Source organism: Toxorhynchites rutilus, chromosome 2 (assembly GCF_029784135.1).
Source record: "Toxorhynchites rutilus septentrionalis strain SRP chromosome 2, ASM2978413v1, whole genome shotgun sequence".
Taxonomy (NCBI): Eukaryota; Metazoa; Arthropoda; class Insecta; order Diptera; family Culicidae; genus Toxorhynchites; species Toxorhynchites rutilus.
This window is the reverse complement of record NC_073745.1, coordinates 166,010,731-166,154,909: the sequence shown is the minus strand read 5'-3', so window position 1 is coordinate 166,154,909 and position 144,179 is coordinate 166,010,731. Positions and strand designations below refer to the sequence as shown.

The following is a 144,179-nucleotide window of genomic DNA, read 5'->3' as shown; positions in this document are numbered from 1 at the left end:
CGAGTTGTTTTTAAAGTATCTTTTGTTCGACCTGTTTTGTTCCCGAACATCTTATGAGCTAAATGGTCAAAATAGGAAATGGTGAATTCGATCTGGATCGGCATATCGCTTTCGAACGAAATGTAAACCAGTCGGAATACAGCATCGGTGTGAGCATATGAGTTCCTTGACCTGATCGAATTCCTTCGAGATCAGATGCTCCTGTAGCTTGTCGTCGTTCACGTTCCTAATAATGTAAGCGATGGCAGCTTCTTCTGACAAACGACCCTCGTTCGCAATCCTCTGCATCTCCGAAGACGAATGAATCGTTCGGTTTCAAGTCTCCGTAAACAAAGGAAAATAAGAAGAATCTGCATGTCATATAAGTAACGCTCCTCATCTTCACGAAACCGCTTCGCTAATTTGAAGTGCACATCCGTTTCGATCATTCTACTGTCGACGTCTCGACGTCTTGAAACATTCCTCATTCTACGTGGGCTGGGCTGTTACTGTCAATCTGGTGTGTGCGTAATGCAAGCGACAATCTCAGAAAAGAGAATTCTAGCCATCGAGTGTCCTTCCTTACCGTTGAATGACGAAATCAAGCGTTCGACCTCTACCGGTCGAAGAAAAGTTTCACGAGGTGGATAACGCAATGATGACGGCGTCGACTCGGCGAATTGATTTTTTTAAAACTTGTTTTAGCGAAAATCGACTGATTCGGATTGATTTCACCATATACTAGACGCTAGATATCAACGACTGGCAGAAGACCGGGTATTGACGTGCATTATAACCAAGGAAAGCAGCGATGACCTCAAATATATCTCTCACGCCAAATTATTGAAGAAGATTCTTCTGCGGCTGACGATCTCAGAAAAGAGAATTCCAAGCCGCTACTCTCTCCTGTATTGTATTGAACGAGGAAATATACAGTACGAATTGCATACCGGAAGTTGACGTCTTCATCAAGAATTATCACTCGGAGGAAGATGTGGTCTTTAGCAGGACCTGACCTCGCTCCATTAGACCAAGTTGAAGAACACGTCGAAATCCATCTTTTCATCGATCGTCGTTTTAGGTTCCGGCCAGTTGCCGTAAGGTCGCCCGACAGGGCGTCGAAATATTTTTATAGAAGGATCAATAAACGTAGGATTTAAAGAAAACTCGTTCTATTGAATTATCTTATATTGTTTTTTTTCATAGAAATCCATTAATCCATTTTTTTAAAGCATACATAGCATACATTACAGAAATCAATATATTGCTTAGCTGAAATGATAAGTGCTAAATTTAAATGGAAAGCCAACTCTAAAATTTTCTTACGTTACCCAAAAAGTTTATGACTATCAGGTAATTAACCAAATTACTTGAGAACAACGATTGTACTAGGACTTGTTACGAAAATAACAACAAAGAATAAAACAATTTAGATGTCAACTAATTTGCACATGTCGCACAACAGGCATTTAGGAAAAAAACAATTTTCAATAGATAATAAATATCATTACTAAAAATTCGATGCAATACTGATTACTTTTCCAACCTATTCAGAATGTTAACGAACGATTCCATGTTGAAAGAAACGCATATTTTGCTAAAGTTTCACCATGGGAAAAATCAATACTCTAAATCAAACGGTTATCAAAAAGTGAAAGAGCGAACAGCTTTAACGAATATCATAGAGGGTGTGGTGAGCGGGCCCATGTGCGAAGTGGGATCCTAGAATAAATGTGGCACAATAAATTCGAAGGTGCACCTGCGGCAGCTATGATTGCTAATGTTGCTTGTGTTTTTGTATGCGTTGGCATTTTCGATATTTTCTTTGATTTGAGAGTTGTTTCTTTTATGAACAAACTTTATTTGGATTATGAACAGCATAGTTGTACAGGACATAAATATTAAATAATTTATCACATAAAATGAAGTACTGACTTTTTTCAAGTCCTTAACACACTAGGCTTCCAGGACATGGTTTAAGTATGCTATATAACAGATGGCAAGTTTTAAAATTTCAATCTTCGACAGCTTTTTGTCTGGAGGTAGCGTAGGTAACAACTTTCGAAGTTCGGTAAAAGCAACGTTGAATGCCTCTACTCTGATGCGTTCCCCTAGAGATTAAAAAAACTCAATTAAAAAACTATACTCATTTGTCAATCTATAGCATTCTCACGTGTCGCATGTGCTGTTCTATACTTCAAAGTTGCCCTTCGTCTTCGTCGGCGTTCTTCTCGTGTCAATCCAGTTAATTCAGATTGTGAAGAATTGTCGTGTTTCCGCTTTCCGCTGTAAACGGAATTACCTGGTGTTATATTTGATTCGCTTGGTAAATTTGTTAGATCTCTAACAATGGCCACCGTCGGTGGGGACGGCAATAGCTGGTCTATGCCGTAAACCATCTGTAAATATTAGATAGAGAAATTATATGTTTAGATCTACATTCGAACCTCGAGATAATATATGTTGGCACCTCACATAGATTTAGTTTACAAATAAGTTAGTTTTAAGAAGTATTTGTAGATTAGGTTCGATCATTAGGGCTCATGTAAAGCCTGTTGACGTTTTGTGAATAAATGTAAATGTAAATACAGGGTGTTAAAAGATATCTTCCCCACATATGACCAATTTCAGCTATGTCAGTTTTTTATCCTATACGTTTATTTTATTAGGCTCATTTAGCAATTCAACTGTAACAGAGCCAAATTAATTCGCGGACATTTTTATCTCATGTTGTATATTATACAGTAGCCATTTTAGGCGTTAGAATATTCCTATCTTATCGATACACATTTTTATGTTTGTTTGTTTCTTTGTTTTTAAGAGGCTTTAAACTTTGCAGTTCATTCGCCTCCAACATTTTTATGTATTACACAGTAGCCATTTAAGCGTAAGTGTATTACTATTCTATCGATACGCAACACATGTCGTCTTGTTTGCGTAAGAATATTTTAGATTTAATTTTTATTCAAACAATAGTTTGAGCCGTTGACAAACATAGAAAGATTTGAGATCGAACATAAGCAAAAGCAGCTTTTCGCGAAAAAAAAGCATTCCAAGGGGTTTAAAATGGAAATCGTAGTGAAGCTAGGGATAGATCGACCGGAATACTTGTGAATTCATCTTCTCGATAGATAATTATAACAAAATTCTTCTGTGTTATGGCAGATCTCGTTGCAGATTCAGGTTGACATGTTATACCCTAATTTGAATGTAGGGCCTGAAGTATCGACTGGAATTAGGCTTAGGTTTGTTCAGCTGTCTGGTCTCGAAAACGATCGCAATAGTAGAACGTTGTCGGATATCTAGTAAAACGAGAATTCCTTTGTGAATTCAAGGCTAATGCTGACATACGTATTGGGTTCAATTCCTGATCGGTCAAAAATTTTTTCGGGTTGGAAACTATATTAACATGCCTTGGAATAAGTAATGGGCCTGAAGTATCGGCTTGAATTAGGCTTGGGTATGCTCAACTGCTCGAGCTCGGAAACGATAGTACCGTGGCTGGGGATCTGATAAAGCGGGAATTCCCTTGTAAATTCTTGGCTAATACTGACATAGGTATTGGGTTAATTACCGATCGGTCTAGAGTCTTCCCGGGTTGGAAATTCTCTCGACATGCAATGGAATAAATACGTTCAGATAATGACTTAAATTGTTCTTTCGTGGCTCTTATTCGAAATGTACGTTATTTTGATAATTATTTATTTATTTATCACCGTCTTCGCCCTAGCCGTACAGCCTGAAAAATATTTCTTTACTTAAACTACTTAAATTATATAATATGCCTAATCCTACTTTGAAACTAGCTTTTGGACAGTTTCATATCGAACTCGTCACTCACATTATTGAATGCACGATACACGAGCCGAACGGATTGTTGTAAACAGAATTGTTCCTGTGACGAGGAAGTGCCAAAAACGAAAAACTTCTGAAACGACGCGGTGGAACGTAGAATGGGATTTGTTCCAAAAGTTCAGAGCAGTCAATGTAGCTTCGTAGTATGTCAAAGACGAATAAGCGCTGCATGTAGACCTGTCGCCTGGATAGAGTACCCAGATCGATCAGCTGGCAGCGGTTGGAGTATGGAGGAAGGTTAACAGGGTCATTCCATGGAAGATGATGTGGTGCAAACCGTATGAACCTTCTCTGTATGCGTTCAATGATGATTATCTGCGATGTGTAATACGGGCACCAGACAGGAGCAGCATGCTCCAGAATACTGCGCACCAATGAACAGTATATCGTCTTTAATGCGTGTACATCGGTGAAATCGTAAGCGTGTCGACGAATAAATCCAAGAATAGAGAAAGCTTTGGCGGCCGTGATTCCTATGTGCTCGTTTAACCTGAGTTTAGCGTCGATGGTCACTCCCAGATTGCAGATGGATTTGACCCGATCAAGCGATTCTCCTTCCATGGAATACTCGTGGTAGGCAGGGTTATAACGTCGACTGAAGGTGATAATCTTGCATTTGTTATTGTTTACACGCATACCGTTATCGTCACATCATGTCAGCACAGTGTTTATGTCGTCTTGCAAGGCGGTATGTTCCAGAAGCGAGGTAATTCTCCGGTAGAATTTTGGATCGTCGGCAAAAGAAAGCTTAGACGAAGAGAGCAGTGTAGACAAATCATTTATGAATGGATTGATGATCAATTGTCTAAATGTCTAAATATCTATGATGTCTAAATTGTGAAGAATTAACCACCACATAAGCGGAACGATCCAATAAGTATGACCATAGCCACTCCATAAACCAATCGGGAAATCCCATGTGTTTCATCTAGCTGATTATAAGGATATGCGGAACAGTGTCGAATGCCTTCGCAAAATCGATGTATACCGAGACTACTTGCCGCCAGAGTTCTATTTCACGAGATACATCGGTGACGTAACACATCAGATTAGTTGTAGTAGATCGAAGCTTCATGAAGTCATGCTGGGTATCAGAGATGATTGGAGCTGACATGTTGTACAATACTTTGTGCACTAGCTTTTCGAAGACCTTGCTCAAACAGCTCAGTATTGATATGCCACGGTAGTTGCTGACATAAATGTAGTTTCCGGATTTATGGATAGGAACAATAGAGGTGCGTTTCCATGCAGCCGGAAACGTTCGGTCGCGCAGTCAACTGTTGAGTATAAATGCGATGGGCGTCGCCAAGGTGCAAGAAGCAAAGGAGGTATTCAATCGGCACTCGATATTTTCTTGGTGTCAGGTTCTTCAAAACATTTCTTCACATCTTCAATCTTCTAATATCGAGTTTGATTTACGAAAGCGCACTTCAAGCTCAAAAGAAACGTGTTCCTGCTACCACTTTCCGACGTCGTCCTCCATCACTTTGGTGGGATAAGGAGTGTTCAAAGGTCTACCTTGAAACATCATCCGCTTTCAAAAAATTCAGGAAAGCTGGATTAGTGGAATGGTTTCGAAAGTACCAAGCTCTAGAAGCCAAACTAAAAGGTCTGATTAAAGCAAAAAAGCGTGGATATTGGCGGAAGTTCGTCAATGGTTTGTCAAGGGAGACAGCTATGAGCACTCTTTGGAATACGGCTAGGAGAATGCGTGGCTGGAACCATACAAATGAAAGTGAGGAATACTCTGACCGTTGGATTTTCAAATTTGCAAGAAAGGTTTGTCCCGATTCCGTTCCTGCACAAAACGTCGTACGCGACATTCCGCTCCAAGGCGATTATGAGAATTTTTCGATGGTAGAATTCTCAATTGCACTTCTCTCATGTAACAATTCAGCTCCGGGGTCGGACAAGATTAAATTCAACTTATTGAAGAATATTCCCGACTTGGCAAAACAGCGTTTGCTGAACTTGTTCAACAAGTTTCTGGAGCTGAATATTGTCCCGCATGACTGGAGACAAGTGAGAGTGATAGCCATACGAAAACCCAACAAGCCGGCTTGCGATCACAATTCGTATAGGCCGATTGCAATGTTATCCTGTATTCGTAAATTGTTAGAGAAAATGATTCTATTTCGTTTGGACAAGTGGGTTGAAACGAACAATTTGCTGTCAAATACGCAGTTTGGCTTCCGCCCAGGTAAAGGGACGAACGATTGTCTCGCGCTGCTATCTTCTGAAATCCAAATTGTATTTGCTCGCAAAGAACAAATGGCTTCCGTTTTTCTCGATATCAAAGGGGCATTTGATTCAGTTTCCATGGAAATTCTCTCAGAGAAACTTCATAATCGTGGACTTTCGCCAATTCTGAATAATTTTCTGTACAATTTACTCTCAGAAAAGCACATGTTTTTCAATCATGGCAGCTTGAAATCTTCTCGATATAGTTTCATGGGCCTGCCACAAGGCTCCTGCCTAAGCCCCCTCTTGTACAGTTTTTACGTCAATGATATAGATGATTGTCTAACTAGAGATTGCACGTTGAGACAACTTGCAGACGATGGAGTTATTTCCATCACGGGTACTAATCCCGCCGTTCTGCAAAAATCCTTGCAAGATACCCTGAACAACCTGTTCACGTGGGCTATTTTATTTTTTCAGACAGTCTCAGCTCAATAGAGGCAATCCGCTCAATGAAAGTTGATAAACGCTCATCTTATTTCCTAACAAGAATAAGACATCTATTGAGTGTTTTGGTCGAAAAATTATTCAAGATTACCTTAGCATGGGTTCCCTCTCATTGCTCGATTCCGGGGAATGAGAAAGCGGACTCGCTAGCTAAGGTGGGCGCTTCAGAAGGCACACTTTTTGAAAGGCAAATTGCTTATAACGAATTTTTTCACATTCCTCGTCAGGACACACTCGTTAGTTGGCAGCACATGTGGAGTGAAGATGAGTTCGGTCGTTGGTTATACACGATTATCCCTAAGGTTTCGACGAAAGCTTGGTTTAAGGGATTGAATGTCAGTCGTGATTTCATTCGCGTGATATCTCGGCTTATGTCCAATCACTACAACCTAAACGCGCATCTCTATCGCATTGGGCTCGCAGCAAACAATCTTTGTGATTGTGGCGATGGCTACCACGACATCGAGCATATTGTCTGGTCGTGTATCCGGTTCCATGCTGCTCGCTCTCAGCTCTCTAGAGCACTGAGAGCAAAAGGCAGACAATCGGATATCCCCGTCCGGGATATCTTAGGTAGCCGTGATCCTGATCTTCTGCTTCATCTATACCTGTTCCTCAGAAACGCCGATGTCAACGTTTAATGATGTTTCCTTCGTTGTGTCCTTGTTTCGTATCCCTCCTATCCGATCTATAAACTTTACTTAGTCGCGGCAATACATACACACACTCTTTACAGATACACGGGCCAAAGGTTGTGCAGTCCACTGATGATTCAACAAAAGCCAAAGGTTGTACCGCTTATGACAACTCTACACGAGCTGATGATTGCGCCGGCTAGTGACCATTCTATCCTGGATTCCTCGAGAAGACGCACCACGCTAGATATGAGGTACAGACTAGGGGGGCGTTGCTGATTAATGGTCAGCTGCATCCCAATAGGAAGTATCCCGTGTCGGGCACAGGTACAGATCATTGAAGACAGCAACATCACAATTACGAAAACACTTGTAATACTAACCTCGAGCCAACCGCGAGTAATCGGTTACATATTACTAACATAGTTATAAGGCAAACATTGTCGAAATATTGAACTTCCGGCCCCGTCAGGTTGACGCCATATGAGCCTTAATAAAAATATATATTTTGGATAAAAAAAAAATCTTCAATGGTGAATTGCAGAACTGGGAATGCAATGTCATACGACGATGGAATGTGAGCAAAGCAATTGCGACGACTAACGGGCGACACTTTGCTGAACACACTCTCAAAAAACGCTGCTTCTGCGTTTGAGCTTACATGAGATTCTCCATATTTAAGATGATATGTGATACGAGTAAATGAACTTTTTTTTCACAAAAAGCGATGGATTTCTTTTCACATTCGACTGAACCCTACAAATATAATTTTCGTAGGAGGACAGAAGAAGTGCTCTGTAATTTGATTCCACTTTGCGAAGTTTGTTGCGTTCTCTCTCAATTCTCGTAGGGAAGAACCATTTGGGTACATTTCTAAGTTTATTGCGTAGATGGTTTGCCAATAACCGAGGCGAATGCGCGTTCCATTCGATGTTAGTGGGTATGTCCAAATGGTCAAAATCACGAGCTTGAAAATTGAATGACACATTTTCAATGCAGTCGTCAGGTGCGTGCTTCGCATACAGAGTCACCCTACAATGCACGCTTGCGATATGAATAACAAAATAAATCAAATATATACTTCCTCTCAAAACTACTGCACACATGTATAACGTTACAGTGTGATAAAGTCACAACGCAAATATCATATGTATGCGAAGCCATCTTGGCAATCACTCATAGTTACGGACTCTGTGAACCAATCTCACACATACACCCTTGATTAGTGTATTCACTGTATTTGATTGTGGAGCGAGAGCTAAAATTTTAATTTTAACCGCTGCTGCGTTCCTATCATTACACATGTGGCGAAGAAAATTTAACTTTGGGTGCATATGTGTTTGTGATATGCGAGATGAGTCACTATCATACACGTTATTACAAATCGCCGCGAAGCATAGCAGATTATTTCCTTGTTTTCGTACTTTACTTAGGGATATCCTTCGCATTCGCGATATAATCACATCACTTACTACAGTGAATCCTGATTCTACCTTCTTTCCACTAACACCTATCCCATCCATGGTAATCGCTAGGGAACCACGCTATAGAGGCGACCCTTCTGGCCTTCGGGCGGCGAATATCATACTAACATTCCTTCCCTTCCCATGGTGACTGTAAGGACGTTGCCGGCGTCGTTATTGGCCGTTAAAAGCTCGAATCACTGAAAATTGCACAACGAGAATGATTTGCTAGTCCCAAGCGTCATTCTGTGCGTTTTTTGTCCAATTTCGCTGATTCAGGTCAACTGCCTACTTCAGCAACTACGTATTATACAGTCTACCCAAGCTCAAGCTCAAGCTCAAGTCTATTATTCGTGTTCACGAGATTGCAGACATTTGAGACATTGAGACATGAGACAGATTGAGACATAATTTTTTTTTGAAATTAAACTAAATTTTTAGGTAAAATTTTTTAACAGTGTATTTAAAATGTTATGTTTCCAAAAAAGATAATTGATTTCCCAAAAATGTTGTCAATAACCTTTATTTGAGTTCAATTCTCACTCCCGACATTCTTCCCCCGGAATGGAAGAAAAACAGTGGTCCGAGTTACGAACTACCCAATAAAATATATATGCTATACAGGTCGGAATCGATTATATACAGACTCGATTAAATGTGATTCGATTATATATAATTTTGGACTCGATTACCTACAGTTTGGAAATGAAATATTTTTTTTTACAGTTCAAATATGACTTGTTCAAGCAAAAATGTAACCTTTGAACGTTAAGGACGAATTTAAGGGGTTATTATATGTACAGTGATTATGTAATCGTGATTTTTAAAGATTTTGCTTGAATTTTCACCAGAATTGTTTATATCGATATTGCAGCGAAACTAAGAAAGATAGAAGTTGGGTGACAAAGAACAAATTATACAGTGGTTTGAGAACATTAAATTGATTGATAGAAACAATTAAGTTCAATATGAATTTTTGGAATAAAATTGATAATCAGACATTGAAAATTACTAGCTTTCAAATTTTCACTTCCAAAACAGTTATTTAAATCCATTAATTTAGATGTTCCACTACATATATCCTATATGCTATATCCTGTACTAAATTTTCTCATCTTTCAAATGGAGGCAACAGATTTGGTTTACGCAGCGTTTGAGGCAACAGAGTCCGAAACAAAAAAAAGTTCAATAACTCTGTCATTGTTGAAATTCGAACATATGCGTAGAAAGATTTTTCTTCATCAAATATGATCATCTGTCATCTTCTGACAGATTCTTTAAAAAAAATTTTTTTTTTCATTCGAGAAATGTGTTTTCTGACTTTAAAGGAATGAATCAAAAATTAAATTCTTCTTTTATTTTCAATAAACGAAAAATATATGCATATATATAAAAACGAATAGTGAAAAGAAATCGAAAAATGTATATAATCGAGTCCGCGAAAAAAAAACGTCAAACACCATAGTTTAATCAGACATCTGGATTTCGAGTTACGATTTTTTGAAAGAAAGGTCAATGATCTTGAATATTCCCTTTTAAAAAATCAATCGTAATTCAAATTGATTGAAAATTGTCATCATTTACCAAATTTTAAAATATCGGGGAGAAATAAAAAATCTTTTTTTTTTTTTTTTTAATCTGTATTATAGTGATTTTCAACTCATTTGGCTGGTTCGTCACTTTTTACTTCCATTTTTGGAAGAATGTCGGGAGTGAGAATTGAACTCGTGACCTTCAGCGTGAGAGGCATGGATGTTACCACTACGCCAGATCGCCTCCACAAAAAATAAAAAATCGATTTCTTTCTGTTTCCGAATTTTTTGTTAATCAACTCAATTAATATTATCGAACAGCTTTCGTTTCTGTTTGAATGAAAAATTACAACTTCGTATTTGATGATGAATAATTAATAAATAAAAATCGCGCCGCGAATCGAAAGATAGCTTTGAAAATTCCAATAAATTCTGTACAAATCTAATTTGTTGCTTTTAATTTAATTTGAATTTCATTTGAAAATTTATTTGAATTTTTTGTATCGATTTTAAAAAAGTACCAAAAACACGTTTTTTGACTTCTGTAATTTTGCAAATATTGGGGTGAGTTCCAATGTTTGCAAGTGAATTATTAGCCTAGTGTATCTCCTAAATTCTTGTGAACGATTCACATTGATATATTCAGCCGATCGATCAATGTTTGGAGTAGATTAGAGGAACACTGCATCGCAAACTGTACCAAAACAACAAAATGCTATGCGTACCCTTAAAATAAATGGTTCGTTACTTTTGTTTTCATGTACACCTATACCTCGCTTTACAGCCTAGATACGTTCCACGAAATTCGGCCGCAAAGCGAAAAGCCGTATAAGGAATCAATTATTCTAATACAAATTTATACAAATTCAATCAGATCGGTTCCAAATTTGTTAAATATGTAACATGGTTAATAATTAAAAATGCATTTTATCTTTTTATTTTTGTTTCATTTGAATCAAAAATTAAATTCATTTAAATAAAAAATACATAAACATAAAACATACAACATACAATACATACAACATATATACATAAAAACCAACAATAATCTATAAAAAAAAATGAGACAACTTCATGTTACATGGAATATGTGTATGTATACATATACATAATTTTTTTGCCGTTATAACGAAACATTTTAGGCCGTAAATCGAAAACGTGCCTGAATTGAAGAGGGTCGTTATAGCGAAAAGCCGTATAAAGAGCGGCCTTATAGCGAGATATGGGTGTATTCCTTAATTTTTCATTCTTCAAAGCTACAAATTGGGGGTCTCCGTAGCCACATTGGTTGCGCGTTCGCTTAGTAAGCGATCGATCGTGAGTTCAAAACTCAGGGCCCTCATTGACCATCTTTGTGTTGTTACAGAATAGCTACGTCCACGCAACAATCATCAGCGATGGAGATCGATCCACGGTCGAAATAAGATCGATTCATCCATACAACTGCTCTGCTCTGCAAGACACATCGGGCTACTGTTCTATAAATAACTCAACAATGATCAATCAACTGTCTCCGCTGTCCGGTGGTCCAACTGGATAATGGAAGAACAGAAGGAATACTCTTACGCCTAAATGGCTACTGTGTGAATGTACCATATGTAATGGTATAGAAGGAATACTGGCGAATGGCAATTGTGTAATGTGCTAATTATAGATATGATAACCATGTGACATGTACACGATTAAAATTCGGCTATGTTACAGCTAAAATGCTAATGAGCCTTAAATAAATAAGTGGGATAAAAAAAAAGCTACAAATTAGCCTTATATAGAATTCATTAGAATTTTAAAAACTTTCTTTCGATTTGCGGTGCGATCATTATTTATTGAATTACTAGCTGACCCGGCAAACTTCGTCCCGCCCAAAATTTGTTTTTTTATCAATACCTTCAAACATTCACGTTTTCTTATTAAGCGCAAGTTCATGAGTCCAATCAAACTGGCTCTACATTAAAAAGTACGCTAGGGAAGACGACTCTGATGCTTTCATTTGAAAGATGAGAAAATTTGGAATAACTAAATTAGTGAATTTTAATAACATTTTGGAAGTGAAACACTTCAAAGTTAATAATTTTTAATGTGTTATTATTAATTTTATCCTAAAAAATTATATTAAACTAGATTGTTTCTATCAATTAAAATGAAGTTCTTTAACCGTTCCACAATTTGTTCTTTGACGCACAACTTCACAATCTTTCTTAATTTGGCTGCAATATCGATATAAACAATTCCTGGTGAAAATTCAAGCAAAATCTTCAAAAATCACGATTTTTTTGCCACTGTACATGTAATGTCCACTTAAACTTCACCTTAACGTTGAAAGGTAACATTTCTTCATGAAATGAGCCATATTTTAAATATGAAAAAATATTTTTTTTCCAAACTGAATATAATCGATTCCAAAATTGTATATAATCGAATCACATATAATCGAGTCCGACCTGTACTGTATTCTATTAGTCAAATCATTTCATTTGATACCAATATTGAAGGGATTGCAAAAAATACATAGTCGACCATTTTGTGACGGCGACCTTGTCGAACTTATGTTGTTCATAGTGTAGTGTATTCTCCAAATCAAGCCATTCAGCCATTTTTTTTTTGCGGCGGCCAAATTGAATTTTTCAAGATCATGTAATACGCAGTTTTATAATGACAGTAGAATTAAATGTATGTTCCAAATTTCAAATCAATCGTTCAACAGGAACGGGTCAATTTTCTATTAATGTGGGACAACCAAACAAACATTCAAACATACATAGAAACAGGTCAATAGTAATTAGTTGTTTGGGGACAGCGGCCATCTTGAAATTGATCATTATCATTATCTTGCTATGTTCTACTAGCCGAGAATTTTCTTTTGATACATTTTTGGGCATTTTTAATAAATAACTGTGTTCTACTAGTCAAGCCTTTTCATTTGATACCCATATTGATAAGGTATTGAGAGAATAGGTAATCCGCCATTTTGTAGTGGCCGCCATCTTAGATTTGCATTTTTCATAAATAACTGTATTGTACTAGTCAAGCCCTTTCATTTGATACCCATATTGATGGGTTGTGAAAAAATATATATTGCGACATTTTGTGTTGGTGGCCATTTTGGATTTGTTTTTTTCATAAATAACTGTATTCTACTAGTCAAGCCCTTTCACTAGATACCCATATTGATGGGGTTTTGAGAAAATATGAAATCCGCCATTTTGTAGTGGCCGCCATATTTGATTTGCATTTTTCATAAATAATTGCATTCTACTAATCAAGCCTTTTCATTAGATACCCATATTGATGGGGTTCTGAGAAAATATGTAATCCATCATTTTGTAGTGGCCGCCATCTTGGATTTGCATGTTTCATAAATAACTGTGTTCTACTAGTCAAGCGCTTTCGTTTGATACCCATATTGATGGGGTTCTAAGAAAATATGTAATCCGCCATTTTGTAGTGGCCGCCATCTTGGATTTGCATTTTTCATAAATAACTGCATTCTACTAGTCAATCCTTTTCTTTTGATACCCATATTAGCTATTCAATATAGAATTATTATACAATTATTATACTTCTACCAAAACTCATCATTATAATATCAGATTATTTTCTGACACAATTCTCGTTCAAGATTTATCAACCACTTGCAATAAACATGTTTCTCCGTTACATGGAATAAATGTTTGATACAGAAAATATGATAGAATGAAGACAGACCCCTCCTCTCTTCTTCCCTTGGAGAGGAGGAGAAGTGTCTATTCACCATAGAAACGTTTCGTGCCCCCTAAAATCTTCACATGCCAAATTTGGCTATATTTTCTCGATTAGTTTTCGAGTTATGCAGAAATTTGTCTTTTCTTTGCATGACAGCCCACCCTAAGAGAGGGGGGAGGAGTGTTGAACCTCCTTAGAAATGTTTCTTTCCCATAAAACCACCACATGCCAAATTTAGTTCCGTTTGCTCGGTTCTTGAATTATGCGGAAATGTATGCTCCATTTGTATGGCAGCTTGCGCCCTAAAACCTCCATATACCTAATTTGGTTTCCAGACAGAAATCCATTTATATATATATATATATATATATATATATATATATATATATATATATATATATATATATATATATATATATATATATATATATATATATATAAATGGATTTCTGTCTGTCTGTCTGTCTGTCTGATTCTTATGGACTCAGAAAGTACTGAACCGATCAACATGAAAATTGGTATGTAGAGGTTTTTGGGGCCGGGGAAGGTTTTCGTAATAGTTTGAGATCCATCTCCCTTCTCTAAGGGGGGGCTGCCATACGAATGGAACACAGATTTCTACATTACTCGGGAATTAATCAAGCAAATGCAACCAAATTAGGCATATTGAGGTTTTAGGCGGCAATAAATGTTTCTATGGTGGTTAAACACTCCACCCCTCTCTCTAAGGGGGGGTTGCCATACAAATGAAACATAAATTTCTGCATTACTCGAGAATGAATCAAGCAAACGAAACCAAATTTGGCATGTGAATGTTTTAGGGTACAATAAATGTTTTAACGGTGGTTAGTCACTCCTCCCCCCTCTCTTAGGGGGGGGGCAGCCATACAAATGAAACACAAATTTCTGCTTTACTCGAGAATTAATCAAGCAAACGAAACCAAGTTTGGCATGTGCAATAAATGAGTCTATGGTAGTTATATGCTCCTCCTCCCTCTCTTATTTCTGCCATACAAATGAAATACAAATTCCTGCATTAGTCGAGAATTAATCAAGCAAACGAAACCAAATTAGGTATATGGAGGTTTTAGGGCGCAAGCTGCCATATAAATGAAGGACAAATTTCGGTATGACTCGAAAACTAATCAACAAAATACCAAATTTGGCATGACACGAAGATTCTTGGGGATACATAACGTTTCTATGACGAATAGACACTCCACCCGTGCTTCTGAGGGGGGAGAGGGACTGCCATACAAATGGAGCATACATTTCCGCATAATTCAAGAACCGAGCAAACGGAACTAAATTTGGCATGTGGTGGTTTTATGGGAAAGAAACATTTCTAAGGAGGTTCAACACTCCTCCCCCCTCTCTTAGGGTGGGCTGTCATGCAAAGAAAAGACAAATTTCTGCATAACTCGAAAACTAATCGAGAAAATATAGCCAAATTTGGCATGTGAAGATTTTAGGGGGCACGAAACGTTTCTATGGTGAATAGACACTTCTCCTCCTCTCCAAGGGAAGAAGAGAGGAGGGGTCTGTCTTCATTCTATCATATTTTCTGTATCAAACATTTATTCCATGTAACGGAGAAACATGTTTATTGCAAGTGGTTGATAAATCTTGAACGAGAATTGTGTCAGAAAATAATCTGATATTATAATGATGAGTTTTGGTAGAAGTACAGGTCGGACTCGATTATCCGGAGACTCGATTATCTGGAGACTCGATTATCCGGGACTCGATTATCCGGGACTCGATTATCCGGAGTATTTAATTTTTGATTTTCGGAAATTTTGTATTTGTATAATAATTCTATATTGAATAGCTAATATGGGTATCAAAAGAAAAGGATTGACTAGTAGAATGCAGTTATTTATGAAAAATGCAAATCCAAGATGGCGGCCACTACAAAATGGCGGATTACATATTTTCTTAGAACCCCATCAATATGGGTATCAAACGAAAGCGCTTGACTAGTAGAACACAGTTATTTATGAAACATGCAAATCCAAGATGGCGGCCACTACAAAATGATGGATTACATATTTTCTCAGAACCCCATCAATATGGGTATCTAATGAAAAGGCTTGATTAGTAGAATGCAATTATTTATGAAAAATGCAAATCAAATATGGCGGCCACTACAAAATGGCGGATTTCATATTTTCTCAAAACCCCATCAATATGGGTATCTAGTGAAAGGGCTTGACTAGTAGAATACAGTTATTTATGAAAAAAACAAATCCAAAATGGCCACCAACACAAAATGTCGCAATATATATTTTTTCACAACCCATCAATATGGGTATCAAATGAAAGGGCTTGACTAGTACAATACAGTTATTTATGAAAAATGCAAATCTAAGATGGCGGCCACTACAAAATGGCGGATTACCTATTCTCTCAATACCTTATCAATATGGGTATCAAATGAAAAGGCTTGACTAGTAGAACACAGTTATTTATTAAAAATGCCCAAAAATGTATCAAAAGAAAATTCTCGGCTAGTAGAACATAGCAAGATAATGATAATGATCAATTTCAAGATGGCCGCTGTCCCCAAACAACTAATTACTATTGACCTGTTTCTATGTATGTTTGAATGTTTGTTTGGTTGTCCCACATTAATAGAAAATTGACCCGTTCCTGTTGAACGATTGATTTGAAATTTGGAACATACATTTAATTCTACTGTCATTATAAAACTGCGTATTACATGATCTTGAAAAATTCAATTTGGCCGCCGCAAAAAAAAAAATGGCTGAATGGCTTGATTTGGAGAATACACTACACTATGAACAACATAAGTTCGACAAGGTCGCCGTCACAAAATGGTCGACTATGTATTTTTTGCAATCCCCTCAATATTGGTATCAAATGAAATGATTTAACTAATAGAATACAGTACAGGTCGGACTCGATTATATGTGATTCGATTATATACAATTTTGGACTCGATTATATACAATTTTGGACTCGATTATATTCAGTTTGGAAAAAAATATTTTTTCATATTTAAAATATGGCTGATTTCATGAAGAAATGTTACCTTTCAACGTTAAGGTGAAGTTTAAGTGGACATTACATGTACAGTGGCAAAAAAATCGTGATTTTTGAAGATTTTGCTTGAATTTTCACCAGGAATTGTTTATATCGATATTGCAGCCAAATTAAGAAAGATAGAAGTTGTGCGTCAAAGAACAAATTGTGGAACGGTTAAAGAACTTCATTTTAATTGATAGAAACAATCTAGTTTAATATAATTTTTTAGGATAAAATTAATAATAACACATTAAAATTTATTAACTTTGAAGTGTTTCACTTCCAAAATGTTATTAAAATTCACTAATTTAGTTATTCCAAATTTTCTCATCTTTCAAATGAAAGCATCAGAGCCAGTTTGAAGCAACAGAGTCCGAAACAAAAAAAAAAGTTCTGTAACTCTGTCATTGTTGAAATTCGAACATATGCGTAGGAGGATTTTTTTTCATCAAATATGATCGTCTATCACCTCCTGAGAGAATCTGGATAATTTTTTTTTCATGTGAGAACGGTGTTTTCTGACTTTAAGGGTATGAATCAAAAATCAAATTCCTCTTTTATTTTCAAAAAACGAAAAATACATGCAAAAAAAACAAATAAAGAAAAAAAATGTTTTGACTCGATTATCCGGAGGATTCGATTATCCGGAGTGAAAAAAAAATCAATACTCCGGTTAATGAGTCCGATCTGTACTAGGAATTTTTTAAGTTTTTAGGTTTTTTAGGTAAATTCAACGGGGTCGATTAGAAGATCAATCAATGAATAGTTCTGCGATTGGACTCATGAACTTGCGCTTAATAAGAAAACGTGAATGTTTGAAGGTATTGATAAAAAAACAAATTTTGGGCGGGACGAAGTTTGCCGGGTCAGCTAGTAATTCAATAAATAATGATCGCACCGCAAATCGAAAGAAAGTTTTGAAAATTCTAATGAATTCTATATAAGGCTAATTTGTAGGTTTGAAGAATGAAAAATTATGGAATACACCCATATCTCGCTATAAGGCCGCTCTTTATACGGCTTTTCGCTATAACGACCCTCTTCAATTCAGGCACGTTTTCGATTTACGGCCTAAAATGTTTCGTTATAACGGCAAAAAAATTATGTATATGTATACATACACATATTCCATGTAACATGAAGTTGTCTCATTTTTTTTATAGATTATTGTTGGTTTTTATGTATGTATGTTGTATGTATTGTATGTTGTATGTTTTATGTTTATGTATTTTTTATTTAAATGAATTTAATTTTTGATTCAAATGAATCAAAAATAAAAAGATAAAATGCATTTTTAATTATTAACCATGTTACATATTTAACAAATTTGGAACCGATCTGATTGAATTTGTATAAATTTGTATTAGAATAATTGATTCCTTATACGGCTTTTCGCTTTGCGGCCGAATTTCGTGGAACGTATCTAGGCTGTAAAGCGAGGTATAGGTGTACATGAAAACAAAAGTAACGAACCATTTATTTTAAGGGTACGCATAGCATTTTGTTGTTTTGGTACAGTTTGCGATGCAGTGTTCCTCTAATCTACTCCAAACATTGATCGATCGGCTGAATATATCAATGTGAGTCGTTCACAAGAATTTAGGAGATACACTAGGCTAATAATTCACTTGCAAACATTGGAACTTACTCCAATATTTGCAAAATTACAGAAGTCAAAAAACGTGTTTTTGGTACTTTTTTAAAATCGATACAAAAAATTCAAATAAATTTTCAAATGAAATTCAAATTAAATTAAAAGCAACAAATTAGATTTGTACAGAATTTATTGGAATTTTCAAAGTTATCTTCCGATTCGCGGCGCGATTTTTATTTATTAATTATTCATCATCAAATACGAAGTTGTAATTTTTCATTCAAACAGAAACGAAAGCTGTTCGATAATATTAATTGAGTTGATTAACAAAAAATTCGGAAACAGAAAGAAATCGATTTTTTATTTCTCCCCGATATTTTAAAATTTGATAGATGATGACAATTTTCAATCAATTTGAATTACGATTGATTTTTTAAAAGGGAATATTCAAGATCATTGACCTTTCTTTCAAAAAATCGTAACTCGAAATCCAGATGTCTGATTAAACTATGGTGTTTGACGTTTTTTTTCTGTATTACAGCGCGGACTCGATTATATACAGTTTTCGATTTCTTTTCACTGTATATAATCGATTCCTGTATATAATCAAAAGCAAAAAAACATTTTTATTCGTTTTTTATGCATATATTTTTCGTTTATTGTATTTGTGTTTAGTTTGTATGGCAGCCCACCCTTAGAGAAGGGATCTCAAACTATTACGAAAACCTTCCCCGGCCCCAAAAACCTCTACATACCAATTTTCATGCGGTTCAGTACTTTCTGAGTCCATAAGAATCAGACAGACAGACAGACAGACAGACAGACAGACAGACAGAAATCCATTTATATATATATATATATATATATATATATATATATATATATATATATATATATATATATTTTAATTTTTTTTCAAACAGAAATATCAGAAAATATATGAAATGGTCCTACATAAACGTTCTAGGATTCAAATGAAAACTGTTTGACAATGTTAATTTCATTTGTTATTGAGTTGATTAGCAAAAACTTAGAAATATATTTCCTACTGTAAGAGACTTTTTTTTTTGTGTCGGTAAATTTAAAAGTGGTCGTATGAGTGCTTTGGATGGTGAACGCACTGGAAGACCAATGAAGATGACCACACGAGGGATGATGTATGAAATGTATGATGTATACTATACATAGCTAACTTCTGCTAAATTCAGGATTACGAAAGAGGAATGTATTCATTTATACAATTATTTGATGGTACATTTTATAAATTATTTATCATGCTCGAACGATACCGCAGATGCATCTCGCTCTGCAGGACCAAAAGAGGCTACGAATCCAGAAATCGTAAAACGAGTGCATCGAGTCGTTTTGAACGATCGTGAAGTGGAGTTACGCGAGTTAGCTGAGACCGAAGGCATATCAAAAGAACGAGTGGGATACATTTTGCACGACCTTTTGGTCATGAAAAATCTATCCGCGCGATGGGTGCCGCGTTTGCTGACCGTCGACCAAAAACAGCGGCGTGTTGATGATTCAATAGCAGGTTTAGCGTTGTTGAAGCGCAATCGAGTCAAACTTCTTTCGACGTTTTGTGACAATGGATGAATCATGGATCCATTACCAAACTCCTGAGTCCAATAGGCAGTCCGCAGAGTGACACTGAGGCATATTTCGAACATGGTTTTTTTCGATTTTTGATTTTCGATTAGACGTTTCGTACTACAGAAAGGGAATCGAAATGTTGGAAACTCGCTATACCAAGTGTATTGCCCTCGAAGGGAACTATGCCGAGGAATAAATACAGCTTTGCCCAAAAAACGATTGTTTTCATTAAAATTCCCGGGATTTTTCAGTCCATGTAGTTACTCGAGCGAAGGATTATTCTGCATAGAAGGCATCGAAGCGTTAGTTAAACCTTACGGTGAACGAAACATTTAAAAAACTTTAAATGACATAGAAATGGAAAATCCATGAAAAAATACGACCAAAAAGAATCGCCGTATTTTATTGGAAGAAGTCTACGAAGTGGCACGAAAAAACTATTATAATCCGAATCGTGGATAAAATGGTACAATTTTTTCCAGAAAAACCATTTTTTAGAGCCCAACGGCTTTTCAAAATATAAGCACAAGTTCACATAAGGTTTTCAATTCGAAGCAGTACTTTCAACAACTTCGGTGTTATAGTAGAGAGCGCTTCTTGTAGAATACGCTGAGATGTTAGTATAAAGTATTCTTCGTCATTGTCATGCGTTTATTCACGATCAGAGCCACTGTCGAATTACACTGCACACATTCTTAATTAATAGAAGAATTTTAAAAATCCATATCCGTTCCATAATTCATAATCCACAATCCATGTTCAATTTACCTTACACATGAAGAGAAATAAGTTCAATTAATTTTTCAATATTATTTATACTTAAAAAGTTTTTTTTTGTTATTTTTGCTCATGATTTCATATATTACACCACACAAATCTTGGTAAACACCATCTACATATCATAGTTTGTACAATAAAAAACTTACGGCTTCGTTCGTAATCCCGAGAACTACAGTTCAGTGCGTCAATTATATTGTGTGTATATTAAATCTGTTAACTATAATTAACTTATAAATGAAAAAAAAAAACTATTTTCACATGTATCCGTTTAGTTATTGGTTGAAAACCACTGAGTCAAATTCAACTTATCACCACAATGATATGCTGAGTGTTTATACATAACGATTCAAATGATTTGCAAATACACAGCTCTCTCGAACAGTTCACAGTTAACTGGAGAGCCACGAAACGAACACAATGTTTATTTCGTTCGCTTTGTGCTATCCTTATTCGTGTGATAACATTACGATTGGTGAAGGCACGCCCCTATTTCGCTTTTCACCAATCAGTGTTATTTCAGATTCTTCCTTCTCAAACCGTGTTGCATGCATGTTAGTTATCGGGAATAGCATAGGGTAAACTTTCAAAGTATGGACTGAAAACCACCGATACACGAAGAAATCATGATGCTTTATATTTCAAACATTGAAGATTCGGCCTTTCGGCTGCAGACCAAATTCAGACTGAATTAGACTTATGTTCCAATCTTTAGCGATATTGGGGCGAACTGAACTGACCTTTCAACAACTACGTTTAACAGGAATGTATGAGGTGTAAAAAGAAAATCTATAAATTGAAGATGGAACGGAAAAATGAATAATTTCGAATACACATAATTCGACCATATATAAATATTTATTTTTTACAGGAAATATTTTTTATTACATTGTTTTTTTTTATTTTTTGATAGAGATAGTGTGTGACACTGATTTTGTTGGTTTGTAGATTGAAGAACTTATTTTATGTGTGTGTCAGTAGCGAAAAAGACCGCCGTTCTAGCTGTTAAGAGTAAAACCCTTCATGTGACATCAGTCTAGAAGTTATCTGAAAGTTGTTTTTGACCTTTTTGGCTTTCATTACGAGTTTGAAATCTCTATGACACAGAGAGGAAGACAAATTTGGTAAATTGCTTAAAATATGTTGCAACTACTATTTTTTCTATATAATTTAGAAAAGGCTCTGGCGTAAAACTATTAAATGAAAAAAAAATACATTTTTCAAATAATGTAGTACAGGTCGGACTCGATTCTATATGATTCGATTATATACAATTTTGGACTCGATTATATGCATTATAAAAACATTATAAAAAATTATCATTGAAATATGACTTACCGCAAGAAAAATGTAACCTTTCAACGTTAAGGAGAAATTTAAGTGGCTATTATAAGCACAGGGAGTAAAAATCGCGATATTCGAAGATTTTGCTTGTATTTTCACCAGGAATTGTTTATATCGAAATTGCAGCAAAATTAAGAAAGATAGAAGTTGGGTGTCAAAGAACAAATTATAGAGTGATTTGAGAGATTTAATTTAATTGATATATGAGTTTTTGGGATAAAGTGAATAATTACACATTAAAAATTACAAACTTTTCAATTTTCACTTCCAAAATGTTATTTAATTCCACTAATTCAGATGTTCCACTACTATATCCTGTACTAAATTTTCTCATCCTTCGAATGAGAGCAACAGAATTGGCTCACGGAGTGTACTTTTTAGTGTAGAGCCAGTTTGAGGCAATAGAGTGTGAATCAAATAAAAAGTGATATAACTCAGTCATTGTTGAAATTCGAACATACACGTAGAAGGATTTTTTTTTCTACAAATATGATCATCTACCATCTCCTGAGAGATTCTGAAAAAAACAATTTTTTTCGTGTGTGAAATGTGTTTTCTGACTTAAAGGGGATGCATCAAAAATTAAATTCTTCTTTTAATCCCAATAAACGGAAAATATACGCATAAAAAACGAATGAAAAAAAATTTTTTTTACTAGATTATATACAGCGAAAAGAAATCGGAGACTGTATATAATCGAGTCCGCGCTGTATTTGGTAAAACAATAGAAATACTATTCATTCAAAAAACATTTCGTTGATACTAATTGAGAGTTTATCATCAATGTATGATTCCGAGTCAGTTTTATTCTTGAATTCCGTATTACTCCCACCGTTATTATACGAAAGAACAAAACATAAAAAGGTTAACCCTAATGCAAAATATTTACCGATCAGCTTACAAAATAGTGTATAGGCAATACCGTTCCGAATCATATTTCGGACAGCTTCATATCTCGGACACTCTTTAATAATAACTTGAAATTCTGAATGTAACTGAATTAACAGCACAATTGATTCTTTAGAACCTAAGCAATCAATTGTGATGTTAATTTTGTAGTTATATTAAGCATTTCAGGTTATGATTAAAGAGTGTCCGAAATATCAAGCTGTCCGAAATATGATTCAGAACGGTATTTAGTGCGAAATTTTACAGATTTCGAATGAAATAATATTAATATTTTTAATTTAATATTTTTCCAATAACTCAGTAAAAGTTAACATTTGATCATATGCGTAAAAGAATTTTTTTTCCATCACAATTAATTCTATATTAGCCTTGACAGATTATCCATAACTAACAGAACTACCTTCTGTATGCATTTCTAATGTATCAGATGTAATTAAAATTTTAAAATCTGAGTAGATGCTTCAATGCTATGTACGAAAGAAGATTTTACATTACATTAGTGCTCGGATTGAAATTTATTTGATATGTTATGAATTAAGACTTCTTAATTCGTAAATAGTGTAAATTGACAGAAATTGGATACGACCCTCAGATGACGAGGGTCTGAGTGAAAACGTTAACGAATTGTTAAGTATAATAGACATACTGAGTGAAAACAGAAGTACTAATTCAGAACACCACAGCAGAACATGCATTCGGAAAGGTGCTAGGAATGTGGTGTTATTTATTTATTTATCACCTTAGCCTTAGCCGTAAAGACTGAAAATATTACTTTATTTAAACTACTTAAATTATACAATATTCCTAATCCTTCTTTGAAACGAACTTTTGGATACATTCATATCGAAGTTGTCACTCACGTTATTGAATGCACGAAGACACGAGTCGAACGGATTGTTGTAAACAGAATTGGTCCTGTGACGGGGAAGTGCCAAAAACGAGGAACTTCGGAAACGACGCGGCAGAACGTAGAATGAGATTTGTTCTAAAAGTTCAGAGCAGTCAATGTAGCCTCATAGCATGTCAAAGATGAATAAGCGCTGCATGTAGACCCGTCGCCTAGATAGGGTCCCCAGGTTGTTCAGCTGGTAACGGTCAAAGTATGGAGGAAGGGTAATACGGCCATTCCATGGAAGATGACGTAGTACAAACCATATGAACTTCCTCTGTATGCGTTCAATGATAATTATCTGCGATGTGTAATACGGGCACCAGACAGGAGCAACATACTCCAGGATACAGCGCACCAAAGAACAGTATATCGTCTTTAATGCGTATACATCGGTGAAATCGGAAGCGTGTCGACGGATAAATCCAAGAACAGAAAAAGCTTTGGCGGCCGTGATTCCTATGTGCTCGTTGAATCTGAGTTTAGCGTCGATGGTCACTCCTAGATCGCAGAGGGATTTTACGCGATCAAGCGATTCTCCTTCCATATAATACTCGTGGTAGGCAGGGTTATAACGTCGACTGAAGGTGCATTTGTTATTATTTACACGCATACCGTTATCGTCACATCATGTCAGCACAGTGTTTATGTCGTATTGCAAGGCGGCATGATCTAGAAGCGAGGTAATACTCCGATAGAATTTGAGATCGTCGGCAAAAGAGAGCAGTGAAGACAAATCATTTATGAAGAGATTGGAGATCAGCGGGCCGAGAAGGCTACCCTGAGGTACGTCAGACGTAATATTGAATGGTCTAGATTGTGAAGAATTAACCACCACATAAGCGGAACGATCCGATAGGAATGACCATAGCCACTCCGTAAACCAATCGGGAAATCCCATGTGTTTCATCTTGTTGATTATAAGGATATGCCTTCGCAAAATCGATGTACACCGAGTCTACTTGCCGCCTGAGTTCTTTTTCACGAGATACATCGGTGACATAACACATCAGTTTAGTTTTAGTAGACCGAAGCTTCATGAAGTCATGCTGGGTATCAGAGATGATTGGAGCCTACACGTTGTACATTGCCTTGTGCACTAGCTTTTCGAAGACCTAGCACAGACAGCTCAGTATTGAGATGCCACGGTAGTTGCTGACATAAATGCAGTTTCCGGATTTATGGATCGGAACAATAGAGGCGCGATGGGCGTCGCCAAGGTGGAAGAGCAGTTCTTAAGAAGCAAGGGAGGTATTCCATCGGCACTCGATATTTTCTTGGTGTCAAGTTCTTCAAAACATTTCTTCACATCTTCAATGGTGAATTGTAGACCTGGGAATGCGATGTCACACGATGGAATGTAAGCAAAGCAATTGCAACGACTAACGGGCGACACTTTGCTGAATACACTTAAAAAAAAAACAGCAAAAAGTTTCACTGCTTCTGCATTTGAGCTTACATGAAATTCTCCATATTTAACATGGTATGGAATACGAGTGAATGATCTTCGTTTTTTCACAAAGTCTCAGAAAAGCGAAGGATCACTTTTTACATTCGACTGAACCCTAGATATATAATTTTCGTGAGTGGACAGAAGAAGTGCTCTGTAATTTGATTCCACTTCACGAAGTTTGTTGCGTTCTCTCTCAATTCTCGTTCGGAAGAACCTTTTACGTACTTTTCTAAGTTTATTGCGTAGGTGCCTCAGCCCAGAAGTCCACCATGGTTTGCCAATAACCTAGGTGAAAGTGCGTCTTTTTCGAGGAACATGTTCAATGAAAGTTTGATACAACTTATCGTAAAAAGACGAAAGAGATTCGTCCACGGTTCTGACACTCATTAAAGCGTTCCAGTCGATGTTGGTTAGTATGTTGTTCAAACGGTCAAAATCACAAGCTTGAAAATTGAATGACACATTTTCATTGCAGTCGTCAGGTGCGCTTGAATTGTCCACGTTTTCGTCAAGTATGAAAATAAAAGGAGGGTGACGATTGTCCACAGGTAAAATTGGAATAGACGGTGATATGAGGTCTAGTTCATTTGACCGATTAACAAATACTAAATCCAGAAGTCTATTATTCGTGTTCACGAAAATTGCAGTTTTAGTAGACCGAAGCTTCATGAAGTCATGCTGGGTATCACAGATGATTGGAGCCTACACGTTGTACATTGCCTTGTGCACTAGCTTTTCGAAGACCTAGCACAGGCAGCTCAGTATTGAGATGCCACGGTAGTTGCTGACATAAATGCAGTTTCCGGATTTATGGATCGGAACAATAGAGGCGCGATGGGCGTCGCCAAGGTGGAAGAGCAGTTCTTAAGAAGCAAGGGAGGTATTCCATCGGCACTCGATATTTTCTTGGTGTCAAGTAGTAAACATGCTTTCTATAAGAGACTGCTCGGTCTCGGATGAAACGTTCGATGGAATGTAACCACCATTATCGTCGAAAAGCCACCGGAGATGAGGCAGGTTAAAGTCGCCTACCGATATGATGATGTCGTTTCCAAAAGAACGATCCTCTATGTATTGCACTGCGTATGCGTGTGCGGAATATAAGTCCGGACTGGAGCACGGTGGGAGATAGATGACCACAATATACATCGAGCGATGTGCAGTTTTCACACGAACTGCGACTTGTTCAAGCTGATCACAATTCAGAAGTGGAACAAGAACAAGTTCAGGTGCTTTTTCACCGCTATCAGCACCCCTCCTCCCATAGAAAAATTACTGGTTAGACTACTACGGTCGCATCGGAAAAGCGTGTATGCAGATGTAATTTCGGCGTTATCAATATCGGATCGCAACCACGTTTCTGTGAGAACAAGCACGTTGTAATCGCAGTTGAGAAGCAGTAATCGTAATTGAACAATGTTAGTACGCAAATCTCCAACGTTCTTGTAATAAACCGAGAAACGATGATCGGTCGATTCGGGGATACTTCTCAGTATCCAAACTGATGATGAGGAAGGATCAATAGACGGTGTCGGTTCGCTGAAATCGTATAGAGTATCAGTATCATTCGCATATGAACATCGGACGTGTACTTGCCTGTGACGACAGTGTGAAAGTTCCCGTCTCCATACCCAAACACTTGTTTTTGAACGACGGATCAAGACCGATTTTAAAAGAGACGAAGGACAGCGTCTCTATTTCTTCGCCTCTGGGGACGAGTTTCGTCATCATAGGACCCACGTCGATTTCAAGATTAGCTTTAACTAAAGCAGTAACGGATTCAACTGTGACGTCTGGTCGAATCCTCGACAGATACAACCAGAACATCTGGTCCATATCGTTGTTGCAAGTGGGAACCATCACAGCATTATCTTGTGGTTTCTTGCAACCCACACGGCATTCAGGGACACGAGTAGCAGTGTCAAACTCACGCAGTTTTTTAGTAGGACTTCGGGGTTCGATAGCAGGCCACTGCACACTTGCTGCTTGTGAAGGCTGAACTACAGGCTTAGAGTGCAGCTCTTTAATTTCAGTTCTTAATTCGATGATAGCAGTTGTCAGAGAACGGAGTGGAGATTTATCATCAGCACGATATAGCACGGAAATGTGAGTTTTAAATAGCTCTGCGCATCCGTTGCACACCCAAAAAAGATTTTTCTTGTGGGATGTGAAGTAAGATTGCATCGCACGAGTTACCCCGGAGTAATTATTAATATTTATTTATTTAGATATAACATTCATCTGACAACATCGTCTTAATGAACGAAAACAAGTAAAATAGTCGACCAACACATGGAAACATAACATTAAACACATCGGGATTCTCAATTCGGTTTCTGAAGCGTAGTGATGATTCTCCAAAGTCATAAAACTGCTCTACGGATGAAAAGGGTGATTCCATCCAATAGAACAGCACTAGCTGCAGAGGTCAAAGACGGATTCAGATCAACAACAGAATTAGCATGTAATTCCCGTGCAATATGAGGCTGATTGTAATCGCCACATACCAATATGGTGTCATCAGAAGACGCACGGTCACACAGCTCACGCACAGAAGCCAAATGGGAATCATAAACCCCCACGTCACGACTGTGGTCGGGAGGAATGTATACTGCGCAAAATAATATCCTTTTCCCACGTATGGTATTGGAGACACAAATCTGTTCCAAAGAGTTTCCATTCCTCGTTTGAACCGATACAGCAGAGAAGTGACGAGCTACTGCGAAAAGGACACCACCAAATCTGGACTTGGAACTGTTGGAAGGACTACGGTCACAACGGAAAACGTTAAATTCAGCTTCAAATAGCTGTATGGAGTTGTTGCTGTCGTCAAGTCCGGTTTCAGTCAACATGATGACGTCGTAATTACAATCGCATAATATGATAATATAGCCACATAACATTGGAAGTCGTGTCGATGCCCCTAGAAATGAGAGGCAGATCAGGTTGCGAATGGTGCTCGATTGAATCGTACTCGCCTAGAGTGGCACGTTGGAAGACCCCTTCCCCAGACTCAACAACAGGACCGGGACGGCTAATCTGACGCTGACTACAAGGCTCGACTGAGTTGGACGGGTTAGGGGCTTCCATGATGCCGTTAATCGTTCGTCCTAGTAGTCGAAGCTCATCATCGAGCTGATCAGTCCATATAAATTGGCTGGAAATTTGAACGAAGTCAGACAGATACGAGCGATCATAAAATGCATACTTGCCTGAAGAGTCAGGTTGGGAGACTCTCCCCCAACATCCGACCACAGGACCGGGATGATTTGAACGACATGGGTCAATCCGAGGTGAATGAAGGCGACTGGGTCGGAGTAGTTGAGAGCTCCCATGGTACTTTGTTTATTGCATCCCGGTTGTACAAACGTTGATGATTGCTGCTGATGTGACTCGCTGAATACATATTCTCCTCGTTCTCCTCGTCCAATCTGCTTAAAGCGCCACAGTATCCACGACAACCTACGACGTCGATGCCGGTGATTGCTTCTGAGCACTTCACACAATTTTTAATCATAGTAATGTGCCTACGCTTAGATGATACAGATGATGCTAAATCGCCTGTGCTTAGATGATACACCCAAACTAGCGTTGGCAGAAAACATTTTAACTTTGGCAGAAATGATACCATTTAGTGTGCTGGAGTGTCAATTATTTGTCTTTCGTTTCGCTCGCTCGTATTAATCTTCTATTGCTGTACCATGTATTATACAAATGCTTACCAGTATTTTTAAGCTCATGAAATTTTCTGTTATGTTATGTCTCATTTAATGTCAGAAATCAGAATGACAAAACATGAGCTAAAAATCAATTTTGGGTCTACAGATGACAAAATTAAGCTCGAGCGGTGAAAATCAGTTTTGCTGTCGCAAGTCGCAAGGTTTATTCCAGCAGATGTCGCAATCGGTAAATGGCTGAATATCAATAATAAAACTACTGCTAATGCCCAAAGCAGTAATTTGAAATTTTATCTATAGAATATCAAAGAGCGATGGAATGATCTTACAGCTCGTAATTCACGAATAATTGTTGAGACAAATCACAGTCCATAGAACAATGATACAAACAAGAAGATGACATGGGATACATTCTCATATTTTCATGGATATGTTAACGTTCATGGTTCCCCTATAAACGACTCTTCTATCGAGCCAGATTGCCCTGACGAACAGACAGGTACTGAGTACTTGAAGATCCTGAAGATTATGTTCCAGGAAATCTGACATCTTGAATGATGAGCCAATAGCAACCAAGGAATGGAACAAATGGAAGCTTTGGTTGAAAGCCCTCCTCAGAATCGAATCTGTTCGTACCCCAAGATACTATTGGAATTATATCAGATCAAAAGATTTGAGCATTCAGCTTCACATTTCCGTTGACATGTCCGACAACGGCTATGCTGCCGTGGACTATTTGCGCTTTTAACAAGGAGGGGACGTCGAATGTGCGCTAGTCGGCTGGTTGACTTGAAGGCTCTAATAGTTCCATGTAGGTTTGTTTCGATTGATCATCTCGAACTATAATCTCCAGTGATAGGAATACGCCTTCTTATTAGTATAGTAAGCTAAAGTCAGGTTTATGTATCCAAATTGATACCAAATCGGGTAAATATTAGAGCTCCCCGAAGATTCAGAATGGAACTGAAAACCAACGAGTATCAACGTTGCGGATGATGCTACAATCTACAATTCTAGAGTTGCGATCTCACGCCACCTGATCTAGGATAGTGTCTTTCTCAAATGCAAAGGGTTTAATATCCTTTTAACTTTTGCCTTGATTTATAATGTGGTTGTATGATCGTAATGAGAGAAGATATTTCTCCGTGTAAGTTTTTGTTTCAATTTCTTCATTCAGATTGTCAGGGATTTTATTTCCACACATACAGTTGTTCGACCCATGACTTGTACAAAACCAAAAAAATATAACTAGGACTGTTCAAAAATATTTCCTTCGTAATATGCCATCATTTCTTATATAACAAAATGGAAATACTGAAAATAATTATGTTTCTGGCGTAAGGTTTCGAAAAGCACTAAAAAATAAATGTTTGAAAAAACTTCACCTTTGAAACTTCGAATTACGGAAATAATGGATCTCTGTTATTTTTGTTTAGAAAATTGAATAAGTAATGTGAAAAATTATATAAAGTATTACTATCAAGAAATACAGTCATGAATATAACAGCAGTGATGAATGGCACTTCAGACAATTTAAAAATTTATTGTTAATATCAAGCTTATATCAAGCAAACAGCATATTTAAACCTATGTTAGTGATAGCGCATACTTATTTTGATGTATTTTTAAAATATGCCCTGAAAGAGATTTATAGAAAATTTTACCCATGACATTTAACCCGAACGCAAATTCGAGATAAACCCAACTAACAATTGCCCATCAGTATGACGTTTTTATGATAGTTTTGTTCAGCCCTATGCTTGATTTGTCATCAGAAGCTCTATTCAACCCTTGCCCACGCGAATTAGTTGAAATTATTACGCAATAGCCAATATTGCTCGTTGAATGCTGTTTAAAGTCGATTAGAAAACGTTTATCCGACATCAAGGTGTGTTGGAAACGTTTATTCAACCAAACTTTGATTTGTTTAGCTTCACTCAGACTACACAATCAAGGAAGAAGTTTATTGCATTATTGCATTGGTTTCTTTTACAAATTCCTTATAAATAGAATCCGCTTGAGAAGCACCTTGACAGACGCTCCCTAGAGGCTTTTACAGCTACTAGGTAAAACTTACGTTTGTTTGGTTATTTGGACTGTAGGCTGTAAGCCCGTTCCCCTTCCTAAAATGAAAAATGAATACAGAGAACAGGAAAAGTACAAACTTAAAACTTATACATTCAGTTGGTCTCTTAAATAAAATCTTAATCTTCTTCGAATTTCTTCTGATGTCATATTTACAGAAACAACATTTTGCAGCACGTTGAACTCACGCATAATTCTGACTGTCAGTTCATGCTGGGTGTAGTTTCTGTTCCTCAGTGGTGGGTAAAACATTCTACGTCGACGAAGAGAAACGGGACTGGTGTTAAAACGAATCTTGTCGTAGAGACGCGGGCCTATGATCCGTCCCTTCAGTACGTTGCAAAAAATGTTATGTCTGCAATTTTGTGCCTGCTGCTGATGGTATCCAGATCAACCAAACAGCAGAGATCCTTATATGATGGCCGGTGTTCTTCTCTCCATCCCAGATTTCTCAGCGCAAATTTCAAAAACTTCATTTGAACATTTTCAAATCTTTGAATTTGTAAACCGTACTGCGGTCGCCACACCACACTCGCGAAGTCGAGTTTGGATCGTACAAGACAGGTGTAAATTTTTAGGATTGCGTGCGGATCGGCAAAGTCCTGCCCGAAGCGATGAGTGAGTGCAAATAGTTTGTTCGCTTCTTTGACGATTCACTCTATGTGGCAATTAACACTTTGAACGCCCAGTCACCCAGATCTGGGTGACGGGTATATTTCCTGGAAGGCCCCGTCACCCAGATGTGGGTAACACTTTTATCGTTCAAATTGAATAGGATTTTTAAACGGAATTTGATAGAATGGGCACTTAAATGTAAATATGGGTTATGTAGAATAATCAAAAAATCAAAAACATAATAATATAGTTTTTATACTATACTTTAAACGGTTTTATTTAAAGGGTGTTTCACATCAAATTGCATCACGGAAAAAACGCTGTAGAAATTTAATTTTTGGGAATTATATCTTCAGCTTTCGCTTATAATCAGATAAGAGTGTATAGATCACGTTGGCCATGCTTCACTGTCAATTTTTCGTAAATTTGGAAAAATGTCGTCGAACGAAAAAGAGCGTCGTGAATTAATCCTGTGTACTCATTTCGAGAATCCGGAGTTGTCACATCGGGACATCGGTAAAATGCTGGGAATCGTCCAATCCACGGTCAGCAGAGTACTAAAACGATACTTCGACAACCTAACCATCGACCGGAAGGTGAAGAACGGCAAAAATGGATGCTCCGTCAGTGAAAAAGATCACAAGCGCATAGTTAAGCAGTTTAGACGTGATCCGAGAAGTTCGGTCCGGGATGTCGCCAATAAGCTGAATTTGTCAAGTTCATTCGTCCAGCGGACCAAGCAGCGGGGGGGCCTGCGTACATACAAGGTTCAGAAGGCTCCTAACCGCAACGAAAGGCAAAACCTGGTGGGGAAGACGCGAGCCCGGAAGCTGTACACCGAAATGCTGACGAAGCCGCATTGCCTGGTAATGGACGACGAAACCTACGTCAAAGCGGACTTTTGTCAGCTGCCGGGCCTGTTGTTCTTCTCCGCAGAGGACAAATTCAGCGTTCCGGAGGAGATTCGCAAGCAGAAACTATCCAAGTTTGCCAAAAAGTACATGGTGTGGCAAGCGATCTGCTCTTGCGGAAAGCGGAGCGCCCCCTTCGTGATGACCGGCACGGTAAACGGGCAGGTTTACCTTAAGTAGTGCCTACAGAAGCGCTTACTACCACTATTGAAGCAGCACGAGGGCCCGACCATCTTCTGGCCGGATCTCGCTTCGTGCCACTATTCAAAGGACGTGTTGGAGTGGTACGAAGCAAACGGGGTCACCTTCGTGCCAAAGGAAATGAACTCGCCCAACGCGCCGGAGCTTCGCCCAATAGTGAAATATTGGGCGATTATGAAGCAGGCCCTCCGGAAGAACCCAAAAGTTGTCAAATCGAAGGCGGACTTCAAGAGAAAATGGATTTCTGTTCAAAAAAAAAAAAACTACAACCTGACGTTGTACAGAACCTTATGGACGGGGTAAAGAGGAAGGTGCGAGCATACGGGCTTGGGCTCGAAGTATGAATAAAAAGAAAATGCCAAAAGTTGTTTAATAGTTTTTATTTTACTGTCTAAAATTTTCAAAAGGATCGGTCTACTGGACGAATTTCTACAGCGTTTTTTCCGTGATGCAATTTGATGTGACACACCCTTTAGCATTACCTATTGTAAATATGTTTGTATGTTTATCTGCAGGGTTGTCCCACATAAACAGAAATTTAACCTCCTTCCTGTTGACCGATTGATCTCAATTTGAAGCACGCCTTTATCTCTGCTGTCGTTATAAAACTGCGTATTCTATAATCTTGTAAATCCACGATGGCGGCCGCAACAAAATGGCTGACTACATATTTTATCAAAACCCCATCAATATGAGTATCAAATGAAAGGGCTTGCCTAGTAGAACACGGTTATTTATAAAAAATGTAGATCCAAACGACCGCCATCACAAAATGGGACATTTTTTTCATTTCATCAATATGGCTATCAAACGAAATGGCTTGAATAGTAGAACATACGTATTTGTGAAAAATCACATTTTGAAATGTACTGTTGAAAAATCAATATCTTCATGTCGTCTATTGTAAGTTCTTCTAACATATCGTCCAGGTCTTCACTTGCGTATAGTTCCTCAATATCCAAATCGGAGCTCGATGAGATAATTCTCGAAACTTTTCTTCTAACGCTTCGCACTATTTCGTCGTTACTAATATCCTCGCTTTCAAATTTACTATTACGCCGTCCGGTGAACATTTTAAGAATGAAAAAACACGTGTGTCTAAAAAAACATAATAAACATATTGTTTCTTGGAATAAACAGAGGCTTCTCCACGTTGCGCAATTATTATTCTCATTCTCAGAAAAAAAACTAGCAACTTGCTTTAGATTTTTAACTACCAAGCGCAAAGAACGATGAAAACCAATTACGTGAAAAATCGGAGTTGCCATATGTGATATAGTTTATGACGATTATTTTCCCACAAATGTGACACATGTTCTCAGTATGATATATTCACAGGATCTTCGCAATCGATTGAACAGAATATTCAATATTCTCCAATAAAATTGTTATTATTCATCGCGATCGAATATAGTACATAAAGCAAGTACGTTCGGTTAAATTTCATTTTTATTATCATTTTCAACACTGTATAATTGACTGAAAACTTATTTTTATAAGTTTTCTAATCAGCAGCCGGTTGATTTCATTCGGATTCAATAGAAAAGTAGTCCTGAATCGAACCCGAATTCATTATTATCGTTGCCCGCTTATTTCTCTAGCGCACCGACAGTTGAATTTGGGCCCCGCAAGAAACTCGACCGAATCGCTATGGGCGACGAAGGTGTTAAACGAAAGAGATCGATCCATCGTCACGCCTAAGTCACGAGCATTCTCTACTTGTTGTGAGTTTGAACCTCTTAGCCTATAGTCGAAGCTTATCGGCTGAACTCTCTCGGCGTATTTGTTGGAATTTACACTCAGACCATTGTTCTCGACGAACCTCTCGAGATTGTCCAAATCCTGCTGAAGCATTACGAATCAATTTTACAATATAAAATAATATTCTAAAACTTGTAAAAAGAATTTTGTACTTTTTTCCTCTAATGTTTGACCAATCTGCCGTTCGACCCATAGTTGTCCCATGTTACTTTTTGACGATTTTCACTTTTCTTCATAAAACGTTGTTTTTATGCATAATCCTACGGAAAACACAAAAAACATATAGTGCGTTCCCAGATTTAAAAAAAATTGTAAGGGGTTGTATCTAGGACACGACCACATATTTTCGACGTAGAACTACGCAATTACATTATGCAATCCACTGGTTTACCCCTTCGAATATTATTTTAGAATGCATCGAAATTTTTGTAATGGATTATTTTCTTCGTTACAAATAAATTTGATGAACGTTCCTTTACGTTTGATAAGCTGCCTAGGACTACCAATATATGCGAACGGAGAAATTTTCAAACGATCATTGTGTTTCACATTTCCCTCTGAAATTACACCACCAACACCAAAAAATATACCCGACTTGCATGTATTTCCAAGCCCATTCCCCCAGGCACATTAATTTTGAAGTCCGTGTTAGGGAAACACGCTCGGTGGGAACAAAAATAACCCGGACTTGCATGTATATTTGCAGAGCGGATTTCCACAGGTACATCGATTTAGAAATCTGTGTTGGGGAAACCGTAAATCGGGCCCATCGAAACTTGGCAGTTAGGGCGTTTAGATAACGCTTGACATTTTACAGTTATTCAATTGTTCATTTCACACAAATCGGCAGAACAAATGCATGGGAAAAAAGGAAGTTCTTCCAGTTTTAATGAATTTAAACCGTTTAGAGATTAGCGAATTGTAATGTATAGCATATCAAACAAATCTTATGGCGGGTTTACATTAGGGAAATCTATAGCTATAGATGGATTTATTCACGTGAAAATAGGTGTAAACGGGTGAGAATAAATATGATACACTTATTCGAGGTATATATAACTTGAATAAATTCAGCATATGTAAACGCTTGTGAATTTCTCACTGGTGAGAAATCACTAAAGTTGGATGCAGTTCTGCTGCAGGTGAATAAATTCACCTAAGATATGAATATATTCATTATAGAAGTTCAAGTTAGTGTAAACGGTTGATGCGATTTCTATAAATCCCATCATATTTCTTCACATGAATACATCACTAGTCTAAACCCACCCTTAGAGAATTTCCGATTCGATTGGTATTCTAATCATGAGAATTCGTTCACAGTGAAAATAGTTATTAACGTTAACTTTATTTCATAAAAACGTGACCTGTTTTCTGATTTGGCACCCTTCCTGAAAGACGTAGTTCTACGTCAAAAAACAACATTAAGCTCAATTGTCCCATGTTGATATTCTATTTATAACTGTCCTAGCATGTATTTTTTGTAGATCCATATAAAAAAATCGGTTCAAGTACAAGAATTTCATGTCACACTTTCAGTAGGGCTAATGCACTCATTTCTGGTTTGGAAAAACGAACTAATTCTCAAACAAATAAGAAAAAGTTTACCAGAACACGTGTACACCTTCTTAGCGAATGGCTAATAACAATGAGATTTTTATTCTGCAAAGGTGTTGCAGATCACTCATTTCTTCATAAAACGATGTTTCTTTCGGAAAAAACACAAAATAATTATTGTATATCAAAAAACAACATCTGTGGCGTTGCCTGAACGGTCTTGGCTTTCTTTCATACAACTAAAACTCGACCAATCGTTTTAGCGTGCAACTCTCGACTCTTTTATTTTTCCGAAATTAATTCTACAAACTAATTCTTCTACCTTCGAATTTCTGGGGAGGCGCTTGGAGTTACCCCGCTATATCTGCCGATAAATAATTATGCGCCGAGTAATCAAAAAATGTCCCGTGTGTGTTGAACTGCCACGAACCGAATGGAAACTTGAGATTTGTTTCACTCGCACAAAAATAACAAAATTGATGTACGGAAAAAAAATGTAGACTCGGTAACAACATAATGTAATTAGAGAAGTGTTCGATTTTCGACAAGGGTGATGCACTTTTGGATCTTGACGACAAAGCGCAAGTGTGCTTCAATGAAATATGAAAAAATGGAGCGAAGCATTCTCCAAGCGTCTCTACATACATATATGGAGGAATTAGGGTCGCTTCACATCAAGTTCAATTGTCCCATGTTGATATTCTAGGTATAACTGTCCCACCATGAATTTTTAAAACCGTAATCAAGCATGATTGATTCAGTGAGAGGATCTCATCACATTTCATTAAACATTAGTATAGTGCTTATAAAAAACCCAGTGTATTGCTAAATTGAAATGCTTAAAGCTTTTGGTAGAAAAATATGCGAGAAAACTTTGATTGCGTTTTTCTCAGTTGCTGATTTTGAAACATGGGACAACTATGCGTAGAACGGCAGCAATGTAGATGAGACAGATTGGATCTTTCTTTCACTCATCCGAAAACTGTGAACTGTATTGAAAACCCTTGCCCAAATCCAAGATGCGTGTTAGAAACATGTAACCTCAACTCTTAAACTTATTCCACCAGTTATTTCATGATATGGCTAAAAGAGTTATTCATAATCGTATTCAAAAAAGCTTAAAAGTTTGAAACAACAATTCGTTCATTATAGATTTTCCAATGCAACACATTTCTAAAGAGATAACTCGACTTCCAATCGTCTTTCGGTCAATACACGTTGATAGACTATCGGTGACACTAGAATATACTATTTTCGAAACGCCCTGTTTACTTTGAAACGCACCACGTTCATATTTCATCTTACATTTATGGTATACATTTACGGTATTACAATAAAATGATTGTGTGAATCAGTCTTACTTCATCAATATCAAAAAATAATCTGATTTTTTATAATCTCTTTCATGAATGTAACTTGTTCCGTCTAGCCCTTTGATAATTTAACATACTGCGCGTGAATTCTATCCCATAACCATGGTAATCAAAGTTTGTTTATCGACTTTCAGTTTTAGTTGTAAAAGACATTATCAGTGTTCGGTTGCACTAATATATTTTGAAAAGTATCGTGCTGGAATTTTGACTTTTTTGTCAACAATCTTATTATTTGTATAAAGATTTTTCCTGTTCTAACGATAAAAAACGTATATGGCAAAGCCTTATGAATACATTTAACATATTTTATTGGATTGTTGGTTAGTATTAATTTAATATTGTTAACAATCACAAAAGCCTCATATTGTGTTATATAAGTGTAGTTTATTTAATTCATAATGGGATTGAAATCGAATGGAGAGTTACTTTAATGTCAAAACTTCGTTGATAATCAAATGATACTTTTGGAAAGTTACTTCCGTGACAAGATTATACTATCAACTAAATTTTGATTTCAAATCAATACTGTTGCAATTATAGCAGCATTTTGGTCAAAAATCAATGAAACGTGCGACGGGGTGACGTGTGTTTACTATTTTTCTTCACTGAAGCAGCCAAGGAAGTTATGATAAACCTCAGAAAAACATCATCACATCATAGTTGAGAAACCGTTGCCGTAGTTATACGTATACGTCATAAAATTTGTTTATCTGGCTACGTAGCACGAATCGATCCTGCTCACGGTACAATTTCATTCATGCAAAGGATCGTTAGCGGCCGTTTGAATAACTACAAACACTGATTTCAGGTTTTGGTGTTTTCATTTTGTAGGTATGAAGATGAAAGATAGAACGGAGCAGATAGTTTGTGCAGCCAGATTTTAACATTAAATGCTGAGCACCAATCAATTTATTCATTCGAGGTCAAAATATAATTGTTGAACTGGCTTGCAAAATAGTGTCTGGTTCCTTCGATAGATAAAACAAGAAGGGTTATGTTAGGTTAACGAATTTCTTCGATTCTTTTTTTATTTCGTTATGTATAATCTCTCGACTATACACTAGTTGGCTTACTTTACCCAAAAAGCAATGGTTTTAAGACTGTGGAGAGACGGACAGGTTGAGCACATCTTCGGAAACTTTTGTGTTTCGGAACTCATTACAGTCCTGTACACCGTTTTCGAAACAATCGGTCAAATTATTCACCAAAATGTTTTCCAATATTTTTTTGTCAATAAAACCAGACCGACGAGTTGAAAAATTTTCATGGTGCAGTGAAAAGAAAAGTTGCTGGGTGTAAGACGGACAGGTAATGTAACACGAGAGGCGTTGAAGTTTATCGCTTATCATTTGTCTGACCGACAACTGAAGTGTCCGACAGAAGAATGATCTCTCTACTCTTTGTACTTAAAAATACGTTATTTTGTTAATGCTATAAAACTTTGGTAGTTTAAATGTTTCACTCACATCTTTATTATAAAGCACGTGTTTTCCGTTTGTCACTTTATTCGTCAACAAAAACATTTTTCGTATAATGCTTTAGTTATACGCATTGAGATTGTTAACGTCTACAATCATATTCAATAATGCAAAGCAGATTAGTAAACAAATTAAATTGTGATAAATTGCTCCCATGACAATTCATGCAAACACTTGGGCTATTTAAACACATGTACCAAACTTACCAGTTGGATGGATGGATATTGTCCCCTTGGTAAATTGAGAATAAAAGGGCGTATCTGATGAAGAAGATACAGCAAGATTTGCGGGTGTTCGAAAGATATGTTTTGCAGCTGAGATAGGGAGTGAATAATAGCAATATGCTGCATTTTTGTTGCCAAAACACGTGTTGCCTTTGCTTAGTAGGGGAGACATGAAATTTTTCACACATTTAGAAGAACTCTGAAGTGTTGAGTGTGTTCAATTCTAATTAGCCCGGCACCGTTGTGGTTGATATCGCGTGGATGAGAAAATGTATCAATTCACTTCGTTCTGCCAAATTAAAATAAACTGATTGTTAGGAAACTAAATGGGAGTACATGATGGAATGCTGTATGGTGAATACTAAGTTTCGGAGATGTCTCTACATCAAATTGAGAAGAAACATTTCAACAAACTTTTTTATTTTGGTAATCTATTTTTTCAAATGGGTAAACATTTGAAATTATTTAACTATCGAAACACAAGCAAAATTTAAGTAGAAAGAAATTTATGTTTTGGGAATCTCAATGCATGAATAAAAACTTAGAAAGCGAATCTTGATTCTTGATTCGAAAATTTAGATCATAATATGACATTAAAGTGAAATTATCAGATTGAATTTACATTTTTTTCTCAAATGTGTGGGTTATTCGAGCCTTCTTTATCAATGGGATGGAGGCCTGAGGGAACAATGAAGGTTCATACAGATTCTCCCATAATCAAGTAATATGCCTTCGCAACTGGAATAGGGTAAGAGTAATAACATTTTGATACGAAACACGCTAGTGGGGGAGACATGTAACTTCTGTTATAGGTAAACACTTGCGAGTGTCGCTCAATCCTATTTAGCCTAACGCCGTTATGGAAAATTGAAAATGCAGATGAAATGTTTGTAGAGAGGTTCGATTCGCTTTCCTCATATTCTTTACAACTTTGTTGTCAAACAATCCCCTTTATTCCGCGCGGCGAATGAGGTAAGATGACTCAAGTCACTGCATTCCCGTAGGCGAATGGTGTGACTATAGTATGTCACTAGGTGAGATTTGAAATCGTGTCCTCATATGTTATCGATTCGGGTATCAAAAAGAAGTTGAAAAGTAAGGTAGCTTCCACAATGAAGCGAGAAACTTTCTATTTCACGTCACACACCGCGTGGAAAAAGCGGGAATGACTTTTCTCGCGAGCTTAGTTACAAACCCAACTGTGAATTCGACAGCAATCATACGCCGAGCAACATTTTTTTTGGGTGTTGTCTAATATCCGCTTTTGCACACATATTATCTTCCATTAGGAGATATCCGTTATGTTTCGCCTCCATCTGATGCTACAGCTCCAGTACCCGAATTTCAAACATTTTACTCTATTTGAACAATTTATTTGTTTACTTGCCCGATGGTATTGCAATTTTCTTGGAAACGAAGTCCATCGAATTACTGGTGTTTTATGCAAATTCAGAAATTTTACCAATTCTCGTCCAGAAGCTGAATGATTATTATTCGCTTTTAATCGTACTTAGTTGAGAATTCCACGCAGGCCTAACAGATCTTGAATGTATTCCGAGGGGCAGGATCTAGAAAGCGCGTAACTGTAGTGCATATCGGGCGAAACCGCCAGAACAGGAGTTCCATTTCTAAATAATGACAAATGATCTTAAATTTCTAATTATCATTATCATTAAGCCAATATTGAATAATAATTAGGGCACTCCCAGAGGGGAATAGGGGACAGTTATACCGACACTGATAGAGTCCCGAATGTACGAAAAATTAACTTTTGTTTTTAACGTTTAACGAAGCAATCATTCAATAATTGCACATACTGTTGACATCTGATCGCCTACTGACATCTCGATTGCTGGTTGGTTCTGTCGGTTGGTCAATGCGATGAGGTTCCAGAACCTACCAACCCCAAAAGGCCCACTGGCAAGCCCTAGGTCATAATATCGGCTGAATTCTCAACATTCGGGACGTAACGTACATCAATACACACTCGCTGAATCTTCGTACGCACATATCAATGCGTTGACGTGCCTTAAGGTGAAGGTGAAAGCTAGCCATTGTAGTAGTACAGGTCGGACTCGATTATATATAGTCGACCATTTTTTTTCAACAATTATTTCCAAATCCTATACATAATCGAATCTCAAGAAAACAATTTTTTCGATGAATGCCTTGACGTGCCTTAAGGTGAAGGTGAAAGCTAGCCATTGTAGTAGTACAGGTCGGACTCGATTATATATAGTCGACCATTTTTTTTCAACAATTATTTCCAAATCCTATACATAATCGAATCTCAAGAAAAAATTTTTCAATGAATGTCAAACATTCAAATGAATGTCAAACATTCAAATGAATGTCAAACATTAATAGAAAAATAGCTTTTTTGTGATTCGATTATGTATTGGATTCGAAAATTAACGTTGAAAGTGAAATTGCGATTATATATAATCGAGTCCGACCTGTATAGGTAAACCCACGTGTAAAAATAGGGTAATAATGTTTGTGAAAGAAGAACAAAGCACATGTAAATAAATCAATTCACTCATCAGACTGTGTGGCGCTTCATTGACACGACTCTTTGGATACATTTGAAAAAAAAATAACAATTCAATACTAAAGTAAAATGTATGAACGATATGTTCCGATGAACAATTGCAAATATAAATATATTTAGAAAGTGCATTTGCACATGAAGTAAAATTCTGATTATACGCGAGCGTAACATGAGCAAATGTATAGCACATGCGAATTGGGGCTCTTTTGGTATCAACAAGTTCTTCCGCATAGTAACTCGATGTTGATAATTCCCTAATATTTTCCTTCGTTGATCGTATTGTTTTCACATATTCACGTTGGAGAGCCTTAACACTTCTCTTCGTTGGCCGAGGCATTTTGATTGAATGTCAACAAAGAATAAAAAAAAAAACTTTTCCGTTTATTGTTTTTGAAAGCATAGGCAGCCGTGGCAGTGTTCCAACTCTGCAATACAATTTGCTTAACCATTGTTAAAGTTGCTAAAACTAACATTATAGACCCATTAAACGTAAAAATAATAATTGTATTGATATCAACACAATTTTATTCTATTCATTTTCAAGACATGAAACGCTATGATTCAGGAATAACATTTTATTGAGTGGTTTTTATAGCTGCAACAGTCTGCAACAGTGTGTGCAATTATTGATGTTGTCTGGCATCAGTGTCGAAGAAAATACGATGCGTCCCCCAATACAAACAAAACCATTGCCGAAAATGGAAAAGTGAAAATTTCAGAGCACTAACTCGAGTTTTCCGACGTTTCTCACTATACAGGGCGACAGCAGATGAAAATTTAATATCTTGTGAGTAATCGATTAGAGTTTGGTTGATATTACTTGATGTGAAGTGTGCGAAAACATTGATATTACTTGATGTGAAGTGTGCGAAAACGATCATTTGTTACTATGGGGAAGAACTTGTTAATACCAAAAGAGCCCGCATTCGCATGTATTATAAATTTGCTCATGTTAAGCTCGCGAATAATCAGAATTTTACTTCATATGCAAATGCACCTTCTATATATACAGCCATTCTATGCTGAACCGATATAGTAGTTGATTTTTCAGACAACCTTCAAACAGAAATGGTCACCCTATTGAGAAAAATAAAAAATACGGGTTTAATGTTTTGCGATAAGGAACAAAACTACCAATTTTCACGAAAATCTGAGAACTACTATATCGGTTCAGGAAAAAAGATAGGTTATTTGAAAAATCCTCAGCTTTCCAGGAATAATATAAAAAAATATAAAGCGCCTTTGGTCCCGAGACCATAAAAACTATAAAAAACAAATACAATCAATAATAACGAAAACATAATAAAAATTTTCTGCAACTGCAGTATTTTTCAAAAAAGACCAATTAATTGGTCTATTTTTAATAATTTGATATGTCGAACATCTGAATTGGTCTAGTGGTTCAAAAGTTATTAAATTTTGCAAAAAGTCATTTTTGGCAAAAATGTGAAACAATGGATTTTTCGGACCACCCCAAAATGGAAATGGTCACCCTAACAAAAAAATAAAAAAATACTGGTCTTATAATTTGCGATAAGGAACAAAACTACCACTTTTGACGAAAATCTAAGAACCACTATATCGGTTTGACATGGAATGGCTGTATATTTATATTTGCAACTAGCTGACCCGGCAAACTTCGTCCCGCCCTAAATTTGTTTTTTGTTATCAATACCTTCAAACATTCACGTTTTATTACTATGAGCAAGTTCAAGGGTCCAATCGCAGAACTGTTCATTGATTGATCTTCTAATTGACCCCGTTGAATTTACCTTTCACTAAAAAATTTCTAGTATTTCAAACAAAACACATCATTATAATATCAGATTATTTTCAGACACAATTCTCATTTAAGATTTTTCAACCACTTGCAAATAACATGTTTCTCCGTTACATGGAATAAATGTTTTATACAGAAAATATGATAGAATAAAGACAACCCTAAATCGGACAATTACTTCCTCACGTTCTGCTCTTATCAACACATTCAGCGATACTTTTTTATTGGTATAGATAAAAGAAGATATAGGAGTGCGTTTCATCACATTAAAATACATTTCCAGTTTCGAACAAAGATCAACTCTAAAACCTCCATATGCCAATTTTCGTTTCATTTGTTTGATTAATTCCCGAGTAATGTAGAAATTTGTGTTTCATTTGTATGACAGACACCCCCCCTCTTAGAGAGGGGAGTGGAGAGTCTAACCACCATAGAAACATTTATTGTATCCTAAAACCTTCATATGCCTAATTTGGTTTCATTTACTTGATTAATTCTCGAGTAACGCTGAAATTTGTGTTTCATTTGTATGGCAGCCCCCCCTTACAGAGAGAGGGGGAGAGTCTAACCACCGTAAAAACATTTATTGCACCCTAAAACCTCCATATGGCAATTTTTTTCCATTTGTTTGATTAATTCCCGAGTAATGTAGAAATTTGTGTTCCATTTGTATGACAACCAACCTCCCCGCCCCCCTCTTAGAGAGGGGGGTAGAGTCTAACCACCAAAGAAACATTTATTGCATCCTGAAACCTCCATATGTCTAATTTGGTTTCATTTGCTCGATTAATTCCCGAGTAATGTAGAAATTTGTGTTTCATTTGTATGACGGCCAACTGATATTCATCTAGAGCTCCGCTGACAACAATCTCATAAAATCCAATTGTGTCATACATCTGGCATTTAGACGATATCTTAATAGTAGTCCCAGTCAGGGATGCCAGGTGATTTTTTCAAATGTCTTCACATGGTATGAAAAAATGTCTTCAAACGTCATCACGATAATATCGAAGGAAATTAAAATTCAAAACTTGCTTTTGAACAAAGTTTGATAACTTTTTATTTGTTTATTCTAATTGGTATTGTTATACAGTGCATTTCTTAGCCCCCTTAAAGAGGGGGTGGAGAGTCTAACCACCATAAAAACATTTATTGCATCCTAAAACCTCCGTATGCCTAATTTGGTTTCATTTGCTTGATTAATTCTCGAGTAATGTTGAAATTTGTGTTTCATTTGTATGGTATTGTATGGTAATCTCAATATACCTAATTTGGTTTCATTTGCTTGATTAATTCTCGTGTAAAGCAGAAATTTGTGTTTCATTTGTATGACAGCGCCCCCTCCCTCCACTTAGAGAGGGGGATGGAGAGTCTAACCACCATAGAAACATTTATTGCATCCTAAAACCTCCATATACTAAATTTGGTTTCATTTTCTTGATTAATTCTCGAATAATGGAGAAATTTGTGTTTCATTTGTATGGCAGCCCCCCCTTAGGAGAGGGTGGGAGAGTCTGACCATCATAGAAACATTTATTGCACCCTATAACCTCAATATACCTAATTTGGTTTCATTTGCTTGATTAATTATGGTGTAAAGCAGAAATTTGTGTTTCATTTGTATGACAGCGCCCCCCTCTCCCCCTTAGAGAGGGGGATGGAGAGTCTAACCATCATAGAAACATTTATATCACCCTAAAACCTCAATATGACTAATTTGGTTTCATTTGCTAGATTAATTCTCGTGTAAAGTAGAAATTAGAGAGGCAGGTGGAGAGTACAACCAAAAAAACATTCATTGCACCCTATTGCACCCATTGTAAAAAACATTCATTGCACCCTAAAACCTGCACATGCCAAATTTGGTTTCATTTGCTTGATTAATTCTCGAGTAATGTAGAAATTCGTGTTTAATTTGTTTACGTGTGCTTTTCTCTTCTCTCACAAACACTATTACCCCATTTTTACACGTGGGTTTACCTATACTACTACAATGGCTAGCTTCCACCTTCACCCTAAGTGGTCAGGGTCTTGCTCGTCTCCCACCATACGAATCTTCGACAATTTATCTTCGAAGTACACTACTCTCTCCGGTTCTCTCAGCAGATCCCACAGCAGTCGAACAAACCAAACTCCGTGACACACAGCCGTGCAAAGTGCCACTAGCTCTCCCGATGATGATGAGGAAGCCGTCGATTATTTTCTAGTCAATCATCCATCATATTGAAGCTTAACTGCTCGCGCAAAGGCTATGTGCCACAAACCGATATGTGTCGAGATTTGGGGGGTAATCTTCTCACTAACGAGTGTGAGGTGGTTGAAAGGTGGAAGCAATACTACGACGAACATCTTAACGGCGATGCAGCAGTGAATGGAGGTGGTACAATGATAGATCTAGGAGCACGTGCAGTTGATGACCGTTCTCCGGTACCTGATCTCCAAGAAGTAGAGGAAGAGATTGGACGGTTGATAAACAATAAAGCCGCTGCTATCGACAGTTTACCGAGTGAGGTACTAAAATACGGTGGTGAAGCACTAACTGGAGCACTGCACTGGGAAATCGTCAAGATTTAGGAGGATTAACGCTTAACGAAGGAGTGGATGGAAGGGGTCGTGTGTCCAATCTACAAAAAGGGTTACAAGCTGGATTGCTTCAAATACCGTGCGCTCACGCTGCTAAGCGCCGCATACAAGGTACTCTCTCAGATAATCTACCGCCGCCTATTACCGTTTACAAAGGAGTTCGTGGGGCAATATCGAGCGGGATTTATGGGTACCCACCACGGATCAGATTTTCGCGATACAACAGGTTCTGCAGAAATGTCGCGAGTTGAACGTAGCGTAGAAATGTCGTTGAACATCATCTTTTCATCGACTTTAAATCAGCTTATGATACAATCGATCGGACAAGTTATGGCAAATTATGCACGAACACGGTTTTCCCGATTAACTGATACGATTGATGAAGGCGACGATGGACCGAGTAATGTGTGTGCGCCGAGTATCGGGGATCCTCTCGAGTCCCTTCGAATCTTGGAGAGGGCTGCGGTAAGGTGATGGACTTCCCTGCTTCCCTGTTCAATACCGCTTTAGAAGGTGTAATCAGAAGAGCGGGGATAGACACGAGTGGTACGATTTTTCGAAAGTCAGTCCAGCTTTACGTCTTCGCAGACGACATTGACATTGTTACATGAAACTTTGAAACGATGAAGGAGATCTACATCAGACTGAAGACTGAGGCCAGTAGCGTTGAATTTGCCATCAATACGTCGAAGACAAAATATATGCGAGGAAGAGGCTCCAAGGAGACAAATGTTAGCCTCCCACCAAGAATTCTGATTGGCGGTGACGAAATCGAAGTGGTAGACGAGTTCGTGTACTTGGGCTCACTGGTGACCACCGATAACGACACCAGCAGATAGATACAAAGACATCATGTCATGAAATCGTGCTTACTTTGAACTCTTGAAGATACTACGGTCGATTAAAATTCGTCACATCACAAAGTTAACCATATATAGAACACTACCATGTATAGCCCTCTACGGCCACGAGACGTGGGTTATGCTCGCGGAGGACCGGCGCACCCTTAGTGTGTTCAAACGGAAGGTATTACGCACCATCTACGGTGGAGTGCAGATGGATGACGAGATGTGGAGAAGGCGAACAAATCATGAGTTGCACCAGTTGCTGGGAGAACCACCAATTATACATACCGCGAAAATCGGCCGGCTTCGTTGGGCTGGGCACGTTGTAAGAATGTCGGACGACAGCCCAGTGAAAATGGTCCTCGACAACAATCCGATAGGAACGAGGAGAAGAGGAGCGCAGCGGGCAAGATGGTACGACTAAATGGAAGCCGACTTGCGGATCCTACGCAGACTGCATGGCTGGCGACAAACAATTATGGACAGAGGTGAATGGAGACGACTTCTGTGTACAGCACAGGCCACTGCGGCCTTTTGCCCCATTTCGAACTCGTTTGCAAGACAACGCTTCACCGTCTCTTCGTCCCTCAGGTTGAAACCGACCACAAACAGGTTGTCGACGTACAATACCAGAAACACCTGATCGTTACCGGAACCTCTCACATAAAGACACGGGTCGCTGGAACACATTGTTACCTCTCTCTCAATAGATTAGACAGAAGGGCTAATCCCAAATTCCCTCGATCCCTGGTCTAAGCCGCGGGGACCTTTGAGGGTGGGCTCTCAAGACCTCTTTTCGATGGCTAGCTCGAGCTTGAAACGCGGAGGCTCAAGATCGGCTTATTTCACATCCGTGCACAAATCAAGGGATCAGTTGGCAATTGAATACACACTAGATTTTCCTTTTTTTTCCAATTTTTATTAACTTACAGTGTTCGTGTGAAGTGTGAAGTGTGTGGAGGCCGGCCGGCAAGAGTCGAGCGAAGGACACTTGTGACGTTGTTGGCGACCGTCGTCGCAAGCTGGGTACCAGAGCTGTGTCGCGCGTAGAGTTTCCAACGAGTTGGCGACTCAACTCCAAGTCTCTCGTTGACCGCTGGCTTAGCGATGACACCAATTGTTGCCAATCGATTTGAATTGGTGCCGATATTATTGGGTCCTGTTTGGGATAGGAAAACACTATTTACCACTGGGTCTAATTCTTCTCTTATCAAATGCTCTTTACCTAATTTTTCGATCCACTCTGTATGAACTGCAGTTTCCAAGTGCTTTCAATTTAATTTGAATTATTAAAGTATGGACACTTTTCTATGACCATTGTGCCTTGGATAAAGAGCTTTTATTATAGACCCAGTAGTGCTTTCCTTTTCCCCAAGTTTTTATGTCGTATGTCTCTTCTCGAAACTTATACATGTGAATTTCAGCTATTGTGGTTTTATGGTATATCGCTCGACTCCAGGTTTGTGTATTTGGTGTGTATATGTGTGTGCGTGTGATTATAGCTAACTTATGTCCTAGAGTAATTCTAATGTTCTACATTCTTATTTCAACCTACATATATTTATTTATTTATATAAACTAATTTATTTATGTTCTTAAAACTATTATATTCCTAAACGGTAACACTACCACCCACTCCCCCTGAAAATTAATCTATAACATGGTTAGAGATTAATTTTATCTGTTTAAATTTACTCAGATAAGCCCAGGGTTGAGTCGCATCCTTCATGCTTTCCAGACAAAAATAAACATAACTACGTCGTAACACCAAATAGTTTGTTTTTCCTTCTTTATAGGAACTATTTTACAACGAATTGAACTTCACCTATTCTTACTGAACCTTATTTTCTCCTGCAAGTTCTCAAACAATACTCATTTGCTGAGATAGAAGATGGATTTTACTAAAAAGCGAATTTAACCTGATCTAAATAAAAATCCTGAAAGGATGATTTAATTTCCTCATAATTATGAAAACCAAAAAGCTACTATATTAGAAATGCCATTTCAAATTGGTAGTGTGGATAGAATCGATTCAAATATCCACAATCCGCGCTATGAATCTGTCATTTATCGTAATATTCTCATTGATCCGTCCTTGTTCATTTATCGCGAGCTACTAATTCAACCTGGGTTTCGGCATAATTAGCAGTGTAAAAATTTCGGTTCTTGAGGGTATTCTAAACTCGCTATAATTCAAAACTAAATTCCCTTCGTTTCGCATCAGATTCGCTACATATCCTAAGCTTTTTATGGCTCCGCTTACAGCCATTGTGAGAAGAAGCTTTTTGTCGACCATTGTGTATCTCCGCGACGAACACTTGATAAACACGAGTATCTTCTTGTATATTTCATTTTTTCCTTAAACTAACAGTACTTTCCTTCTAGCTATTTTCCATTTATTCAATTAGGGATCCCTGGTTTGAGATCCGCAGCGGAAAATACCCCAAGGGGTTTACCATGCTCGTCAGCTAGCTCATAACAGCTGTTTCCCCTCCTAGCAAGGATTATGCAGGGTGTGTAGAGAGCACCTAATTTGGCATTATATGCCTCGCCAGCAGATGAGAGCGAAAAATTTCTCTTGAAGACCTGTTGTCCTACCTTATAGACGGGAGCAGGTTTCCGGAATCGAAAATTGTAAGTCCTAGTTCCTTTTTCATAGGCCTTCTCTAAATTCTTGTGAACCGTTTCGTAAATGTTTCTGTCCACTCTACCCTTGAGGTTCATTCTATCTTTTACAGAGCCGCTGGTCATATCAACGTCCCTAACATGAGCCTCTCCTTCGGCTACCACCTCGTGTCCGAACAAAATTCTGTAAGGAGTGAAACCCGTGGATGCGTGGACCGTATTGTTTAGCGTATATTCAATTTCGGAAATTTTGGTATCCCAGAGACGCTGATCAGTTTTTACATATGTCCGCATACATGCGTTTATACTTCTGTTCAGGCGTTCCACCGGATTGGCTTGGCTATGGTACCTGGCATTGGCCCAGTGTTGAACCTGGTACTGATCAAGGTAATCTCTAAATTTGTGACTTACAAAGCACGTTGCATTATCACTAATAATAACTTCAGGAACAGAGTATCGATGGAACCACTGCTCTTGGAGTATTTTTATGATAATTTCTGTAGAGATTTTCTTGACTGGTACCAAAATGGTCCATTTGGAGAACAGGTCCAATAGAACAAGCAAATGTACATTTCCTGATTTTGTACGCGGAAGCGACTGGATGAAATCCATGGCCAATATTTGGAATGGCTTTGTGGCGATTCGAGGGTTCCCCATAATCGGATGCTGCGAGATGTATGCTGGTTTGCATTCTTTGCAAACTTGACATTTTTCTACATAATTTTTGACCGAAGCAGCAACTTTTGGCCAGAAATACTTTCCTCTTATTCGATGCAGCAATTTCTCGTAGCCTATATGAAAATTTTCGTCGTGCTCCTTTCGCAAAATGAGCATCCTTAATCTTTCTGGCACACAGATTTTCCATTCAAACCTATAATCCAGGACATCGGTTTGACAAGGGATAAATTTTAGTAATTTGTCATCCTCGATTTAATATCGATATAATCCTCAGGTGCAGTCTGAACTTTCTTGTATAACTCGGCGTACCACCTGTCCTCTCTTTGAGAAATTTCCCCAATTTCCAAAGATCGTGACAAAGCATCTGGAATAATATTGTCTTTGCCCCGTCTATGCCGGATTTCTAGATCGTATCCTTGCAATTCAATGCTCCATCTGCTTAATCTGGATGAGGTTCGCCACTTTCCTTTCATTATGTGAGTCAGTGCCGAGGCATCAGTGACTACCACAAAATGAGTACCCTCTATAAAGGGACGAAATTTTTCGATAGCTGACAATACTGCCAACCCTTCTTTCTCTGAAGCAGCATAAGACTGTTGTGCAGGGGAGAGCTTTTGGGAAAAATATGCCACAATTTTCTCCCCATCCTCATGTTGCTGAGTCAGAACAGCTGCAATAGCACTGTCACTTGCATCGGTCTGGAATTTGAACGGCTTATCAAAGTCAGGATTGACTTCAATCTTCTCGGCGACTGAATGAAACCTTGCATTTTAAGTTCTCAAGGCTTGTTTAAGGCTACGGCTTAGACCGCATGAGTCGGCGCACCAAATTCTTCACTTTTTTGAATTCCTCCGGTTGGGTCATGTACATCTCTTCCTCTAACTGACTGTTCAAAAATGCAGTCTTTACATCCACCTGCAATTTTCCGTCATTCCCGGCTCCACTCGCACGTAGGGATTGTTAACCGGTTTTACCGTTACCAGTTTTACCGGTAAAACCGGATCATTTTCCATTACCGAATTACCGGTAGTTTTACTATCAATAACCGGTAATTTCGGTAATTTTAATTTTTACACCATAAATAATATTCGCCTTTATGCTGCTTTGAAATATTACTCTAGAATCTTAATAAGATTGAAAAATCCAACTGGCAGTGTTGCACCGATTCTACGACCTCCGACCTACTGTTCAAAAATAGCTGCTCGATCCCGATACTCGATGCCCTCGAACCAGTTCTGGTTGCTGTTGAACTGCTATACCGTAAGAACTGCACACTTTATGAAACTGATGTCGGATTGCAATTTATGCTAGAACAGCTATCTGCATTCTGCTCATGGTCGTGGCACAATTAATGATGACTTCGGCGTCTTTTATCAAACTTCACGGACTGCATTGAACAAGCAGGCATTTTAAATCGTTCGTGATTCAATTAAATTTGACGATTATGGTATCGGTTCAGTAGCTGGATTACAGGAGGGAAAAATCCACTGGAAGATGTAGAATCTGTTGAGCATCAAGGAAAAACTTGACGATTGCAGCAATCAAAGGTACCAACGTCCAGCCCAAGCTCAACGTCTATAAACGGATTGATGAAAATCCTCAGACATGTTTTCGTACAGAAGGCATCAGAGGCAAATACATGGCAATGGTATTCGATGCTATTCGTACTGTACGCCCAACATCATTGGACTCTGAACGTCCGTTATCCTCTTCTGGAAATTTCGGTAGAGGTAAATCAGGGTAAACCAGACACCTCCTGATTTTTCCAATTAGAAGCAATTTTTCGCAAATTTTCCAATGTCCCTTTAACACACTTGTCATTTTTTACGTTCCGATTCACCCTACAGCTGCGGAAAAAGCTTCACTGTCAAAACAAACAACACAACATGACTGGTCAACAAACAGGGGTTAGTCCGTGTAAAATTTCGCTAGTGGAATTTAAGTGTTTTAGTCGGAAAATTTAGGGAAAATTCGATACTTCTGTGAGCCTAATTCATCTTAGATCATTGTTCAGTGTATTTTCTGAGACGGTAGGTGGTTTTGTTGATTATCGATTATGGAAAACGTTGTTTTGAAATTTCGAGCTCATTCGGGGTAACACCGACACCTTCAGTCAGGGTAAAACCGACACCTGGTATGTGTTCCACTGACAGGAAAAAATCGTCCTTGCATTTTGTAGATGTCTTATGTTTATATTTGGAAGACAAACCGACAGAACTGGATTGATAAAACAGTCACAACCAACGTTGAACAGGGCTTGCCAGCAAAAAAGCCTAGAAGAGCTTCAACGTCATCGGCACAACCCCCGTGGTTGCTCACCCGAGCTGGGTTCAAAACTCTCGTGTTTACTCTGGACCAGGAGTAGGAATTTGTCCATTACCTGCTGATTGTAACAAGTTTACATTCGTTTCTCTAAAGGTTTTAACCCGACAGGGTGTCGATTTCACTCGCACCCTCATTTATTTCACCTAAAAACATCAGTTTTTGTATTCTATCAAAACGCGAGTTCTACTCAAAAAATAATCAACAGATACTGTAGAACAGTTCATGAATGGTTGAAGAGAGGTCCTGTAACGATTTGAAGTCGAACAGTCGAAGGAACATGGGAGGTCTAGGAAATATGTGGGAATCCTTAGGGTGTATGTTTTACCCTGATTTCCCCTAATGAAATCCAATCTGGATTAGAAAACGACAGAATTAACATTATCTGTGTCTCTTAGTATTAATTTCAATAAAAGCCGTTCCTTCAAGAAAATGTTTTTTTTTTTTCAAAGTATTGTTTTACCAGTAATTTACCGGTTTTACCGGTAATGAAATGTTCATTACCGAATAACCGGTTATTGAATATTTGCCACGGTAATGCAATCCCTACTCGCACGGTGTCTAGTGGTGCAACCGGAAAATTTGTCTCGATGTGGTCGAATCCTACATTCTGACAGAAGCCGTGGGCTACGAGTCTCGATTTCTTCCGTCGGTATCGTTCTACTACCCTTTGCATGTTAATGGGCCAAGACCTTGGGGTAGTTTGACTAACGTCCACGTATTGTTCGACTTGAGGAAGTCAATTTTCTCGCAAACGGACATCTCCCATTTATCCCAATCTAACCTCTTCTTCATCTCAGCGAACGACGTCGGCAAATTCTCTACAAAGCTTATGGCATTCAGCGCGAATCTGGTGTAATGTATTCGCGATGCGACTCATGTGCCTTCCTCTTGCGTTCCGATTTCCGCTCCGCTGTTGCTGGTTTCGAAGACTTCGGTTCCAATGTTGAACGTTTTCGTTTCCATTTTCATTTTCGTTCCCGTTTCCATATCTATTTCCGTTCTCTAACTTAATTTCCGGTTCGCTTCCGCAGTTATATCCCTTCCACCCTATACCCATATCGTAGAGGGTTATCGCAATTGCTGGTCATTTAGAGCCATTATCAGCAAACATGTCAAAACAAGATTATATTCGTTTTCTGCTCGTCGGTTATTTTCACCTATCTATCTATATATATATAATAATTTGGCATTTGGAGGTTTTATGGTGCAAAAAATGATTCTATGGTGGCTAGATACTGCTCCCCCTGTCTTAGAGGGGGCTCGAAAGCACAAATTGTTCACGAACAGCACGAAAATGAGTGGCCCCAGCACGCTGCCCTGTGGCACACCAGATGTGATGGGGAATGTACGAGAATGCGACCCGCTGATGTTGACGTACGCCTGTCGCTCAGCCAGATAAGAACGCAGCCACTCGGTGATCCAGAGAGGGAAACCCAGGTGACGAAGTTTCGTAACGGCTAGGCCGTGAGGAACTTTGTCAAACGCTTTGGAAAAATGAAAAATGAGGTTTGTTGTGGTTGACCGCTTCTTCACAAATCCGTGTTGAAATTCTGAGATTTATTTGCAAGTGGACGAAAAATCTTGCACGAGAATTGGATTGAGGATGTAGATAATTTAGTTTAGTCCTGACTTCATTCAGGATTATGAACTTGTTGATTTGGATAAGAAATATTAAACCAACTGTTCGTATTCTGATTAAATTTACACTAATAAAATCACAAGGGAATAATATAACCATACAATTTATTTTGAACATAGCTTTTGTTACTTAAGTTTTCCTTATAGTATTCATAACATGCGTAAAAAGGATTTGCTTACGGCTCTTACATTTTGGTTATCTTTGTGCTAGGAACGGGAACCACATCGGTAATCATATAATGGATACGGCCTATTCAGCGGAAATAATCAACAAATTCACTAATATGAATTTGCGGAATAGATCCCAAGGATTCGAATCTAACACGCAGAATATTTTTAACTCTCATCGACAAGATCGACCGAAAACAGCCTTCGTTCCTGCAATTGGAAATTTCCAAACTGCACGGAAAATGGCCCAAGAAAATTTGGAACATCAACCACTACCTGATGCTGTCATGGACATAGCTTTTCGGAAAGCGCAAGTGGCCGGATCAGCAAACCCCGGTTTTGCATTGGAAGTAGGTCCCTATGCGACAGGTAATAAATGTTTATGGGATATATCAAAAGATATACTGAACCACAGATAAAAATGAAGTTTTGTTTGTCAATTTTGGAATTATGCATGAAATGATGACTTTTGTAAATTATTCTGAAATTGAAAGCTAAGCATATGCCGTAAATAAATAAAAGACATTAGCTATTATTCCAGCATTGACACGACTGTCGGAAATCACTGTTATTACATCTTGTATACAATAACACGCACTTTAATTTTGTTTTCAATTTACAAATAAACAAAAATACATTAGAATACCATGCCGTGTTACAATACGACATTATCAAGACACTTGTAACGAATGCGAAATTGAACCAACTGAACAACTGAAAATTTACGGTTTTTTTCTAATTTATTTTGATGACGATATTTACATTTGAGGTGTTGGATGCAAAAACTACAAAGCTGGCCCAACAAAGTGTACAAAATATAGAGTATACAGACCAAAAACATGCGGAGTAATACCGAAACCGTTGAGCGCTTCTGGTCTTAATCAAAAACCTCTTGATTTGAAAGAACGAGAGAAGAATGGCGCAATGGACTTAGCCATTGGTTGGGATTATCGACCAAAGCATGATCCACATCGAACAATATATATGGACGGATCGAAACCCTCAGTGGCACCTCCCATTTTTGAAGTTGTTGAGCCTCCCAAGGATCTTAATTTACCCAATGGTAATGTTTGAAATATTCATTTGTGTGCGGAACGTTTAATTTCAATATATTGTAGTTGTCCATACTGGAGGAGTGTTTTCTAATACCCTAGGCGAAGGCGATTTCTTCAACCGTGATATCATTCGTCAACATGATGAATATACCAAAACTTACAATCTAGCCAATCGTTGCAAATGTAATGGATCAGCAAAATCAGCTAAATCTGCGAAGAACATCAGACCTGCATCTTCTGACAATATGAAAGATCCGAAAAGTGGAAATTCTGGTGAAGAGATCGATGCTCCTTTTGCAGACGAGTTGCCTGATTTGAAGCAACAACAAAGTAAAAATATGTCAAATCTAAGACAATTCGTAGATCATGATACCTGTCTTCAAAGCTCTAGGCAACGAACTCCTTGTGATAAACAGAAACTCAACAAAATAAACCGTTTATGCCATCATCAACCGCCGGAAGAAATAAGCTACAAAGTACAACATGAGTTCAGGTGTGCATTCAAAGCAGGCGTTCCTCAAAGTAACTCTTCTGGAACAGTGGTCAGCTTCGACAGCGGAATTTCTAATTGCTCTCATAAAGCAGATCCAAAACAGTTGAACATTCCCAAACCTAGAGATCCGTACAGTAAAAAAAATTATATCATAAACACGCTTGCCCCGCCCTTTGCATTTTGGAGAAAAGGTACGGGATACCCTGATTATTGGCGCCTAGTAAGTGTCTATCAACATGCTTACAAACCTGCCGAAAAGAGGAAATATCCCCTACTGAAAACGGTATATCAGTAGAGTAACACCTATTTTCAATAGATAATAATGCACATAGTAGTGTACATTAAAACGATTTATGGAGCAATAAACAATTACAAAACAGGTCACTAAAGTTAGTAAAAATTGGATTCGAAACAAAACATAACCTAATTACAATCGAAAAAAGGGAAATTGTCTCGTCTTTGCTATCCAGGTAAGCAGAAAGAATTCCTTATCTAATCATTTTTGCCTGCATGGCAAAGTTTTGGGTGCTTCCTTATATCATGGACAGACATACAGCTGTACAGCACTCGTTCGCTAACTGGGCGTTGTTCAATTGGGCTGCTCTTTAACTGGGCAATAGCCCAGGTAAACGTCAAATATAATGTAAACAACAACATCAGTGTGGGGCGAGATGGAAAATGAGAGGTGGGAAGATTTTTTAAATCTGTGACGTCACAGATTTTGTTTATGTATGTTACTTTTCTTATAATAGCCTACTACATAGGAAAAGTGTTGTTATTAGAAGTAAAAATAAGCAAATGAAATGAACGATCTATTTTTCCCTACATCAATGCTAGCCTTCAAAATCATAATGTCCCGACATTCTAACAGAAACTGAAATTTCAATATTTTTGAAGTGTTCTAAATTTAATTTCAATTCAATTTTACTTCTCGTTACGTCGACTAAAAACGTTAACGAACAAAGTCAGACAACACACAATCTTTTGTTCCTTTGACGGATAAACATTTGACAGTGCATGGGAAAAAGGTTGTAAGTTAATTCATGTAAAATTAACTTGAAAAATAAATTTAATTGACTCCGTATAACTTAGGCTATAATAGCGACTTTTGCCATACTCATATACGATTTATTACAGACATAGGAAAAAAACAAATGGCGCAAAATATTTTCGTGAAATGTTTATTATAGCCTCACGAATCGCCATTTTTTATATGAGTATTTATGTTTGTAGAAATAATAATTGTTTGATTGACTTGTGTTGGGAATGGAATATGAATGTTTGAAATGGCACAGAAAATTATCGGTAATTCGGTAATGGAAAATGGCCCGGTATTACCGGTAAAACCGATAACGGAATAACCGGTTAACAATCCCTAGTGGCTATGGTCATAAAATTGCTCCGATGGGATATGAACTCCGGTTGTTTGGATTATCAAGCCGCAGTTATCTTGCACGGCTATCTGAAATATGATTCTAGGCAGTGAAAGCTCTGATACGAAATAGTTGTAATCGGATACGGCGTCCCTGGTTGTCGATTGTGTTTTAGTGAAAATATCGCAAAATTTATATAGAAATGGTTAAATAAAGTAGTACTGAACAGAACATGTCTCAAGTAATCAAATAACATGAAGTAAAAAATTTCATTCATATTTTAACAATTCGGGCCTGCCCAGCAAACATTAAACCGTAAAAAAATCTAAAATTGGAGGTGATGTATGTATACATCCAAGACACATTACTTGTATGATGTGCAGTGACGTCGAGTGAAGCTTCTGCACTCGGGGCGGGAGAGTTGATTTGCATCCCCACTCCCCATCAGAAATCATATTTATCCAATTTCTTCATATAAATTCGGTTCATTCTGCACCCCTGATACCTTGCACCCGGCGGTGAGCCGCCCCCTCCGCAACACCCAGTGTATAACTGGCATATGCATACGAAATTGGAGGCCATATACATGTATATAGGGTATATTGAAGCGCCCCTGATCATCAAACATTGTGTAAAGGTGCTTGGAAGTTACATTCCTTACATTTTTATATTTCCTGAAGCGCCAGCCAATTTCGAGCCCGCGAGTACATCCACCTCTTCGATTTATCCCATATTACAGTCTGGTTCGTCAGCCAGTGTCGCTGACCAGGTTTAACTTTTTTTCCAACACGAACTCCAGTATCGCGAGTATAAAAAAACAGGAAGTGGGTTATATCTATGGTATAACTGCAAGGGTTACGTAGGACTATCGTTGATTTAGAGATCATTTGTTTGAAGTTGAATCTAAATCCATCCTGAATGAATGAATAAATAAATATTTGGGTGACTTCAAAAACGAGAGTGTTACTTTGAAGACTCAAGGTTTTATGCATCCAATATTGGATACAAAAAACCTTGTTCTGAAGAATAATCTTCAGAAGCTTTCCTGTTAACTGCACTTGATTGACAAATCACAAAACCAAATGTATGTGGTCGCAGTATTATATGGATAGAAAACATTAAAATAAACTCGCTTGAATGTAATTTTCAATTCCAAGGGGAACTGGCAGATTATTTTTCAGCAACGATCATTTCTTTCCAGGTTTCCTCTCGATAACCAGCAAACGAAAAGAGTTGCGCGCGTGTATGTGTGTGTGTGTGTGGCGGCTGCTTCTATGTCTTCCCGAGGAACCGTATTTCGATGCTGATACTCTCTTGGTCACCTTCTCTTCTCCTTCTGATCGATAGGCTTTTCTGCGCTTCCTCACAGTTAAAACAAACTGATTGCATTTCAGGTCAGGTCAAGCCAGGTAATGAATACCTCGATCCCTCGCCGTTCAGCTCGTCCAGGAACGATGTTGTCTTGTCGATGTCCTCAGGCGTCGTGCACAAATTACGTAACGCAAAAATCTGGATTTTGAAGCTCCCCCCCCCTTTCGTAACGCAATTTCCTATCTCTAATAAACAGAAAGTAACGCAACATCTAACCCCTCCCCCCTTATCGCGTTACGTAATTTGTGCACGACGCCTCACAAAAAATGAATGGGTTTCACCACCAGAATATCATTTCAGTATGCTTTTCGTGCGTGATTGAATCGAGAGAAGGTGTGGTTTACGATGGCAATTTGGAAGGCAAACTAGAGGAGAATGAACTTTCTGAGTATGAAAATTTCAGCGACTGAGCAATAATCGATTGAAAATTATATAATTTTGGCGATACGAAACATTTTCCGTTTTTCATGTTATGCATCCATTATTGGATACGAAAATATCCTACTGATGGGAAAGAATAATCTTCAGAAGCCTTCCAGCTAATTACACTTGATTGAAAAATTACGAAATCAAATGTATTTGGTCGCTGTGTTCGCCATATAATTTAAAAACATTAAAATAAACTCTTTCGCATGGATGTATTCTTCAATTCCCAGGGAACTGACAGATTATTTTTCAGCAACGATTAGATCTTTCCGGAATTTTCTCGATGCTGTATGGCATCCCAACGAAAATTCTCGTTTCAGTTTGGCCTGTAAAAAACTTTTCTGAACTCTAATCCATCAAATTTGGAGCCCTGAAAAGGGCCGTTGATTATATGCTAAGCTAATATAGCACCCTCTCCTTGGATTCGACGGGCCAGCTGAATGTCCTTGGGCATGATGTGACGCGTTTTACGTGGATAGCACACAAATTTGTATCTTCGAATAAGCCTCCTGCAGCGTCATAACCGCGGAACTTTGGAAGCGCAAGTCGGTTTTGAAGTCCTGAGCAATTCCACGAACCAAATGCTGCAAAGGTAGCTTGCGGATCAGCAATTCGGTCGACTTCCGATAGCGATGAATTTCACGCAAAGTTCCCGGTCGATAGCGATGTGGCTTCTTCACCTATCCTGCGGCTGGTGCGCTTATCCGAGCTGCTTTCGTGTGCCTTACCACTGAAAGACTAACCTGCTATCTGCTTGGTCCCAAACAAACGAGTCGTCACGGTGCGAGAGTAGAGTAAGAAATGAACGAAAGCAAAGGAAGCGTCATTTTATAACCTGTTTTCGAAGCTATCATTAAGCTATTGAAACAATTTTCCGACTCAATAAATAGCAATCATATAACTCTTGGACATTTTATCTTTTGTATGAAATGATTATCACTGTTCCGTTGATCCGAAGCAGAATGAATCACGCTTAAAGAAGGAATGGATTTTTTCTTGGAATTTACTCAGCAAAAATAATGCCCTTTCCCAACACTTAAAAACGACAAACGGTAAACAGTTTCATTAAAGTGATTTCTTCGATATGGGGATATATTCACTACATCATGTCATGTATTTCATATTCTTCATTATGAAATCCATATCCATGGCACCTATCGGTATCGAATTATCATCGACACCACGATTTTCGCTAAATGCTCCTTTCAGTTCGGTCTGTAAAAAACTTTTCTGAACTCTAATCCATCAAATTTGGAGCCCTGAAAAGGGCCGTTGATTATATGCTAAGCTAATATAGCACGCTCTCCTCGGATACGATGGGCCAGCTGGATGTCCTTGGGCATGATGTGACGTGTTTTGCATGGACAGCACACAAATTGGTATCTTCGAATAAGCCTCCTGCAGCGTCATAACCGCGGAACTTTGGAAGCGCAAGTCGGTTTTGAAGTCCTGAGCAATTCCACGAACCAAATGCTGCAAAGGTAGCTTGCGGATCAGCAATTCGGTCGACTTCTGATAGCGACGAATTTCATGCGAAGTTCCCGGTCGATAGCGATGTGGCTTCTTCACGCTTCCTGCGGCTGGTGCGCTTATCCGAGCTGCTTTCGTGGTGCCTTACCACCGAAGGACTAACGAGCTGTCTGCTTAGTCCCGATGAAACGAGTCCTCACGGTGCGAGAGTAGAGTAAGAAATGAACGAAAGCAAGGGAAGTGTCATTTTATAAAACATAAAAGAATCGAATGTAAACCCCACCCTCTTTATTATATAAGCTTACTGTATACTCACGAATATAATAAGGGTGGGATTTAGATTCTATACTTTTATGGTTTATAAAATGACGCTTCCTTTGCTTTCGTTCATTTCTTACTCTACTCTCGCACCGTGAGGACTCGAGCTCGTTAGTCTTTCGCAGACAGCTCGTTAGTCATTCGGTGGTAAGGCACACGAAGTCAGCTCGGATAAGCGCACCAGTAGCAGGATAGGTGGAGAAGCCACATCGCTATCGACCGGGAACTTCGCATGAAATTCGTCGCTATCAGATATCGACCGAATTGCTGATCCGCAAGCTACCTTTGCAGCATTTGGTTCGTGGAATTGCTCAGGACTTCAAAACCGACTTGCGCTTCCAAAGTCCCGCGGTTATGACGCTGCAGGAGGCTTATTCGAAGATACCAATTTGTGTGCTATCCATGCAAAACGCGTCACATCATGCCCAAGGACATCCAGCTGGCCCATCGTATCCGAGGAGAGCGTGCTATATTAGCTTAGCATATAATCAACGACCCTTTTCAGGGCTCCAAATTTGATGGATTAGAGTTCAGAAAAGTTTTTTACAGGCCGAACTGAAAGGAGCATTTAGCGAAAATCGTGGTTTCGATAATAATTCGTTACCGATAGGTGCCATGGATATGGATTTCCTTATGAAGAATATGAAATACATGACATGATGTAGTGAATATATCCGAAGAAATCACTTTGGTGAAACTGCCTTATAAAATTATTTGTGTACGAATGCCGCAATCGATAGTCGACTCTAATTTGCGCTGAGTAATTTCCTCGGAGGACTCGATTCCTCCTTTGAACATTAATAATCTCTTTCTGGCAAAACGATGTGGTATGAATCACATTATTTGAATGATAGAATGAAGAAGTTTTCTGCCAATTTCCTTCAACCTCCAAACGTATCTTTCTCCCGTTTGTCGTTTTCGCGTTCGCTAATCCTTTCTCACAACACCCATTTCTCGTTTGAGAAATTGTTGAGTAAACATTGTTTGCCAGTGCGCGTAGAGCGGGAATTCCTAAAGATTCATTGCACCTCTAATAAATTGCCGAAAGACGTGGTCTTACGTTGATCGCACTTGATTGAAAAAATCCAAAACGAAATGTATTTGGTCGCAGCATTATATGAGTAGAAAGCAAATAATCGCTCGAAAATGACTTGATTTTCGCGATGTGAAACATTTTCCGTTTTTCATGATAACAAAACCAAATGTATTTGGTTGCAGTGTTATATGGATAGAAAACATTAAAATAAACTCTTTCGCATGAATGTATTTTTCAATTCCAAGGGGAACTGGCAGATTATTTTTCAGCAACGATGATAGCAACGAGAATTCCGCGCGTGTATGTGTGTGTGTGTGTGTGTGTGGCGGCTGCTCCGATGTTTCAAGCGGAACCGTGGCATCACTCTCCTCCTGATGGATTCCCTTTTGGCCTTAGGTGCACAAACAGGCTCTTGGTGACACCGTTCATCAGCGTTTTCATGATAAACGAAATTAGCTTCACAACAACAGCGACAACATGCTCCAATCGCTGTTCAATCATAACTGAGTGGGTTTACGAGCGGCGCTCGCTTATATACCGATTGGTGATTTCAATAGCCTGTTTTGAAAGCAATTTTAAGACTATTGAAACAAGTTTTTGGATGAAAAAGTAACAAGTATATGACGCGTAGACATTTTATCTTTCAAATGAAGTGTTTATCATACCATTTCGTTCAGTTGTTTAAGAGCTATTAACGCTCAAAATCTCGGTCTCCAGCGTAACGCTTTCGTTCTCGAAACTTTGGTTTTACACCCCGGTATAGAAATGAAAGACGTAGTCCTACGTCAAAAATAAGCTCGGGTTTCTATGTGGCTCGTGGCGACAGTTCATTATTCACCCGACGAAAATTCCGCGTAAACAAATTACTGTTTACGATTATATATAGCCAATTCGATTGCAATTGGTTAATTGTATTTTCTCTCTCGAAAAACGACTCCAAGTACCTCCCATAGGAATTTGTACGAATAATTAGTTGGTAAGATGAAAGTTGTTAACAGGAGAGTAATAAAATAGACACGGTCGAAGACAGTCACTTTTAAACATTGTTTTTCTTTTTGACTATATTTTTCCGACCGCCCGGATAGTTTCCAGAGAATTCGGTTCCAAGAATCGAGGAGTGTTCCCGTTTGTGTTAGCGGTTTCTAGAACAGTAAACTGAACCGGAAGCCGTGTTTGATCCGGCAAAAGTGAAGTTGGAGTGCGGTGAATGGGAGTGTGTGAAGTTCAGTAATCTGGACCTCCCGAAGAAAGGGACGACACTGGAAAAAGTGTCCCCTACATCTGGTGACAGTGGTGGGATAAGTGTCCCCTACATCTGGTGACAGCGGTGGGATAAGTGTCCCCTACAATATGATGTTATATAAACGATAATCATACGATTTAATCTTTGCTGGGATGTATGTATATCGCCTCCACGTTTGCATGTATGGGCTGGCTTGGCGTTTCCAGGGTTTACCATTTCGGACTTCCGAAAGTATACAGCCCTGCGCTGACAACCGTTTGACATAGTTGTCAACCAAAGCGTCATATCGTTAGTTGAATGTCTGCCATTTTATAATATGGATCGTTTTAGCATCGCACAACGTGTTGATTTTGTTACATTATACTATAAAAATGATGAAAAACCGGCAAATGTTTTTCGAGCATTACGGACGGATTTTGGTCGTCATGGACGGCCTACAGAGCACACAATCGCTAATGTAGTGCGTAAATTCGAACAAACTGCAACAACTTGCACCTACATCCATATAAAGTCCAACTGGAACAAAAATTAGAGCGTGGTGACCATGGAATGCGTCGGGCATACGTCGATTGGGTGAACGAACAACAGCAGCAAAATGCTGAATTTTCGCATCAAATTTTCTTCAGCGATGAGGCACATTTCGTGCTCGGTGGCTATGTGAACACCCAAAATTTCCATATATGGGGCTCAGAAAATCCACAAGTGATTGTTGAGAGACCATTGCATCCGCCAAAAGTCACTGTTTGGTCCGCATTATGGTCTGGTGGAGTCATCGGGCCGTATTTCTTTGAAAATGAGGACGGCGAGACGGTAACTGTGAATGGTGAGCGCTATGGCCGCATGTTAACCGATTTTTTTTACCACAAATTGAAGATATGGATACGGATGACATGTGGTTTCAGCAGGACGGCGCCACGTTCCACACAGCACGACCGAACATGGCCATATTGCGAACGAAATCTGAGGGACACATAATTTGGCGTTTTGGTGGTGCCAATTTGCCGTCCAGATCATGCGATTTGAACCCGCTAGACTTTTTTTTGTGGGGTTATGCGAAAGACCGTGTCTATGCCAACTCTCCGCAAACTCTTGAAGATTTCAAAGACAACATTCGTGAAGTTATGACCGAGATACCGCCCCATATGTGCCGAAAAGTCATCGAAAATTACCTGTTCCGGATCAAGGTGTGCGAGGAAGCCCTAGGTGGACATTTGAATGATGTTGTATTTCACACACAATGGCATAAACCAAACTTTAATTTGAAATAAAAGTTTCATCGAAATTCGAATTCTAAGTGTGTTTTATTTCAATTTACTTTCGGAATTTAAAGTTGGAAAACCCTTTACATGCAATTTCTATTAGTCATACTTGTATGTTTGTGAATATAAACCTAAAAATAAAATCACTACACTAAACCTTCGCTTCAAACAACTTATACAGTTTTCAAATCACGCAATAAACATCAAGAACTGCTGGAAATCTCTTATCAATATTTATTAAAATTTAAAGATGTGCTCAACTCCGGTTTTGTTGACAACTTTTATGCATTCAATTAAATCGCACGATAATTATATATAAACATAAACATTCCCACCTTTCCACCTTCATTAAACACCTCGTAGTAGAAATCTGTCAGTATGCATACAATCTCCTACGAAACAAGCGGTGAAAAAGGAGACACTTTTTGACGAGTGATTCGTATGGGATTTCACTGCCGTGCTCGTAGGCTAAACCAATTATTAGTGCGGTAGAAAATGACAAGATTGGTTGCATTTACTAATAAAATCGTTATATTTACAAATTATTTCTCTTAGTGTAGTTTCCATTTTGCGCTTCCATATTTTTCAATACATATTTTTTCTGAGTGTATCCATTGACGTTCCCCCAGCCGGGTGACGTCTTTAGAGAACCCCCATTGAACTGACAGGAGCCAACACATCGGGTATCCCACTGACATCTTCCCTTTGTTTTCATATGAATTGGGTATCCCACTGACAGTTCTGCTTGAGATTTTGCTAACGATCCTAGCATCAATCATAGCACCCGGCTGCGTTCCCCTCCAGGGCGAGATGAAAAATAGAAGGTGGGAAGATTCACGGGTTTTGGTTGTGTTGAACTTTAATTGTGTTAGTAGCCAGGAAGATAGGAGGTTCACATACCAGGCATACCAGTCAGTTACTCAAATGGTACAAAATTAAATGTGTCAACGAATAACGTTGAAAGAGGATATACAGAAGCTAATTACAGATTTCCAAATCATATTTTTCACATTATGAAAAAACAGAACATATCACGAACTAAAATGTCCATTTTTTTCTTTGATTTCAGAAATAGTATTCTAATGTCTACTATGTTTGGATTCTAGAGCAACTTCATGGAAGTTTGACTTTTGTCAGCAATTGTAATTATTTTTTTCACAATTAGGGTGCTGAAAACTTCAGTCGTCTAAAACTAAGACGCAAGCGGTAGCTTTGCGCAGTGGCGATATCGTAACCAATGAGGTACATCTGAGGTGCGATTATTGCTAGTTGAAAACTAAGACGCAAGCGGAAAACTTTTCGTCTCTATCTAAGTCATACGGAGTCAATTGAATTTATTTTTCAAGTTCATTTTACATGAAAAAAACTTGCAACCTTTTTTCCCATGCACTGTCAAATGTTTATCCGTCGAAGGAACAAAAGATTGTGTGACTCTGACTTTGTTTTTTTACGTTTTTGGTCGACGTAACGAGAAGTAAAATTGAATTGAAATTAAATTTAGGACACTTCAAAAATACTGAAATTTCAGTTTTTGTTAAAATGTCACGGGCCCTTATGATTTTGAATGCTAGCATTGATTTAGGAAAAAAAACAAGTTCGTTCATTTCATTTGCTTATTTTTACTTTTAATAACAACACTTTTCCTATGAAGTGAACTATTATAAGAAAAGTAACATACATAAACAAAATCTGTGACGTCACAGATTCAAAAAACTTCCCACCTTTCATTTTCCATCTCGCCTCCAGGGTACGTTTATGAGAAGGTATCCTGGACTCGAAGTGTGTCCGACACGATTCACTTATAGCGAATTCGTTTTTGTTCAGTTTCAACCTCAGTGTCGCACTAACTGCTGTCAAAACGTTTTTTTATTCAGTCAGTTTCGCACTCAGTGTCGCACTGGTTCGCCCCGAAAGCTGTTAGTTTCGCACTGAGATGTTTCACGGGTTGGCACTCGGGTTCACCAATACAACTATACCGAACTGTCAAGTTCCGAGTATATTTTGGAAAATCTAAAAATAAAAACTATGAAGATGAAAAACCTGCTGCTTTTGCTTTTGTATTATTGGTATCGTAATCCAATTCGGATTCTGATTTTGAAAGTATATTCGAGCAGACGGCATTAAGCTACGTGTGCTTTCATTGGGAGGCGAAAATAATGATGGATATTCAGGTGGAATAAACCTGCTTTCAAAATCAAAATTATGAATGAAAATTTACTTTAACGTATCGAATATTTATTTCATGTGATGAAATAAGAGGTTTTTTTTCGATATCACAGAAACATATTGAACGAAAACTGTGGCTAATGATGATTTTATATTATAATAGTAATTATTTGTGGTAAAACCAAGAAATGCATCGACAAATGGTTAAGTAAGTGTCAGAACTACATGTTTTAAGTAATAAAACAATATGAAGTGAAAACATTCATTCAAACTTTTATATTTTTACACTGCACTTGGCCCTGCTGATCTGATAGAGAATAATTTACCTCCCAAGCATTAATATCGCCATTAGACGTCGACACTGTACATTTATCGTCGCGAATATAAACAAATCAGACTATATAACGCACACCAACAAAACACCGCATTCGTGAAACTGAAAACGTTTTTTTATTACAGAGTCAGTTTGGCACTGACTCAGTTTTAAAAACGAATTCGCTATTATACACTCTCAACTATTAGCGAATTTAAAACTGAGTCAGTGCCAAACTGACTCTGTAATAAAAAAACGTTTTCAGTTTCACGAATGCGTTGGTTTGTTGGTGTACGTTATATACACCCTTATTCTCATTTACGGCCGTATCCGTATATTGATTCGTCGGATACGATACGTCGTCAAAGAAAAAGCTATCCTCATTTACGGCCGTATTTCTGTGTACTAGATTCATTTTGGTAAACTGTTTTATCGACATCGATGAAAGATGTTTTTTTATTTTTTCACTTCTGTTTTGTTTTCATTTGAGATTCCTACATTGGGTACAGTTTTTGTCTGGAAAAAACGGAAATTCCCGGTTTTCTGAGTGATCCGCAGACATTTTACTGTGCGAATATCGATGGCCAAATTATTCAGGTTACTCCATAACAGCACGATTGATCCAATGTAACAACGAATCGATGATATGTGAATGGAATCCGCCGGAAGATAAGTGCATTAGTGTAGTCGCGTGAAATTCATGTCAGCTTGCGTGTGTAACTGCATGCGACATTCATTATATCGAAATTGAAGCAGGCAAGTCGGAGCACAAGAGGTATGAAACGGCCAATTGTACATGTTCACAATAATAACATTCTTTTCCCTCAGCACTGTCACATTCAGTCTTGAACGAAAGCTCCAGCCGTTCGGAACCATTCGGCAGCGGTTTTCTCAAATGTCAATCTGAAGGAAGTAAATCATATGTGCTCACTTAACGCCGGAGCGTATCAGGACAGTTTGGCTCTTGCAACCGAATATTCAATTATTCTTGGTACAATTAATTAAATTCAAAAGTTACACATTCGAACGGTACAAATGGGACCAGGAAACTTCTCAATAGTTTGGTGTTATAACGGGGCGAATGGATCTTCAGGACTCGAGTGGTCTGACTCCTTCGAGACAGAGCGCGTCAACTCAGACGACAAATGTAACTTACTCGAGCAACATGGCACTGCTTAAGCCAGGAGCCAGTAGTGCCGAGTTTGGTCAAGAAGTTGAAAATCACAATCTACTTTTTTTTTATCCCTTTTGTTTATTTAAGGCTCATTAGCATTTTAGCTGTAACAGAGCCGAATTTTAATCGTGTACATGTCACATATTTATCATATCTATAATTAGCACATTACACAGTTGCCATTTTTCGGCGTTAGAATATTCCCTTCTATACCATTGCAAATGGTACATATTTACACAGTAGCCATTTAGGCGAAAGAGTTTTCTATCTGTTCTTCCATTATCCACAGTTAAGACTGGACAGCGGAGACAGTCGTTGATCCATTGTTGAGTTATTTATAGAACAGCAGCCCGATATTTCTGCAGAGCAGAGCAGTTGTATGGATGAATCGATCTTATTTCGACCGTGGATCGATCTCCATCGCTGATGATTGTTGCGTGGACGTAGTTATTCTGTAACAATACAAAGATGGTCAATGGGGGCCCTGAGTTTTGAACTCACGATCGATCGCTTACTAAGCGAACGCGCAACCAATGTGGCTACGGAGACCCCCTACACACACAATCTACTTATCATCGATCAGAATACGTTCGAGTTGCTACATGCACATCAATTCATGCAAACGGAGTATACTATGTCACTGATTTCGGCGAAGTTGGGTAACGACTCGAATACTTATTGCATCGTAGGAACAGCACTGGTACATCAAGCGGAACCGGAACCCAAAGTAGGAAGGATTATCATCTATCACTACGTGGATGGAGCCCTCACTCAAGTTAGCGAGAAGGGAATCAAGGGAGCGTGCTATTCTCTCATTGAGTTTAACCGTCGTGTATTAGCTAGCATCAATTCAACTGTACGATTGTATGAGTGGTGTTGAATTTTCTATGGAGGAAACTGTACATCCACGTCTACACTGTACGATGTCTTGAGAAGAGAAGAGTACCACCGTGACAAAACCCGAACGCGAGCCGAACACTCGATCAACCCGAATAGCGAACAGACATACGTCCGAACACTACTGTCATAACATTACGAAAGGACTAAGGTATATATTACCAGGTGTGCCAGTCGCATAACTACGTCACAATACTTAACATACTCCCCCCACCAACGTTATTATCAATTGAAAGAATACAAAGTTTACTGATGGGCCTTTTGCCTTCTCCTTTTGGTTGTCAATAATGTAACAACACGGACGTGTTCATCAGGTCCGGGAGAATGATCGCAAGGTTATCCAGGTGTATCATGAAAGACATTCATCTTTGATCAGACAAAGTTGCTCAACTATCAGATCAGTTTCACTTTTCGGATCTCTTTTTGTAGATTGTTGATGAACTCAACTGTTCAGCGTAATAGGTCCTAACCGTCTTTCAGTTCTTCGTTTTCGATAATTCCTTCCACACTGTAGTTTCCGGAAGTTCGAACGCATCTTGGTTAATGTGTAAACTGCCGCATCGTTCTTAATATTAATCAACCTTTATCGGCAATATTTCAGTTGGTACTTGATACTAAGACTAGTTAGATTTTGCAAAGAGCTTAGGTTATGTTCACAACAGAAAATTGTTTGCTAGATTGCTAGTTGAAGTTACCCTAAAATTGGCATTGCCTTGAGACCTGTGATATCAAACTACTATTGAAGACGTTTTGTTGAGCTTGTTGACTCTAATTGGAGATGAACGGTGGCCGACATTTCTTTGGGGTTTAAAATCCATTTCATCGTCACCATAGAATCGTTCCCGTTTTAAACTCCATCTACTTTGACTGTTGATGCTCCTCTAATCTTAGCCATCGATTCTACTACAGGTGATGTAGCTCTTAATTCCAATATAGGGATTGTAATGTCCTGATCATCACCTATTTCACTGCTTGATGTAATATGAGATTTCGTACAAAGAAGGGTTGCTTGTACTCCACTCTCCGAAATGGTTCTTGTGTAGATTGCAGCGCCATACCCATTTTAGGCGCATTCAAAGTCCGTGTTGTTTAATTCACCAGTTCTCGTCACGTGTCTTGGGAAATTTTGTATTTCCGTTACTCGGTCACAAAACCAACTCCGCTTGGTGGCCGTTTGTTCTTATAGCGTGTCATTCTAATTTTTCAGCTCTGATGATTTGCATCATTAGGTTTCTATGGACAATAATGGGCTGATTGTACCAAGTGGACCGTAGATCTCGGTAGGTTCTTAGTTTTGAATATTTTCTCTTCTCATCACATTTACCGTCAGAGCTTGGTGGAACACAACTAGCATATGGAACATCTACAAACTATCGTGATAATGGCGTCGTGATATCGATAATAGTATAGGAAAGGTGTAGGTAACCGACGACGTTGTTTCGTGGATATCGAGAAAATAGGGCTACACCTCATTCCTCATTCTCAGCTTGAAGCATTGAGTAGTAGAGCATGATTTAGCAACATCAACATCCTCGGAAGATTTGATTCAGCGGTATCACCCAGAGTTCACCAGTGTCTACGGCGAACATTGTCGGTAGATCGCAAGTAAAAATACATTATTCATGTCGGTATATACCTAGAATATTTCGTAGGAGTGAACACCGGAATGTTATTGTAGTATGAGTTCCCTGTCCGATCAACTTTTGAAACGACGGAAAAATGATGATGTGTTCACGAGCTGAAGCGTAGAATTTAGAAATCAGATGATTATTTATGAAGATGGAAGAATTATACTCAACAGAGATAACAGAATTTCCTTGAAATCTAACTAAATCTTCAATTGTCATTCAAAGGGAATCTTGTTTACCATTGATAGGGTGAAATTGTACAATTTATCAAACAGATGGACTACACTAATTTGTGTACATTCTCTATAATTTTCATTTACTAGCTACATCATGATGTGGGACGAAATCACATTTTTTAACAAACGTATGAGTAATTCCGAATTTATAGTCTCATTCAACACAACTCTCTGCCCAAATTCAGATACTTAAAGAAAGATATAAATTTTCCCGCATATTATTCACTAACACAGATCCCAGGTTCGGCATAAAACTTGGCCCGAGTAGAAGATTAATAATATTTATGCCCCAGGATTTATCTGAAGTCGGTTTCATTAGAAGAAAAAAATGAGTTTGGTCAGCACCTGGTAGTAGAATATACGGGTCGGAAATTGGTCACTTTATTCACTTGCTCGATAAGATTTTCACCATTCTCGAAGAAGAGTTGCCACACAATACAGTGATCAACTCCAGTTTTTTTTCGCCAAATCGTAATCTGAGGTGGATTATCCTTCATCTGTTGGATAACCTTCAATCGCTGATGAATACTAATACCGTTTGTCTTCTCGAAATTTGCCTGAGTCGCTGTTTGTACATCGGGTCTAGCTTGCTTCTACCGTCGCAAATGAGATATCCCCTGCTGTTGTATTGATCAACTGTGTGCTTAGGATTAAGGCAGTTGTGTCAGATAGAAACTCATTCCATCATTTTAAACTTGTCTTCCGTAGACCGTACTACAACTGCAACGTACGAGTTTCCGTCTTCAACTTATTGTGCGGTCGTCGTCTCCGTATGTAGTTATTGCTTGATGGGTATAGTGTCCAACATTTGATATCTGTCCTTCGTATCAAATTAACTACACGATGGTAGCGTGTATCCAGATGACGCAGCTGATCATTTCCCGACGTGTTATTGAGGATCAAGAATGCATCACAAGATTGAACCGGTTAATTCCGCTGTTGCAAATTCTACTTCAACTGATTTTATTTATGATATAATGATATAATTTCACGCGTGTGGCGCTGAATAAACAGTTTTTAATTGGTTTAGTTCTGAATCTGCATGCCATACGTCACAACGTAAATGGCTTCCGTAGTTAGCAATCCTAGCACTGGGCCTTGTAGGGACAGTTTATGGTGCTGAAATCTCTGTATGGTGGCCAACATGAGTCGTTGATGTATTACTCCGCTAAACTTCTCCAACCACTCTACTCAACTTTCCCCTGACTCAAAAACAGGAAGTGGGTTATATCTATGGTATAACCGCAAGGATGACGTAGGACTCTCGTTGATATAGAGATCATTTGTATGAAGTTGAATCTGAATTCATTCTGAATGAATGAATATTTGGAGAACTTCGAAAACGAGAGCGTTACGTTGGAGGCACAAGGTTTTATGCATCCAATATTGGATACGGAAATATCCTACTGATGGGGAAGAATAATCTTCAGAAGCTATCCTGTTGATTGCGATTGATTGAAAAACCACAAAACCAAATGTATTTGGTCACAGTGTTACATGGATAGAAAATATTCAATTAAACTCTTTCACATGAATATATTTTGAAAATTCCCATAGATTGGCAGATTATTTTCAGTAACGATTAGTTATTTCCACATTTTCCTCGATACTGGAAGCCCACCAGTGGTTAATACCAACTCGATAACCACCTGTTAATAGCACTTGATTGAAACATATTTGGTCACAGTGTAACATGGATAGAAAACATTCAATTAAACTCTTTCACATGAATATATTTTGAAAATTCCCAGAGGAACTGGCAGATTATTTTCAGTAACGATTAGTTATTTCCACATTTTCCTCGATACTGGAAGCCCACCAGTGGTTAATGCCAACTCGATAACCACCTGTTAATAGCACTTGATTGAAACATATTTGGTCACAGTGTTACATGGATAGAAAACATTCAATTAAACTCTTTCACATGAATATATTTTGAAAATTCCCAGAGGAACTGGCAGATTATTTTCAGTAACGATTAGATATTTCCACATTTTCCTCGATACTGGAAGCCCACCAGTGGTTAATGCCAACTCGATAACCACCTGTTAATAGCACTTGGTTGAAACATATTTGGTCACAGTGTAACATTGATAGAAAACATTCAATTAAACTCTTTCACATGAATATATTTCGAAAATTCCCAAAGGAACTGGCAGATTATTTTCCAGCAATGATTAGATCTTTCCGGAACTTTCTCGATGCTGAATGGCATCCTAACGGAAAGAGTTCTGCGCGTGTATGTGTCGATCCTTCGCCGTCCACCTCCTCCAGCACGTTAGGCAACGATGTTGTCTTGTCGATGTCCTCACGAAAAATTAATGTGTCTCACCACCAGAATATCGCTTAAGTATGCTTTTTGTGTGTGATTGAATCGAGAGAAGGTGTGGTTTACGATGGCAATTTGGAAGGCAAACTAGAGGGGAATGAACTCTCTGAGCTCGGAACTTTCGGCGACTGAGCAATAATCGATTGCGGGCGCATACAATATTGGATACGGAAATATCCTACTGATGGGGAAGAATAATCTTCTGAAGCTATCCTGTTAATTGCGATTGATTGAAAAACCACAAAACCAAATGTATTTGGTCACAGTGTTACATGGATAGAAAACATTCAATTAAACTCTTTCACATGAATATATTTTGAAAATTCCCAGAGGAACTGGCAGATTATTCTCAGTAACGATTAGATATTTCCACATTTTCCTCGATACTGGAAGCCCACCAGTGGTTAATGCCAACTCGATAACCACCTGTTAATAGCCGCGCGTGTATGTGTGTGTAGCGATGTCTTCCCAGGGAACCGTTTGTGGCATCACTCTCCTCCTGATAGATTCCCTTCTGGCCTAGGGTGCACAAACAGGCTCTTGGTGACACCGTTCATCCGCGCTTTCATGATAAATAAAGAGCTTCACCGCAACAGCGACAACATGCTCCAATCGCTGTTCAATTAGAACTGAGTGGATTTCCGAGCGGCGCTCGCTTATATACCGATTGGTGATTTCAATAGCCTGTTTTGAAAGCAATTTTAAGACTATTGAAACAAGTTTTTGGATCAGAAGGTAACAAGTATAGAACGCGTAGACATTTTATCTATCGAATGAAGTGTTTATCATACCATTTCGTTCAGTTGTTTAGGAGCTATTAACGATCAAAATCTCGGTCTCCGGCGTAACGCTTTCGTTTTCGAAACTTTGATTTTACACCCCGGTATAGAAATGAAAGACGTAGTCCTACGTCAAAAATAGATCGATCGAAGATATATAATTCAGATGAATTGTGGTTCTGCATGTTGTTGATCGTTTTGCCGATCATACTCAATTCTTTTGTATACTTGGTGTCTACGGTATCCATATTGTGTACTTCATCGGGAATCAGTTTTGCTGGGAATCTCTGCGATCAACAAGTTCCAACATGTTACGCCTTGTTTATAGTACCATGATGTTGTCTTCAAACCCAGAAATATTTTTGATGTATGATTGCGTTGCATGATTAGTCGATTGAGTTCAGTTTGAATCATGTACTCTTTATACACACTCACACACTTTATCACTGTGTTTAGTTTTCGTGTCGTCATGTCGTTTTCTCAACCCATATGGTTTTTAACGCCAACGGAAAAGCAGCCGCCCTGTTTATCGAGAATCTCCCCGAATGGCGTTTTCCTCCCAGTTCACACGGTTGAAATCTAACATAGAAAGGCAGAAACCATGGTTTTCGACAATCGCCCCAAGCGGCGTTTTTTCTCATCCTACACATCCTGAGTGTCATTTTTCTTTCAACCCACACGGTTTAATACGAACATAAAATCAGACGCCATGTTTTTTGTTACGACGATCGCCCCGAACGGCATTTCTCATCCATCCATGAAAAGCAACTCACGTGTTGCTGCCGTGTGTTGTTTGCCCCAAGCGGCGGATTAAACTTCAAAATATGGCTTTGCCGACCCGAGTGTCGCAGCCATTTTTTATTAATGTTACCGATATATGTTCAACCCCTCATGGTTGAACCCTTATTGAAATCGACCCATGTGTCATTCCATCACCAGTTTTCTACTAACGATTGTAACCTAAAGCTGAAAAGGAATATATTCACCTTAGAAAACGCCAGATCCGGCTCGAAGGACCAAAGTGTTGAATTATCTATGGAGGAAACTGTACATCCACGTCTACACTGTACGATGTCTTGAGAAGAAGAGAAGAGTACCACCGTGACAAAACCCGAACGCGAGCCGAACACTCGATCAACCCGAATAGCGAACAGACATACGTCCGAACACTACTGTCATAACATTACGAAAGGACTAAGGTATATATTACCAGGTGTGCCAGTCGCATAACTACGTCACAATACTTAACAAGTGGACTGATGATAAGAATTTGCGACTTGAATGTAACCATTTCAATAACGTGTTGGCATATAAAACCAAGGGTAAACAAGATTAATGCAATCACTTGGATTCCTCAGAGTAATGGTTTTTTTGCAGGCGACTTCATTTTGGTGGGTGATTTGATGCGATCTGTCACGCTGGAGGTAATTTTGAGCTAGGTAGTGCGGACTGAATCAAAACGGCTGTCAAAAAAGATCCAATTGAAATGTCAAAAGAGATCCAACGATCAGGAGTGTTATTTTTCTTATGATAATCAACACTATAAAAGAGGTATTGTTGTCAAGGGCAAAAATAAGTAAAATTATAAAATGAACGAACTACATTTTTCCGTCAATTGTTCAATTAACCATTGCATCTCTAAAAGACCATCTCAGCCTTTCACTGAGCAACGCATTTTTAATGTCCCCTCTCTTTGTCATAACGTTTTTCCGAACGTAATAAAAACAAACAAAGTCAGAGTCACGTAAATGTTTACTCCTGCGATTTGGAAATATTCGATAAAAAGTGGAAGGAAGAGCTGCCAGATGATTTTTAAAAAAAGTCTGTAAAAACATGTGAATGTCTGTTAAAAATGTGGAAAAGTCTGTAAAAGTGTGCAGATCTATAGAAATGTCTTTTAACGTTAATTTTCACTTATTCATTAATACTTTGTACATCACGATGCACGTAAGATTGTATTCTGTATATATATATACAGCCATTCCATGCCAAACTAATATAGTGGTTCTCAACTCTTCGTCAAAAGTGGTAATTTTGTTCTTTATCGCAAAACATTAAACTCGTATTTTTGACGTAGGACTACGTCTTTCATTTCTATACCGGGGTGTAAAATCAAAGTTTCGCAAAAGAAAGCGTTACGCCGGAGACCGAGATTTTGAGCGTTAATAGCTCCTAAACAACTGAACGAAATGGTATGATAAACACTTCATTCGAAAGATTAAATGTCTACGCGTTGTATACTTGTTACTTTTTGATCCAAAAACTTGTTTCAATAGCCTTAAAATTGCTATCAAAACAGGCTATTGAAAACACCAATCGGTATATAAGCGAGCACCGCTCGGAAATCTACTCAGTTCTAATTGAACAGCGATTGGAGCATGTTGTCGCTGTTGTGGTGAAGCTCTTCGTTTATCATGAAAGCGCGGATGAACGCTGTCACCAAGAGCCTGTTTGTGCACCTTAGGCCAGAAGGGAATCCATCAGGAGGAGACCCAGTCTACTTTGTTGTACCGAATTGGTTACAAAAATGGTGCCGACAACGGTGCCGATACCGTGCCATTTTGCAATGATTTTGTCGACCTACCCTTCGTATTTGACAACAAATTACGAGCCAACACTGTGCCAATCTGGCACCGTGACGACCGAAAACAAAACTGTTCGATTTTTATTATAGTTTCTTGTGTTTACATGATTTATTAAACGATAAAACAAAAACTCACAGAGACCACGGTCATCATTAGTTTTATTTAATATATAAATATACATCATAAATTACATATCATTGTATTACGTGATTGCATTAAATTATAAATTTACTTCATATGGTTCTAAATAAAATATTCCTCGCAGCCGGAATAGCGTCCATAATCACAATCAGGTCTAAACTATCTTCATCCTCTCGTATTGAATTGTGAGAAATGCAATTTTTCTTAATTCTAAATCGTTAAAAAAAAACCTGAGCCTAACCTGCGCTGATTGAATTATTTCTTTTTGTCTGTTTCTCTCTTTCTGGAGTACTTTACGATACTTTGTCTATAAGAAAATGCTTGGAACTTGTGTATATATTTACACCAAAAACATCCTGTATGCATTGCAAATGGACTAGCTGGCGATGATCGTATTGATGAAATTGAACAAATTTCGCTGAAACAAAACATTAGCCCGTTAGTTTTCTTACTTCCGAATAAAAATACAATGTAAATACCTTAAGTTGTGATCCTTGATGATTGATTTGTAATTAAATCCTCCCCAGTAATGGCCATATTTATGCCGTGTATTTGCCGTGAAGAATCTTCAGATCAAACAGATAGGATATGATATCTCCTACACAATCCATTATCAGCCAATGAGACATTTCATTTCTTTTTGGGGATCTATTCACATAGTCACAAACTGGAATTACTCCGCTGGCATTGTTTCCTATTATCGTTGCCAAATCAACACGTTTCTCAGCACCATTCATTTTGTCTGCAGCCGCTGCTTCTTCAACTCCTGCTTTTTTTTGACGTAGGACTACGTCTAACCGGAAGATATAGGGGGTGAAATGAAAATCTAGGCACTGAACAAGTTGGAAAAAATGCAAGATTTGGAACGCTTAAAACTCGAGCATTTCTCAATAGATCGCAAAGGTTTTTGCATCAATTGATAGGAAATATATCTACGCATCTATCATAACGAATAACATTTCATTTTTCTTGAGATAAATAATTGAATAATCGTGAAATATCAAGCATTGTCCAAATGCACTATGTGCCCATTTTTGATTGGTCCATTTTGTGCTCCTCAAATCGTACCGACCAAAACGGTCAACCAGAGCAGCAGCGAAATACAAAGAAGCACGATTGGAAAGGAAAAAGAAAAAATATGAACGAAACAATTGTCGCAGTCTCACACATGCGTAATTCTCGAGCCAGCCAGTCAGCTTAAAAATCCCCGCTCCGCTGCCGTAACGATCATTCTTTGTGTGGACACCGACTGGACAACATCGTTGCTGGACGAGCTGGATGGCGAGGGATCGAGTGCCTTTCTCAAGGCAATGGGGGCGGAGGTGTAATGAAGGAGTTAGAGTAGAGTTTTAAGGGCCTTTCTCAAGGCTAGAGACGAATGAACTAAAAAGTTTAAAGTCTCTATAATACAAAACCACCACCGTAACGATCATTCTCATCCGAACCGTACACCACATCGTTTCGCATGACATCACATCAACAAACCAACACAAGCAGCCATGGTTGGTTATGGCAAAGGAGGAAAAGTGAAGGGAAAGGCAAAATCCCGACCGAACCGTGTTGATCTGGAGTTCCCCGCAAGGGTAGCTAGACCGAGCGCGTTAGAACCAGTGCACCAGTCCACCTAGCCGGCGTTATATAGTTTCGGCCGCCGAAGTGATCGAGTTAGCTGGCAAAGCTGCTCGCGACGATAAGAAAACCCGCATTCAGAACAGACCACATTCGGTTCGGTGGACATCAAGACAACACAACAGGCAGTTGCAGCAAGTGGCGAGTGGCAAACGCAATCGCAAAACGACAGCAGGTAGCAGAAGAAAAAAGTTTGTTCTTTATACAATCTGCTTTGGTGGCAAAACCAGAACAAGGCGGCATCGAGGGCATTCGAAATGGTTTTTTTTTAAAACCACGAGTACTAAGTTTTTTAAATTGGAACCATTCCATAAAACACGGCGCTTATCAGGGCCATTAAACCTTTCAAAAAAGAGTTTACGAAATACAGTTCAATGCATTCTAAAATAATATCCAAAATAATAATAAAACACAAATTGATTTTTTTATAATTTGTTTGCCAGGATATGATGAGTATGTGAATTTGGCAGTTGTTCTGAGCTTATTGATGGTTGGGGACTTTCCCGATTATTCAATTTTCACCAATTCTTAAATTGCTTCTAGATTGAAAGTACTGTAATTTATATTTAGCTCGACATTGAGCTAATTGGATGGATCTGTAATGTGTCATTTTTGTAAACATAGAGTTCGGGGTCCAAATTATGACTCCACATTGAAAGTCGACACTGTACCACTGTCATCGGAAATGTTCAATTACAGGTTTAAATCGCCTCTATGTAGATAGGTAGGTATTCACGTAGGAGAAGAAAATAAAAAAATATATTTAAAATATATATTTAACAAAAGCTGTCCCCTTTGTATAGTCCTACGTCACTCCGGTTATGTCCCCGACATTACCCACCCGTCTTTTTTGTTTCCTCCAAAATCCGACTAGGAAAGAGCCGGCGATCGAATGTGTCCTATTTTATGTTTGACGGCCAGCTGTTCATAGAGCTACTGAGCCTTGCCTACTGCAAATGTATTCAGTTCCGTCATAATGTGGGGGATCCTCTCTGGTGGAAGCGCTTTAGAATAGCTGGAAATTAAACATAATTGATGTTATTCAATGTAACGGAAACATCATAGAATGAAGATTAGTATCTTGTAAAGTTTTTAATTATTTAAATAAACTAAATAAATAAAAATTAATGATACTTACATTCTGGGTTCTTCCTCTGTTGTGATTTTTTTTTTGACAGTTGTGGAGCAGAAAAGAAGATATTCAATACAGTGATGCCGTTTCGTTCTAAGCAAGTTATACTATAAAACATGAAACTATAGGTACTGTTGCCTGCGGGGGGCAAGACGGGGTGCCATTCCATCACTTTTGTAGCACTCTTCGTCTCTCGGTCGGCGTTGTGTCTATAACCGCTCGAAAGTATATGAAACTGGGGAGTGATGCCACAAACGGTTCCCCGGGACGACATCGGAGCAGCCGCCACACACATACACGCGAGGAACTCTTCGTTTGGATGCCATTCAGCATCGAGAAAATTCCGGAAAGATCTAATCATTGCTGAAAAATAATCTGCCAGTTCCCCTGGGAATTGAAAAATACATTAATGCGAAAGAGTTTATTCTAATGTTTTCTATCCATATAACACTGCAAACAAATACATTTGGTTTTGTCATTTTTCAATCAATCGCAATTAACAGGAAAGCTTCTGAAAATTATTCTTCCCCATCAGTAGAAAATTTTCATATCCAATATTGTATGCGCGCGCAACGGAAAATGTTTCGCATCGCGAAAATTATATAATTTTCAATCGATTATTGTTTCATCGAAAGTTTCAAACTCAGAGAGTTCATTCCCCTCTAGTTTGCCTTCCAAATTGCCATCGTAAACCACACCTATTCTCGATTCAATCACGCACAAAAAGCATACTTAAGCGATATTCTGGTGGTGAAACGCATTCAGTTTTCGTGAGGACATCGACAAGACAACATCGTAATTGAACGAGCTAAACGTGCTGGACGAGCTGGACGGCGAGGGATCAAGGGATTCATTACCTTGCCGGACCTGACCTGAAACGCATTCAGTTTGTTTGGAACTGTGAGGGAGCGCAGAAAAGCCGATCCATCAGAGGAAGAAGAGAAGACGACCGAGAGAGTACCAGCATCGAAAATTGGTTCCGCTTGAGGCATCGGAGCAACAACACACACACCCATACACGCGCGCAACTCTTTACGTTCGCTGGTTATCGAGAAAAATCCGGAAAAAAGTGATCGTTGCTGCAAAATAACCTGCCAGTCCCCCTTGGACTTGAAAATTACATTCAAGCGAAAGAGTTTATTTTAATGTTTTCTATCCATTTAATACTGCGACCAAATACAATTGGTTTTGTGATTTTTCGATCAAGTGCAATTAACAGGTGGTTATCAAGTTAGCATTAACCACTGGTGGTAGACTTCGAGAAGAATCGAGAAGAATTCGGAAAGATGTCATCGCTACTGCAAAATAATTTGTCAGCCCCCTTGGATTTGGAAATTACATTCGAGCGGAAGAGTTTATTCTGATATTTTTTACCCATATAATACTGCGACCAAATATAATTGGTTTTGTTAGCATGAACCACTGGTGGATTTCGAGAAGAATCGAGGAGAATCCGGAAATATGTCGTTGCTGCAAAATAATCAGCGAGTTCCCTTTGGAATTGAAAATTACATGCAAGCGAAAGAGTTTATTTTGATGTTTTCTATCCATATAATACTGCGACCAAATACATTTAGTTCTGTGATTTTTCAATCAAGTGCAATTAGCAGGAAAGATTATGAAGATTATTCTTCCCCATCAGTAGGATACTTTCGTATCCAATATTGGATGCATAAAACCTTGTACCTCCAGCGTAACGCTCTCGTTTTCGAAGTCCCCCAAATATTCATTTATTCATTCATTCATAATGAATTCAGATTCAATTTCAAACAGATGATCACTAAATAAATGATAATCCTACGTCACCATTGCGGTTATACCATAGATATAACCCACTTCCTGTTTTTTAATTTGTCATTAGGGTGCCCATTTCCAATTTAAGGTGATCCCAAAAATCATTTTTTCCACTTTTTCCCAAAATGACTTTTTTCAAAAATTTATAACTTTCGAACCACTCAACCGATTTAGATGATCGACATATCAAATTTAAGCCAATGAGCTTTAATTGAGAAATATTTAACTTGCATATAATATGGATCCTATTTTTAATATGGATTGAAAGCTGAGAACTTTTGCATAAAATATCTCGATATCAGAGATGCTATTTTTTTCGTTTTTGAAATATGATTTTGCAAAACTAATCGATGGTTCGAAAAACAATTTTTCCCACTACAAAAAGTCATAACTTTCGAACTATTGGACCGATTCATATCATCGACATATCGACATATCAAATTGAAGCTTACGAGATATATTTTTTAAAAAAATATTACTTTTGCGAAAAAATTGAATTTTGTTTTTGTAATTATGGATTGAGTTAGTTTTTCATAGTTTTCTCGGTTAAAGATAGGAGCGCTATATTTTTTTATATTTTTTATGGAAAGCTGAGGAGTATTTACTTAACATATCTCGATATCAGAGATGCTATAATTATCGTTTTTAAGTTAGAATTTTGTAAATTTAACATGTTTTAAGTCTTCGATCAATATTCATATGTGACTAAACTAGACCTATGCTACTAGAATCCAATCTTCCCGCAAGTGTGAGTTTGCTTATTGGCTTCAATTTAATATATCGATCATCTAAATCGGTTCAGTAGTTCAAATGTTATGATTTTTTGCAGAAAGTTATTTTTGGACAAATGGGAAAAAAAGAATTATTTTTTAAATCATATCTAAAAAACGAAAAAATAGCAACCCTGATATCGAGATATGTTGTGTAAAAAATCCTCAGCTTTCAAGAAAAAATATAAAAATATATAGCGCCCTCTAGTCCAAAGTCATAAAAAAAATAAAAAACGACTACAATCAATAATTACTAAAATATAATTATGTTTTTCGCAAGTTAAATATTTTTTTATAAAAGGCTAGGTCAATTTTATATGTCGATCATCTAAATCGATTCAGTGATTCAAATGTTATTAATTTTCATTTGTCATTTTTGGGAAAACGTGGAAAAAAATGATTTTTCGGACCACTTAATAACTTATGTGCTGTAAGTGTGCTTAAATGTTTCAACGATCTACACATACATACATACACATACATACACAAACATACGCGTTGTTAATTTTTATAAAACACAGTATTTCTCCGTTGATATATTGGACATCCACCAAGGCTTGCGGTCTTGTCGTTTTTATTTTTAAAAAAATGCAGTGTATATTTTCCATCCGCCATGCAAGGCTATACAAGTTTTAGACCACACGGCCATGAACCATGTCTGTCGTAACAATATCGAACAGTAACCCATATTTCGTCATAAGCAGACCCGAAAGCAAATGTAAGTTGTTGAAAATAGAATGAAAATTTTTATTCGATGTTGTTTAAATACATAGGTTGCATAGTCCTGACCCTAACTTAACTTTTTTTCAATAAATCTCCTTGCATTTCAGCAAAACAATCTTGTCTAGAACAGAAAATAATTATCAGAGACAATTTTCGTTCAAGATTTTTCCTTACCTGCAGAGAATGCAATTGTTCATTAATTGTGAATAACCGTATCCTCTTTTTCGTCTGCAATGATGTCAAGGCAAAAGTACTTATGTGTATGAGCTCCAAACATCATACATACCAGATGGGCCAACAAGAAGGACTGCCGGGCCGCAGGTTGAGTATCGCTGGTCTAACGTCATGTGTATTGATATATACTAAATATAATAACTTTTCTGTATTAAAACTATAGAAAAATGTCATATGGTGAGTCAAATATTTTTGATGTGATGAATAGATGTGATGAATGTTTTACAGATATGTCTGTAAATTTACAAACATATTTGTAAATCTGGCATCTCTGGTGGTCTGAGAATTTATTGCAAGAAATCGCTTGAAAACATGCATGAATTTGCTTGAGAATGAAGTGGATTGAGTCCGCACCACTTAGATTTTGAGGAGATCGCTCGCGACTATTAACCAAATTGGATGACAGTGATTTCCTCGGGCGGATAACAGAACAATCTATTTGTTTGCCTAAAAGATGGCTAAGTAGGATTTCCGTAGCTCTGTTTATAATACGAACAATTTTTGTTTTTATTCGAAGGGCCGCAGCAACGGACGACGAACGATAGCAAGTACCAAAGGTTGCTCAATGCGATCTCGGTGATATGGTGAATGTATTCCGCCACGGTTCGCTCGTGATGCAAAACTTTGGTGAGCGAACGACGGCGACAACGGGTTGTGTGCTATTTGGCATAGTCAGCGATGCAATTGGTCTGGTCACACAAATACCACCCGATTATTATGAATTATGAAATTTTTCGAATATTACAGGGAAATTTGACTGACACAATCAAATCTGTTGAAAATTGCTGATCGACGTGGATGGAACTAAGAAGGAAGCGGCCGTACATGATATAATCAAGATTATAGAAGACCTAACATGGATACATTAGGATGACTAGTGTTGATCATTATTATTGAATGGATGCTATCAGTTGTTTTCTGGTTGACAAAACGAGAAGTTACAATTTTTTCTAAAAAAGTTGATTAATAAATCAACTCATTCAAAGAGAGATGTTCGAACTGGCTGCTGGACGAAGATCGAGCAAGCTCATGAATTTCAGCAATGGTCGCGAAAAATAATTTCATGTTTGTAGGGTAATAAAGAAATTTCAGTGAACGTATTGTTTACTACACATTATTTTAATTCGAATAGTCATGAATATTGTATTGGAGGAATATTAAAATATGTTATGGGATACAATTTATATTTCATTCAAAGTAATCAGGTATACCTATGAGGTTGGATATTTCCTAGCGTTCGTATTTTCTCATCGGACTTGACACTTTCAAGTGTCAAATCATATTCTGAAGAAATGTCGACCCTACGAATTAATAAATAAGTTAGTGATCTTGGAATTCGATCATATTACTTATTCTTATTCGACAGCTTCTTTCGCTCAAGCTGATCCTGCAGCGCGATGCCTTTCTTGAACTCTTCCTCAAGCGAACGTATTATGCCACCACCACCGTGGCTTTCATCACTGAGCAGAACTGAAAGACCAGTTGTACCCGCAGATGACAACAGGAAAATGTTGCTGCTGTTGGTGCAACTGAAGCTGGTGGTGGTTTCCCACTAAAGCATATGTGGATTGGAATGGGTGACCATTTGGGCGAATAGGTGCCACCACCATCGTCCGGACCCTCCTGAGACTAACGCTATCGAAAACTATCGAAACCTCCATCACTTGTGTTGTATCCAGAATCGAAGTGAGCACGTCTGTTCCGGGTACCGTCCAACAGGCTACCGGAGGAATTTTTCGTTGAGCGCCGACCTCCGTAAGGCAGTTTTTAGTCGACAGTTTTTAGGCAATATACAAGATGCTAACGCTTGGTTTTGCAGAAAATATTTAGCGATTGTAGTGTCAAAAAATAACAAAGCGAAAAAAAATTAACATTCGTTTCTATAATTTACAATCGTCTTATAATAATAAACTTGATGGGAAAACCTAACGACAAATCAATCGGTGCAATTTTGCAGAATATAAATTAGATAGTGAGAATTTGTATCGAAATTCCGCTTGCATAAAAAATATAACAATGATGGAACGAAGCACGTTATTAAGAAAAACCACAAACATATAAAAATACAATCATGAGGAACGGTAATATATAGTACAAAACATCATTAAATTTGAATGTTGCAAAATATAACCATTTCTGCACTGGTAAATGCATTGTAAGAATCCAGTTCTCTCGTAACATGTAAGAATTGATCTGTAGAATTCGATGTTTCCTAAGAAGTTCTAGCGCTCATGGGACCACGTTCCTGTTGACACAATTTTTGCGTGACGGAGAGTAGTTGCTCCTGCAGTCGGCTTTGCAGAGAAATATGTACCATTAGGATATTTGTCACCGGCCGGTTAGTAGTTTGACTAAACTTCGAAAAAAACTTCGTTGCATGTTTAGACGAATCGATTGTACGAATTGCTGCACAACTGTATTTGGTTCACCGTTGTTAATCACAGCGGTAGCGGCAGCAATTCGACTGTTCTGATCACAAAGCGCCTTGCGTTGATTCTGCAGTTTTTTACGGAGTAAAGCGTTCTGCATTATGGATTGGGTATGGAACTGAAGCTCACGTTGGGATGGATAACGCGGCTGTTGGGTTGATTTGTGCTGTTATTGCATTTGTTTTGTTATATTCTCAACATTGTTTTTCATGAGCATTCGGCGCAAAATATCAGTCTGTTGGTTTTTGGTGAGAATTTCATTAAAAATTGTTGCTGAGCAATTATTTTATTGTTGACTTGATTTTGTGCTAGCATGTCGACGGATCGATTGGCGAGGCGTTGATTGAGGCATCTTCATCGAATCCACAAAGTTTGAGTGTGTCCAGGCGAAAGGTAGGTCCTGCCGACAGCCATTCTGGCTCTTCCTCGTTTCCTTTATCTTGGTGTCGTTGTTCACCTGCACTTATGTAGTTTTTCACAGTAACATGTTGGTTCCGGTGGCTGAACTCGTAATTGCGACGGAACCTGGCTGCAAATTTTTACACAATAGGGTCATCTACTGCTACCGGACGGCGGTTGCATAGCAGGGATTTTGTCAATGCCAAATACCGACTAGTCGTATAGCGAATAGGGCGAACACACACGCATTGCATGTCCGATAGTATGATAGCCGACAAACCGCAATTAGAATAGCCGGATCTTGTTCCTCTAGCGGAAGATTATCTGTGTTCAACAATTTCGAACAATCATGTTATTCAGAGTACAAATCGTCCGGACATGTTTTAAAAAATCTTACCAGCTTTATATCTTGTTTTTATTGAGCCACACAAATAAAAACCGCAATAATAAACTCCAACGTTCAGATAACTTTGTATCATAAATTAAAACCGTTCGATACGTAAACACCTCCTGATTGTCAACAATGTCGATAATGTAGTTGTACCATTGGCATACGCAAAATCATACCGTTAGGTAGGCCATGATTTGTAGCCATGGTACGAGAGTAACAAAATGAAAAAAGTTTAGTTTAGTTCCAACCACCAAACAGAGAAGTCGAAATAAATCAAGCCCTTAACATTGAAAATTTATTTCATTCTTTGGAAGAACTTAACAATTTTGGCGACGAGGAGAAGTTCTTGCCATTTTCCGGAAGCAACGTCAAGCTTGTTCCTGTTCCTATTCAAGTTCAAATTCCGTTCCGCTTCTGAAGCCCTCAAACCGTCACGAATTCAAGAATGGCCGACGCAGATTTGAAGCAAGCGATTCTCCGGCTGACTGATCTCATCGCAAACCAGCAGCAGCAGATTGCAGCTCTCCAGCAGGGTAACGCCAATCAAGTTGGAAGCGAGAAGATCATCGAGTCACTCTCCACGGGAATCGACGAGTTTCAGTACGATCCAGACGGCGGCATCTTCTTCGATTCGTGGTATGCTCGATACGAGGACGTGTTCAAGGAGGACGGAAAGCATTTGGATGACAAAGCAAAGGTCAGGCTACTTCTGCGGAAAATCGGCACGCAATTCCACGAACGCTACGTGAACAGTGTTTTGCCGAGTCATCCGCGGGATTTTTCATTCGAAGACACCGTCAAGAAGCTGAAGAAACTTTTTGGACGCCAAAAGTCACTCTTCAACGCACGCTACCAGTGTCTTCAATACGTGAAAAATGAAGTCGACGATTTTTCGTCTTACTCAGCATCGGTGAACAAGCACTGCGAAGCGTTCCAGATCGGAAAGCTATCCAGCGACCAATTCAAGACGCTCAGGTTCGTATGCGGTCTCCAGTCACCACGCGATTCGGATATCCGGACCAGGCTGATCGGGAAGTTGGAAGCTGAAGAAAACGCGCCGCCCGCCGACGGTGCCAACCTCAAGCTTGAAAACCTGGTTGAGGAGTGCAACCGCATCATCAACCTTAAGCAAGACACGCAAATGATCGAGAAAGGTTGTACGGACAAGTCTAAAGTCAACGCAATCTCTCGTCATCGTACTTCAAACGGAAAGGAGAAGAAGTCACCAAAAACACCTTGCTGGTTCTGTGGGGATCTTCATTATGTCAAGGAGTGCCCCTACCAGACACACACATGTTCAAAGTGTAAACGGAAGGGCCACAAGGAAGGGTACTGCTCCTCATCCGAGAAGAAGCCGACAAAGCAGATTGACAAACCCAAACCTAAGGACATCGTCAAGTCTAAAGGTATTGCGGTTAAGCGAGTCGATCTGAAAGCAAAGCGGAAGTTCGTGAAAATCGACATCAACGGTGTACCAGCAAAGTTGCAGCTCGATTGTGCATCTGACATTACCATCATCTCCAAACGAACTTGGACATCGGTGGGTAAGCCTGTCACCGAGACAACGGATGTCGCTGCTGTGAGCGCCTCGGGTGACGGCATCGACATCGTAGGTGAATTCAACGCTGAAATCACCATCCAAGACGTGACGAAAGTGGGCCGCATTTTTGTTACAAGCAATCCGGATCTCAACGTTCTGGGAATTGAAACGATCGATCAGTTCGATCTCTGGTCGGTTCCGTTCAGTTCATTAGTCAACTCAATCCAACAAAACTCAATAGCAACAATGCAGAAGCTGCAAGCGAAGTTCCCTGAAGTGTTCCAACCAACCCTCGGATGCTGCACCAAAGCTAAGGTAACGCTCTACCCGAAGCCAGATGCACGACCTGTGTACTGCCCCAAGCGACCGGTTGCCTACGCTGCCCTTCCGAAGGTTGATGCTGAGCTGCAGAGACTTCAAGACAACGGCATCATCTCGCCAGTCCAGTTTTCTGATTGGGCTGCACCTATCGTCGTGGTTCGTAAATCTGATGTCTCCGTTCGCATTTGTGGTGACTATTCCACAGGTCTCAACAATGCACTAGAATCAGATCGCCATCCACTGCCTCATCCGGACGATATCTTCGGTGAACTCGCCGGTTGCCGTTTCTTCTCCTGTATCGATCTTTCGGATGCCTATCTCCAGGTCGAAGTTGAAGAAGCTTCTCGGAAACTGCTAACGATAAACACACACAAAGGTCTGTTCCTGTACAACCGATTGCCACCCGGAGTCAAATCCGCACCAGGTGCATTCCAGAGGATCATCGACAGTATGCTAGCCGGAATTCCTGGAGTGAAACCGTACCTGGATGACATTCTAATTGCTGGAAAGACCCAAGAAGAGCACGATCGTAGTCTGAATGATGTGCTCCAACGTATTCGTGAGTATGGATTCCATCTGCGCATCGAGAAGTGCCGTTTTTCACTTCCGCAGATCAAGTTTTTGGGTCACATCGTCGACAAGGATGGTCTCCGCCCGGATCCAACCAAAACAAGAGCAATCTCTGAGATGTCAGCACCAACGAATTTGTCGCAACTGCGTTCATACCTGGGTGCGATTAACTATTATGGACGGTTCGTTGGACAGATGAAGGAACTCCGAGCGCCGCTGGACTGTCTACTGAAGAAAGACGCTGCTTGGAAGTGGACTGCCGATTGTCAAAAGTCGTTCGATCGGTTCAAATCCATTCTGGTCTCCAATCTCTTGCTGACACACTTTGATCCTAACAAGGAAATTATCGTGGCTGGAGACGCTTCCAAGAATGGGCTGGGCGCCGTCATCCTACACCTTTTCTCCGACGGGTCTGTCAAGGCTATCGCTCATGCTTCAAGGTCACTCACTCCTGCGGAAGAAAATTATGGTCAAATTGAAAAGGAAGCGCTCGCGTTGGTGTTTGCAGTAACACGCTTCCACAAAATGATTTTCGGTCGCAAATTCGTGCTGCAAACTGACCACAAGCCACTCCTCAAGATTTTTGGCAGCAAAAAAGGAATCCCCGTCTACACAGCCAATCGACTTCAGCGTTGGGCACTAACGATGTTGCTTTACGACTTTGATATCCAGTTTATCCCAACAGCAAGTTTCGGACACGCTGACTTGTTATCACGTCTAATGAGCAGCCACAACAAGCCTGACGAGGAGTACGTGATCGCTGCTCTCCAAACGGAAACCGACGTAAAGTCAATTCTCGAAGATTCCATCTCCAACTTACCTGTCACGTCAGAAATGATCGCCAAGGCAACTCAAGACGACCCAGTGCTTCAAGAGGTTATCACCTTCATCAGCAATGGCTGGCCTAACAGAGCAAGCGATATCCGCACTCCAGCTGTTCATCCGTTTTTCTCAAGACGCGAGGGTCTTCAAGTTAGCCAGGACTGCGTCATGTTCTGCGATCGAGTCGTGGTCCCTGAACGGTTCCGCAAACGCATCATCCGACAACTCCACCGTGGACACCCTGGAATCGATAGGATGAAGTCACTCGCCAGAAGCTTTGTATACTGGCCCAACATCGACGATGACGTTGAATCGTTCGTGCGTCAATGTTGTTCCTGTGCCACTGCTGCGAAATCACCTCGTAAAACTACTCTTGCGTCCTGGCCGATACCAACAAAACCGTGGGACAGAGTTCATATCGACTACGCTGGTCCAGTTGATGGTTACTACTACCTTGTGGTAGTTGACGCCTATTCGAAGTGGCCAGAAATCTTTAGAACGCGAACCACAACAACCACGGTGACGCTGGAGATTCTACAAGAAACAATCGCAAGATATGGCAACCCGCATAGTCTTGTGTCCGATAACGGTACCCAGTTCGTTAGTAGCCGTTTCAAGCAATTCTGCAAAGAAAATGGTATCCAGCACCTGACGACAGCCCCGTACCATCCCCAATCCAATGGACAAGCCGAACGTTTCGTTGATACTCTCAAAAGAGGACTGAAGAAACTTGTCGAAGGGGAGAAGGCAGTAATGTTCCAGGATCTGCAGACGTTTCTATCGGTTTATCGGTCAACACCAAACAGAAGCATAGATGGTAAGACGCCAGCTGATCTATTTCTAGGTCGACCGCTACGAACGACACTGGATCTGCTGAAGCCGTGTCCTCCAAGTCCAACGCTGGTCAACGAAAAGCAAAATTCCCAGTTCAACAGACGACACGGTGCGATGAAACGAACCTTTGATGCTGAAGAAATGGTCTTTGCCCAGGTTCATTATCGTAACACAACAAAGTGGGTTCCAGGTCAAATCATCGAGCGCAAGGGTAACGTAAACTACACCGTGTTGCTCGAGAACGGACGACTCATTCGAGCACACACAAACCAACTTCGACAACGATATGGAAGCAATGCCGATGCTGATTCTACACCTGAAAATCAACTTCCTTTGGCACTGCTGATCGATGAATTCAATCTTCAAGATATGAAACCTCCGGGTCCAGTAGTTCCTCCAAAAGAAGATGAGCAACCGATTCCTGATGATGAGCCGATGCCTGTCGATGGTGAACAAGAAGTTGTTGAAGACGACGTTAACGACGATGAATCTGATGTTCCTATTGAAGACTCTCCACAGCCCGTCAGACCAGAAGGAAGACTTCGTAGGCTCCCAGCATGGCTTGCACCATACGATATTTTCTAAAAAAGGAAGATGTACCATTGGCATACGCAAAATCATACCGTTAGGTAGGCCATGATTTGTAGCCATGGTACGAGAGTAACAAAATGAAAAAAGTTTAGTTTAGTTCCAACCACCAAACAGAGAAGTCGAAATAAATCAAGCCCTTAACATTGAAAATTAATTTCATTCTTTGGAAGAACTTAACAGTAGTACACCAATAACTTGATCTAGTACGACTGTAAATTGAAAATACGACGAATGGCTCGTACGAAAACAAGGATGGGATTTGCGTACGTATCCTATTCGTTCGAAAACTATGATAAGGGTGATAGTCTGATTTGTTTATATTTAAGACGGCAAATGTACAGTGTCGACGTCTGGTGGTGATATTAGTGCTTGGGAGGTAAATTGTTCTCCATAAGATCAGAAGGACCAAGTGCAGTGTAAACATATAAAAGTTTGAATGAAAATTTGTACTTCATATTGTTCGATTACCTAACACATGTAGTTCTGACACTCACTTAACCATTTGTCGATGCATTTCCTGTTTGTTCCACAAATAATTACTATTATAATATAAAATCATCATTAGACACAGTTTTCGTTCAATATGTTTCTGCGATATCGGAAAAATCCTCTTATTTAATCACATAAAATAAATATTCGTAAATTTTCATTCATAATTTTGATTTTGAAATTTATTCCACCTGAATATCCATCATTATTTTCACCTCCCAATGAAAGCACACGTAGCTTAATGCCGTCTACTCGAATATACTCTTCAAAATCAGAATCCGAATTGGATTACGCTTCCAATAATACAAAAGCAAAAGCAGCAGGTTTTCCATTTTCATAGTCTTTATTTATAGATTTTCCAAAATAATATTCGGTAGTGGTGGCACCATGAACAAGTTTTGTCAACACCGAATCAAAACACCGCAGTGTTAAATATTCAGTTAGAGACGAATGAACTCCCAGAGTTTAAAGTCTCTTAAATCCAACACCAATTCCAATTCCTATTCAGTTCGTGAGGAAAAAAACTACCCAGCAAACATTAAATCGTATAATTTTGCACGTGCCAAGTCTTACAAGAAATCCGAATAAATCATAATCGCATATAATATCAATCAAAGTATGTGTCGTGTATATTTGAAATCGCATAAAATGCAAAAACTCGATTTTATATACCATTATCAAATTAAGTCGCAATTCGGTATAACAAACATTAATTTTATGATGTACATTGTCGTAAAATATATTTAATCCGCATCATATGCATATATTACGCTGATGCAGTTTGTGTGTCGTATAAGCGTATAATTTAAATCGATTCAGTACTGTAGTAAATCGTGTTGCATGCTGAAGAAAATCATGAAACAGTAAATAATATTAGATCCTAATAAAGAACATATTACATTATATTGAAATGTTAATGAAATTCTGATGCACTCGAAAGTTTCAACCGCTGTTGAATTAAATATCAGATAGCCGCGCGAGATAGCTGGTGGATGATAATCCAAACGACCGGAGTTCGAACCCACATCGGAGCAGTTTTCACCAAACATTAATCTGTGCCATTTTAAACATTCATATTCCACGCCCAACACTAGTCAATCAAACAAGTATTATTTCTACAAACATAAATAATCATATATAAAAATGGCGATTCGTGAGGCAATAATAAACATTTCACGAAAATATTTTGCGCCATTTGTCTGTAATAAATCGTATATGAGTATGGCAAAAGTCGCTATTATAGCCGGTCAAAATTGCATATTCATCCAAACAAATTCGGTAAGCATTTGCCATGTATGTATATGGCCTCCACTTTTGCATGCATATGCCAGTTAGGCGCATTATATGCCAACCAAATTTTAGGGCATATGATGTTATATATACGCTTGTTATGCGATTTAATGTTTGCTGGGTATAAACTATATATACCTGTGGCCAAGAGTAGTTGAACAACGGTAATGGAGCTAGCAAAGAAAAGGAAGGCTACGATGCTCGACAAATCGGGGATGCTGGTCGTCATTGAAGTGTGGAAGGACAATATTCTGTCCCTTCGGAGCACTTCCAAGAACTCCCACATCTACAAGCAAATGTGTGAGGAGCTGAAAGGCCACGGCGTTATACTTACGGCGGTCGAATTGAAAAACCGGATCAATAATGTCTCTCGGAAGTACAGGTAGATACTTTTTGAAAAGAATATAAAATCAAGTCAAAATAATGGCATATTTGGTCCCTATGTGGGAAAATGTGCCCTTTGTCAAAATAATCACAAGTGCTCCTGATCCACTGAAAAAATTCATGAAATTAATGCCAGAGATAAGATATTTTTTGTGGCATTAGTGATTATTTTGACAACTGAGCTACTAAAAAGACATATTTACAAAGCATACGGACCAAATATGCTTTTATTTTGGCTCGAATTAACATGCTTTTCGGCTGTTAAAACTTTTGAATCAGCACTCTACGGGCAATTTTTTGAGATAGTGTACTTTTAAAGATCCGAAAGAAACGCCATGGGGCCCTCGGGAGGATCACCTTCTTCTTGGGATTATTTTGATATTCTACACAGCTTTCTTATAACTTATAAACAAAACAGCACTCGCGATTTGATGGATGAGGTGATTGGTTCCGGTAAGTTAAAAGTAATTTTGACAGTAAATTTTCGAAAGAAGGAGACTGCATGGATCGACTTTCTCTTGTGTTAAACATCATCTAGAAAGCTTTCCTTACCATTTTTAATTTATTAAATGTGAGATAAGAACTTCCCTTTCAATTTGAGTCGTACAAATATAGTATCAAATCTCATGCAATGGGTGACTTTAGCGGTGGTCCAAATGACCTGTTTGGTATAATTATTCTGAAAAGAATCAAACTGAGACCTTGCAGAATCATGCGCGGAACGTGAATGTATGTAAATAACCACTCAGTCTTAGCATTCAAATTCATTTTCATTGAAGCAGCTTTGGATTTATGAGTAATTTGAGTTGGGTTCTGATTCAAGATAGAATAGATAGTTCATCCGGCATCTTCTGGAAAGTATTCCAGCCAAGTTTTATAGTTTTTCACTCGACTTGAAAACAGTTTTTTGGTCTATATCAGGCATTAACGAAGCAACTAACAATATCTTTTATTTTGTTCCAGATGATGACTACTGCGATGCTGAGTATTTAGATGAAGCGTACAACCCGGAGAACGACACATTCGCTCAATCTATGTTTATGTCACCTTCTGCGCCGACATCATCAGTATCATCGCCATCACCAACACTGCCATCATCAAGCCGCAGGCATTCCGCTCCTAAAAAGAGAAAACAAAATGTGCAGGAAAAATTGTTGGAATTGGCTATAAAAGAAAACGAAAATATGGTTACTTTTATGGATCATTCAAAGACTACAGATCTTCAAATAATCGAGCTCATGAAAGAAAATAACGCGTTGATGAGCAAGCTGGTCGATAAAATTTGAATTGTGTACAGTTTCCCTGTGATATTTACCGAAATGTACCATCAGTGCGTTTCTAATCCTGGATGCTGATGCGTTTTCGTTTCTTACTATCAATCCTCTTTGTGGTTGTTGCTTCGAATTTAAGGTTTGAAGCTGGATCATCCATTTTTTGTTAATATGATCATTGTGGTTGTTACATAGGTTATGTAGAATGCAGCAAGTTTTGATAATTGTATTGACATTATTTAGGTCGACCTCCAAACCTTTCCCGATTCTTCTGAAACGGGCCTTCAGATGGCCGAAAGCATTCTCTACAACCCGTCGGCATGCTGATAGATTTAAATAAATTAAATAACTTTTCATGCTCCGGCTGATCTACAGAAAATGGAAACGGCTTCATCACCTGGTTTGACAGTCTGAAAGCCGCATCGCCGATCAACAGCATCAGTACTACAACCCCTTCGATTAGTTTCGAATGCGCTTTAAATGTCTCGTTCGTGCAGTGTACTTTTTTGAGTTTGGAGTTCTCAAAAATAGTTGAATCATTTGAACGGCCAGGAACTCCTACGTTGATATATGTGAACCGGTAACGATGATCCACCGCAGCAAACAGAATAACCGAATGCCATCCTTTGAAGTTATAGTAGTCGGTTGCCTCATTTTTTTGTACTTTGACTTCTATATGGCATCCATCAATGGCACCGTAGCATTGTGGAAAACCCAGTTTCTCGAAGCCACCGACTATTTCTGATATCTTCTCCGAGGTTGGTGGGTATGCGTCAAACACTTCGTGTTGCACGTGTAGATGTTAACCGCATTGCAGATTTCAATGACCAGTTCACCCGTAGTTGTTCTTCCTACACCGAATAGACTTCCAATAGTTCTATATTCCGCTGACGATCCGAAAGCATACAGGGCAATAGCCCTGTATGCTTTATTAAACAGATTAAACAGTTTGCAGAAGAAATGAACACACTTTCAAAATAAAAACTATGAATGATAATTATTTTTCCCAAATCAAATTAGTACTCCATGTAAATGAAAATCACTTTTGCATGCAAGTAGTGAAAAAATATCATACAAAAATTATGTCTAAAGATAATTTTATATTATAATGGTAAGTTTTGGTGAGAATATTTGGAAATTTATAGAAAATAGTTTAAATTAGGGTCAGAACAACGTACTTCTAGTCGGCAAACAAAGCCAAGAAAAAAATTTCATTCAAATTTTAGTAATTGAAAACTGCCTTAGGGTCGACTAATCTGATAGAGAAGAGTTGGCCTCACATAAACTAATGTCGTATCCAGATGTCGATACCATTCCGTCGTCAACCCGAATGCAATAGATTTAAATTCCTGATTGTCAGTTTGACATGCGGTACAATGTACAACCAAAGTATGTCTGTCATGGTACGATAGTACCTGTACAACGCTGTACTCCTACAACGCAAGTACAGCTGTATGTCTGTCCCTGGTATAACAGTTTTCGGGGCGAACTAGTGCGACACTGAGTGCGAAACTGAGTGAATAAAAAAACGTTTTGACAGCAGTTAGTGCGGCACTGGGGTTGAAACTGAACAAAAACAGGAAGTGGGTTATATCTATGGTATAACCGCAAGGGTGACGCAGGACTATCGTTGATTTAGAGATCATTTGTTTGAAGTTGAATCTAAATCCATTCTGAATGAATGAATAAATGAATATTTGGGGGACTTCGAAAACGAGAGCGTTACGGTTTTATGCATCCAATATAGGATACGAAAAACCTTGTTCTGAAGAATAATCTTCAGAAGCTTTCCTGCTAACTGTACTTGATTGACAAATCACAAACCCAAATGTATTATATGAATATTTTATGGATAGAAAACATTAAAATAAACTCTTTCGCTTGAATGTAGTTTTCAATTCCAAGGGGAACTGGCAGATTATTTTCAGTAACGATTAGATATTTCCACATTTTCCTCGATACTGGAAGCCCACCAGTGGTTTATGCTAACTCGATAACCATCTGTTAATAGCACTTGATTGAAACATATTTGGTCACAGTGTTACATGGATAGAAAACATTCAAATAAACTCTTTCGCATGAATGTATTTTTAAATTCCCAGAGGAACTGGCAGACTATATTTTTATTTTTTTTTTTCAGTTGTTTAGGAGCTATTAACGCTCAAAATCTCGGTCTCCGGCGTAACGCTTTCGTTTTCGAAACTTTGATTTTACACCCCGGTATAGAAATGAAAGACGTAGTCCTACGTCAAAACGAATTCGCTATATGACATCTTAGTTTTGGCGGAAAGCAGCGATCGCAATAATACGTGAGATAGATGAGTTAGTGAACCATTAAAGTTAAAATAATGGAACTAGTACCCAGGATGGTTGTTTCTGTGTTGCTTTTTGAAGTGGTATTTTTACGGCGGCTCGACTGCGGAGGAATATATATGTAAAATATTCCTATTTTCAGATAACTCTATCACCCTTATTCTCATTTACGGCCGTATCCGTATATTGATTCGTCGGAAAAAGCTATCCTCATTTACGGCCGTATTTCTGTGTACTAGATTCATTTTGGTAAACTGTTTTATCGACATCGGTGAAAGATTTTTTTTTTAATCCAAAATATATATTTTATTAAGGCTCATATGGCGTCAGCCTAACTGGGCCGGGTGTTCAATATTTTGACAATGTTTGCTTAGACTATGTTAGTAATATGTAACCGATTACTCGCGGTTCACTCGAGGTTAGTATTACAAGTGTTCTCATAATTGGTATGTCGCAGTCTTCGATGCTCTGTACGTGTGCCCGACACGGGATACTTCCTATTGGGATGCAGCTGACCATTAATCAGCAACGCCCCCCTAGTCTGTACCCCATATCTAGCGTGGTGCGTCTTTCTCGACTCGAGGAATCCAGGATAGAATGGTCACTAGCCGGCGCAATCATCAGTTCGTGTAGAGTTGTCATGAGCGGTACAACCTTTGGCTCTTGTTGAATAATCAGTGGACTGCACAACCTTCGGCCCGTGCATCTGTAAAGAGTGTGTGTATGTATTGCCGCGACTAAGTAAAAGTTTATCGATCGGATAGGAGGGATATGAAACGGGGACACAACGAAGGAAACATCATTAAACGTTGACATCGGCGTTTCTGAGGAACAGGTATAGATGAAGCAGAAGATCAGGATCCCGGCTACCTAAGATATCCCGGACGGGGATATCCGATTGTCTGCCTTGTGCTCTCAGTGCTCTAGAGAGCTGAGAGCGAGCAGCATGGAACCGGATACACGACCAGACAACATGCTCGATGTCGTGGTAGCCATCGCCACAATCACAAAGATTGTTTGCTGCGAGCCCAATGCGATAGAGATGCGCGTTTAGGTTGTAGTGATTGGACATAAGCCGAGATATCACGCGAATGAAATCACGACCTACATTCAATCCCTTGAACCATGCACTCGTCGAGACCTTAGGGATAATCGTGTGTAACCAACGACCGAACTCATCTCCACTCCACATGCGCTGCCAACTTACGAGCGTATACTGACGAGGAATGTGGAAAAATTCACTATAAGCAATTTGCCTTTCAAAAAGTGTGCCTTCTAAAGCGCCCACCTTAGCTAGCGAGTCCGCTTTCTCATTCCCCGGAATCGAGCAATGAGAGGGAACCCATGCTAAGGTAATCTTGAATAATTTTTCGACCAAAACACTCAATAGTTGTCTTATTCTTGTTAGGAAATAAGATGAGCGTTTATCAACTTTCATTGAGCGGATTGCCTCTATTGAGCTGAGACTGTCTGAAAAAATAAAATAGTGGTCGATGGGCAATGTTTCAATGATCCTTAATGCGTAATATATCGCACCCAGTTCAGCGACATACACGGAACAAGGATCTTTGAGTTTGAAAGAGGCACTGGAATTTTCATTGAAGATGCCGAAGCCAGTGGACCCGTTTATGAATGAACCGTCAGTAAAGAACATTTCATCAGATCTAACTTTCCCATATTCTGCCGAAAATATCGGCGGAATAGAATCGGAGCGTAGGTGATCTGGGATTCCATGGATTTTTTGTCGCATGGACAGATCAAAAATGACAGAGGAATTGCAGAAGTATGGGAAGCAAACTTGGTTGGAGATGCCTGGTGAAGGGTGCACGTCGTGAGTAAGGTACTCATGGTATAAAGACATAAAACTTGACTGAGGAGTCAGTTGGAGTAGATTTTCGAAGTTATCAATTACCAATGGATTCATGATCTTGCAACGGATGAGAAATCTGTAGGATAATTCTGTGAAGAGTAAGCGGGGGTACTCCTGCCAAAACTTCGAGACTCATCGTATGTGTCGAATGCAAACACCCCATGGCTATACGCAAGCAACGATATTGTATTCTCTCCAGCTTGAGAATATGAATCCTGGCAGCTGATCAGAAGCAAAAACTGCCATATTCTAACACTGATAATATCGTTGTTTTGTACAACTGAATGAGGTCTCCTGGATGGGCACCCCACCATGTTCCGGTAATTGTTTGGAGAAAATTGATTCTTTGCTGGCATGTCTGTTTTAAATACGCAATGTGTCTCCCCCAGGTACACTTAGAATCAAAATATACACCCAGGTATTTGAAAAACATAGAGTGTTGGATCGTTTTGCCGGATAGGTGAAGCTGGAATTGGGCGGGTTCGTGCTTCCTAGAAAAAACGACCATTTCGGTTTTCTCCGTAGAGAATTCGATACCCAGCTTGAGGGCCCACGTGAACAGATTGTTCATGGTATCTTGCAACGACTTTTGCAGAGCGACGGGATTAGTACCCGTGATGGAAATAACTCCATCGTCTGCAAGTTGTCTCAGCGTGCAGTCTCTAGTTAGACAATCATCCATATCATTGACGTAAAAACTGTACAAGAGGGGGCTTAGGCAGGAGCCTTGTGGTAGGCCCATAAAACTGTTACGAGAAGATTTCGAGCAAAAATTCGGTGCAAAAATTTCGGTGAAAGATGTTTTTTTATTTTTTCACTTCTGTTTTGTTTTCATTTGAGATTCCTACATTGGGTACAGTTTTTGTCTGGAAAAACGAAAATTCCCGGTTTTCTGAGTGATCCGCAGACATTTTACTGTGCGAATATCGATGGCCGAATTATTCAGGTTACTCCATAACAGCACGATTGATCTAATGTGACAACGAATCGATGATATGTGAATGGAATCCGCCGGAAGATAAGTGCATTAGTGTAGTCGACTGAAATTCATGTCAGCTTGCGTGTGTAACTGCATGCGACATTCATTATATCGAAATTGAAGCAGGCAAGTCGGAGCACAAGAGGTATGAAACGGCAAATTGTACATGTTCACAATAATAACATTCTTTTCCCTCAGCGCTGTCACATTCAGTCTTGAACGAAAGCTCCAGCCGTTCGGAACCATTCGACAGCGGTTTTCTCAAATGTCAACCTGAAGGAAATAAATCATATATGCTCACTTAATGCCGGAGCGTATCAGGACAGTTAGGCTCTTGCAACCGAATATTCAGTTATTCTTGGTACATTTAATGAAATTCAAAAGTTACACATTCGAACGGTACAAATGGGACCAGGAAGCTTCTCAATAGTTTGGTGTTATAACGGTGCGAATGGATCTTCAGGACTCGAGTGGTCTGACTCCTTCGAGACAGAGCGCGTCAACTCAGACGACAAATGTAACTTACTCGAGCAACATGGCACTGCTTAAGCCAGGAGCCAGTAGTGCCGAGTTTGGTCAAGAAGTTGAAATTCACAATCTACTTATCATCGATCAGAATACGTTCGAGTTGCTACATGCACATCAATTCATGCAAACGGAGTATACTATGTCACTGATTTCGGCGAAGTTGGGTAACGACTCGAATACTTATTGCATCGTCGGCACAGCACTGGTACATCAAGCGGAACCGGAACCCAAAGTAGGAAGGATTATCATCTATCACTACGCGGGTGGAGCCCTCACTCAAGTTAGCGAGAAGGGAATCAAGGGCGCGTGCTATTCTCTCATTGAGTTTAACCGTCGTGTATTAGCTAGCATCAATTCAACTGTACGATTGTATGAGTGGACTGATGATAAGAATTTGCGACTTGAATGTAACCATTTCAATAACGTGTTGGCATATATTGTAAAACCAAGGGTAAACAAGATTAATGCAATCACTTGGATTCCTCAGAGTAATGGTTTTTTTTACAGGCGACTTCATTTTGGTGGGTGATTTGATGCGATCTGTCACGCTGGAGGTAATTTTGAGGAAATCGCTCGCGACTATTAACCAAATTGGATGACAGTGATTTCCTCGGGCGGATAACAGAACAATCTATTTGTTTGCCTAAAAGATGGGTAAGTAGGATTTCCGTAGCTCTGTTTATAATACGAACAATTTTTGTTTTTATTTGAAGGGCTGCAGCAACGGACGACGAACGATAGCAAGTACCAAAGGGTGCTCAATGCGATCTCGGTTATATGGTGAATGTATTCCGCCACGGTTCGCTCGTGATGCAAAACTTTGGTGAGCGAACGACGGCGACAACGGGTTGTGTGCTATTTGGCATAGTCAGCGATGCAATTGGTCTGGTCACACAAATACCACCCGATTATTATGAATTATGAATTTCTTCGAATATTACAGGGAAATTTGACTGACACAATCAAATCTGTTGAAAATTGCAGACCGACGTGGATGGAACTAAGAAGTAAGCGGCCGTACATGATATAATCAAGATTATATTGGCGTGTTGCAAAAGTTTTGGAAAGGATGGATCAATACTTATACACTGCTTTCGGGGCCACATGTATATATTAAACAGTGGTCGGTAAATGGCTGAATACAGCGAACATAGAACTCATTATGATGATCCATTTATGATGGTAGCCTATGATTCAGCAACTCCTATCTCTACCTCCCCGTGGTACCGACTGGGATACGAGCAACCTTCGGAAAGATCGAGTTACCAACCTCGGTGGGACCTTAGGTCGTATGCAGACAGAGAAGGGGGCACTCGGGCCCCAAAGCTTAAGGTGTGTATACGATCCGTGCCGATAGTTGAATGGTGGAAGGGGCGATACAAATATGAAGCCGCGAACGGACCCTGTGGGGTACCGGGGCAAACCTCACAGTAATGTTGCCCTTGCTGTGGTATGGCAGGGTAGTCCACAGTCGACCATATATTTTCCCTAGCGACTCGTGGGAACCACATGAAAAGCAAAACCAACCCAATGCGAAGATCGAAGCGTATTCGTCACCCTAAGAAGTGTCCTTGTTGTGCGAACTCAGTGGCATCGTCGTCCTCATCGTCATCATCGTCCTCATCATCATCGTCCTCATCATCATCGTCCTCATCATCATCGTCCTCATCATCATCGTCCTCATCATCATCGTCCTCGTCCTCGTCCTCATCGTTATCCCCTTCTCCGGTTATAGATATAAATCCGGATGAAGAATCGAAGAGCGAGCAGCAATGGTCTGACCACCCATTAGCACCGTCATCGCCATCCTAAAGGACACAAGACCCACTGTACGAAGAATCGAAGAGCGAGCAGCAATGGTCTGACCACCCATTAGCATCGTCATCGTCATCCGAAATGACACAAGACCCACTACACGTGGAATCGAATAGTGAGCAGCAATGGTCTGACCACCCATTAGCAACGCCATCCTTATCAGTATCATGGGAACCACTAGCATCGTCATCCAGAGTGATGCTAGAGCAACTACCCCAGTCCCCTTCTGTAGACATAGAGTCGTTTGATACACAGCAGACGATCCAATTATGAATTGGATTGGGCTTCGCGGACGACATCGTAACAACGGTAATCGGCGAGACGCTTCAGGAGGTGGAAATGTTGGCGACTGAGGCTGTAGACATGATCGGTAGTTGGATGGACAGCGTAAAGCTCCAGATGGCACATCACAAAACCGATGAGCTGTTAGTGAGCAATCGTAAGGCAGTGCTGCGGGCAGAGGTATCGGTCGGAGGACATACCATCGTTTCGAAGCGGGCGGTGAAGTACCTCGGAGTCATGATCGACGACCGGCTGAACTTCAACCAGCACGTCGACTATGCATGTGGGAAGGCGTCAAAGGCCATCAACGTGGTGGCGAGGATCATGCCAAATAGCTTTGGCCCAAGCAGCAGCAAGAGGCGTCTCTTGGCAAGTGTATCTTCGTCGATACTGAGGTATGGTGGCCCTGCCTGGTTGGCGGCTCTGGAAACCCACCGAAATCGGAGGAAGCTGAACAGCACATTCCGACTCATGGCCATGCGAGTCGTAAGTGCTTATAGGACCATTTCGACAGAAGCTGTGTGTGTAATCGCCGGAATGATTCCCATCTGCATCACTCTGGCGGAAGATAGCGAGTGCTACAAGCGACGGGAAAGCAGAGGTATCCGGAAATTGATGAGAGCGGAGTCGTTGGACAAATGGCAGTATGAATGGGATACGGCAGAAAATGGTAGATGGACGTACAGGCTGATACCGGTACTTTCGACCTGGTTGAACAGGAAACACGGTGAAGTTAACTTTTACTTGACGCAGTTTCTGTCTGGGCATGGCTGTTTCAGGCAATATCTACACCGGTTCGGGCACGCAGTTTCACCCCTCTGTCCGGAGTGTGGAGATATGGAGGAAACACCGGAGCACGTCGTTTTTGTCTGTCCCAGGTTCACCGAAAGGCGCGAGAGGCTGCCTGCACTTCATGTCGGGAATATTGTGGAGGAGATGTGTCGCGACGAGATGATCTGGAATGCCGTGAGCAGTGCAATCACACAAATCATGTCGGAGCTGCAGCGAAGGTGGAGGGCTGACCAAAGTGCTGACAACGTCCGACGGTGAAAGGTGAACAACGGCGACGGCTGTTGCAAGAGATGGTACCTCACGAGAGTAGCTGTGACGGGGTGCGCGTTGTGTTGGAGGGCACCACCTAATCGGCTCTCCGCTGGGAAGAGAAATCCTGCGAGGGTGACTGTGACGGGGCGCGCGTCAAGTTGGAGGGCGCTTCCTAATCGGTGCACGTCTTGACAGGTAAACGGATGCCGATTTAATAACTACGACGGAGTGAGTGTCAAGGAGGGCGTCTTCAAACTGGTGTATACCCCACGAGAGCTGCTGTGATGGAGTGCGCGTCATGTTGGAGGGCACTACCTAATCGGCGCTCCGATGGGAAGAGAAATCCTTCGAGGGTGACTGTGACGGGGCGCGCGTCAAGTTGGAGGGCGCTTCCTAATCGGTGCACGTCTCGACAGGTAAACGGATACTGCCGCGGAGAACAGCGAAAGGCCTGGATGGCCTGGATGGAGGAACACCGCGAACATTTCGAAGGAACGAGCATCAAGGATGAAGCCACGATCAAAATGGTGAATACCCCACGAGAGTAGCTGTGACGGAGTGCGCGTCAGGATGGAGGGCACTGCCTAATCGGCGCTCCGTTGGGAAGAGAAATCCTGCGAGGGTGACTGTGACGGGGCGCGCGTCAAGTTGGAGGGCGCTTCCTAATCGGTTCACGTCTCGACAGGTGAGAAACCCCGCGAGGGTGGCTGTGACGGGTTGCGCGTCAAGTTGGAGGGCAATTCCTAATCGGTTCACGTCTCGACGGGTAAATTCAAAATGCCTGCGAAGAGGACATCAGCGCAGTGGAATTAATAACGAATGGAAAGAAAAAAATATTGAGAAAAAGGGAAGGACAACGCTAGTTAGCGTTGAAAACTCGAGAAGTGCATGAGCACAGCCGCCCCCTGAAGTAGTCGCCTAGATGTGGTCCCAGGGGGAATAAGGCAACGAGTAGAGGGCTTGGTTTTTGTGGGTGCGATCCCTACTCGACGTCTGGGTTAACCCTTCCCAGGTAAGGCTGGTAGAGCGTTCCTCACCTCTTTAAAAAAAAATGGGTGGGTTATATTTATGATATAACCGCAAGGTTGACGTGGGACTACCTTAGCTTAGTAATCATTTGTATGTATTGATTGAATTTTTGATTGAATGAAACAATTTCCGAATTCAATATATTTGCGTTGTGAGTAAAAAGTTTGAACAAATGCCATGTCTCTAGTGTCTGCACGATCTTACCAGGTACCTAAGTTTAGGAGACCGTGTTAGGGAAACGCATTCGAGTCTGCACAAAGGCAAACGAGTATAAAAGTACTCGCAGTTTGCATGTATTTGCAATGCCGATTTCCCCAGACACCTTGTTTTAGAAGTCTTTAAAGGTAATCAGATTTCAGTCGGAACAAAAATACTCCCGACCTGCATGAATTTGCAATCCCAATTTTCCTAGACACCTTGGTTCTGAAGCCTGTGTTGGGGAAACATGTTTTAGTCAGAACAAATTGCCCTCGACTTGCATGTATTAGCAATGCCAATTTTCCCTCGCTCCATGGATTTGAAGTCTGTGGTAGGGAAACACATTCCAGTCGGAACAAAAACGCCCCCGAATTGCATGTATTTGCAATGCCAACCTCCCCACGCTCCTTGGATTTGAAGTCTGTGTTAGAGAAACGCATTTCGGTGGAAACAAAAGCTGCCCCTACTTTCATGTATTTGCAATGTCGGTTTCGCCAATGCTGCTTGGTTTTGAAGTCTGTGTTAGGGAACATATTTCGGAGAGAACAAAAGTCCCCCTACTTTCATGTATTTTCAATTCCAATTTCCCCAACGCTGCTTGGTTTTGAAGTCTGTGTTGGGGAAACCGTAAATCGGGCCAATCAAAACGAGGCAGTTAGGGCGTTTAGATAACGCTTAACATTTTACAGTTATTCAATTATTTATCTAATGAAAAATGACATTTTATTAATTGCGATAGATGCGTAGAAATATTCCCTATCAATTGATGCAAACATCTTTCCGATCCAGTAGAAAATGTTCGAGTTATAAGCATTCGAAATCTTGCATTTTTTCCTGCATGTTCAGTGTTTATGTTTTCATTTTACCCCCCATATATTCCGGTTAGACGTAGTCCCACGTCAAAAAAAAAAAAGTTCTCAAAAGGTTTGAGTTCTCAAATGGGGATCAACATAGGGTAGGAGCCTGCCTGTTGGTCTCAAATGTTCCTATCTCACGCCTCCACGAAGATCATATGACGACATTTTTAGATCGGGCGTGAACTGGAAACACACACCTGGTCTTGGCTCCGAGAACGGGTGTCGAAAGTGGCTAAGTGAGGGGGTGCGAGCGAGTCAGAGCGCTATATCTCTCCCGGGGAAGGCCTCCCGGGTCATGGAGGCCTTGCCAACCCGCTGTCTCCCGGGCAAAGGAGATACACCCAATAAAATGGAGCTACGATCACGAAGAATAATTAGAATGCGATCACCCGAGGAGGGTCCCCGAACTGGAGCTGGTCCTGGAACGGGCGTAAGAGCGAGCGGCCAGCGGCTGGAGGGCGATGTGCAAGAGCGGGCCACCAGCCGGGTTCAACCCGAAGAGCTACCGCCACACGGAAACAGCAGCCATCGACATCACCCAAGAAACGCTGCGCCTACGAGACGTGTTGCGACTGCCAGACGACAGTCGTCCACACTTGTGGGTACCACTAGGCGCCGGATCATGTGGACACACGAAATGAATGAATTCGTGATCCGCGCCTATTACATCTGCACTGCTTTGGAGACGGACATGAGCGGTCGCCCTCGAATACTAACAATGTTCGAGGAAGCGTATCCAGAGTTCGTCGGGAGGCTTGATCAGAACGCGATGAACGCGAGGCGTAGAGCGATAGTACGCAACAACATGCTCTCCCAAACGCAAATCGACGAGATCAAGCAGCAGGTGCAGAGAGAAATAAGCTCCAGGAACAACAGAGCAAGCGATGTGTCGAGACGAAGTTCAGTACGGCTGAGCAATTCATTCGCGAGTGGGGCACGCGAATCAGCACCAGTGGAGGCCACAGTACAACAAACCCCTGAGCCGGAAGACCCACAGCCAGATCAACAACTACTACGCGATCTGGTCTTCCACTACGACGAGGCGATCTCACAGTTCCGCGACACAGACCCATTGTCGCGCCCCAGGATCCCGAAGTTGCAGCATTCCCGCAGGCTGACAAGTGCAGTAAAGCTCATGAACGAGCACGTTCTTCCGCTGCACTTGGTTGATGCTGAGAACATGGAGGAGCTGCAACTGAAAGTTTACTGTGCTGCTGTGGCGACCGCCAAAAGTTTAGGATACCGTATTAGGCCAAGAGGCGGACTGCTCCAACATCTCCGTGAAAGGCGTGAGCCTCCATGGCGAAGGAGATTGGAGCAACGGATCCTAAACAAGCACGCCGCAATTGGAAGACTGATGGCGTACAAAAGAGGCAGCAGATCGGCGAAATTATGTCGCCAAGTTGCTGTGATCGTGCGGCCTACTGAACTTCGCCAGCTGGGAGCTCACCAGCTGACGGAAAAACTCGACACACTGGTACAGCAATTGAGCGTCCTTACAAAACGGCTGAAACGTTACTCTGACTCTGCAAAGCGCCAGGAACAAAATCGGATGTTCAGAGATAACGAGAAAGCGTTCTACGACCACATTAGCGACGAGAAGCCCGACTACCGCGAAGGTTTGCCAGATATTAGCGATGTGACGAACTTCTGGGCTGGTATTTGGGAGACCCCAGTACAACATCGCGACGGGCAAATGTGGTTAAGACGGGAGGAGGAGAGTTGTGGTGAAATTGGAGAGATGCCAGCTATCATCGTCGGAGAGAACGATGTCCGCGAAGCCTCGCGGTACCTGAGGAACTGGGCAGCACCGGGCCCCGATGGTGTCCAGAACTTTTGGCACAAGAAGCTGACCGTCGCACATCCAAAGATAGCTGAGTGCTTCAACAAGGTGCTACGTGACCCACACAACCTTCCTGAATTCGCCACCCGTGGCGTCACCTTCCTCCTCCCGAAAGACAGCAACACATTGAACCCATCAAAGTACAGACCGATAACGTGCCTATCGAGTCTGTACAAAATACTGAGCAGCATAATTACCGCCAAAGTTTCTGCTCACTGCGAACAGCATCACATCATCGCAGAAGAGCAGAAAGGATGCAGGAAAAATACGCATGGCTGCAAAGACCAGGCCATCATCGACGCAGCCATAGTCGGCCAGGCGGTATATAACCAGCGGAACCTAAGTATGGCCTACATCGATTACAGGAAGGCTTATGACTCCATACCTCACTCGTTTCTCGTCCGGGTATTGGAGCTCTACAAGATTGATCCCGTCGTCGTTAGGTTCCTGCAGCATGCGATGAGGCAGTGGAGCACGTCTCTGCACCTCAGTGATGGGGAAAATGTGTTGCAGTCTAGAACGCTGCAGATAAAGAGGGGGATATTCCAAGGCGACTCTTTCAGCCCGCTTTGGTTTTGTCTGGCACTGAACCCCCTCAGTAGGACGCTCAATAGAAACGGTCATGGCTATAAAATAAGGTATGGCGACGGCGCCCACGAAGAAGTGACCCATACCTTCTACATGGATGATCTCAAGGTCTACGCTGATTCACGTCAGCGTCTAGGTGTAGCTATCCGGGTTGTCGAAGACATAAGCAGGGACATCTGCATGGAGTTCGGCCTCGACAAGTGCCGCTGTGTCCATCTGCTGAAAGGGCAGCTTACCGAATCCGGAGGTTACGAGGTCTATGACGGCGAGTTCATAAGAGACATTTTTTGTGGCGGTTTGTGGCGAATCCTATAAATATCTTGGATTCCGACAGCTCACCGGGATTCGCCACTCCGACATCAAGACGGAGCTGCGAGACAAGTTCTTGAGTCGAGTGAACTGTGTCCTGAGGACTTTCCTCAACGCGGGGAACAAGGTACGCGCGATCAACACATTCGCGGTTCCCCTGCTGACCTTCAGTTTTGGTGTAGTCAAATGGAGCAAAACTGACCTAGAGGACCTTGAGAGGAGGATGAGGAAAGCATTTAAAGAGGCCGGAATGCACCATCCTCAATCGGCACTGGAGAGAGTTTCACTGCCACGCAAAGAAGGGGGACTTGGAATAGTCGACATATCTGCACTGTGTGTTGCCCAGGTACGACAACTGCGCGAGTACTTCGCAGAACGCGCCAACCAAAACGCGCTATACCGGGCTGTCTGCGCCGCCGACAGAGGATACAGCGCTCTGCACTTGGCGCAAGCGGAGTACCAACTCAACTGCAATCTGCAGACAGTGGAGGAGAGGATTGCAGCTTGGAAGCAGAAGGCAGTGCATGGTGCCCACCCCCATCAACTGGACCGGCCACACGTCGACAAGGCCGCATCTAATCTGTGGCTAACGCGTGGTGAACTCTCTTCAGTAGTAGAAGCCGACATGATAGCCATCCAGGACAGGATAATGCCGACGAGAAACTGCAGGCGGTACGTCTGGCATCAAGACGTTGATGACATTTGCCGGATGTGCCATCAACCAGGTGAAAACATAGAGCACATTATGGGAGGCTGTCCCGTTTTGGCCAACGCAGCCTACACCGAGCGCCACAACAACGTGGCCCGTATTGTTCATCGACAACTGGCGCTCCAATGTGCTCTACTGGAAGACAACGTACCAAACTACCGGTACCTGCCTGCACCTGTCCTGGAAAATGACCGTTTCAAGCTGTACTGGGATCGCACTGTTCTGACCGACCTCTCGATCCACCACAACCGCCCAGATATAATGGTTTACGACAAGAGCGACCGTAAAGTCACCATCATCGATGTCGCTATTCCACTGAATCAGAATCTGGAGGAGACCCACGGTCGCAAAATCTGCAAGTACCGACCATTGGCCGTGGAGCTCAAGGAACTGTGGGGGCTAAGGGAGGTCCCAAGAATTGTTCCAGTCGTTCTCTCTGGAACTGGAATTATTCCGAAGACACTTCTGGAAGCGCTAAAGGTGTTGAACATGGAGAAGGAATTGGCCGGCATCCAAAAGTCGGTCATCCTTAGCACCTGCGCGATTGTCCGACAATTTCTCGGTCAGGACTGAAACAGCACGAGCATGCAGATACGTGCATTCCGCAGAGCCTAGTCCCCCTTTGGCATTCAGAAGCCCGGGGGCAGGTGAAAATTCTGGCTAGGTTCGCCTAGTTAAGAAGTGAGATAAGTCTGCAAAAAAAAAAAAGGAAAAGGTTCTCAAATGGGGATCAACATAGGGTAGGAGCCTGCCTGTTGGTCTCAAATGTTCCTATCTCACGCCTCCACGAAGATCATATGACGACATTTTTAGATCGGGCGTGAACTGGAAACACACACCTGGTCTTGGCTCCGAGAACGGGTGTCGAAAGTGGCTAAGTGAGGGGGTGCGAGCGAGTCAGAGCGCTATATCTCTCCCGGGGAAGGCCTCCCGGGTCATGGAGGCCTTGCCAACCCGCTGTCTCCCGGGCAAAGGAGATACACCCAATAAAATGGAGCTACGATCACGAAGAATAATTAGAATGCGATCACCCGAGGAGGGTCCCCGAACTGGAGCTGGTCCTGGAACGGGCGTAAGAGCGAGCGGCCAGCGGCTGGAGGGCGATGTGCAAGAGCGGGCCACCAGCCGGGTTCAACCCGAAGAGCTACCGCCACACGGAAACAGCAGCCATCGACATCACCCAAGAAACGCTGCGCCTACGAGACGTGTTGCGACTGCCAGACGACAGTCGTCCACACTTGTGGGTACCACTAGGCGCCGGATCATGTGGACACACGAAATGAATGAATTCGTGATCCGCGCCTATTACATCTGCACTGCTTTGGAGACGGACATGAGCGGTCGCCCTCGAATACTAACAATGTTCGAGGAAGCGTATCCAGAGTTCGTCGGGAGGCTTGATCAGAACGCGATGAACGCGAGGCGTAGAGCGATAGTACGCAACAACATGCTCTCCCAAACGCAAATCGACGAGATCAAGCAGCAGGTGCAGAGAGAAATAAGCTCCAGGAACAATAGAGCAAGCGATGTGTCGAGACGAAGTTCAGTACGGCTGAGCAATTCATTCGCGAGTGGGGCACGCGAATCAGCACCAGTGGAGGCCACAGTACAACAACCCCCTGAGCCGGAAGACCCACAGCCAGATCAACAACTACTACGCGATCTGGTCTTCCACTACGACGAGGCGATCTCACAGTTCCGCGACACAGACCCATTGTCGCGCCCCAGGATCCCGAAGTTGCAGCATTCCCGCAGGCTGACAAGTGCAGTAAAGCTCATGAACGAGCACGTTCTTCCGCTGCACTTGGTTGATGCTGAGAACATGGAGGAGCTGCAACTGAAAGTGTACTGTGCTGCTGTGGCGACCGCCAAAAGTTTAGGATACCGTATTAGGCCAAGAGGCGGACTGCTCCAACATCTCCGTGAAAGGCGTGAGCCTCCATGGCGAAGGAGATTGGAGCAACGGATCCTAAACAAGCGCGCCGCAATTGGAAGACTGATGGCGTACAAAAGAGGCAGCAGATCGGCGAAATTATGTCGCCAAGTTGCTGTGATCGTGCGGCCTACTGAACTTCGCCAGCTGGGAGCTCACCAGCTGACGGAAAAACTCGACACACTGGTACAGCAATTGAGCGTCCTAACTAAACGGCTGAAACGTTACTCTGACTCTGCAAAGCGCCAGGAACAAAATCGGATGTTCAGAGATAACGAAAAAGCGTTCTACAACCACATTAGCGACGAGAAGCCCGACTACCGCGAAGGTTTGCCAGATATTAGCGATGTGACGAACTTCTGGGCTGGTATTTGGGAGACCCCAGTAGAACATCGCGACGGGCAAATGTGGTTAAGACGGGAGGAGGAGAGTTGTGGTGAAATTGGAGAGATGCCAGCTATCATCGTCGGAGAGAACGATGTCCGCGAAGCCTCGCGGTACCTGAGGAACTGGGCAGCACCGGGCCCCGATGGTGTCCAGAACTTTTGGCACAAGAAGCTGACCGTCGCACATCCAAAGATAGCTGAGTGCTTCAACAAGGTGCTACGTGACCCACACAACCTTCCTGAATTCGCCACCCGTGGCGTCACCTTCCTCCTCCCGAAAGACAGCAACACATTGAACCCATCAAAGTACAGACCGATAACGTGCCTATCGAGTCTGTACAAAATACTGAGCAGCATAATTACCGCCAAAGTTTCTGCTCACTGCGAACAGCATCACATCATCGCAGAAGAGCAGAAAGGATGCAGGAAAAATACGCATGGCTGCAAAGACCAGGCCATCATCGACGCAGCCATAGTCGGCCAGGCGGTATATAACCAGCGGAACCTAAGTATGGCCTACATCGATTACAGGAAGGCTTATGACTCCATACCTCACTCGTTTCTCGTCCGGGTATTGGAGCTCTACAAAATTGATCCCGTCGTCGTTAGGTTCCTGCAGCATGCGATGAGGCAGTGGAGTACGTCTCTGTACCTCAGTGATGGGGAAAATGTGTTGCAGTCTAGAACGCTGCAGATAAAGAGGGGGATATTCCAAGGCGACTCTTTCAGCCCGCTTTGGTTTTGTCTGGCACTGAACCCCCTCAGTAGGACGCTCAATAGAAACGGTCATGGCTATAAAATAAGGTATGGAGACGGCGCCCACGAAGAAGTGACCCATACCTTCTACATGGATGATCTCAAGGTCTACGCTGATTCACGTCAGCGTCTAGGTGTAGCTATCCGGGTTGTCGAAGACATAAGCAGGGACATCTGCATGGAGTTCGGCCTCGACAAGTGCCGCTGTGTCCATCTGCTGAAAGGGCAGCTTACCGAATCCGGAGGTTACGAGGTCTATGACGGCGAGTTCATAAGAGACATGGTTCGTGGCGAATCCTATAAATATCTTGGATTCCGACAGCTCACCGGGATTCGCCACTCCGACATCAAGACGGAGCTGCGAGACAAGTTCTTGAGTCGAGTGAACTGTGTCCTGAGGACTTTCCTCAACGCGGGGAACAAGGTACGCGCGATCAACACATTCGCGGTTCCCCTGCTGACCTTCAGTTTTGGTGTAGTCAAATGGAGCAAAACTGACCTAGAGGACCTTGAGAGGAGGATGAGGAAAGCATTCAAAGAGGCCGGAATGCACCATCCTCAATCGGCACTGGAGAGAGTTTCACTGCCACGCAAAGAAGGGGGACTTGGAATAGTCGACATATCTGCACTGTGTGTTGCCCAGGTACGACAACTGCGCGAGTACTTCGCAGAACGTGCCAACCAAAACGCGCTATACCGGGCTGTCTGCGCCGCCGACAGAGGATACAGCGCTCTGCACTTGGCGCAAGCGGAGTACCAACTCAACTGCAATCTGCAGACAGTGGAGGAGAAGATTGCAGCTTGGAAGCAGAAGGCAGTGCATGGTGCCCACCCCCATCAACTGGACCGGCCACACGTCGACAAGGCCGCATCTAATCTGTGGCTAACGCGTGGTGAACTCTCTTCAGTAGTAGAAGCCGACATGATAGCCATCCAGGACAGGATAATGCCGACGAGAAACTGCAGGCGGTACGTCTGGCATCAAGACGTTGATGACATTTGCCGGATGTGCCATCAACCAGGTGAAAACATAGAACACATTATGGGAGGCTGTCCCGTTTTGGCCAACGCAGCCTACACCGTGCGCCACAACAACGTGGCCCGTATTGTTCATCGACAACTGGCGCTCCAATGTGCTCTACTGGAAGACAACGTACCAAACTACCGGTACCTGCCTGCACCTGTCCTGGAAAATGACCGTTTCAAGCTGTACTGGGATCGCACTGTTCTGACCGACCTCTCGATCCACCACAACCGCCCAGATATAATGGTTTACGACAAGAGCGACCGCAAAGTCACCATCATCGATGTCGCTATTCCACTGAACCAGAATCTGGAGGAGACCCACGGTCGCAAAATCTGCAAGTACCGACCATTGGCCGTGGAGCTCAAGGAACTGTGGGGGCTAAGGGAGGTCCCAAGAATTGTTCCAGTCGTTCTCTCTGGAACTGGAATTGTCCCGAAGACACTTCTGGAAGCGCTAAAGGTGTTGAACATGGAGAAGGAATTGGCCGGCATCCAAAAGTCGGTCATCCTTAGCACCTGCGCGATTGTCCGACAATTTCTCGGTCAGGACTGAAACAGCACGAGCATGCAGATACGTGCATTCCGCAGAGCCTAGTCCCCCTTTGGCATTCAGAAGCCCGGGGGCAGGTGAAAATTCTGGCTAGGTTCGCCTAGTTAAGAAGTGAGATAAGTCTGTCAAAAGGAACAAGGTACGCGCGATCAACACATTCGCGGTTCCCCTGCTGACCTTCAGTTTTGGTGTAGTCAAATGGAGCAAAACTGACCTAGAGGACTTTGAGAGGAGGATGAGGAAAGCATTTAAAGAGGCCGGAATGCACCATCCTCAATCGGCACTGGAGAGAGTTTCACTGCCACGCAAAGAAGGGGGACTTGGAATAGTCGACATATCTGCACTGTGTGTTGCCCAGGTACGACAACTGCGCGAGTACTTCGCAGAACGCGCCAACCAAAACGCGCTATACCGGGCTGTCTGCGCCGCCGACAGAGGATACAGCGCTCTGCACTTGGCGCAAGCGGAGTACCAACTCAACTGCAATCTGCAGACAGTGGAGGAGAAGATTGCAGCTTGGAAGCAGAAGGCAGTGCATGGTGCCCACCCCCATCAACTGGATCGGCCACACGTCGACAAGGCCACATCTAATCTGTGGCTAACGCGTGGTGAACTCTCTTCAGTAGTAGAAGCCGACATGATAGCCATCCAGGACAGGATAATGCCGACGAGAAACTGCAGGCGGTACGTCTGGCATCAAGACGTTGATGACATTTGCCGGATGTGCCATCAACCAGGTGAAAACATAGAGCACATTATGGGAGGCTGTCCCGTTTTGGCCAACGCAGCCTACACCGAGCGCCACAACAACGTGGCCCGTATTGTTCATCGACAACTGGCGCTCCAATGTGCTCTACTGGAAGACAACGTACCAAACTACCGGTACCTGCCTGCACCTGTCCTGGAAAATGACCGTTTCAAGCTGTACTGGGATCGCACTGTTCTGACCGACCTCTCGATCCACCACAACCGGCCAGATATAATGGTTTACGACAAGAGCGACCGCAAAGTCACCATCATCGATGTCGCTATTCCACTGAACCAGAATCTGGAGGAGACCCACGGTCGCAAAATCTGCAAGTACCGACCATTGGCCGTGGAGCTCAAGGAACTGTGGGGGCTAAGGGAGGTCCCAAGAATTGTTCCAGTCGTTCTCTCTGGAACTGGAATTGTCCCGAAGACACTTCTGGAAGCGCTAAAGGTGTTGAATATGGAGAAGGAATTGGCCGGCATCCAAAAGTCGGTCATCCTTAGCACCTGCGCGATTGTCCGACAATTTCTCGGTCAGGACTGAAACAGCACGGGCATGTAGATACGTGCATTCCGCAGAGCCTAGTCCCCCTTTGGCATTCAGAAGCCCGGGGGCAAGTGAAAATTCTGGCTAGGTTCGCCTAGTTAAGAAGTGAGATAAGTCTGCAAAAAAAAAAAAGACGATCCAATTAGACTCTCCGAAAGAACTCAGAGTTGTCCTAGAGTCGATAGATGCTAGTCAATATGATATACAAACCATAAGACTATCTAGAACTGAAACAAGAACGTTCATCTTGCACCACTACGACATGGGTGATTCAGTGTCGGACACCCTCTTGGCATTGAATTCCACATATGGACAAACTGTTACTCGTAGAACGGTTACGATGTGGTACAAAAGGTTCGATACCGACAGGAACTGCGCGGATCGTCCACGCAAAGGCCGTCCGAAGGCAATCGATAACACAGCAACACTGCTTGCTTATGTGAAACAAAACAGCCAGCAATCTACGAGGTCTATGGCCCAGAAATACAACTGTTCGGCAGCGACTGTTATGCGATCGTTGCATAAACTAAGCTATGTGCCCAGAAGAATGGGATACCACCCACACAAACTAGACCCAGTCAACCTTGCAAAGCGGGTGAAACTAGCCCAACGACTACTCAGACAAAGTGAACGAGACCAGGGTATGCTCGATAATTTGGTCACTTGTGATGAATCGAAGATACCCATGTTTGCGCCTTACAGAGGCATACATTGGATCGACAAAGGCGCCATGGCGAAGACAATCGCCAAAGACAGGATGAATCGCAAGTGGAACATGCTCTGTGTGTTTTGGGATCGACGAGGCATTATACACTGGGAATTGCTAGACAAGGGTGTATCTGTTAATCGTAAACGATATCAGAAGCAGCTGGAAAAGGTGGCTGGTATACTGGGAGTGAGTAAACATAGGCCGGTACCCCTACTACACGATAACGCTCCGTGCCATAGGGCACATGAAACGATAGATAAGGCGAGGAGCCTGGGATTTAACATATTGAACCATCCTCCTTACTCACCAGACATCAGTCCATCGGACTACCATTTATTCATGTCATTGAGTAATAAGCTTAGGAATAAACTCTTCAAGACTAAGGATGAGATGAGCGCATTCCTAAAAGAGTTCTTCGAGAGCAAGCCTCCTACGTTCTATGCCAGAGGCATAGATTCCCTACCTGCGAGGTGGAAGCGGGTCATCAAGTACGGTGGTAAATACTGCTTCTAGGTCAGTGTTATGTCATGTATGTTATGTGTTGTGTATCGTCCAATAAAAAAGAGAGAAGCCCCCCTAAATGTGTGGGGCTTCTCTCTTTTTTATTAAATTCCCCTGCGCCTTAATCTATGAAACACGCATTACATCTGGTTCTACGGCTAAGTCCCAGAAACGAGGTCATAAGTCGAAAAAATTCTAAGTCCGAGCTGTGCACCATGTCCCGGAATGCAAAGTAGCATGTTTTGGAAAAGTCCCCCCCCCAGCACAGCACAGCACAATAGCACAACAGTTTGTTCAATTTCTCACTGCGCGACCCAGCACGCAGTACGTGTAACAATGCCCCATCAGCATCGGCGCGGCACAGTAGCTTGTGCAGTCTTGCACTTGCGATGCGCTATGTGATGGGCGGGTGCGTCGTGTCCCGTAAGAGAGAAGTCCCACCGTGGTAGCTTAGTGCTGCCCGCGCTGGCGGCTTCTCTCTTTTTTCATTAAATCGCATTGCGCCTGGTAGTATGCAATCGTGCGTGTGTGTGAAATCATTCCATGTCCTGGAATAACAAGTGTCATGTGATGGAAAAGTTCTCCCAGCACAACACAGCACACAACAGCGCTGCGCGAGCCAGCATCCGCAGTACGCAGTGTGTGCCCCGTCGGCAATAACACCAAGTCCCAGAAAGCGTCCATGTCCCCCCAGCCAACAGCACACAACAGTTTGTTCAATTTCTCACTGCGCGACCCAGCACGCAGTACGTGTAACAATGCCCCATCAGCATCGGCGCGGCACAGTAGCTTGTGCAGTCTTGCCCTTGCGATGCGCTATGTGATGGGCGGGTGCGTCGTGTCTCGTAAGAGAGAATTCCCACCGTGGTAGCTTAGTGCTGCCCGCGCTGGCGGCTTCTCTCTTTTTTCATTAAATCGCATTGCGCCTGGTAGTATGCAATCGTGCGTGTGTGTGAAATCATCCCATGGCCTGGAATAACAACTGTCAAGTGTTGTCCCCCAGCACAACACAGCACACAACAGTCTGCGCGAGCCAACGCCCGCAGTACGCAGCATCGGCGATAAGTACGATAATGCTATAACACCAAGTGCGTGTGTGAAACCATTCCCCTCGCTGGATATTACTTTACTTTTTTTTATTTCATCCTGCGCCTGGTAGTATGCAACCGCGTGTGTGTGTGTGTGAAACCATTCCATGTCCTGGAATGACATGTCTCAAGTGCACAACACCCGCACACTAGCACCCGCAGTACGCAATGTGTATAACACCCGACAATAACACATAACAAGTCCCAGAAAGCGTCCAAGTCCCCCCAGCATACAGCATTGTTTAATTTCTCACTGCGCGAGCCAACCCCCGCAGTACGCAATGTGTAAAACACTGCCCCGCCGACAATAACACTAAGTCCCAGAAAGCGTCCAAGTCCCCCCAGCATACAGCACGCAACAGTTTGTTTTATTTCTCACTGCGCGAGCCAACCCCCGCAGTACGCAATGTGTAAAACACTGCCCCGCCGACAATAACACTAAGTCCCAGAAAGCGTCCAAGTCCCCCCAGCATACAGCACGCAACAGTTTGTTTTATTTCTCACCCGCAGTACGCAGTGTGTATAACATCGACATCGGCGCGTACATGACTATTGAAAAAAAAACACATTCACACATTGGTCACACATCATCATCTTTACCTACGGATCAACTATTGGAAAAAAGTTCAACTATTGAAACAAGTAACCAACTATTGAAACAACCAACACCTTAGGCACGGCCCAAGTACAAGTACGAGTTCAATAGTAGGGTTACCCCCCATCGGAATATGACCGACACCCGGCACTGGTACCGATTGCGGTGCGTGAACATTTCCCGACCCAGCATGGTGTCTCGGCTAGTGGTACAAGTCTATCCAAGGCACCCCTATAACGATGCCCCCAGTGCGGTATATACCCATGCCGAGGCAACGTTGGTATGACCATGTTTTACACTATTGTGGGGAAAGTTGGTGAGTGAAAAGTTTGAGGCATAACTTGCGAAGCTTGTATGGATGTTCGGTAGTACGATGCCGTACGGGTGAGGTCAAGTTACTGTCGGTAGGGTCGAACGTATATCGAATCCAGTGAGTCGGATGACAACCATCAAGGGGGTTAACCTCGGCGGTGAGCCTCTTCTGTCTCTAGTAGCTGGTTACCCGGAAGGGTAAACCTTTTGAGCTTGTATCGAATTCAGTGAGTTTCGTGTGTCGAACCCCTACCCTCACTACGGGGTGAGACGTACGTACTCCAGTGTGAGGTGTCGTGTCGTGCGTTGAACGTCGAAGGGGCATAAGGCGATTGTGGCTTTCTCGTGTGCCATGCGAACCCTGTGCAGTACGGTGTGTCGAACATTGAAATACCTCCCATGTAAGACGCATCGCATCAGTGCAGCTAGTAGCACCACACGGGTAGTTACCGCTCTCTCGCTCCGAGTTTTTTTCTCCCTTGTTATGCCTCCTCAGCGTATGCTGTAGGTATGCAGTAGGGGAAAAAAGCGTGCGCTCGCTCGCTCGTCTGTGTGTGTTGGGTCGTTTACATCAATGTGGTGCAGCTACCTCGTGATAAGCGAGCGTGGACATGTGCACAATACCCCCTCTCACGCTTTTATGCGTGCTAGTACTTGTATGGGAATCTTTTGGCTATTGTATGGATATCGTGTATGCGAACGAGGAACGAATTTACCGAGGATGAACGTTGTGGTGATGTAGTGCGAAGTTAATATACACCCCTATCGAATTGTTTGCGGGCCGGCGTGCCGCGCATCCATCAGTAGATAGTGATAGTGAATTCTGGTTGATCCTACCAGTAATATACGCTTGTCTCAAAAGTTAAGCCATGCATGTCTAAGTACAAACAGATTTAATGTGAAACCGCATAAGGCTCAGTATAACAGCTATAATTTACAAGATCATACAACTAGTTACTTGGATAACTGTGGAAAATCTAGAGCTAATACATGCAAAATGCAGAGACCTCGCGGAACCTGTGCAATTATTAGGCAAACCAATCGTCCCCCTTCACAGGGCCGTGACGCTTGAGTTGAAATCTGGATAATTCCGCTGATCGTACGGTCTCGCACCGACGACGGATCTTTCAAATATCTGCCCTATCAACTATTGATGGTAGTATAGAGGACTACCATGGTTGCAACGGGTAACGGGGAATCAGGGTTCGATTCCGGAGAGGGAGCCTGAGAAATGGCTACCACATCCAAGGAAGGCAGCAGGCGCGTAAATTACCCAATCCCGGCACGGGGAGGTAGTGACGAGAAATAACAATATAAGACTCTTTAATGATGTCTTATAATTGGAATGAGTTGAGCATAAATCCTTCAACAAGGATCCAGTGGAGGGCAAGTCTGGTGCCAGCAGCCGCGGTAATTCCAGCTCCACTAGCGTATATTAAAATTGTTGCGGTTAAAACGTTCGAAGTTCATTCTTGTCCAGCACGGGTGCTACTCCTAATGATGGCAGTAGGTCACTGGTATTGCTGCGACTATAAGACTGGGTGCACATACACGGTGGCACTTTGTGCCCTTTATCGGGTGCGGTGTTTCCACCTGCCCAGCTGCGATTACCTTGAACAAATTAGAGTGCTCTAAGCAGGCCACACAACGGCCGAGAATGATCTTGCATGGAATAATGGAATATGACCTCGGTCCTAGGGGCTGGTAAAGCCAGGGTACAGCGCAATCCAGTGCCAATTATTGGCCCTTCAGCTTCCGCCCTGGAACTCCTATCCTTACCTCCCCGAGGTACCGGCTGGGGTATGAGCAACCTTAGGAAAGATCGGGTAACCAACCCCGGTGGGACCTTTGGTCGTACGCAGACAAGGAAGGGGGAAAACGGGCCCCAAAAGTTAAGGTGTGATGCGACCCGTGCCGAGAGCTGAGTGGTGGAAGGGGCGATATAAATGAGAAGCCGTTAACGGAGCCTGTGGGGCACCGGGGCGCACCCCACAGTATGCAGCCCTTACCGTGTTACAGCAGGGCACTGACGCGGAGGACCCCACCTTTCCCTAGCGACTCGTGGGAATCACATGGAGAACAATAAACAAAACCAACCAAAACAAAAAACTGTATCGACGATGAGCGGAGTAGGAGGTAAAACTTACCTCAGCCTTACGGCAGAAAAAACCGATGGAAAGATAACAAGAAACCCTTTCTTGATATCAAAAACGCTATCCAAACTAACGAAAGACATATTAGAAATAAAGTACATAAAAAGAGACACAAGCTTTCTGATTGTTCTAGAGAACAACAGAAACGCGGAAAAGCTACTAATGCTTAAAAGCTTAGTAAACGGAGAAAAGATAAAAGTAGAATACCACAAGAACCTGAACATCTCAAAATGTGTGGTCTACAGCGAAGAAATGATGGAAATGGAAACGAAAGAGATACAAGTTGAGCTAGCAGACCAAGGTGTGCTAAACGTACACAGAATCACTAGGAAAAACGAAAAGAGAGAAACGGTTAACACGCCTCTTCTTATCATTACGATCAATAGATCAGAGCCTCCGGAGCATCTGAAATGTGGTCTACTAAGACTTAAAACTAGACACTATTTCCCGAAACCAATGCAATGTTTTAAATGCTACAAATATGGGCATACACAGAAGAAATGCCAAAGAGAAGAAGCAAGGTGCAAAAAATGCTCGAAAGACCATATCAACGCATCTTGTGAAGAACCACCATATTGCATCAATTGTAAAGGGAATCATGGGCCTGGCGACAGAAACTGCCCATTTTACAAACGAGAGAACGATATACTAAAAATTAAAGTATCAAGAAACATACCATATGGGGAAGCAAAAAGAACGTACGTAAACACACAAAGACAAACAAAAAGTTACGCTGATGTAGCCAAAAGCCAAGTTCAGCAAAGATTGGTGGTAAACAATGAGGTCATAAACGAGAATAACGCTCTTAAGGCCCAGATCCAAGAACTGAAGCAACAGATAGAAGAATTGAAATCAATCATTACAGAGATGCAGAAGAACAACATGATAAACAAAATTGTTCAAAACGAAGCCGATCTGATAAAACCTTCAACCAGCCATAGCGCTCCTGAGGGCATGAGAACGAGCGAACCTAATAACAAAGTGAACAAAAAACAAAAAAAGAGGAAAGAGAAAAGATCCTCTGACTCCTCGCCTCCGTCAAGGAAAAACAAGAAAAGAGGAAACTTTTCCGATTCCGAAATGTCACAAAGTGACACAACGGAGCTATAGTGAAACTTTTAATATTCCATAATGAGCTATCACAAATTCACAAACGAAACACTAATACTACAATGGAACATCTTTGGCTTCCGAGGCAGACTACACGAGCTACAGCTACTAGTAAACGAACACTATCCATCCATCATTGCACTTCAAGAAACAATGGTACCCAAAATACCGCAAAATGTACTAGGTGGTCAATATGACTGGAAAATATACAATGATCACAGTCACCCAAACAAAAACGGGGTTGCATTGGGAGTACTCCACGACGCACCTCATAAGTGGATAGATGTAAGTGGGATCGATAAGGTGCAAGTCGTAGCAGTAACTATACACCTCCCACTAAAACTTACGATCGCAAACATATACATATCGCCACACTATACAAACATCGAATATGAAAGGGCCATAATTGCAGAAATAACACACATTGCGAGACAACTCCCACAACCGTACATACTAGTGGGCGATTTCAATGCCCACAACGAAAATTGGGGATCATACAAAAACGATACAAGAGGCAATCTCCTCCTTGAGGAGACAGATAAACATCGATGGAAAATACTAAACGAAGGTAATCCGACTAGGATGCACCCAACCTCTGGTAAACCATCGGCAATAGACCTGATGATAGCCTCGCATAATTTGCCCAACAGCTATTTATGGAGAACTGACGAAGACACAAGAGGAAGCGACCACTTATCTATTTTACTACAAAAACATGGCCAAACAACAGTACTTCCCACAAGAAGGAAAAGATGGGTAACAGAAGCAGCTAACTGGAACAAATATGAGAGTGAAATCGAACGTGCCTTAACAGGTATAGAAAGTATAGACCCCATGGGACTAACAGATATCATAACAACTGCGGCTAGCAAAAGCATGAGGAAAACAACTGGCTACAAGCCAAAGAGAGAGGTCCCATGGTGGACCAGCGAAGTACACCAAGCCATAAAAAGCCGTAAAAAGGCACTCAGGAAGTTGAAGAACTCCAACCCTTCCTCACCTGAATACCAGGAAAACGCGAAAAAGTTCAGAATAGAGAGAGCAAAAGCAAGAACCATAATAAAGGCGGCAAGAAAAAAGAGCTGGGAGGAATACCTAGCAGGGATCTCCCCAAACACAAGCAGCTCCAGCATGTGGGCTAAAGTTAGAGCATGTAAAGGAGAATACAAATGTGAGAGAATAATAATGAATATTGACCAAAAAATAACAGATGAAAATAACATCATAACAGAAGAACTTGCCAATCACTTCACTAAAGTATCGTCAGATGAGGTCTACGAGACCTCCTTCAGAAACTTCAAAGAGAACGAGGAGAAAACAGTGGATATAAAAATAAGTGAAAATAATGAAATTTACAACAGAAGCTTCGACATGAAAGAACTCCTATGGGCACTGAACAGTGCCACAGGAAAATCCCCAGGTGAAGATAATATAACCTATCCACTACTACAAAATCTTCCAATTAAGGGTAAAGCTATACTACTAAAAACACTTAACGAAGTATGGCATACCGGCAAAATACCAAGAAAATGGAAAGAAGGTATTATCATACCCATTCCCAAAGTAGGCAGCAACACCATGAACCCAGATGGATATAGACCTATAACCCTCCTTAGTTGTGTGGGCAAAACATTAGAAAGAATGGTCAACAGAAGACTCATTGATGAGCTAGAGTACAGAAACCTGTTAAACGAAAGACAACATGCTTTTAGAAGAGGCAAAAGTACAACCACCTACCTAGCACACGTCGAGAGTATAATTAATACAGCCACAAGGCAAAATGCCCACCTAGACATGGTCTCGCTGGACCTGTCCAAAGCTTTCGATAGGACGTGGAGACTACCAATCTTAAAGTAAATGAAAGTATGGGGTTTTGACGGTCGCATTCTGAGCTTCGTTAAAGACTTCCTGACCGATAGGAAAATTAAAGTGTTTTGCAAAGGAGCATTGAGCTCATCTAGAACCCTACAAAACGGCATACCGCAAGGTTCAGTCATGTCAACAACGCTATTTTTAATAGCTATGGAGTCCCTCTTCGAAAGGGTACCAAATAACGTGTCTCTGGTGGTATACGCAGATGACATTACACTTATTAACTACGGTGAAACGCCAGGCTGGAATAGAAGGAAAACTCAAAGAGCGATCAACCACATACAATGTTGGGCCGATGAAAGGGGATTCAAGATTAATCCCCAGAAATCAAAACTAGTACATATATGCAGAAGACGACACCATAGAAAGGCCCCCTCGCTCCATCTGGGAGAATGCATAATCCCCCAAGATAGAAAAATGAAAGTACTGGGAGTAACAATAGATTCAAAATTAACCTTCAGACAACACTTCGAAGACGTTAAGAGAACAACACAAGGCTATATAAGAGTAATGAAAATAATAGCAGGAAGGTTCAAACCTAGCAACAGATGTACCCTAATAAAGGTAGTAAACGCTACAATATTAGCCAAAATATTACACGGAGCTGAGTTGTACTCAAGAGCAGGCGATAAAGCTACTAAAGCTCTAGAATCTGTATACAACGAAGGAATCAGAATAGCATCAGGTGCTTTTTGCACCAGCCCAGTACTATCAATTTATGCCGAATGTGGAGAGCTCCCTCTCAAATACCAAATCACTAGAAACATTTGTACAAAAGCATATCAACTGAAAGACAAGCTTACATCAGACCAATGGGAAACCCTCCCTCTATTGGAAAGAGCAAACTTCAGCTTTAAACAGCTTACAAATCAAGATCTACCTCAAACCGTAACAAGTGTACCAACCAAACAAAGAACATGGGTACACCAATGTCCAATTATTGATTGGACAATAAAAGCCAATACTAAGGCAGGATGCCCAAATAACGTCGCAAAAACGAATTTCAGAATGTACACATACAAATACCCAGGAAGAAGCCTAATATACACTGATAGTTCGAAAACAAAAAATGATGTGGGGTATGGTATAACGATCCCCAACACAAACGTGTGCATAAACGGAAGACTACCAAAACAGTGTAACATATTCTCTGCTGAGGCATATGCTCTCCATAAGGCAACCCAGGCTGCCAGAGAAGGTTCAATAATATTCACGGACTCTGCAAGCTGTCTGGCTGGGCTGGAAAGCGGAAACTGCGACCACCCATGGCTGAAGCAGGCCAAAGCAACAGCTTGGGAAAAAGGTATAAGATTTACATGGATTCCCGGCCATACTGGGATTGAAGGCAACGAGAAAGCTGACGTTTTAGCCAACGAAGGTCTATCCAAGCCACTTGAAGACAGAACCATACCTAAGGAAGATGCCATCAGGTGGATCAAAGAAGCAATAAAGGACGAATGGAACAAAACCTGGTTCCACTGCAGAGAACAGAAACTCAGGAAAATTAAATGCAGCGTAGAAAAATGGACCGAAGCAGACAACCCTAGGGACCAGAAGTTGCTTACTAGGCTCAGGATAGGCCACACCTGGATGACGCACAGCTCAATCATGAGCCAGAGACACCAAGATGGACCCACGTGCAAAACTTGTGGAACAGCTTTAACAGTAGAACATATCCTTGTGGAGTGTAGAAAGTACGACACTGAAAGACGGAAACATGGACTAGGAGACAACATCCAAATAATTCTGAAAAATAGCACTGAGAACATAAAAAGAACGTGTGATTTCATAAGAGACTGTAATTTGACTAATATGATCTAAGTTAGGGACTAGAGATAAGCCCACCATATCACGAATACTCAAAAAATGAAAAAGAGTGAACAGAGCAAAAAACGCCCGCTCAAAGTGATGGTGAACAGGAGTATAGGGAATATAGGGAATAATGTAAAAGAGATAAACTTAGGCGAATGACAGAGCAGCTAGTTACTGTAGAACAAATGTTAAAGCCTAATAAACAAGATATACACACACACACCTCGGTCCTAGGGCTGGTAAAGCCAGGGTACTGTGACTATCTACTGTGTCTTCCCGGAAAAAGCTCCGTAGCAAGAGACCCCTCGAACTGGGTCTCAGGGTCGGCTTACTACTGGGTAATTGGAGGGGCTTCGCGATCAAATAAAAAGACAATACTCTCACCTTCTTTATAAACAACTTATGTTTTATTTGCTGACGATTCTGGCTTGCCTTGGTTGTTCTACGGTGGAGAGAGAGAGAGAGGCGGATGGCGGACACGACTGTGGTTGATTGTACTGCGGCGCTAGTATCCACGGCAGGTTGACACGTGGACAGTTGACCGTTGCTCGGCGTCTTCCCTCCTTGACGGCAATCGACAGGCCCAGGACGATACCGGAGTGGCACTGCCGAGAGGGGGCCCTCCTTAACGTTTATGGTCAACCTGACCAGAGGGTGCTCGCTGGTCCTTTTCGATTAGGCGTAGTGGTGGTCCACTAGGCCGAATGGTGTGCCGGTCAACCGGGAGTTCGTCGAGGAAACTATGTCCAAACTCTTCGACCGAACTCTTGGACTCACGTCCGTCACACACCACGCCTGAATCCCAAAAAAAAACCCCGTTTTCCATGGCGGATCCTTCCTCGAGCCTTCTCATCGCAATTTTTCGTGGTACAGCCTCCATTTTGTGCCTCGTGTCGCTGACTCTCTCTCGCAATCCTAGCTGTGTCCTGCCATATCGACACGCCATCATTTTCGCCCGGTTTTACAAACCAATTACATACACATTGCAATTACTTCCCTACTTAACAAAATATATTCCCTACTAAAAAAAATTTACAAAAAGGTGACAATACTTTTAAAACAACAACAATTTATTAAAAAAAACCAACAATATTGTAACCAACGGTTACATTATACTCCACCCCGGAGAATAAATGATTTAGCTAGCTTAATCATTTATTATTCCTACAGTAATCGATAAAAAAAACAATCATTAAATTTCAAGACAATCACTGATATACAACATACAACAAATTTAATTTACAACGTACACGTAGCAGTTAAATAATTTTCATATACAGTTTACAACACATACACAACAAGTTAAAATCATCAACAACTAAAAGCTAAATTATTTTTTTCAAAATTTGCCATAATCGCACGGTTGATTTCAGCCCTGATGCTGTGCATACAATTTTCACCAGTGGTGAGTTTCTGCTACTTCTAGTGTTTCCTTTAATAACCTTGTATCGTGACCTTGTCTCTATTGTTTGTAGACCTTTGTAGACCATCTATTTCCCCTACAGCCATGACCGCGTGAGCATCACCGGGAATTGTTCTCCAAATGTGATTTTTTTATTACGTAATTTACAGTGAAAAAAATTTGAAATTTGTGCTAATAAAGTTGGTGTGAAGGGGGTTTGTGAATTCTCTTGTTCGAAATAGTGTATTTCTAGATCCATTCCATCAGTGAGCTCCCTGATCAGATAAGGAGTGGCTCCAGAAACGAGCTTAATTCGAGTGATCCTTCATAATTTCTGCATCGGCAAGTATACTCGCGATTGAAAATGTAGGGAAAAGAGTCTTTTTGTTCAAAGACAAGGTTAAGGTTAGATTAATCATTTTATAAGTGCTTTTTTTTATTCTGTCATGAAAAATGAGTTCATTATCAATAGATACTCAGTATGTCGAGGATGTCATTAATTATTATTTCTTTTTCAGGCGTAGATCATCACTTTTCACCAGCCAAAAGCTCGCATACTTTGCTGTAATAGATCCAGATCTAGCCACAAAATCCATCGGAGCTTCAGGCGAAGTAGGCTAATTTAGTACCTCACGCTTCCTTTGAACATTGATGACTCTAGTACGGTGCATGCCGTCCGACTATAAATCATCTTTTCAAACGAAAGGTTTGTACAATTGTAAAAATATTCCTTACTTTTCATATCATGTTTACTTTTAGGCATCTTTAAATCCTACAACGGCCGAATATCACTCGCAGCGAAAATTCCCACGTTCTTTCCCTTCTCGTCGGCGAGCTCATAGGAACTACTACCTCTTCGGGAAATAATGGTGCAAGGAACGAAAAGTGGACCATACTTGGAATTGTAGTGGTCACCTGCAGAGGATTGCCGAAAGTTCCTTTTCAACACTTTTTGACCAACCTGGTAAGTTGGAGCAAAATTTTTATACCGCAAGTTATACCTTTTCCTACGTTTTTCTCCACTTTTCTGTAAATTTGCTTTCACTTTCTCAAAAATATTTTTATTTATTTGTTTCCTCAATTGCTCCCTAGTGTCGTGGGAAAGTTCACCTTCCCTTTCTAGGCGATGATCCTCACCCATTACCGGTTTCTCATGTCCATAGAGTATTCGATATGGGGTAAAACCTGTAGAAGAATGTGTAGTGGTGTTGAGGGCCTCCTCAACTTCCGCAATCCTGGTATCCCACATCCGTTGATCCGATTGCATGTAGGTCCTAAGGCAAGCATTCACGGTTCGATTTACTCGTTCCACTGGATTAGCCTGACTGTGATGTCGGGAATTGGGCCAGTGACGAATGCCTCTTCGCTTTAAAAATAATTGGAACTCCTTCCCTGTGAAGGTAGTGGCGTTATCGCTTATTATTATCTCCGGAGCTCCATACCGTCTTATCCATTGATCTTCTACGACCTTACAGACCCATTTAGCCTCTATTTTTCTCGCTGGCACCAGCATGGTCCATTTCGAGAACACATCCATCAAAACCAATAAATGACTGTTACCGGTTTTGCTTTTAGGCAAACTCTGAATAAAATCCAGAGCTAAAATTTGGAACGGCTTATCGGTAAGTCTCTGCTGACCCATTTCCGGTACCAATGTTTGTGTGTTATGCTTGCACTGTTTGCAAATCAAACAACCTTGAACATGACTTCTGATATCTGCAGCCATCCTTGGCCAAAAGTACCTAACTTTAATCTTATGGATCGTTTTTTCGTACCCAGGATGTAAAGAACTATCATGCTCCTGTTCCAAAATCGGTTTTCGGAGACATTCTGGAACACAAAGTTTCCATTCAAACCGGTAGTCCAATCCTTCGGTGGGAGTGGAAACAAATTTATAGAGCTTATTGTTTTCAATTTTGAAATCCGCAAAATGTTCAGGATTTTGCTGGACTTTATGAAATTGCCTTGAATACCATTCATTTTCCTGAACAGCTTCCATCTCTTCAACTGCCCTGGACAATGCGTCGGCAACCACATTTTCTTTTCCCTTTCTGTGCTGCACTTGCATATCGAATTGTTGCAATAATATGCTCCATCGGCTTAATTTTGAAGAAGGTTTCCATTTTGTGTTCATTATGAACGATAAAGCAGATGAATCTGTAACCAAAATGAACCTTTTTCCCTCGACATATGGACGAAATTTTTCAATTGCTTCTAAAGCAGCTATTCCTTCCTTTTCCGCCGCTTTCCAGGCTCGTTGGGGTGTGGTAAGCTTCCGGGAAAAATAAGCTATTACATTTTCCTTTCCCTCATTTTCTTGCGTCAGTATGCCAGCGATTGCTGTATCGCTAGCATCCGTTTGAATCTTGAATGGAAGCTCAAAATTTGGATTAGCCAATATGGGAGCAGTTATTAGTTTTTCCTTCAGCGCGTTAAAAGTTTCTTCGGCTTCGGCATTCCACCTGATGATCTTTGGTTTTCCTTTAAGTAGATCCGTCAATGGGGCCGTCAATTCACTAAACCCATTTATAAATCGACGGTAGTAGTTGACCATCCCTAGGAATCTTCTCAATGATTTCACCGAGGATGGTCTTTCAAAATTTACGATGGCTTCTACCTTTTCTGGATTCGGCCTAACTCCATGCTGGGAAAGAATAAACCCCAAGTATGGAAGCTCTGGAACGCAGAACTTTGACTTTTCCAAATTAATGGATAAATTTGCGGCCTTTAACCTCTTCGCTACTTCCTTCAGTTTCAGTATATGGTCTTCAAACGTGTTACTCGCGACGACAATGTCATCTAAGTAAACAAATACATTTGGTTCTAGTTCGCCATGTCCTAAAACTTGATCCATTAGTCTCGAAAGTGTCGCTGGACTGTTCACCAAACCAAATGGTAGACGAGTGAACTGAAATAAGCCCTTTCCGAAAATTCGGAATGCAGTATATTTACGAGATTGCTGGGCTAATGGTATTTGCCAGAACGCTTTGGACAGGTCTATAGTTGATAGATATTTCGCTGATTCCAACCTTCCAAGTATTCGGTCCTGGTGTGGCAACGGATAAGCATCCCGTCGAGTTCTCTCGTTTAATTTTCTTGCGTCCAAACACATTCTAACTTTAATCCTATCCTCTCCATCTTCGTTGTTTTTCTTTATTACCGGAACTATTAGTAAAGCCCAATCACTGGTTGATCGTTCGACGACACCCGATTTTATCCACTTAGCCAACTCCTCGTTGACATATTTTTGAACTTCTGGAGACCAGGGATACGGATTCAATCTAACAGGATCTGCTTTCTCATATTTCTCTTCCAATTCTATCGTATGCGTAATTATAGGGGTAACATCTAGTTTTCCTCCTTCCGTGAAGATTTTGAATTGTGTTTTCACATTTTCCAGTTGTTCCTGCTCTCCAGCTGTTAGGCTGCAATTTTCCTGTTTTTGTCTACAGACTTCGGCTTGAATTGCATTTAAATCGCAGGGTTCTTGAATTGTAGGTGCGATGTTGAAAATTTTCCAAAAGTTTATCCCTAATATAAGCTGCCGTTTCATAGACGGAGCTATCAATGTGGTCACGATCCGAGTTTTTCCCTCGAAAGTGATGGGCAAGTTTACATACCCCATTACTTCCATTTGATCTCCGCTTGCTGTTGATAGTTTCGTCCTCGACGTGAACACTTTCAAACGTAATTTTTCCACTAAGTGGGTACTCCCCGTTCCTAGGACTGACACCTGTGCGCCACTGTCCAATAAACCAATTAATTCCACTCCCATCACTGCTACTCTAGCAAACGGACGATTATCACCATCTACATGAATTTTCAATTCGCCAACATTATAGTTAAATGAAATGAAAATAGTGGGAGGTTTTCCTTGCTTGTTTCGACGACCTCCTACATCGAACTTCGCTGGTTTTTTGTACAAAAAGGACACTTTTCTCTGTTAAAATCATGGAATCCACACACGGTGCAGAAGACTTCCTTTTCTCTTAGGCAGTTTTTGAAATGATGGTATTTTCCTCTGCAGTTAAAACATGTTAATTTGTCTGGAATTCTATAATTCTCCACGCGTTTCTGCAAGTCCCCCTGACTCGATCCTTGTTGGGTTCTTTCTTCGTTGGGCCTTTTTATGGCGTACGATTGCACTGGTTGTTTTGCTGAATTCCAGGTATTTTTCGTAAATTCCTTCGGTTTCCAGGCTTTTTCTAGTGGTTTGTTTTTTTGAAATGGAGAAGTAGACAATTCATGAACTTGTTTGTTTCCTGTTTCTAAATCTCTATTTCGATACATCCACATATTTGCTGAGTCCAACTTTTTACCCCATTGCTTCAATGAATGCAATGTTCTTATGCCTTTGATGACCAAAGCATTTTTGTAATCTGATCTGAGATTTCTGAAGATTATATCAAATTTTCTTTGCTCAGTGGGAGGTATGGCCATGTAATCAAATATTTCCATTACAGCATGATAATAATCTATGAACGTCTCAGATCTTCTCTGTCTCCGTTGAGCAGCTTGTTGTTCATAGTGGAAGTCCATATCTGGAGGTTGAAATTCTTGTTTGAGATCTATGACCAGTTCATTCCAGCTTCTAAAATTCCTATTCGTTTTTCCTTCTATATACCATGTTCTAGCGTCACCGGAGAACAAATGAATTGCCTCTTTGAAAAGAGCTTTTTTGCTCATGTTCTCTGCATCTGCCATGAATTCTACTTCCACAATGAACTTATTCAACTTTTTCCCTTCATCCTTTCCATCATATTTCATCTTCCAATCTGCTACTGAACGAGGTCTCCTCTTCGGAGCTTCTGAAATATCGCTATCATCCTCAGAGTTACTTCTGTCATCACTGCTTTCTCCGTCGGAACCGTGTATCTTTTTCTTCGAAATTTTCCCTGGTTTCCCCTTTTTGCTACAATAACATTTTTCTTCTTTTTTTATCTTTCCATTTGTTTTCTTCGGCCTTCTAGGCGATAAACCGCTAACTTTCAAAGGGTCTTCTTGCACCAATTTAGATTCTATGTAACGATCAATATGCTTTACTAATTTTTTGAAAATTTCCTGCGATTCAATGAAGTCGTGATCAGTTTTCTTCTGTAGAGCACTTCTTCTTTTGTTCTTTTGTGAACTCACTGATGGATCCGGTTCGTCTTCTTCACTACCACCAGAGTTTTCCTGCTCTTCTGTATCATTTCCTTGTTCTAGCAACTGCTCTCGTACACTCAAATTATTCATTTGATCCAATATTGTTTCTTCCGTACGCTTTCTAGCTTCAACGTCCGCGGACAAAAGTGAAAAATAATCATTCAAAAGTTTTAGAGCTATTGCTTCTAACCCTTCTGTATCAAAGTTCTTCTTCAACCGATTAACTCGGAAATACAAATGAATCAATCTGGTTTTGATTGGTGGCAAATCTACTCGTTTTGTTTTACTACTTTCTAATTGATGTTGTATTTTAGCAATTTTTTCGATCAGTAATTGATTTTCTTTTTCACATTCTTCCTGAGATTCGCACGAAGTCAATTCAAAATTATTTGATTCCCTCTATTCTTTCAGAATTGTTCGTAGTTTCCGTTTCTTCACATCACGAGATTCCGATTCTGTGAATGGAACCTGACGCACTTCTAGTTCATATTCAATTTCATCGACTAGTAGGTGATCTACATTCATCGAACGGTATTGCAGTACATATTCTGAATTCATTTTTACCCACAATCAACACTCGATCAACAAAAAAAATAATTTAGAATTAAAGAAAGAACAATACACTATTTATTATATTTATATCAAAATTTCAATTTATCATTCACGATTACAACACACCAATTTACTAGCACAAAATATCTTAAAAGATCACAATTATACCAAATAGAAATATATATATACAGTTAAAAATATTCACTAGTTTTACGAACAATTATTGTTAGAAAATAAAATGGAGTTTGGCTGTTACCGTGTTTCAATGGCTTTTATCACAACTTTTCAGCAATCAATTGTCGAATAATTCCTCCCTATTGTTTCTGTGTCGATCAATCGTTTTTTGAACAGAATTGAACTGCTTTGTGAAGTGCTTTTTGACAATGGTCTGTTTTTTATTGCACTTTTTCGAACCGATATCAATTCAATAATTGTCTCTTCACTCGTTGAAAGAAATTACACGACACTGATTGGCGAAAACAATGCTAGGATTTTACACAAATGGAAGGAATCCAATTGTGTACTCTCCCACCGCCTGAAACCAAAATCGTTAGATTTTTTTATGCTACTCGATCCTCCAATTACCTTTCGTGTGTTATAGCTGGGCGCCAATTGTGACTATCTACTGTGTCTTCCCGGAAAAAGCTCCGTAGCAAGAGACCCCTCGAACTGGGTCTCAGGGTCGGCTTACTACTGGGTAATTGGAGGGGCTTCGCGATCAAATAAAAAGACAATACTCTCACCTTCTTTATAAACAACTTATGTTTTATTTGCTGACGATTCTGGCTTGCCTTGGTTGTTCTACGGTGGAGAGAGAGAGAGGCGGATGGCGGACACGACTGTGGTTGATTGTACTGCGGCGCTAGTATCCACGGCAGGTTGACACGTGGACAGTTGACCGTTGCTCGGCGTCTTCCCTCCTTGACGGCAATCGACAGGCCCAGGACGATACCGGAGTGGCACTGCCGAGAGGGGGCCCTCCTTAACGTTTATGGTCAACCTGACCAGAGGGTGCTCGCTGGTCCTTTTCGATTAGGCGTAGTGGTGGTCCACTAGGCCGAATGGTGTGCCGGTCAACCGGGAGTTCGTCGAGGAAACTATGTCCAAACTCTTCGACCGAACTCTTGGACTCACGTCCGTCACACACCACGCCTGAATCCCAAAAAAAAACCCCGTTTTCCATGGCGGATCCTTCCTCGAGCCTTCTCATCGCAATTTTTCGTGGTACAGCCTCCATTTTGTGCCTCGTGTCGCTGACTCTCTCTCGCAATCCTAGCTGTGTCCTGCCATATCGACACGCCATCATTTTCGCCCGGTTTTACAAACCAATTACATACACATTGCAATTACTTCCCTACTAACAAAATATATTCCCTACTAAAAAAAATTTACAAAAAGGTGACAATACTTTTAAAACAACAACAATTTATTAAAAAAAACTAACAATATTGTAACCAACGGTTACAGTACAGCGCAATCCAGTGCCAATTATTGGCCCTTCAGCTTCCGCCCTGGAACTCCTATCCTTACCTCCCCGAGGTACCGGCTGGGGTATGAGCAACCTTAGGAAAGATCGGGTAACCAACCCCGGTGGGACCTTTGGTCGTACGCAGACAAGGAAGGGGGAAAACGGGCCCCAAAAGTTAAGGTGTGATGCGACCCGTGCCGAGAGCTGAGTGGTGGAAGGGGCGATATAAATGAGAAGCCGTTAACGGAGCCTGTGGGGCACCGGGGCGCACCCCACAGTATGCAGCCCTTACCGTGTTACAGCAGGGCACTGACGCGGAGGACCCCACCTTTCCCTAGCGACTCGTGGGAATCACATGGAGAACAATAAACAAAACCAACCAAAACAAAAAACTGTATCGACGATGAGCGGAGTAGGAGGTAAAACTTACCTCAGCCTTACGGGAGAAAAAACCGATGGAAAGATAACAAGAAACCCCTTCTTGATATCAAAAACGCTATCAAAACTAACAAAAGACATATTAGAAATAAACTACATAAAAAGAGACAAAAGCTTTCTGATTGTTCTAGAGAACAACAGAAACGCGGAAAAGCTACTAATGCTTAAAAGCTTAGTAAACGGAGAAAAGATAAAAGTAGAATACCACAAGAACCTGAACATTTCAAAATGTGTGATCTACAGCGAAGAAATGATGGAAATGGAAACGAAAGAGATACAAGTTGAGCTAGCAGACCAAGGTGTGCTAAACGTACACAGAATCACTAGGAAAAACGAAAAGAGAGAAACGGTTAACACGCCTCTTCTTATCATTACGATCAATAGATCAGAGCCTCCGGAGCATCTGAAATGTGGTCTACTAAGACTTAAAACTAGACACTATTTCCCGAAACCAATGCAATGCTTTAAATGCTACAAATATGGGCTACACAGAAGAAATGCCAAAGAGAAGAAGCAAGGTGCAAAAAATGCTCGAAAGACCATATAAACGCATCTTGTGAAGAACCACCATATTGCATCAATTGCAAAGGGAATCATGGGCCTGGCGACAGAAACTGCCCATTTTACAAACGAGAGAACGATATACTAAAAATTAAAGTATCAAGAAACATACCATATGGGGAAGCAAAAAGAACGTACGTAAACACACAAAGACAAACAAAAAGTTACGCTGATGTAGCCAAAAGCCAAGTTCAGCAAAGATTGGTGGTAAACAATGAGGTCATAAACGAGAATAACGCTCTTAAGGCCCAGATCCAAGAACTGAAGCAACAGATAGAAGAATTGAAATCAATCATTACAGAGATGCAGAAGAACAACATGATAAACAAAATTGTTCAAAACGAAGCCGATCTGATAAAACCTTCAACCAGCCATAGCGCTCATGAGGGCATGAGAACGAGCGAACAAAAAACAAAAAAAGAGGAAAGAGAAAAGATCCTCTGACTCCTCGCCTACGTCAAGGAAAAACAAGAAAAGCGGAAACTTTTCCGATTCCGAAATGTCACAAAGTGACACAACGGAGCTATAGTGAAACTTTTAATATTCCATAATGAGCTATCACAAATTCACAAACGAAACACTAATACTACAATGGAACATCTTTGGCTTCCGAGGCAGACTACACGAGCTACAGCTACTAGTAAACGAACACTATCCATCCATCATTGCACTTCAAGAAACAATGGTACCCAAAATACCGCAAAATGTACTAGGTGGTCAATATGACTGGAAAATAACAATGATCACTGTCACCCAAACAAAAACGGGGTTGCATTGGGAGTACTCCACGACGCACCCCATAAGTGGATAGATGTAAGTGGGATCGATAAGGTGCAAGTCGTAGCAGTAACTATACACCTCCCACTAAAACTTACGATCGCAAACATATACATATCGCCACACTATACAAACATCGAATATGAAAGGGCCATAATTGCAGAAATAACACACATTGCGAGACAACTCCCACAACCGTACATACTAGTGGGCGATTTCAATGCCCACAACGAAAATTGGGGATCATACAAAAACGATACAAGAGGCAATCTCCTCCTTGAGGAGACAGATAAACATCGATGGAAAATACTAAACGAAGGTAATCCGACTAGGATGCACCCAACCTCTGGTAAACCATCGGCAATAGACCTGATGATAGCCTCGCATAATTTGCCCAACAGCTATTTATGGAGAACTGACGAAGACACAAGAGGAAGCGACCACTTCCCTATTTTACTACAAAAACATGGCCAAACAATAGTACTTCCTACAAGAAGGAAAAGATGGGTAACAGAAGCAGCTAACTGGAACAAATATGAGAGTGAAATCGAACGTGCCTTAACAGGTATAGAAAGTATAGACCCCATGGGACTAACAGATATCATAACAACTGCGGCTAGCAAAAGCATGAGGAAAACAACCGGCTACAAGCCAAAGAGAGAGGTCCCATGGTGGACCAGCGAAGTACACCAAGCCCCAAAAAGCCGTAAAAAGGCACTCAGGAAGTTGAAGAACTCCAACCCTACCTCACCTGAATACCAGGAAAACGTGAAAAAGTTCAGAATAGAGAGAGCAAAAGCAAGAACCATAATAAAGGCGGCAAGAAAAAAGAGCTGGGAGGAATACCTAGCAGGGATCTCCCCAAACACAAGCAGCTCCAGCATGTGGGCTAAAGTTAGAGCATGTAAAGGAGAATACAAATGTGAGAGAATAATAATGAATATTGACCAAAAAATAACAGATGACAATAACATCATAACAGAAGAACTTGCCAAGCACTTCACTAAAGTATCGTCAGATGAGGTCTACGAGACCTCCTTCAGAAACTTCAAAGAGAACGAGGAGAAAACAGTGGATATAAAAATAAGTGAAAATAATGAAATTTACAACAGAAGCTTCGACATGAAAGAACTCCTATGGGCACTGAACAGTGCCACAGGAAAATCTCCAGGTGAAGATAATATAACCTATCCACTACTACAAAATCTTCCAATTAAGGGTAAAGCTATACTACTAAAAACACTTAACGAAGTATGGCATACCGGCAAAATACCAAGAAAATGGAAAGAAGGTATTATCATACCCATTCCCAAAGTAGGTAGCAACACCATGAACCCAGATGGATATAGACCTATAACCCTCCTTAGTTGTGTGGGAAAAACATTAGAAAGAATGGTCAACAGAAGACTCATTGATGAGCTAGAGTACAGAAACCTGTTAAACGAAAGACAACATGCTTTTAGAAGAGGCAAAAGTACAACCACCTACCTAGCACACGTCGAGAGTATAATTAATACAGCCACAAGGCAAAATGCCCACCTAGACATGGTCTCGCTGGACCTGTCCAAAGATTTTGATAGGACGTGGAGACTACCAATCTTAAAGCAAATGAAAGTATGGGGTTTTGACGGTCGCATTCTGAGCTTCGTTAAAGACTTCCTGACCGATAGGAAAATTAAAGTGTTTTGCAAAGGAGCATTGAGCTCATCTAGAACCCTACAAAACGGCATACCGCAAGGTTCAGTCATGTCAACAACGCTATTTTTAATAGCTATGGAGTCCCTCTTCGAAAGGGTACCAAATAACGTGTCTCTGGTGGTATACGCAGATGACATTACACTTATTAACTACGGTGAAACGCCAGGCTGGAATAGAAGGAAAACTCAAAGAGCGATCAACCACATACAATGTTGGGCCGATGAAAGGGGATTCAAGATTAATCCCCAGAAATCAAAACTAGTACATATATGCAGAAGACGACACCATAGAAAGGCCCCCTCGCTCCATCTGGGAGAATGCATAATCCCCCAAGATAGAAAAATGAAAGTACTGGGAGTAACAATAGATTCAAAATTAACCTTCAGACAACACTTCGAAGACGTTAAGAGAACAACACAAGATTATATAAGAGTAATGAAAATAATAGCAGGAAGGTTCAAACCTAGCAACAGATATACCCTAATAAAGGTAGTAAACGCTACAATATTAGCCAAAATATTACATGGAGCTGAGCTGTACTCAAGAGCAGGCGATAAAGCTACTAAAGCTCTAGAATCTGTATACAACGAAGGAATCAGAATAGCATCAGGTGCTTTTTGCACCAGCCCAGTACTATCAATTTATGCCGAATGTGGAGAGCTCCCTCTCAAATACCAAATCACTAGAAACATTTGTACAAAAGCATATCAACTGAAAGACAGGCTTACATCACACCAATGGGAAACCCTCCCTCTATTGACGAGCAAACTTCAGCTTTAAACAGCTCACAAATCAAGATCTACCTCAAACCGTAACAAGTGTACCAACCAAACAAAGAACATGGGTACACCAATGTCCAATTATTGATTGGGCAATAAAAGCCAATACTAAGGCAGGATGCCCAAATAACGTCGCAAAAACGAATTTCAGAATGTACACATACAATTACCCAGGAAGAAGCCTAATATACACTGATGGTTCGAAAACAAAAAATGATGTGGGGTATGGTATATCGATCCCCAACACAAACGTGTGCATAAACGGAAGACTACCAAAACAGTGTAGCATATTCTCCGCTGAGGCATATGCTCTCCATAAGGCAATCCAGGCTGCCAGAGAAGGTTCAATAATATTCACGGACTCGGCAAGCTGTCTGGCTGGGCTGGAAAGCGGAAACTGCGACCACCCATGGCTGAAGCAGGCCAAAGCAACAGCTTGGGAAAAAGGTATAAGGTTTACATGGATTCCGGCCATACTGGGATTGAAGGCAACGAGAAAGCTGACGTTTTAGCCAACGAAGGTCGATCCAAGCCACTTGAAGACAGAACCATACCTAAGGAAGATGCCATCAGGTGGATCAAAGAAGCAATAAAGGACGAATGGAACAAAACCTGGTTCCACTGCAGAGAACAGAAACTCAGGAAAATTAAAGGCAGCGTAGAAAAATGGACCGAAGCAGACAACCCTAGGGACCAGAAGTTGCTTACTAGGCTCAGGATAGGCCACACCTGGATGACGCACAGCTCAATCATGAGCCAGAGACACCAAGATGGACCCACGTGCAAAACTTGTGGAACAGCTTTAACAGTAGAACATATCCTTGTGGAGTGTAGAAAGTACGACACTGAAAGACGGAAACATGGACTAGGAGACAACATCCAAATAATTCTGAAAAATAGCACTGAGAACATAAAAAGAACGTGTGATTTCATAAGAGACTGTAATTTGACTAATATGATCTAAGTTAGGAACTAGAGATAGGCCCACCATATCACGAATACTCAAAAAATGAAAAAGAGTGAACAGAGCAAAAAACGCCCGCTCAAAGTGATGGTGAACAGGAGTATAGGGAATATAGGGAATAATGTAAAAGAGATAAACTTAGGCGAATGACAGAGCAGCTAGTTACTGTAGAACAAATGTTAAAGCCTAATAAACAAGATATACACACACACCTCGGTCCTAATGGCTGGTAAAGCCAGGGTACAGCGCAATCCAGTGCCAATTATTGGCCCTTCAGCTTCCGCCCTGGAACTCCTATCCTTACCTCCCCGAGGTACCGGCTGGGGTATGAGCAACCTTAGGAAAGATCGGGTAACCAACCCCGGTGGGACCTTTGGTCGTACGCAGACAAGGAAGGGGGAAAACGGGCCCCAAAAGTTAAGGTGTGATGCGACCCGTGCCGAGGGCTGAGTGGTGGAAGGGGCGATATAAATGAGAAGCCGTTAACGGAGCCTGTGGGGCACCGGGGCGCACCCCACAGTATGCAGCCCTTACCGTGTTACAGCAGGGCACTGACGCGGAGGACCCCACCTTTCCCTAGCGACTCGTGGGAATCACATGGAGAACAATAAACAAAACCAACCAAAACAAAAAACTGTATCGACGATGAGCGGAGTAGGAGGTAAAACTTACCTCAGCCTTACGGCAGAAAAAACCGATGGAAAGATAACAAGAAACCCCTTCTTGATATCAAAAACACTATCAAAACTAATAAAAGACATATTAGAAATAAAGTACATAAAAAGAGACACAAGCTTTCTGATTGTTCTAGGGAACAACAGAAACGCGGAAAAGCTACTAATGCTTAAAAGCTTAGTAAACGGAGAAAAGATAAAAGTAGAATACCACAAGAACCTGAACATTTCAAAATGTGTTGTCTACAGCGAAGAAATGATGGAAATGGAAACGAAAGAGATACAAGTTGAGCTAGCAGACCAAGGTGTGCTAAACGTACACAGAATCACTAGGAAAAACGAAAAGAGAGAAACGGTTAACACGCCTCTTCTTATCATTACGATCAATAGATCAGAGCCTCCGGAGCATCTGAAATGTGGTCTACTAAGACTTAAAACTAGACACTATTTCCCGAAACCAATGCAATGCTTTAAATGCTACAAATATGGGCATACACAGAAGAAATGCCAAAGAGAAGAAGCAAGGTGCAAAAAATGCTCGAAAGACCATATAAACGCATCTTGTGAAGAACCACCATATTGCATCAATTGTAAAGGGAATCATGGGCCTGGCGACAGAAACTGCCCATTTTACAAACGAGAGAACGATATACTAAAAATTAAAGTATCAAGAAACATACTATATGGGGAAGCAAAAAGAACGTACGTAAACACACAAAGACAAACAAAAAGTTACGCTGATGTAGCCAAAAGCCAAGTTCAGCAAAGATTGGTGGTAAACAATGAGGTCATAAACGAGAATAACGCTCTTAAGGCCCAGATCCAAGAACTGAAGCAACAGATAGAAGAATTGAAATCAATCATTACAGAGATGCAGAAGAACAACATGATAAACAAAATTGTTCAAAACGAAGCCGATCTGATAAAACCTTCAACCAGCCATAGCGCTCATGAGGGCATGAGAACGAGCGAACAAAAAACAAAAAAAGAGGAAAGAGAAAAGATCCTCTGACTCCTCGCCTACGTCAAGGAAAAACAAGAAAAGCGGAAACTTTTCCGATTCCGAAATGTCACAAAGTGACACAACGGTGCTATAGTGAAACTTTTAATATTCCATAATGAGCTATCACAAATTCACAAACGAAACACTAATACTACAATGGAACATCTTTGGCTTCCGAGGCAGACTACACGAGCTACAGCTACTAGTAAACGAACACTATCCATCCATCATTGCACTTCAAGAAACAATGGTACCCAAAATACCGCAAAATGTACTAGGTGGTCAATATGACTGGAAAATATACAATGATCACAGTCACCCAAACAAAAACGGGGTTGCATTGGGAGTACTCCACGACGCACCTCATAAGTGGATAGATGTAAGTGGGATCGATAAGGTGCAAGTCGTAGCAGTAACTATACACCTCCCACTAAAACTTACGATCGCAAACATATACATATCGCCACACTATACAAACATCGAATATGAAAGGGCCATAATTGCAGAAATAACACACATTGCGAGACAACTCCCACAACCGTACATACTAGTGGGCGATTTCAATGCCCACAACGAAAATTGGGGATCATACAAAAACGATACAAGAGGCAATCTCCTCCTTGAGGAGACAGATAAACATCGATGGAAAATACTAAACGAAGGTAATCCGACTAAGATGCACCCAACCTCTGGTAAACCATCGGCAATAGACCTGATGATAGCCTCGCATAATTTGCCCAACAGCTATTTATGGAGAACTGACGAAGACACAAGAGGAAGCGACCACATCCCTATTTTACTACAAAAACATGGCCAAACAACAGTACTTCCCACAAGAAGGAAAAGATGGGTAACAGAAGCAGCTAACTGGAACAAATATGAGAGTGAAATCGAACGTGCCTTAACAGGAATAGAAAGTATAGACCCCATGGGACTAACAGATATCATAACAACTGCGGCTAGCAAAAGCATGAGGAAAACAACTGGCTACAAGCCAAAGAGAGAGGTCCCATGGTGGACCAGCGTACACCAAGCCATAAAAAGCCGTAAAAAGGCACTCAGGAAGTTGAAGAACTCCAACCCTTCCTCACCTGAATACCAGGAAAACGCGAAAAAGTTCAGAATAGAGAGAGCAAAAGCAAGAACCATAATGAAGGCGGCAAGAAAAAAGAGCTGGGAGGAATACCTAGTGACGTATATGTAAACTATCACAGTGATGCAGGATCGTAAATCACGGTGACCATGATACATTTCGGTACATTTCGGTAATTTAAAAAAAGAGATGTGTACTTGTCGATGTCTGTCACAAGAGTATATTTCTCTTACCAACTAACTTACGAGCTAAGTTCGCATATGATTTTACATGTTTATTTATTATTATTATTGTTGTCTACAACAAGCGTCGAGCGGGGCGGTATGTTATTGTTGTTAGTTGTTGGAGGTCGTATACAGGGATGTTTGGCGTGCCATAATAGCGTTCAGCCGATGTTATGAAATTAGTTGGTTTGGGGGATTTCCGTAAGGAAATCAAAAATTGCTGACGAATGTAAATGTTGTTAGATATGGTATGCGGAAAAGTGGTTATGGGAAATAAGTAAGAATGCGGAATTGAGGATGAGAAAGAATGAGGGTCAGGATGTTTTGTGTTTAATTGGAATTGAGGTTAGTTAGTATGCTACACCTCCCCTCTTTAGAAGAATGGTGTAACCATTCGGAAAAAAAAGGATAAAGAGAAATTATACCCGCTGAGCTTGCGTTTACAAATGAAAAATATATTCAAAATTTTTTATTTTTTTTAACTAGTTTTGTGCATATAAGTTTCATGCCTTGATTAGCCTATTTTTGTGTACTATCGTTTGCTTGCCTGTTACAGGATGCTTAATAGTGCAATTAGTATTTTCTATATTTATTATGCTATATGGTCCTATATAAAAAGGATCCAGTTTTTTCCTATTTTCATTTGTTATAAATACAGTATCTCCTATATTCAATAATATCGGGTTTGTGTTATTATTGGCTGTACTTTGGCGTTTGATTTTTCGCTCTATTAGGTTTTCTCTGGCTATTTAGTTTGTATTCTGTAGTTTGTACTTTAGTTCTCTGTCGTATTGTTCAAAATTATATATCGGTTCAATTTCATGTTTTTTTACTCGAGAATCTTGTGGCAATCGTGCTTTTTTGCCAAACACGAGTTCGTATGGTGTATATCCATGTTCTGCATGTGCATGTTAACCCAATCATCCCAATCATTTTGGTGAGCGTTAATGAAACATCGCAGATATTCATTTAAACATCTGTGATTTCTCTCCAACGCTCCGATTGATTGTGGATGATAAGCAGTTGAGAATGTTTGTTTAATTTCTAAAAGTTTACATATCCTCCCAAGGACCTCGTTATTATATTTTGACCCTTGATCGGTTCTTATTTCTAAAAATGTACCATATGTTAAGATAAAATTGTAAACCAATGCTTTAGCTAATACTGAAGCTTCCTTTGTTGGAACAGGAATCAACACTATGTATTTAGTAAGATTGCATTGTATTGTTAAAATATATCTATTACCCTTATCTGTTCTAGAAAGTGGTCCTACTGTATCTAATGAAAGGACTTCTAATGGTTTATTCGGAGTGGTCGTTATCACCTCCGCTTCTTTAGTATGCCTTAGAACTTTGTTTGTCTTGCATTTTTGGCAATTTCTGACAAAGTTGGCAATATCGTATTTCATATGTTTCCATTTAAATTTTTCCCTTATTTTCAGATATAATCTGTGTTGTCCTACATGACCTCCCGTAGGCGTCATGTGATTTTGTGACAATATTTCATCGATTTCAACTTTGCTTTTAATAAATTTTGGAGGGACATATAATATAATTTCATACGTGGAAATGGCGTTATTGGCGATTTCCTTTAGTGTATGTTGGGAAATATAGTTAAAGATGTTATCCTCCGTTGATAGTGCTAGCTTGTTTCTTTTGTATGTGTTCATGAACTTTTTTACTTCTAGAAGGGCAAATTCTAAAGCTTGGCTTCCATTTTCGCGCGTGAAAGATGTTGTTATTTGTTTTAATATTTTCTTATTATTATGGTTGAATAATTTAACTACTAACTGATTGTGGTGCACTTCACAACCAAGTTTGAGTAGCTTATAGACCTCAGAAGGGTTTTCGGTTTGCCACACTGTCAGGTGATCAGTCTGCAAGTGTGGTTCTACTATTCCTTGAGGCTTTAAATTTTTCATTTCTACATTACGTTTTCGTACCATAGCTCTAGTATTTACATGCAATATTGAGATATTTTTGAGGTCTTCTGACTTCAATATGATTCGCGAAAGAGCATCTGCGCCTACGTTCGCTTTTCCAGGCACGAATTCCACGTCAAAATCAAATTCTTCCAGGTCTACACGCATCCTGGTTAATTTTGAAGTTGGATTTTTCATCCCAAATAAGTAAACTAGAGGGCGATGGTCTGTACGCACTTTAAATCTACGTCCGTATAAGTATGGTTTAAAATAATGAATCGCCCAATGGATTGCGGTTAATTCTTTCTCTATTATTGGTTTGTTGTGTTCGCCTTTAGTAAAGCTTTTGCTGGCATATGCGATGGGTAGATCGCCTTCTTCATAGTGCTGGGAGAGTATTGCTCCACATGCTACATCTGAAGCGTCTGTGGTTATAATGAACTCTTTAGTAAAATCTGGGTAGCGTAGAATTTGTGGTGACATTAGGTGCATTTTTAGTTTATTGAACGCTTCACTATGTATGAAAGTCCATTCAAATTTAGTATTCTTTTTCAATAGTTCGTTTAGTG

The 144,179-nt window shown here is 40.6% G+C and overlaps 2 protein-coding genes, 1 long non-coding RNA gene and 2 pseudogenes across 7 annotated transcripts; all 5 read left to right on the top strand.

Annotated features, from left to right (window-relative positions):
• The first annotated feature begins 37,799 nt into the window (after window positions 1-37,799).
• On the top strand, window positions 37,800-56,534 carry LOC129765122 (uncharacterized). Of its 3 annotated transcripts, none has more exons than XM_055765009.1 (5): window positions 37,800-37,967; window positions 54,586-54,911; window positions 55,312-55,605; window positions 55,661-55,927; window positions 55,983-56,181. In XM_055765009.1, the coding sequence occupies exons 2-5, from the start codon at window positions 54,614-54,616 to the stop codon at window positions 56,027-56,029; spliced, it is 906 nt and encodes a 301-aa protein (XP_055620984.1). In that variant the 5' UTR covers window positions 37,800-37,967; window positions 54,586-54,613; the 3' UTR covers window positions 56,030-56,181. The 3 variants fall into 3 exon arrangements, with proteins under 3 accessions (XP_055620984.1, XP_055620982.1, XP_055620983.1); XM_055765008.1 differs by lacking the exon at window positions 37,800-37,967 and adding exons at window positions 49,378-49,439; window positions 49,494-49,742 and having other exon boundaries at window positions 55,661-56,534; XM_055765007.1 differs by having other exon boundaries at window positions 55,661-56,527.
• A 9,260-nt stretch (window positions 56,535-65,794) lies between these two features.
• LOC129772044 (U4 spliceosomal RNA) lies at window positions 65,795-65,946 on the top strand (annotated as a pseudogene).
• Window positions 65,947-67,414: 1,468 nt separating this feature from the next.
• LOC129765129 (uncharacterized) lies at window positions 67,415-84,212 on the top strand. 3 transcript variants are annotated; one of them, XR_008741366.1, is made up of 7 exons: window positions 67,416-67,840; window positions 67,894-68,866; window positions 68,929-69,287; window positions 75,100-75,430; window positions 75,486-83,578; window positions 83,634-83,803; window positions 83,864-84,212. It is a non-coding gene; the product is annotated as an uncharacterized LOC129765129 (long non-coding RNA). The 3 variants fall into 3 exon arrangements; XR_008741367.1 differs by lacking the exon at window positions 68,929-69,287 and having other exon boundaries at window positions 67,415-67,840; window positions 67,894-68,056; XR_008741365.1 differs by having other exon boundaries at window positions 67,894-69,287.
• Window positions 84,213-86,780: 2,568 nt separating this feature from the next.
• LOC129766340 (uncharacterized protein K02A2.6-like) lies at window positions 86,781-91,007 on the top strand. The gene has a single exon (XM_055766859.1). It carries the CDS (start codon window positions 86,781-86,783, stop codon window positions 91,005-91,007), a length of 4,227 nt encoding a protein of 1,408 aa, XP_055622834.1.
• Window positions 91,008-92,959: 1,952 nt separating this feature from the next.
• LOC129766339 (DNA damage-binding protein 1-like) lies at window positions 92,960-101,178 on the top strand (annotated as a pseudogene).
• The last annotated feature ends 43,001 nt before the right edge of the window (window positions 101,179-144,179 follow it).

Bases quoted from the DNA above. Each gene is read 5' to 3' on its own strand.
- LOC129765122 (XM_055765008.1), top strand. From the start codon at position 54,614: ATGGATACGGCCTATTCAGCGGAAATAATCAACAAATTCACTAATATG. The intron at 54,912-55,311 runs GTAATAAATGTT...TTTACATTTGAG, and splicing joins AGTAGGTCCCTATGCGACAG to GTGTTGGATGCAAAAACTAC. The intron at 55,606-55,660 runs GTAATGTTTGAA...AATATATTGTAG, and splicing joins GGATCTTAATTTACCCAATG to TTGTCCATACTGGAGGAGTG.
- LOC129766340 (XM_055766859.1), top strand. From the start codon at position 86,781: ATGGCCGACGCAGATTTGAAGCAAGCGATTCTCCGGCTGACTGATCTC.